At 42.7% G+C, this 141573-nt stretch overlaps 9 protein-coding genes across 18 annotated transcripts; 3 read left to right on the top strand and 6 right to left on the bottom strand.

Annotated features, from left to right (window-relative positions):
* Nucleotides 1-3209: 3209 nt before the first annotated feature.
* LOC129362443 (mucin-2-like) lies at nt 3210-12099 on the bottom strand. Of its 3 annotated transcripts, XM_055033961.1 has the most exons (4): nt 12052-12099; nt 11115-11795; nt 8749-9064; nt 3210-8000 (listed from the first exon to the last, which is right to left on the bottom strand). In XM_055033961.1, exons 3-4 carry the CDS (start codon nt 9052-9054, stop codon nt 4677-4679), a joined length of 3630 nt encoding a protein of 1209 aa, XP_054889936.1. In that variant the 5' UTR covers nt 9055-9064; nt 11115-11795; nt 12052-12099; the 3' UTR covers nt 3210-4676. The 3 variants fall into 3 exon arrangements, with proteins under 3 accessions (XP_054889936.1, XP_054889933.1, XP_054889935.1); XM_055033958.1 differs by lacking the exon at nt 11115-11795 and having other exon boundaries at nt 12052-12088; XM_055033960.1 differs by lacking the exon at nt 12052-12099 and having other exon boundaries at nt 11115-11926.
* Nucleotides 12100-15133: 3034 nt separating this feature from the next.
* On the top strand, nt 15134-22169 carry LOC129362959 (charged multivesicular body protein 1B2-like). Its single transcript, XM_055034799.1, has 10 exons — nt 15134-15322; nt 15687-15784; nt 15864-16010; nt 18324-18392; nt 19213-19320; nt 19386-19429; nt 19498-19570; nt 21600-21778; nt 21892-21977; nt 22067-22169. Exons 1-8 carry the CDS (start codon nt 15247-15249, stop codon nt 21645-21647), a joined length of 663 nt encoding a protein of 220 aa, XP_054890774.1. The 5' UTR covers nt 15134-15246; the 3' UTR covers nt 21648-21778; nt 21892-21977; nt 22067-22169.
* A 10323-nt stretch (nt 22170-32492) lies between these two features.
* Nucleotides 32493-38995, bottom strand: tbx22 (T-box transcription factor 22). The gene is made up of 8 exons (XM_055034452.1): nt 38656-38995; nt 38147-38360; nt 37194-37295; nt 36432-36606; nt 34952-35116; nt 33680-33744; nt 33289-33374; nt 32493-33194 (listed from the first exon to the last, which is right to left on the bottom strand). The coding sequence occupies exons 1-8, from the start codon at nt 38792-38794 to the stop codon at nt 32674-32676; spliced, it is 1467 nt and encodes a 488-aa protein (XP_054890427.1). The 5' UTR covers nt 38795-38995; the 3' UTR covers nt 32493-32673.
* A 25754-nt stretch (nt 38996-64749) lies between these two features.
* LOC129362659 (integral membrane protein 2A-like) lies at nt 64750-73300 on the top strand. Its single transcript, XM_055034334.1, has 6 exons — nt 64750-65164; nt 65511-65645; nt 68534-68713; nt 68799-68909; nt 70262-70406; nt 72057-73300. Exons 1-6 carry the CDS (start codon nt 65090-65092, stop codon nt 72149-72151), a joined length of 741 nt encoding a protein of 246 aa, XP_054890309.1. The 5' UTR covers nt 64750-65089; the 3' UTR covers nt 72152-73300.
* A 716-nt stretch (nt 73301-74016) lies between these two features.
* Nucleotides 74017-84123, bottom strand: gpr174 (G protein-coupled receptor 174). Of its 3 annotated transcripts, XM_055034333.1 has the most exons (4): nt 83916-84123; nt 83491-83659; nt 78649-79084; nt 74017-75355 (listed from the first exon to the last, which is right to left on the bottom strand). In XM_055034333.1, exons 3-4 carry the CDS (start codon nt 78850-78852, stop codon nt 74579-74581), a joined length of 981 nt encoding a protein of 326 aa, XP_054890308.1. In that variant the 5' UTR covers nt 78853-79084; nt 83491-83659; nt 83916-84123; the 3' UTR covers nt 74017-74578. The 3 variants fall into 3 exon arrangements, with proteins under 3 accessions (XP_054890308.1, XP_054890307.1, XP_054890306.1); XM_055034332.1 differs by lacking the exons at nt 83491-83659; nt 83916-84123 and adding an exon at nt 81294-81727; XM_055034331.1 differs by lacking the exons at nt 83491-83659; nt 83916-84123 and adding an exon at nt 81417-81727.
* A 1927-nt stretch (nt 84124-86050) lies between these two features.
* Nucleotides 86051-95715, bottom strand: p2ry10 (P2Y receptor family member 10). Of its 5 annotated transcripts, none has more exons than XM_055034449.1 (4): nt 95639-95715; nt 89780-90042; nt 89352-89532; nt 86051-87356 (listed from the first exon to the last, which is right to left on the bottom strand). In XM_055034449.1, the coding sequence occupies exons 2-4, from the start codon at nt 89965-89967 to the stop codon at nt 86475-86477; spliced, it is 1251 nt and encodes a 416-aa protein (XP_054890424.1). In that variant the 5' UTR covers nt 89968-90042; nt 95639-95715; the 3' UTR covers nt 86051-86474. The 5 variants fall into 5 exon arrangements, with proteins under 5 accessions (XP_054890424.1, XP_054890423.1, XP_054890422.1 ...); XM_055034448.1 differs by having other exon boundaries at nt 89780-90045; nt 95639-95658; XM_055034447.1 differs by lacking the exon at nt 95639-95715 and adding an exon at nt 92816-94701 and having other exon boundaries at nt 89780-90045.
* Nucleotides 94783-103044, bottom strand: lpar4 (lysophosphatidic acid receptor 4). 2 transcript variants are annotated; one of them, XM_055034450.1, is made up of 3 exons: nt 102760-103044; nt 97502-98277; nt 94783-96243 (listed from the first exon to the last, which is right to left on the bottom strand). In XM_055034450.1, the coding sequence occupies exons 2-3, from the start codon at nt 98075-98077 to the stop codon at nt 95767-95769; spliced, it is 1053 nt and encodes a 350-aa protein (XP_054890425.1). In that variant the 5' UTR covers nt 98078-98277; nt 102760-103044; the 3' UTR covers nt 94783-95766. The 2 variants fall into 2 exon arrangements, with proteins under 2 accessions (XP_054890425.1, XP_054890426.1); XM_055034451.1 differs by lacking the exon at nt 102760-103044 and adding an exon at nt 100460-100653.
* Nucleotides 103045-120152: 17108 nt separating this feature from the next.
* LOC129362752 (uncharacterized) lies at nt 120153-122687 on the bottom strand. The gene is made up of 2 exons (XM_055034470.1): nt 122557-122687; nt 120153-121519 (listed from the first exon to the last, which is right to left on the bottom strand). Exons 1-2 carry the CDS (start codon nt 122592-122594, stop codon nt 120817-120819), a joined length of 741 nt encoding a protein of 246 aa, XP_054890445.1. The 5' UTR covers nt 122595-122687; the 3' UTR covers nt 120153-120816.
* Nucleotides 122688-134711: 12024 nt separating this feature from the next.
* On the top strand, nt 134712-136716 carry cysltr1 (cysteinyl leukotriene receptor 1). The gene has a single exon (XM_055033897.1). The coding sequence runs from the start codon at nt 135125-135127 to the stop codon at nt 136283-136285; it is 1161 nt and encodes a 386-aa protein (XP_054889872.1). The 5' UTR covers nt 134712-135124; the 3' UTR covers nt 136286-136716.
* The last annotated feature ends 4857 nt before the right edge of the window (nt 136717-141573 follow it).

Raw genomic sequence — 141573 nt, 5'->3', positions numbered from 1 at the left:
GTAAGGTGAGACGGCGGCACACTCTAAATATGAGGGTGGAGGGGTGGTGGTGGCGGCGTGGTGGTGGGCTGGGTGTGTGGGTGGGGGCGGGGGGAGGGGGGGGGTGCAAAAAAGTGCAAATTGCTTCATTTAGTTTGAGTGACGGCTCTGATTCCTGGAGGCTTTGTCATCCAAGGCCCTGCGTCTGCCTGTTTATAGTTGGCAGGTTTGCCTTTAAGAAATCATCCATCCATGTCACAGAGTCGTGATGACACAAGCTGCTATCTGGAGAAATCAGGGACTATCTTTGAAACACTGCATCGCCTTCCCGATTTTATATATATATATATATATATATATATATATATACATATTTCTTTTTTCACTTTACATCTGTTTTTTTTCCTTTTTAGGGTTGAATTGTTTGGATGAAGCATGGAGCATACCCATCTCAGTGTGTGTGTGTGTGTGTGTGTGTGTGTGTGTGTGTGTGGTGTGGGTGTGGGTTTGTGCATGTGCGTATGTGTGTTTGTGTTTCTAATGAGGGCTGGGTATGGCATCGTCAGCCGCTGCCTTGCCAATCGTTCCATTTCTTTGAGTACAAAAATAAAAAAATAAAAAGAAGGAAAGATATTCTTGGCTGTTCTTCATCGAGGGTTTTATCCTCATGTATCCTCAGCTGGAAGAAGCTGGAAGAGGACTGAGTCATAGCAGGCGGAGGAGCAGGTGGGCGGGAGGCACACTGTGGGTATGTGTTTGAGGAGTAGGGTGGAGGGTGTGGGTGGGGAGGGTTGTAGTGAATGAAAACAAAGTTATGAATGGTGGATACTATGCTCCAAATTCACTGCCCCGCCAGGGGGGGGAAATAAAATCTGCTCCAATGATCCTAAGTGGGATTTCTATTACTGATTACTCAGGAAGCCATTCATATATATATATATATATATATATATATATATATATATATATATATATATATATATGTGTGTGTGTGTGTGTGTGTGTAGATCATGGTTTTAGTCTTACTATCCGGTTTCAAGGATCCAGCTCGGAGCTTGTTGGGCAGCTGAAGGTTAGGAAGAAATTAATTTTCAGGAATATAATCAGGGGAGCGGCGAGGGATGAATTGGCCAGCAGACATAATTATCTGAACTCGCACTTCAAACGGTGCGACGCGTTTCATCTCGGAGCCAATTAAGACCCGGCGCGACACCGGGGCGCGCAACGGGCGGCGCGCGCGCAGGGGAGGTTCGCCTCGGAGGTTTTTTTTTTCTCTCTCTTTAGAAGCGTCGCGGAGCAACATTGCGCACATCTGATGTATTGGGACGTAAAAGTGAGGGATGGGCACTTTTTGTTGTCGTTGTTGGTTAGAAAATGTTTGTTGAGCGCGGATCGGTGGGGCAGGCCATTAGGGAAATTGATGCGCATGCAGCTGTGTGTGTGTGTGTGTGTGTGTGTGTGTGTGTGTGTGTGTGTGTGTGTGTGTGTGTGTGTGTGTGTGTGTGTGTGTGTGTTCCGGCTCTGACATCACGGCTGCCGTCACTGCAGCCACCTCTCAGTGACTCCCCCTGTGACTGAAGACCTGACAACCTCCCACGCTCCCTCCCCGCCCCCCCACCACCCGGGTTTATCTGTCACCCCGCCCCTCACGGACCGTGATGCGCTGTTCACCATCTCATCCTCGCCTCTAAATGTCTCATCCATCCATCCATCTTTATGTCCACTGTCTACATATTCTCCTCTCAGTATCTGCTTGATTTTTGTTTTTTTTTGTTTTTTGGGGGTGGGGGAGGTTGTATCTTACTCCTCCGTACTCAATGTGTGGGTCTTCCCTGTCTTCTGCAAAGCTCTCTGCGCCCACAGTGCTGCCTGTCTGTGTCTCTATGGAAACCTCTAGTGGACAGGAGTGCCTTGGAGGTCTGTGAGACAATGATGCAGACCCCACTGGATCACTGTCTCTCTCTCTCTCTCTCTTTCTCTTGCAGAAAAGGAAAACATGTGAACATCGGTGCAAGCAAAAAGCAGACATTTGTGGCTGCTGCAGGTTCATCCGAAGCCTTGAAGTGGATCTGTTTTCACTACAGTGACGTTAAATCCCCCGGCACCGAAAGATACTGAATATTCCACCCTTAACTGGAGTGTATTTCACTGAATGGAAGGGGGGTTGGGGCAAAAATCAATCTTTTAGAAACCCACCGACCTCTCCCGAAGCAAACATAACTGAATAATTTTGCAAGGCATGTATTCGTTTTCCAATTGATCAGACTTCTTGAAAATTCCAGAAGTGCAGGTCTGACAAAAGAACCTGTTCAAGTTAGGCAAATGTGTTCTTGATAGAAGTGAGGAAATGGCTTCAGCCTGAACTGAACCTTGTTTCGGTTCGGGATAGAGTGGCCTCTGCCTGTGTCAGACCTGTGGGGTGAGCAGGAGTGAAAATGGCGCATCATGGTAGAGTTTGTGAAAAGGTAATGGACTGAACTTTGTGAAATGTAACAGAAGAAGACAATGTGCTTTATCGCAAGGATCCCAAAGACCATGCGACTGGAAAGTTTGTCAAAAATATCATTTCCTTTTCTAGATGTGCCCACATACTGGATTCTGCAGTGAGAGCTTGGACAGAGCTGAACGACGGCCACTAACCCGAGGAAGGCATCTGATTGGTGACAAAATGGAGGGAAATCGAAAGCCGACAAGAAAGACAGGAAGCGGCGTTATTGCCTCATTACACCAAGGGTCGTCTCAATTACCAGGAGCAGACAGAGGCCACCTGGTGCTGCCTCTGGAGGGCGGACCCTGCCCATCTGAAGCAGCGAGACACAAGCTTTCTACGCCTCTCCCTTCTGCATCACACCTCCCGAACCACATTCCCCTCACATTTACACACCGTTGAGCCCGCCGTGTTGCGTAGCCCGTGCGTCATCTGGCTCCCAGCACATCTGAAGGACAGGTAATTTGCGATAAGAGGCCTCGAACACACAGAATCTCGCAGCTTTGGGCTGCTCTCCCGGGCATCGGAGTGATTTGACGGTCACGCCTAAGTGGATCATTGCAGAGCGTAATCACGGTGGAAGATGCGTAAGTTGTGCAGTGTGTCATTTTGGGGAATGGAGCCGCAGGAGTGCACATGGTGGAAAAAAAAGCAACAAAAAAAAAAATCTAAAGAAAAACAGAAATATTACTCTTTTTATTGCAAAAAGTTAGGTTCTCTCACACCTTGAGGTTTGCTCATTTATTTTCCTTTATTTTATCAAAACGTACACGAATAAAATACAACAAAGGACTACATTAAAGAAGACATCAAAATGGGCAGCAGTAACAGGGGTCAAACAACTGAACATAGACCCAGCCCAGCCCTGGTCCCGCCCCCTTGAACACCCACAGTGCAGTAAGATAAAGACACGCCGACGATGTCTCACATTTAGGCACTTGTTTTCTAAACCGAACCATCTTTGGCCATAGTTGCTGTTTGCGCAGGTTCAAATGGGCTGTCTGAACTCGATCGGTGTTGGCTGTGGTGCAATCAGACAGCAATCATGCAAGTTGACGCAAAAAATGTCTTCCGCTTCGGCAGATCTTGCACACCTGCCTCGTTTGAAGACGACCCAAAGATGGTTATAACATGGCAAACCCCACTGACGAAACTTGGAACAATATTTAAATCAACACAAGATGGTACGGTAACTCACATGGTTGCAGAAAGAACTCCACAAGGGAAAAGGAAACGAGCACTACATTGTAACACGGTTTATCTGAAAACAATACGTCGTATTTGCACAAGAAATACTGTAACCGATATGCTGTACAGTCTACACCAAAGGCATTTGTTGTTGGCATTTCTCTTTTGGAACTAACCAGTATTCTTAATCTCGGAAAGTCTTGCAAAAATAGATCAGTTTCTAATAAATTAAACGTCTTTCATAGACTTTAAAGGCGATCTATTAAGCTACTCATGCATCGTCTAACATTGAGTGCGTTAGTGTTTCATCCTCTCGTGAAAACACTGCGCACACCCGTAGCCCCGTCACGCTGTGGTTTGTTTGTTTGTTTTCATAAAACATCCCTTCTGTAAAGGTCTGACAAAGTTACATAAAACTGTCTGAGAAGCATAGTAGCCACACAGTATTTGGCAGTGAAAAAACAGTCCTAATGTATCCATGCACAATATCAACCACAGGCAAGGTCCACGTTCTGAACAAACGCATCAAGAACAACACAGTAAGAACATGAAAGGAGTGAACAACAATTTAAGAACCTGGAAGTGTGTTTGTGTGTGTGTGTGTGTGTGTGTGTGTGTGTGTGTGTGGTGTGTGTGTGTGTGTGTGTGTGTGAGTGCGTCCACATGTCGGTGTGTGCATGTGTGTTTGGATGTGTGTGAATGTCAACAGCACAGTTGGTTTCCCAGGGAGACCAAAGACCTATGACTCATGCAGTGCATACGGCATTTTCTGGAATTTGAACAATATCGGAAGAATTATTATTTTCCCACAAAGCCCCGGATATAATTACATATAATCATGTTAGAACCTTATAGAGATCTCAAGAAGTTTACTGTGAAACCCACTCAATTCCACCCACACAGGTCTATTATAGACCAAACAGTTCATCCCTGGATTAGTTTTCCATTCTGCAGCTCTTCCCTCACGGTGAGCACAATCCCCTCAATCTTTTGCGTGTGTGTTTTTTTATGCCACGTTGTCTCAGACTAGTCCAGTCTGTGGGTGGAGGTGTAAAGGGTAAGGTTGGTACAGCAGAGTCGATCCCCCTTGTGGTATGTAGTAGCTGCAGTAGCTAGGCTCGGCCAGATAGGGGGCAGTGTGCTCAGCAAGGTACGGAGCTGGCTGGTAGAAGCACGTCACATGGTCTGTGTTGGGTATGATGTTCTGTTCGCCCAGAACCTTCAGAGCAAGAACTGTGATCATGTTCAGAGTCTGACGTCGTTCGTGTCCCATCAGGCACACCGTGCTGTCATCTATGACCCGACGGAGGGTCATCAGGTATTGGTACTTACTCCTCTCCTCGCCAATGAAGTGGTTCTTCAAGTAGGACAGAATTTTCCTCTGCTGCTCCTGCACGTCGGGGAAGTCGATGAAAAAGCGCGAGCACATGTATCGCTCCAGCGTCTTTATTTGAGTCTCGCTGGCTGGCCGGTAGTCTCTGACCAGCAGGTTGCTGTATTTCAACAAACCGCCACCTCTGATCTCTTCAGGGTTTCTGGTGGCAATCAGCCGATAGCGCAGGTGGTCCATTGCAGCCTCAAAGTCCCCGTACATGCTCTCGGCCAAGACCTCAACTGCAGGCACTGAATCGGATACTTGAGAGTGACTGCACAGGTCAGTTATTTCTGGAGCTGCTTTCGGAACATCTTTATCATCAGGCACAGTGATGGATGCCTCAGTGGCTTTTGGAGGGGTTGGTACCGTTAAATCCCCAGGCTGAGGGTGAGGCAGAACTGGTGAGGTGGAACTTGGAATTGTGATTGGAAAAGAGACAGGCTCGACAACCTGAGGCAAAGAGGAGATGTAACCATTTTCCTTTGTCTCCTCCAACTCTAAGGGCAAAACTCCTGACTGAGGAGAGGACAGGTCGCCCTGCTCATTCTCATCTGCATGTATTATCAAAGACTCTGTATCCAAAGATCCCTGAGGTAAAAGGTCACCAGACTCCACCGGCGGAGTGAAACAGAGGAGGGGAGGGCTGAGGCAGGGGGACGGCGGCGTTGCGCAGAGTGGGGGAGGGCTAAGGCTGAGCATCGGAGGAGTGAGGTAAGGAGGTGAGCTGAGGCAAGAAGAGGTTGGACTGAAACTTTGGGGTGGAGAGCTAAAGCTTGTCGGGCTCATGGTGCTTAACATTGGAGATGGGGGAGTCAAACATGGGGGAGGACTGGGACAAGGGGGCAAGGTTGTGTAGTGAGGAGGAGACAGGCTGAGCACTGGGGGGATGATGGCATGGGAAGATGGTAAACTTAGAGTCGTTTCTTGTGAAGTGACATTTGGCTGATTCAAGTTCATTTCTCTGGACTGTTCCCCTGTTCCAGCTGGGGACTCTTCAGCTGTTTCCTCAGGGTCAAGGGGGTTGGTGCTGGGTGTGTCCGCTGAGTCAAGAAGCTCTGATTCTTTGGGCTCAAAGACCCTTTCACTCATGCAGGACTGATTTTCCTCATCTGTTCCTGGGGGTGTGCTAAACGTCTCTTTCAGGCTCAATTCAGACAAATAAGTCGCGTCCATCTTAGAGGAAGATATTTCTTGAGGTAATGGAGATGTGGGGTCTGGAGTTGATGGGGAAAGTATCTCAGGGTCTGGATCAGGAGTGGAGGTAAGATCGGGGTCTGAGGATGAGTAACTTGAAAGCTCAAGTTCAGGTCCAGAGTTTGGTTTGAGAGAGATACTTGTTGGGATAGTTGAAGGGTCTGAAGTGGGAATCGCTGGCTTCACATCAAACTCTTTGTTGGATTCATCTGCAGGGTTTAAACCTGCGTAGGCTGCAACGACAAGCTCACTTTCAGACACTCGGCTGGAGTGAGCGCTGGGCGTGATCTTTCTGCACATCCGCCTCGGGGGTTTCGGGGATGAATGTTTAAGCACCACCATGTGAGACAGTCTGTCAGAGACCTTAGAAGAAGGAGAGGAGGAGGTCTTTTTGTCAGAAACAAGGCCAGGTGGTGTGGGTAAATTATCCTGAGTATCTGAAGGGCTGATGGGGTCAGAAGGGCTGGCTGTTTTCTCTGAGTTACCTGTGGATTGTGCGCTGTGAATCTCTAGTGTATCGTCGGTGTCAGTGGGCTGTGTGCAGCTCAGTGGAAGAGTGGAAGAGGTGGAGCAGGAACAATCGATACTCTGTGTGTCTTCTAAATGTTTCTCCTCTGATGCTGAAAACTCCTGTGTGATTTCACACATTTTTCTATCACTTTCCCTCTCTTCTTCAATCTGCTCCCTGTTCTCTGTTTCCACTCTGCCTTCATCTTCTAACCGCGCCTCTATCTTTGCACATGAAGCTGTGCATGTGTCCGAGGCAGACACGTGTTGAGTGTTATCTGCCTCATTGCTTCTCTGATCCGCTATGAAATGCTCAGATAAGTCTGTTTCATCAGATTGCTCGGTGCTGTGGGGCTCCTCTGCAAGGTTTAGACACTCTGCCGGAGTTATTTTAGAAGCATTAGGCGTATCAGAACGTCCCATCTGCCCTGCAATTTCTCTCTTTTCGTCAGGCGGTTTTGTGTAGTCAGCCAGTTCTTCATGGACGCCGGCTTCCTGGAGATTTGAACCTGTTGGTTGTTGGCCATCGCAGGACTTCATTTCCTCTAGCTCGTCTGCCGTCGTTGATGTCTGAGACTGATCTACAAGCTCAGCGTTGCATTTACCTTCTGTTTGAGCCGGTGGCTTGGATTCATCAGAAGCTTGTTGATTTTCTAATTCGGCGTTCAGAGGTGTCTTTTCTTCATCGTTCAGGTTGCCTTTGTGCTCAGACAAGTCCACATCGGCAGATGCTTTCACTTTGTCTCCTTTGGAGGTTTTCATTTCCTCTGAATTCTCAGCTTGCTGTGAGAATTTGGTCTGAGACTCTTTTTCGTGCACTTCCTCCCTCGGCTCTGTCCCACTTGGCTTTCCCCCTCGTTCATCGGGTAAGTGGACGGTGGGCTTTTCTGCTTCTGGAGCGGCGGTCTGATTGGGCTCAGGTGAAAAGGAGTTACTCTCCCTTTCTGATGACTGGTCCTTCAGCTTAACAGCGTTTAACTTGTGCATGACATCCTGCTGCATGTACGACTCTAGGAGTCGGTCCAGAATGATCTGGAAGGAGTCAACGCTGAACTCAAACTGGCGCCGAAGGGCACTCACAAATTTGAGCTCGAGGTTTTTGCCGCTGTTGTTCGACAGCGAGATAAGACTCCAGCGGTCGTGTTCGTTGAAAACTTTGACCATTTTCTGAACATAGGCTTCCTTCATTGTGGCGCTGCTGATCCGCTCCCTGTTGACTCCGACGGGCAGGCAGTCCAGCAAGCAGCTCAGCACGGACTCTTTGATGACCTGGGGGAAGAAGAGGTCAACAACATGACAGTTTCAACCACTGACAGTGACCAGAGTGTAGCTTCGCTTGCCTTATTTAACTAGAGTAGTGTTCACTCAAACAGAGATACTTTCTAAAATGGAGACAGCAGTGTTTGCACCCTTTTTACCAAATAGCTTCTTTGCACCGGTTGACCCCTAACTTTAGATTTAGAATGTAACACAAAAAAGGTAATGACTGAAAGCATATGACTAATATTGTTTCTTAAAAGAGGAGCTACAATTATTTGCATCTTCAGTTGCTCTCTTAATACTTCTTGTATTTAATTTTTGATTTTGTTAATGGTGATTATCGCCCCCTACTGCTATGGCATAGGTATCGCAGTGTTTTTGGTTAAAATGTATTTTTAACAATGGAGAACAAAACCGTCTTGAGTGATGTAGTTAAAGCCTAAATGTGACACTTGGTTTGCTTCAGGTGCAGCTAAATGATGGAAAGGTTCTGAATGTGAAAGAAAGCATATCACCAAATTATTAACCTCACTCCATATGTCAACCTCAAGTGCTTTGCTAAGTGTAAAGAGGTGCAGCCAAGCACAAGGCAAGCCTTACGAAATCAAAGTAAATGTTCCTCAGCTGCATTAACTTTACTGTCATAGTAAAGGACATCTAATACTGGATTAAAAATGGAAGACCTGATTCTAATGCCTGCTTTTTCTCAACTTGTGAAATAAAAAAAAATCAACAACAAAAAAACAAGAATTCACACCTGGAACTCCTCTTGGCTCGGCAGTTCCACTCCGAAGATGATGTCCAGGTCTTTGTAGCTCGTCCCGTTGTCCCGCACCAGGACATGGCTGGCCGTGGAGCCGTTCAGTCGGACATCTCTCACCGTGATTCCCTGCTTCTGCAGCCTGGCCCGCACCGCTATGATGATGTCGCGGGGTCGCAGCTCCAGCGTGGGGAAGTTCCCGCGGCCGTGAATGGGCACCACTTCTGAGAGCACCTGATGCAGCACCTCCACCTGCTCTGAGTTCAGGCTGTGAAACCGCTGGCTGGGTTTCTTCTCAGACATGCTTCTTGCCCTGCGGGGGGAGAGCGCCGGGGTGGTAATGAGACTTTATTACAACTCCTCCTCAGGAGGTGCTACATGTTTAACTCGCATGCAGTCGCATTTTGTCACACAAGCACACACTTAGCACTTCGTAGCGCTCAGATGCATGCTTCCTGCCAGTCTGCTGTCTGCAAGTCACAGCTTGGCTGACAGCTTTCCTACAATGCTAATGTAACTGCTGTGCTGCTAAACTGACACATGGAGCAAAGTGCAGAAATGTGCTTTGGATAAATATCCATCCATTGCCCAACAACAACAAATTAAGGGGTGGATTTCGAAGCCAGAAACACATTACAGTGCTTACCATCTACAACGTATGCCTTTTTGTTTTTATCAGTATTTTTTTAATTATTATTATTATTACTTGATTAGGATTTATCACACAGAAAATTAAAGGCACAGCTTGTTTTAATGGAAGTGTTCTAAATTTAAACCTTTTTTTTTGTTTTGTTTTGTTTTCCACCAGGGGAGCAAGGGTTAATCGGAATGAGTCATCACCAGCAGTCTGCATTAATCACACCAACGTCACTAATTAAAGACACACATCTGTTTTTGTGTGTGCAGCACATGATGTGCGCACGCTACTCCCACAGCGCTCCTACGAGGGTGGGCAAACTTTACTAAAACGCCTCTCTGAAAGTTACAAAACTCAGCAGAACAATTTCGCAGCAGCTTATTAATATTTAGTTCAGCCTTTTATGCGCTTCGTTTCTGCATGAAGTTGTCCTGCATCCCCCATTTAATCTGCACACAGCTTTCCCTTTGCATCCAACCAAAGTCTGCCCAGGCGGTATGTGTAACATGATTAAGCGTGCAATTGTCTGAGCCTGTCGAAGTGTTTCTGCAGAGCGAACGCTCCTTTCTGAATGAGCAACTGTGGTTCATAGGAGCCCATTATGATCTTTTGTTTGCTTTAATCAATAGCTGTCACTCTGGGCTACAGCTGAGTGCTGCTGATTGCTATGATTTGTCAATACCAGTGGGCTAAAGACCAGGATACTAATGAGCAGTAATAGGATGCTTTCTGGTATCAGCTTGACTGACACCAGAAGCCTATGGTTTGGTACAACCGCAAACAATCTATTATGGGGAGTGTTTGGATGTAATTTAATCCACGCTGTATGCATCAACAAGCTTCGCAGCAGAACTACAGTTCACGGACTGAAGCAGCAAAGGGGCAGCCCTACAAAAAACAACAACATTAAAGGAGTTACCAGATCTCCTAAAGGCAAGATTAGACAATTGCATCCAACTTCAGCAAGATCAATTGGCGAAACAGCCACACATCCTGAATCAATAAACATGGCTCCCATGTGCTGCCACATGCACAATAAAGCAAGGTCTTGAGAAGACAGGACAAGGCGGGTGCAGGACTATATTCCTGTCCCTGTGTCTCTACCCCCCTCCGTCCTCTCGCCCCAGTCCTCCCATATTCGCACTCTTCAGCAAACTTGCAGGCTGAGTGACTCATCCAGGCATATCGGCTCAGCACGCACATAATCTATGGCCACTGGAAACACAACAAAAAGCTCGGGCTCCCCGCGCTGAGCTGCATGCGAAACAGACGTAAACACATCATCTACAAATCACGTATCCCGCTTGCTTTTTGAGCACCGCACCTCGAGAAGCCCCCGGGTCAACAAATCCAGACGCAGCTGCGTTGTTACTCCTGTTGTTCTGGGTAAGCACAAGCCTTTAAAAACAACAAAATACAAATGACTTGATGGTTTTGACAACATGAAGTTCGAGATCTGAACACAAAAACACGTGATCAGAACATCAGTGTCTCAGAACATACAGAGCTGGTAGTTCCTCATTTTCTCACCGGCTGCTGGGTGTTAAAGTTTGGCCTGTTTTTGAATTTAGGGAGGTGAAACGTCTTTTGCTTTGCGCTCCGCCAATTGTTTCATCTTCCACTTATTTACACCTGAGATGCGCCGGGGAGGCAATCAAACAGACCGGCGCAGCCAGGGTTAGAAACTCCACCTACAGCCGGGTGGAGGTAAGGGGGGGTTTCTTACCTGTTGCTGTGTTGTTGGAGGGAGCGACCAGCTCCTGGCTCGCGGGTGGAGTAAAATCTTCAGCGTCCACCGAGCTACAGGTTCGGAGAAGTTCGCGCGTGTGTGTGTGTGTGTTTTCTATCGCCTCACTCCACTTCGGTCGGACTTGGTGCTGACTCGGCTCTGTCCCTTATAAGGCTCGCGACGCTCGAATCTGCGCGCGAGTTCATTCATTCGGGCGCTGTCCCGGAGGCGCGTGGTGCTGAAATGAGGAGTGAAACGACTCCTCGCGCTCTTGTTTTCTCTCCCTCGGCCGCCTTGAGCGTAACGCAGTTTCCATGGCGACCTGCCGTCACTCAGTTATGACTGGGGGTGGGGCGTGTGCGCGCGCGGTGGAGGTGCGTGCTCGCGACGATAACGATGGGAAAAGAGGGCGTTACTGTGTGTGTGTGTGTAAGTATGGATGTGTGTGACTAGTCCGTGTGTGGAGCCTGCGTTTATTAAATAATAACCAGTTAGTTAAGAGGAGGATATACTTTAATATGAGCAGCTCAAATTGAGTTTAGGAGTCGACAAGCTGTCGTAGTGAACAGCGATGGCCGCCCCTGTAAATCCCCATGCCAGCCACAAATAGGACAAATAACAACACCAGTAAGGTGTGTTGTCCTCACACTCGGAAGTTTAGTCTTCTGAGTTCTCAGTCTGAAATACAGAAGAGAAATAGTCAAGAGTTCAGTTAGGGCAGACCCAACTTACTTTCCAATATGGCCGCCGCTCGTCATATCTATCATCTGTAACACTTTATTAAACAAGCATGATGCACATTATCTGTACGAGAACGTGTTCCTGCGGTGATTTATAAAACACGATTTTACAGTTTGCACGATTCTTAATACATATTCTGCATTTATATTCAACAGTACGATTTTTGTGAATGAAAAAAAAACAAAAAACGAACCTGTTGTTAGCCATCACTCTTCTGCCCTTCCTGTTTGGCTAACACCACCTACGTCACATCCGGAACACAGGAACGTGCGTGATTGGGTGAAATGCAGGAATAGTTCTTTTCGTCATTTCGTACTTTTGCAGTTTTAGTACAATTTACTGTGAGATCCTGTTAGCCATGAGTCAGTTCAGGTGGATGATTCATACTCCTTTTGACAACTTCACATTTGAATTGTTTTATATATATATATATATATCTATATCTATATATATATCTATATATATATAGATATATATATAGATATAGATATATATAGATATATAGATATATATATCTATATATATCTATATATCTATATCTATATATAGATATATATCTATATATATGTATATATATATATATATATACATATATATATATATCTATATATATATACATATATATAATATATATATATATATATATATATATATAGTTAGTATATCTGATTATTTCATTCTAATAAATATATTCCAACACTTACAGGCATTTTGGTTTGGTTCAAATGTCATAAGAGTAAACTAGCCAAATGGAAACAGGGTGCATTAGAAAGTCTTCAGAGATTTAAATAAACGCAAATGCATGAAAACTGCGCAATTTTCTGGCCATTTATTGTCATAAATCCTAACAGCGGTTTGCAATAGAAAGTAATCTCATACATCCTGGTATGGGTATGTGGTTTTGAAATTGTTTGTATACATTTTCACTCCACTGGTATATAACAGAAAGAAATGTGTACAGAAAGAAAAGTAGTACAGAAAGAAATGTGTTGGGACTAAATAGGGACTTGAATTGAAAAACGCTAATTACCAGTGAGTGGCTCTGTTGCTCTCATTTTTGTCCCAGTTGCTGGATTTACGTACTCCTGGATGAGCTGTAAATTTTTAAAACAGCTTCTCATTTAAGTTGTGAGAGAGTTAAAAAAAAAAAAGAGAAAAAAAGTTACAATTCTGTTTTGGGTAAATGTGGTGGAAAGATTACAATAAGGTCACATCTGCTTGTCATGTTACATGGAATGCTTGTGAACTCTCACCAAAAGAACTATTTGGGTTACACGTACAAGGTTGGAAGTTTGCTTTCGACAGCTGCATCAGAACCGGACAGTCTCGCCCCATGTTTTTAATTCCTTATCCTTGCATAAAACTCATGTGTTGTCTCTGACAGTCAGAGCTTTGCATCCAGACTTGCCCTCCACATTATTAGACATGACCACAATAGGCTCCATGTTAGACTTCAGGAATGAAGTGAAGGATTCACAAATCAAAATAAAGAAAAGAATCTGTCAACAGCGTGGAACATGATATGATAGAAAAAATAATCTCTGATCAGTGCAGCATAATCCAGTTCAAGGTGTTTAAATTTTTGATCTAAAGTGAACCAAATGCAGTTCAAATTTCTTTAAAACATTGAAAGTGTGAATAAATTTAACATAGAATAGAAATCAGGGTGCTGTGGTGGCGGAGGGGTTAAGCACATATTGAGGCCGGGATTGATTCCTGACCTGCTGACTTTTGCCGCATGTCTTCCCCTTTCTCTCATTACCCATTTTGCTGTCAATAAACTATCAAATAAAGGTCAGTAGAGCCATAAAAACTCGAAAATAAAAAAAAGTACAAAATAGAAATCAGTGAATAACATAAAGCTATCATTTTCAGCAGCAGACCACTGCACTATTGGCACCCTGGGTGGTGAGCCATATAATAAAGGCAAACCTGTCAGGTGTTTATTTCACAGGGTTGCATTTTTAATCAGTCCTCATGTACTTCCCCTTTTCTCTCTCTCTCTCACAGAGGAACATCTTTGGGCCTCTATCTGAACTGTGTCTACACAAAGTGTCCAGGAGATTGTCTACAGTATGAGTCATCCATTCTGCTCCCTCCCCCAGACCAAACCGCTCATCCCCCACCACCCCATCCCCAGCCCTTTTCGGACGGCCAGTCCATCCACTGGAACCTTTCTCTATCTGGGCAGTGATCCTTATTTCGCTTCCTAATACTCACATTTTATGTCCCATGTCTTTAACACACACACAAACACGCCTACACACCCACACACACATCTTTTGTGCCCCTGTTTGGCCAGCCTTTCTCTCCACAGGCGTAATTAAAAATAATGGATGAAAAAGTAAAATAAACACGACAGAGCACGACGACACACACACACACACACACACACACACACACACACACACACACACACACACACACACACACGCACACACACACACACGCACGGAAACATCAAGGCAGCCTTGTAGAAAAGGTCAATTTACTCCCTCACAAAAAAGCACTAATGACGTCACTAGACATGTCCCACAACCTACCGATACCGGTTATAAACTATTTTTAGACACCACAGAACTTTGGACACGCGCGCCTGTCCACTTCTCGAACAGTCGTGACGTAGAGGGCGCGAGCACGTCGTGCAGATCGTGATCATGTGTGACGACGGTGAAATGCTGGCAGAAGCAGCAGCGATTTCAGCCGAAGATAGCGGCGGATGAAGATGGTTCTCCCCACGTTTTCCACCCGTCGTACCGGGATAGAGTCGGTTCTGGCGCGTTTGGTGAAAACTAAATAAAACCTAGAAAATATAGTCGCTATTTATTTGTGTGAAAGTGCAGTAAGAAGCATGAAAAGAAAAAGAAAAAAGAAAAATACACAACAAAGGAGGAAAATCTGAAACTAAAACAAAATAAAGAACTAAATATTATAAAAATATTTATATATTTATTAAATATTTAAATAAATATCATAAATATTAAATAACTTAGTTATGATTTATTAAATTTAACTCCTAGTGTTTAAATTAAATATTTTCAATAAATAGCGACTATATTTTCAAAATTAAATTTAATTTCAATTTCAATTTATTTAAATATTCCCCTTTGGGATCAATAATAATTAATTAAACAATATTTACAAATTGTTTGTAATTGTTTCAAAAATAATATCACAGATTAAATTAACTTTAGGCGACTTTAAGCTTGCAATAAATCATCATAATTACGTTATTTAAGACGCTACAGAGAGAAACCAATCAGAGGAGGCTGAGGTTTACTGTCTGCCATTAAACCGCCGCTGCGGCGAACGCAAACAAACGCGGAAGTGAGACGAAGCGAACCCTCCCGTCAAAAATAAGAACCATATCAAGCCAGCGCTGAACCGAATGACTCTTTGTCGGTTCTTTCGAACAGAACCGAACCGGTCCCAGAAAGCCTCCCACGCCATGCCGAACCTGGAGAGTATCCTTTCTGTGTACTTTTGTCGCCCACCGCGGAGCGCGCGCACGCTCCACACCGTAGCAACCGTCGCTAACCATAAAGTGTGTTTGGGCCCCAGCTAGCCCTGCCGTGTTCCGGCTCCTGGTAACTTCTCTCCCCTGTTCCGTCACTGAACGGGGAAGGAAAACAGCGACAGCTGATGTTTAATGACTGGTTAATGTTTGACCCGTTTCTCAAAAAGAAACATCCTTCTGTCGCCTGCGACGACCCGGCTTCAAGCCGTCAAATGTTCCACTGTTGGCGTCAGTAACGCCATCATTCCCACTAATTAAATTAAAACGTTCCCAATATTGTCATAAACTGTCCCTTGACTCGCTTTCACAAGAACACATGTTTGACCTCAAGGTTGCTGCCAAGGAGCTGCAGCACAACTCCAAGAAATGTGACAAAGAGGAGAAGGCGGAAAAGGCGAAAGCAAAGAAGGTTGGTTTGTGTCTAACAGGTGATGCTGCTGTACAGCTGCAGCCTTTGCTGGCAGTGAATGTGCACTGTTGGTTCTCAGGCTATCCAGAAGGGAAACACGGAGGCAGCGAGGATCCATGCAGAGAATGCCATCCGTCAGAAGCACCAGTCCATTAACTTGCTGAGGATGAGCGCCCGTGTGGACGCTGCGGCCTCTAGGGTCCAGACCGCTGTCACTATGAACCAGGTTTGCAAATGAGCGCTGGTTTTCCAAAAAGAAACAGATGTCATCTCTTTTCCAAGAGCAGTGCGACTCCTGTTGTGTCTTTCTGAAGTACTCAATCCCCCCCCCCTGAACGTTTCAGATTTTGTCACAGCACAACCATCTGGGCCAGCGGCAGTATCCCACGACCGACACAGACTTTTAGTTTCTTCATTTAACGAAGGCCGTGTTTTGCAAAACGTACACCCACATGAGGTCCGTGTGAATATAAACAACAGTCAAGTATGTGGAAATGATGAAGTTCTAGTACATCTTTTTTGTGGAGCATCTGATGTATTGGAGAGGGAATGTAAAATACTTTAGTAGGTAGAGCATCAGCCTAGGGGCCCAAATCCTTGTAAATCCAGCCCTGATGACCACACTGATTCATTGATGGGCATGTGACGTGCTTCCACCGCCATCTTTCTCAGCAGGAAACATTTGTCCAGGATGTAGTTTCTTGTCACACATGGTGTTTTGCATGAACACACATTTTTAAAGGGGTAGTATTACGCAAAACTGACTTTTCTGAGCTGAACTTCTTGCTATAATTTTACTCCCTCATCCCTTGATTCTTTAATGCAAGTTTCAGAAATCCTTCTAGGCTTGGTGGCAACCATTCAGCCGTGCGAATCGCCTGGTTGGACCCTGGTTCAGCTCCTCCTCAAAGCTGCAGTGTTTGAGCCACCACCTCACAGAGCAGCCCTCTCCCACTCAGCTCCTTCAGACTAGCCAGCAGCAGTTGGCAAACCCCTGGTGAAACAGGGTGTCCGCTGAGCTCATCATAGGTGCTACTTCTCAGAGAAACGCTGGTTAAAAAAAACAAAAGCATTGTTGAAGGGTGAATAGAGGAGCCACTTCCTGAAGGCAGAATTTCAGAAAGAGCCGGAGCTTTTAAAGAGACAGAGGCCCAATTTCAAGATACTAAATCGGGAAGTAAAATTTTTTTAAGTCATATCTGATGTATATTGCATTTTTATGACAACTGAAAGTAACAGTTACTTGATTGTGGTATAAAATGGCACTTTGTGCCTGGAAAACACATCATTTTGCCCCTTTAAGTTATATTTTGACAGTTTTAACACCTTTTCACACAAGGCAATGTAGGTTTGGCTCTTTTCCTCCCTTAATAATAGACATCTTCATTTACAAACCGCACTGTGTCCTTGCTTGTCTTGTTTGTGACTAATATTTGAATTAGTTTGATGTTGTGAAACACCGAAGTGCGTCCGCTGCATCTCGTACGTCGACGTTTGCGGTTGTGCGGTGACAAAATCTCAAGAATTTTAATAGACACGAATACTTTCCCAAGGCCGTGTATCTCCAGAGTGACTCACACGCTCTCTGGAAAACAGAGTTGTTGATTGAAAATATGTCACAGTTCTTTGGCCACATGCCGAGGAACCTAAATCAGACGTTCGTGCAAATGCATTCATCCACTCGTTATTTATGCCCGAAAAACCCGGTTATTTATCACACAGGGGGGATATATCTGGGTGAGAAACAAACTTCAGACTGGTTGCCACTTCGTCATAGAACCATGAGACAAGCAGGCCTGATTAGAAACCACCAATTAAACCTCCGGCAATGACAAAAAGCCTATATCTTAAGCTGTAAGTTCTTTATACCTTACAATTTACAGAGCGTATAGATTTCAGTGTTGTTGGTTTTTTTCACAGAAAAAGAAGCTATTTCCCTTGTAAGCATAAAAAAAAGGCTAGCAGACAGGCATACAAAAAGACAGCAATTACATAATGTCATTAGATGTGCTTCAGGCCATATGCAATTAGCTCGTCGCTCTTTAGGAGAGGTGGCCTCTTTCAAAATTGCTTTAATTGAAGTTTTTCTATGGCGGAGGCGCCATTTTATAGAAATGATCCTATTTAATAATGTCTGCAGAGACAGTTGGAGGGTGTGGAGCTTGTATAGCTTGAAGCCCACCTCCTCCGAGAGGCTCTGCTCCTCGCCGCCTCTCCTCAAGCAGGCACGCGAACGCATCAGTCATAAACCCATTCAGAGCCTCATTCAGCCGAGACTGGGCTCATTTTCATCATATCAATCCGTAATCCTCGAGCTTTTGAGGAGGCTTTCAGAATAACAGCCGGGCGCCTGGATAGAAGAGTTAAAGTGACACCTAGTGGACAGATGAAGACACAGCACTTCTAGGTTTGAGGAATCTTTCTCATGTTTTCTTTTTATTATTATTATTTGCACTTATTTGTGTTGATTTTTTTTTGTTTTGTGTGTGTGTGTGTGTCCACAATAACCTGTGTTGTGTGTTGTGTATTTCCCACCCAGGTCACCAAATCCATGTCGGCGGTTTTTAAATCGATGGACGCGACGCTGAAAAGCATGAACCTGGAAAAGGTAGACAGAGATCCCAGTAAAACAAAAGTTTAAAAAGTGAAACCGATTCAAATCATCTTTTTACAAACGGAGATGCGCCGTATTTGAAGTGTGTCTTTCTGTTCATTTTTTTTTCCTCATTGCTATGGCTTACAGATAATAAAATGTTTCTCGGTCAAGTCCAGAGCTGCCTGGATCACTGAAGCAGCTGTTAGCGTCTGTGCCGTGTCGGCCGGGTACCAAGGAAATTGAAATCAGCATCTTCATAAAGATTTTAAGCAAAAGGGAGCAGGAAGTGCTCTAAATGGCAGCGTTAGAAAACCCAGAGAACCAACAAGAAACAGATGACGGGGTGCACTGACAAATCACCGACTGTGGAGACTTCCCTCGTCGAGTGGCGTTTATTCTTTGCCTCTCCACATCTTGTCTAAGTGAAACGTAAAGTTCACTTTCATCTGAAAAGAGAACTTGCTCCTCTGGCCTCTGTCCATCAAGCTGCCGTCAAATCCTTGAATATAATTGCTTGACGATCCTCTCCAGGCTGCAGTTATCCCTGTTTCTGCTACCACACTTCTTCCTCCCACTTAACTTTCCCTCTGCGTCCAGATACGCCACTGCGACCTGCAGTGGCTTCCCCTGCTAGTGGAGCGTGTCAGTGATTGCTGGAAAACTGTCAAGTCAGCCTTCTCCTCGTGTTGCTTAGGCTACAACACGTTCAAATAATTTGGGTTTTTATCATCTTCAAGTCATAATTACCAGCAGTATCTATAGGGAAAAAAAAGCTGAAAGCTTGTTTGTTTGTCTGTGTGAGTTTAGCTTTCTTTTTGGTCCTTCTGGTCAGATCTCGGCCCTGATGAACCAGTTCGAGAGGAACTTTGAGACGTTGGACATGCAGACGGTGCTGATGGAAGACACCATGGGCAGCACGTCCACGCTCACCACGCCTCAGGTAACGACCCCCGTTAGTTCCCAAACCGGACGGCGGGTCATGATTTGATGCCTTTTTTTCTGCAGAACGAAGTGGACATGCTTCTGCGAGAAATGGCTGACGAAGCGGGGTAAGACTCTCGGTTGGTCCGTAGCTGACTTTGAACGCTGTTAGAAACCACGTCTGCCTTCCGTTAAGGTTGGATCTCAGCCTGGCGCTTCCTCCGGGACAGACCTCCCCCGTGGCTTCCACTGTGGCTTCAGCCGAGCAGGTAACTTTTCCCACCAGAGTTCTTTCTTCCACTCAACTTTCCACAAATACTCCGGGATACAACCCTATGGATAATCAGCTTGACTTATTGTGGTTTACCTCCCACGTGAAGGGGAACACATTTAATTATTTCTTCTTCTACTTTTTTAAAGTTTTTTTATCGGGGGTCTCGCGCTGCACAGGGTTTCAGTTCGAAGTTTTGTTTGAAAATGACACCAAAAAATGTTTCTGTAGTGCATGATTGTGAAATGTAAGTAAACTGACTGTTTTATAATGTTTTACTGTACTTTCCAAATAAAAATCTACAAAGTTAATTTGAATATTTATTAAATTACTTGTTTATTTAATTCATTTGCAGTTTAAAATGAACTTGTGACATGTTGAAATAAAGGTTTTGGATGAAAAGGAGTAGTTTGAGGAAGAAACTCATTACCTACCTTGATAGGATATTAGATTTTTTTTAAGTGAAAATATATCTAGTCTTTATGGTTTTTTTAGACAAATTTGATCCATAAACAGAAATCCAACATTCCATTTGTTTAGCTCTGATTTTGCTTCTTTTTTTTTTTTTTTTTAGCTCTGATCCTGTCAAAATATAAGCACTGTTTCTTTTAAGTAATATCTCTTGCAGACGTTCTGGTAATACACGATCTGTATTTTAAACATAACTTGCCGAATGAAATAGTCCACCTAGTTGTGAAACATCATTAATTTCGCACTGAATAATAATGGATTCGTTGGACCTCTGCAGCGTTTTAATCAGCCGGGAAGGCTGCAGATTTTACGCAGAATCTGCTGACAGGACAACTTTCGCTCATACATTTCACAGTCTGGCTTTTATGACAGACTGACAAGAGGAAAGAAAAAAGTCCTGGAGGAGGCCCGTTTGCAGTTTGCCATCAGCTCGCTGCCACAGCTGATTCAGATTATTACCTCCTTAAGGGTGTTAATCACTGCAAAATCACAAAATCTTACCAACTTATAAGGAGCTTTGAAGAAGATATGGGAGCTTTTTTTAAGTCAATAATTTGTTAAAATTGATGAAAAACTTCTGGTTCCACTGGGTGTCAAGTGTTAACCTGGCAGGGCGAATGCAAATATGTTTCACACTTATTTATTTAAAGAAAGGTGACATGAAAAGCTCTTTTTTTTTACCAGTGGAAGGCAATTTTATTTATATAGCACATTTTCAGCAACAAGGTAAATCAAAGTGCTTCACATGAATTTAAAGGAAACACAAACAAAATGACAAACCAAAGGAACGAGCAAAAGAAGAAAAATGTTGATCAGAGTATCTAAGCTAGATAGTTTATAACTCGATCATAAACTAGAAGTTTCTAATGTGCCACTTTATGTTGATCTGTCACACAAAAAGCTTTGATGCTTGTGGTTTTAAAGTAACAAATTGCAAACCAGTTTCACTTTTTAAGTTCAAATGGGGGGAATACTCTTGCTTGGAGTGAACAGGTTTGAATAAATACAAATAATCATTAAAAACAGAACCAATAACTCAGAAGAAATAAAGGCAGCAGCTCAGTTTAAAAACAAAACAAAACAGGAACAGATGAATGCTGCAGAGGAATTTAAAGAGCGCCCCTGCTGGCCTGGCGGACCTAAGCAATGCCTTAGTTTGCTCTTGGATATATTCCACCTCTTGCAGTGAGAGAAAAGGCCGGACGGTTTCACAGCCTTCAGTTTCCACAAACATTCTGTTTAATTCCTTGAAAAAAAAGGGAGCGTCTCATTCTGTTTTTTTTTTTTTTAATTATGATTATTTTTATGACATTTAGCTCTGTCCCACGTTCGGTGGCAACAAGAGCATGAACGCAGCGCAGAGGCTTCCAACCTCCAGCTTTTCTTAAGCTCCTCTCATTAGAAATCCTGTGGGGACTTTCAGTGACTCTCATTAATCTTTGCTGGAGGGTGAGAGGAGTGTGGAACCGTCGCTGAGATGTTTCACATCATCCTTGCTTTAAATTTACGAACCGGGACATATTTTAAAAGTGCTTTGTTTTACTTCTGTTAACTAGGAGGAGCTTAACAGGAGACTGTCCAAGGTGAGAGACCAGGCGTCGTAGAGACGCAGCGGAAGAAGAACTCCAGCGGAAATACAAGCAAAAAAAGAAAACTAAAACAAGAACCCAAATAGCAAACAGAGCCATGTGCCTCCACACTCGGTTCTCCTTTGAGGAGAACGACGATGAGCACGGTGAGAGGACGAAAACAGTCCTGCTTCTTACTGCACAGCTTCATAAAAATGCTTTACATTATTACAATCATAATAATAATAATAACATAATACTTTTCATTTTGTCACAAAAGACTCTTGTTGTTTCGAGTGATGCGTGGATGAGTGTGGAGAAAGATAAGCCGTATTGTGAACAGCTAATGCCTAAGCGGATAACAAGGTATGTACAAAATGACCTTTTTGAAATGTGTTTCATTATTTAGGTATTTAAATTGCATTTATTCATTTCCTGCATCGTGTTTCCTTTAGGATACGAAGACTTCTGATGATCCTCCCTGCTTCTTACTGCCACTCTGCTGCTGTATGTTTTTTTATTATTATTAATTGTCCTATAAAGATTAATTATAAACCAGTTAAGTTCCCAGTTTAGTTTGTTCCTGAATCACCAAATGTAACAAAATATGTAATCACTAACCCACCTCCACCCAGATACAGTCAGTTAAGTGTGATTCGTCACATTTTGTGTGACGGAGGAGTTCGGTTTTGCTAGCCAGACCCGGGTAGAATCAGAACCCGTCTGATAGCATGAAGTGGGATGAAAGGTACGAGAAAGCATCGTATCATGACCCAGTATGAGGAAATGTGATAACAGATGAGAATGTTGATGTCCATCTTCCTGAAGACGGTCACAAAGTCATTTCCAGGGCTTTGGATCTCCGCTGTCTCAATAACATGTTGAAGCTTCTGCAGAGAGGACACATAACAGACATGAGCCTAGGAGAGCATTCGCTTATGAAGTCATGACAAAACAACTTCTAGTGAGCTGCTGCCTTCAGGTCAGTGTTTGTGACGCTACAGAAAGAGAGATGGCCGCCGCTGGAGACTTCCAAAGCCGCAACTGAGGCCGTCTGTCACCAGCTGGGAAACGTTTGGCGAAACTGGTTTGTTCTGTTGCATCTGGCGTCAAACCGACTGAGGATTTCAGAGGGCCACCTTAGTGAGGGTCAGATTTGATGGTGGACATATGAGGGTCCAGTTATGTCACTTATTTATTGATTTAAATACATTTCGAGCTGCTCTACATCCTCTCTTCTTCAGTCCTTTTCCCTCCTCCTCTTTGCCTCCTCCAACAAGGAACAGATGAGAGGTCAAAGGTGTCACCTGAAGAGGAAGTGGCATTCTGCTGCTCGCATGCCAGCGCCCCATTACACACACACACACACACACCCCACACACACACACAGTGCAGCGTGTCTCAGCTGCGAGCGATTACAGGTGCCGTCCAAGCACATGGCTATCTGTGGCGCTTGGACTCCGGCAGCAGCCGAGTTTCTCCTGACTGACGCCCGTTCACCTCTGACCCTGTTTGTGTCCTGCCCAATCATCATCAGCGCACACTTAACTGCATCCACAATCATCATCAGGCTGACACGGGCCTCCATTTGGCTCATTACTCCAAACTTTGATGAGTTTACGTCCTCGGTGTAAGTCCTCAGCCGTTCCTGTCTGCAGCTGACCTTCGGTGATCTGACAGCTGTCAGTCATTTCTGCCTTTAGTTAAAATCACATGAAATTAAAATTCCACGTCCTTCCTTTTTCTTCTACTTCTTCTTCTTCTTCTTCTTTTTTTTTTTTTTGCTGTAAGCCACAGAATGCATTTGATGCTCGTTGTTTTGAGTCTGTTTTAACCCTTTGTGGCTTTCCTCTCGGGTTTCAGCGTGATTAAAGCGAGGGGAGTCTGTCAGAGTCCATTTCTCTGTTCGTCCCAGCTCATGTGCCCGGGATGGTTTCACCAGATGTGCGCAGAGATGGCTTCTGGAAGAGTTAAAAAAAAAAAGCATCTAAAAAACAAAACTATTTGTCTTATGTGTGTGTGTGTGTGTGTGTGTCGTCCAGGTGTTGATGCCAGGAGGCTCTCGCTGGAGCCGCTTTTAGCGCCTCCTGAAGGAGAGGTTGCTGATGACAGGAGTGATCCGTCGGGCCGCCAGTCCTGCGTTCGCTCTGATCTGGTGGGGGGCAAAAAAAGTTGCTCTGTCGCTCAGAAGAATAACTGATTCATGGAAAAACATACAGCTAAATGGTGACTGGTTGTGATATTCTACATGTCTGTGGAAGAAAATGCAACCCTGATGTTCTAAATGCCCAAAGGTTTCTGGGTTTCTCTTTGTTACCACACCAAATACCGGTTGCAGCGAATTGTGAATTTGGCAAAAGCGATAAGAATCGCAATCGACAAATTATTCTCAGATGTTTCCATCGATGTGTTGGTGTTTCAGAGCAGTTTCAAACTTCTTTACTCTTGTGAAAATTGATGTTTTGTTTCCTGGAAGTTTTGAAAGAAAATGACTGGAGATGCTTTTTCTCTGTGAACTGTAATCATTTTTGCTTCGTATCTGGATCGCGCTGTGCAAAGAGAGACACATTTTTATTCAGTTACGGTCTTTAAAGGTCAATCAAAGGTCAATCAAAGGTGCAATGTTTTATATTTTGGTGTCGATTGAGAACGGGCCTATTGCCAATAACGATACCGATACTTTTTGTCATTTGAATTTTCTGTGTCATCAAACTTCTGACCCTTTGATGTTTTTGTAGTCCTTACTTTTTAAATGCTTGAATTTAAGATTGAATTTTTATATTCAAAATACATCAATGGCGTGTTAAAATAATAAACAGAAAAACAGAACAAATAGCATTTTTTTCCCTGAGATTTAAAAATTTATCAATTGAGGCCAAATCAAAGCAAAAATGTTTTTTATTTTTTTAAGTTAGAGTTGAGAAACTACAACACAGAAATTAAATGAAATGTCAACACGGAATCTTAAACTAAAGTATTGATCTGGAACTGATACTGATTTGGTGTCGATATTGTCGGCATAGATAATATCAACAAGATTGACAATATTGATAAAATCGACCCACCTCTAATAAACAGTGGAGCATTGCACTGTTGTGTTTTTGTCATAATCGTAATAATAATTATTATTATAACAGGCCATAAAAAGCTGCAGCTTGCTTGTGTTAGAAAAAGCTGCAACCTGACTTATCAGCTTTCACTCTGTTGTGATTAAAACTTTTCTATTACTTTTTTCTGCTGGCCCGTTGCCAATCAGGGTCACAGTGAAGTCGGCGTCTCGGGTCGGAGCAACACAGCCAGCCGGATCAGAACCAACCGGATTCATAATTTGACTCACAATAAAACAGTCCAGTCAAAGTCAGCCGCTACATGTCAGAGAAACTCTTTCTTGATTAATACCGGCATCGTTTTTTGCTCATGACACTGTATTTATTTCAGATTTCTTTTAATTGCCTCAATGGATTCCTCAATGGTCGCATCATTTTTGACATCTTTAGGTGAAAGTTTTGTCGTGGAAGCAGGAAATGTTTCATAAGGCGAGGAGGTTGTATTTTCTTCTTCTCCTTCTGCTGCTGCTTGTCTCTCTTCCCACCTCTCAGCCTCCCAACTGAAAGAAAATATTCAATTACCAGCCAGGAAGGGTCAGGTCAAACACAGGAAGCCCAGCTGATTGGTTCTGCTCGCATGTCCATGGGCATGTGTGACCAATCACTGCAGCCCTCAGTCACCATATGCTGCTGCTGTGTGTGTGTGTGCATGTGTGTGTGTCTAATTGTTCCAGACCGAGGCTTCCCTGCAGTTTCCACTCTCACCTCTTGACCATTGTACCCGGTCAGACGTGTTAACGCTGCTTTTAATCAGTTTTACTGTCTCACACACACACACACACACCTGAATACAGCTGGCCCTGTCCATCCTTACTCTCCACAGCACGCTTCATTAAGATTTAACCAATCTGCTGCTCACACACACACACACATGCACACACACACCTGATCTCGCCCTGTTAACCCGGTCCAGCCTGACCCCCACCTCTCACTTCCAGTCTTTGTCACGGCACAAATCTCACATTTTCATCCAACCTGCCGGCTTTGTCAGCTCACCTCGGGGAGCCGTGTTCAAACAGACGACCGCGTTCAGACAGGAGCAGAAGATCACTTCACTTCAAACGTCCTGACAACCTTTAGATCAGATGAAATCATTTCATAATGAAGCTGATTTGTGTCAGTAACTCTAAAAGTGAAACACAATATGTCGAAAAGCGTCGATTGTTTCCACACCGGCTGATGTTTTCACGTGTTTGTATGCATCAGTCAGGATGATTTTGCGCCTGCCTAACAGTCGTAACTTTCAAAAGGTGCGTCTATCAGCGTAATCTTTTCAAACGCCGTCATAATGAATCACTCTGGTTCAATCTCTCGCTCCATGTTTCGTTTTCTTTACTTCTGCTCATGTTGACATTCTTTGTCAGAGTTTCCTGTCACACTTGCTCCCTGGTTTTTATTTTCTGAAGCGTTTTTTTTGTCACCTGTCGCTTTCTTAAAACGTCATTCATTTGTTCTTGTTACATTCCATTTAGTCGGTCGTTTACTTGGGATTTCTGTGGAACGGTTTGTGACTCTCTGCTTTCAAAATGTGAACCTAGAGACACAAACAAGCAGGATCTTCTGGTTGATTCCAGGGCATTAGGAACCAAAACACCCGTAGATCACAAAATGAAAAGACGATTTGAACGTAGCATCTGCCAAGAGAAGAGTCTCTGTTTGCCTCGCCTGGCAGAAAGCAGCCCTTTGTTCTACGCTTTGCTTCCTGCGGAGGGTCTTTGCTCCTGCCTGATGAGAAAAACTTGCTTTTTGAGGTACTAAGTTTTACCCAGTCGCTGACGTTTCACCGTGACAAATGTAATGTGTCGGTCCGACGCTATGAAGCTTACCAGATGCCACCTGTTCTGTAAACAATGAAGCGCCGATCGAACAGGTGGCTGTTCATGTTAATTCAATGTTTAGAAGTGTAGCAAACATGAACTGAACGGACTCAATCAATCAATCAATCAAATTGTATTTGCATCGCACATTTCATGATTCAGGCATTTCAAAGTGCTTTGCGTGATAAAAACACAAAAATACAACGTCATAAAACACAGCGAACAATTGAAACATTACATGCAGTCGGTGTGTTTCAGAAGCAGCTCTGAACAGGTGGGATTTTAGTCCAGGTTTAAAGGCACTCTATGTTTTGGCTGTTTTGCAGTTTTCTGGGAGTTTGTTCCAGACTTGTGGTGCATAGAAGCTGAATGACGTTTCTCCACGTTTGGTTCTGGTCTGGGGTTTCAGAGCAGAACCAGAACCTTAAGACCCGAGAGGTCAGGGAAGTTGATACAACAGCAGCAGATCTTTAATGCATCGTGGTGCGAAGTCGTTCAGTGATTTATAAACAGCAGTCTGAGCTACAAGGACTTTAGATCTAGGGTGATGTGCTCTACCTTCCTGGTTTTAGTCAGAACATCAGCAGCAGCGTTCTGGATCAGCTGCAGCTGGACAATTTGTTCGGCAGATCTTTCACGGCTTCTCCTTCCATTCACCGATTGGCCAGGAAGAAATTCTATTGGAGGGAATCCAAGTCGGTGGGAGAAAGCCCAGAAGGAGCAGTGAAGCAAACAAGACTGCGTGGGAAGGCCTTGGCCAGGGTAGAGTTTGCCAGACACTTTGATGTACAGGTTGTGGTGTTGGGCTGTTTTCAGGAGTTGGGCACGGCTACGAGACAGCGAGGAACATTTGTTGCTCCAAACGTTATGCTAACACTTTGGGGTTGGTTGGCCCATGCTGATGCACAAAGCCAGTTCCTGGGCCCGGCGCCCTGCAGTCGCCACCTCTACCAGAGGGAACACCTTTGAGACGGATTCACAGTTCACGTCCAACTTCAGCGTCTGACCTCAGAAACGCGCTTCTTGTTAAAACATCAAACTACAAGTCAGCGGATGAAGAAGGCGATGTCAGTCAAGTCCATCTGCTCCGAGTGAACAATCCTTTGGCAGCCAGTGTGTGTCAGAGGGAGCGGTGACGTGTTGCGAGCGTGTGTGGGGTGCATATGGTAAAACGCTCTGCGGGCCTGCTGTTTAGTCACACTCCCGCGTCTCAAATTGAATTAGCGTTGACAGCGCACAGCGTCAGCCGCGTGTGCACGCACGTGTGCACGCACCGGGGGCACTGGCTGTTGGCAAGCTGTCTGTGTGTGTTGAAACACTGGGTGGGGGAAGAGAGCGCTCTCTCTCTCTCCCTCTCTCTCTCTCTCCCCTGAAATCAATTAAACGAGTCTAGATGTGCAGCGGTTGGGGGTGAGAGGGGCACATCCTGTAGAGGGCAGCGCAGACAGACAGCACCATCTGGGGCAGCGGGCGGACCTGACCCGGGGTTGAGACATGAAAGCGCCGAGGCAGGCATAAGAAGAGAGGAGAGTGCGGGTCTGCGCTAAATCACTCCGTCCTCCCTCCGCCCTCCTCCTGCTGCTCCATCACTCCATCCCTCCGTCTGCCATCCGATACATCAGCCGCGGCGCATCACTCAATCACCCCACCCGACTCTCCTTTCTTATCCTCCGCTCTCCTCGGAGGAGTGATAACCTGTCACACACAGGAAGCGAAAGCAGGGGAGGCCGATCCATCCGCTCTGACAAGAGATAGGGGCGAAGAGGAAAAGAATATCTCGCATCTCTTGTTCCAGAAAGCGCTGATTTATAGGTTGGTCCAGAGCAGAACCAGCACCTCTTCGGTGTCGATCGCCCCCCAGCCCCACCCACCTGCATGACCGAAAGGCCCGGTTCGGTTTGGCAGGTTGATGGACAGGCCCGGGTCAGAGTGTGCGTTATGTTTGTTGGTCATGAGGCGAGTGCTGACAGCGCAGCTCCGCTGATCGGCGTCATCTCAGCTCGACGAGAAGCGCTGGGAACCGCACACAAAAAGTCTTTAATTCACCGTAAAATATCGGCCGTTGTTTACCGCGAATCTGGACATCACAGCTGCCGGTATTTTATCGGAAATTAGAGAGGTTTTTTTTTTTTTGGGGGGGGGGGGCGGTTTTTTGTTTGTTTGTTTGTTTGTATGTTTTTTTTTTATTCTATTTAAGTTGTTGTGGAGACTATACCACAAAAAACAACATGATTAATCTGTGGCTTATAAAATCTAAATGATTGAAATACATTGACACAGTGAAAATAGAGACAGCGCTAATACTTTACAAAGTCAAAAATAGACAGTTACCCAAAAACATTAAAAAAAATAGAATAGAATAGAATTCAACTTTATTGTCATTGCACTGTCACATGTACAAAGCAACGAAATGTAGATGTAAAATAAATAAATAACACTTTTAAGACTAAGAAGCAAATGGATACGTTCAGGGGTGAGTCACTGATCACAATATTTAGAACTACTGGGGAGAAAAATGGGGTTAAACTGGGAATCATTTGAATATTGAACTTCTAAAATGTCCAAAACTGTTTACAACACACATAAACAAACACGAGTATAAAATATGAGATAATTATCCAATTATTGTTGGTGCTACTTTTGTTGTTTAATGATTGCTCATTAATATAACTAAAATAAAATAGATGCTGTGTTGATTTCAACACAGCATCTATTAGTTAGACGCCCACAGACGTCTAACTATGAAATATGGGTTTAGTTGTTGCCTAAATATGGATTAGAATGGGAATATTGACAGGTTTATACTTCCACTCACTCTCTTGACTATACAGAACAGAAGTTTTGACATTATGGTTCATATTGTAAGTATCTTTTTTGTACGTAATTATAAAAAATAAACAAACAAATATGTTATAAAACAACAGTTTATTTCTGTTTTTTTTTTTAAGTTTTAAAATAAAGAAAAACATTTAAATGTCACTTATTTTCCCCAAATAAACTCAATGGGATGTTGATGTTTGAGGAAATCAATAGTTACTACTGATACTTGAGTCATTATGTTGTAGAAATTGAATACAGATTTGATCTCATACCAAAAAAAAAAAAAAAAAACCCAAGTAAAATCTGCATTATATACTTATATTTTTTAAAAATTCCTGCACTACATTAGTTGAATTAATAAGAATGTCCAAAGAGCCACTTGTTCCTGAACATTAGACTAAAACTGATGAAGCACAGATGATGTTCTGGAGGAAAACTAGACCTGAACATGAGTTTTAACACTGTAAAACACGGTGGTGGCTTCATCATGCTCTGGGTGATTTTTATCAGCAAAGACTTGGAAGCTAATTAGAGTTTATTTGGGGAAAATAAGTGACATTTGAGAAGAAGCTTACCTGGCAAAAGTAACAATTGTCTACCGCAAAAAAAAAAAAAAAAAAAAAAAAAATATCCTAATACAGAACACTGAAGTTTGTGGTTCTCACAAAAAGTGATCAAATTCACAGTTTATTGTACTTTTGTGAGGCTTTCCACAAAGTTCTTTGAGGATTCAGACAGTAAAACCCAAATATCCTCAATTTTGCAGCTTCATGTTCTTTTTAAATGAACTTATGATCAACAAGTTCTGCTCTTTGAATTGCTGACCGACGAGTAGAGAACGCTCAATAACTGTTAAACTGCTCTTGCTTTTCACATTGCACTCTGGGTGAAATTCAATTTCAGACACAGCTGGTTTCACTTCCAATTTTTCTTTTTTTGTCTTGCAGCTGAGCTCAGTCACGTCTCATAATCTGACCTGATAAACAACCAGATTTTATTGAGTTTGCAGAGAAAACAGCTCTCCAGCCTGCGCAGAGGGCCGAGCCGCAGGGCGCAGCGCGCGGCGGGTGCTGCGCAGCAGAGTCCTGCAGGAGATAACGACACACAGAGTGTTTGTGCTGCGCCTCTGTGTGTGTCACGCATGCTAATCTAATGAATGAGAAGCGTATTTACACGTCTAACCTCGCCGCAGAGCCTCTCTCCTGTTTCAGGATGCCATTTCACATGATTGGAAGCAAATGACTCCTGGGGTCAAATTTCCCTCCCTTTTTCTTTCCTTTTTTTTTTTTTTACTGCCCGTCAATCACCGCCACAGGGCCCACAGACGTCTGTCCCCTCTTTGTGTTATTCCAAGCTGGAATCGGAACGGGTTCCGTGTTATTTCAGCCGCCACCTACAAGAGGATCATGTTGACACGCTTTATGGCGCTGGAGGAACAGAGGAGGACGTTCACGATCAGCAGGCTGATAAAAGCTTCACTCCGCAGCCACTTCCAGGCAGGCTTTTGTTGTACTTTGCATGTCAAGAATGAAATCAGAGGCTTTGCAGCCAGACAGAATGTCATGTTATGATGCGTGGTACAGTAAATGTATCTTAGAGCCGTTGGGATTCTCGCAAAAACGATTGTGCCTCCCATAACTTCTTGCAACTCAAACTAACAGGCCTTTCTCTCTGCAGACGATTGACTGTTTTTCGTTTTCAGCGAGTTTGGGCGTCAGCTTAAACCACGCTGGACGGAGACAGGTCCAGAGTTCAGGTCTCCTCGGATAAAAGCAATTAGTTTAATTGAAAGATCAGGAATTGGTCGAGAGTTTTGAATGATTGTCCTACAAGGTAGGCAGACATGGAAGTGACGGACAGTGTCGAGCGACCCGATGCTGATTGTGTGTGCCTGTGCACAAAGAGCGAGCTGTCTGATAGTGCTGCTGCACCTGACCACTGGCTGAGACCGAGGGGCCATCCCCCTTTAGCCCCGGTTCCTCAATTGACTCCTTCCTGCTATTTTCCACTCTCAGCCCCGTCCGGCCCACGTTAGCTCGCTGACACGCTCGGCTATGACAAGTAAATTGCTGTTTGGTTATGACCGTTTGTCAGGAAACAGTCCATTTCCACCCACCATCCCCCCGCTTTGACGAAACCACCAGAAGAAGAGAGGGAGGGTTGGGTACCGGGCCTCCAGTCGAAGCTGAAGGCAGGAATTATCACATCAGCGGCCAAACAGGCGTGTCCCATTTGGTACAGGCAGCCTCATATTGGGTCTATTTCATTTGATTTTCCTAAACTTTCTTAGCTGAAAGCCACGAGAAAAAGTCTCAGACTCTCTAACAATGGCTCTATGGACTGCGTCGGTGAACAAAGGTCTGTTTTCTGGTGCATCTGGGCCCAATAAAGAGCTCTGAAGCACAATCACTTCACCTCCAGGAGTCTCTGATTAGTCATATTAGGTTGTACGGCGCAGAAAGGGAAGCTGGCTGCCTGAACTCTGGCAGCTGTTGCACCGAGCCGAAAACCACAGAGAGACCCGATGAGCTCATGGTATCGGTCAGGGGTGGCCGAGCCTGACACCGAATCCTCAGAGTAAAGACAAAACACACTTTTGTTCGCTGTCAGAGAACTCCACGTGATGAATGCAGGGCCATTTGTCATATAAAACTAAAAATCACTTTGCTTGTATATCCATGTTTATGTGTGTGTGTGTGTGTGTGTGTGTGTGTGTGTGTGTGTGTGTGTGTGGGTGGTACGGACATACATAAACATTGTCACCTTTGTAAAGTGATTGTTTTGGCCCCCAAAAAATTACACAAGCGATTATTTTAGGAATTTGACAATATATACATCTGTGCAGACATACCTATAATTCCCCTGTGTGTTTCTGTGTTGGTATGCTAAAAAGCATTTTGAACCTTTTTAACCAAAGTACAAAATAAACTTTAATAGGTACTTCACCAGGGTCATTTTAACAGCGACTGTGACAGTAAATGCCATGTTTCTCAGTCATATTCTGACGTAACCCAGCCTCCTTTTGTCGATGCTCTTTGGTAACATTGTGTGAAGAAGTTGGCTTAAATAACCATAACCTCAGACACACTATGTGAAAAAACAAAACAAAAATAACAATCTACTTCCACCCTGCAGAGAAAAGTTTGTACATTTATTCCAACTTTGGATGTTTTGGCTCAGGATTGACCAGCTTCAGGATCGGTATTTGTGCTTGAGCTTCCTCCACGTCATTTTCAACAGTTCTTAAATACAAAGGTCCACCTCGCAGTCGGTTACTTTTTCCCCGTTCGGTTTCGCCTGGTCCTGAGAGTCCGGCTGTCAGAGGCAGTGGTTGGAGGTCTGCTGCCAGGCGGGGTGCCGCAGCAGGCAGTCTGTGGTGTCTTCGCTCAGTTTGCCGTGTCTAGAAATAGCTGTGAGTTGGGGACTCAGGGGAAAGCTGTAGCTGTAAAGACAGTAGGGGGTCGCAGAGTCAGAGAGATGAGGCAGGAGGGACGATCCCGGGGGGCCGTGTAAGGGGACGAGGCACGGGGGGTTCCCGGGGGACCTGTGCAGACATGGATCCCTGCAATGAAGGGGTTTCTTCCCCTGCAGTGCCGTCAGAAGTGGCAGGTCCGCTAGCGGCGGCAGAGAAGGAACGCCTTTCAGTCCGTCCGCTCCCAGGGAGGAGAAGACTCTGCTGGGCAGCTGAGGAATGGAGGGTGCGGCGGTGGACGCCTTCCCGAAGAGGGGCAGGGCGAGGGCGTGGAGAGCGGCATCCGGGCAGGAGAAGGGAAGAAGAGGTGAAGATGACGAGAGAGGGAGGAAGTTCTTCACACCGCTGCTCGGCGACAGGGAGCTTCCTGTCGACAGATGTCACAAACTGGAGTCACTCTGTTATGTGAGAAACGTAGGAAACTTTAGACAAGGTATCTAGACAGATTTTCAGATTAGTACCTTGGAGCTGGATGGAGAAAGGCTTAAAGTCCAAACTCAGAGGGGCTCTCCAGGGGTACGACTCCAGCAGGCCGTCCAAAACCCCCCTACACACACACACACACACACACACACACACACACACACACACACACACACACACACACACACACACACAAGTCCTGATTTACTGTGTAAACATTAAAAATCCTTACGTAGGAATTCAAATGTTGATTCTGAAAGGTGTGAAATTCTGCTCTGCTCTGTTCAGCTTTATTTGAAGGTTTTACACGGCTTCACATTTCAGCTGTTAAAACTGAAATTCCCTCCTGACTCGTTTAGCCAAGCGCTAACCGAGTCAGGTTAGCATGACGCTAACCAGTCTGCAGACCGAAAGCGAGGCGTGTCGTACCTGTTCCGTCCCGGATCTCTGAAGCCTTTGGCGAACGGGTTCCTGTCGATCTTCAGCTTGGTGATCTTGCCCAAAAGAGAGGAACAAATTCAGTGTTAAGCTAACAACGAGCTCGGCTTAAAAAACGAGGCAGACCTCCCCTCCTTTCTTTTCGGATTTTATCAGGCCTGTCAAACATTGTTCAGAGAGAGGACTGTGTTCGGTTTTATGCCCGGCTTTAACGGGCCGTGGACCCCGGCAGCTGCAGCAGTCACATCTTGTTACTAAGCTGCTGTAATAATATGTTCCCCGATTGTAAAACGAGCCCTGATGAAAAGAGGCGGGAAGCCCCACAGGCGGCTCCGTTACCGAAGGAATGGCGGCGAGCGGCAGGGTCAGGTCGGCGGTGTGAGACGCACACACCCTCAGCTGGCCTCGCAGATGAAAACAACGCTGGATTTATGGTTTCACCCGGACCACAGGCAGGACTCAAGCTTCTCAAACTGGGGGTTCATTCATTCACGTGTGACGTCAGACAGACGGGATCACAGCCACTGACATGTTCACAACAAGGAGGAATCCTTGTTGTGAACTCAGTTACGTTTAGTTTCTGTCAGGTGTTTAAAATGAACTTAAAGGAGGAAGTTAAAGTAAATCCTACACCCAGTTTTCTATGGAGGCAGGTTAGCTGATAACACAGCCAGCTAGTGATCAGCATGTCGGTATAAGAAACACGTTTACCTAAGTCAGTCAATTCTCACCAAGGTAATATTTGTAAATATGGAGCAAATGACTTTAGCACCTAACAGGAAGGCTAAAGATGGTGTCTTATAGCTGCTCTGCTACATGCTGCTAAGGGTTGGGAAGCTCTATAATGGAACATGATGATTCTGAAATGCCAGCAGTTTAAAAAAAAAACGTGGAATTAAGGCAATGATCTATGGACTCAAGTAAATACTCATGTTAACTCATAGTAGTAGTTTTATGATCTGTGTGGCCAATTAATGATGTAAAAGTTTTAGGTTTTAATCTGGTAGTTTTAAATGATTTATTCCTGTTTTACAGTTTTACTGTCTTGCACATTGCAGCGATATAGCTACTGGCTGCACGGAGCTGGAAAAACTTGAGCTCATTTTCATGTTGTTCCTGAATTATAGCTCTTAGAGAGAAATCAGAATCAGCTTTAGGATGCTTCATTAAATCTGCCACAAAGCTGAGATTTGTTCAGCAATTCGCCAGGCTGCTGCAGAGCCTCCGTCGCTCTGTGTGACGTCGGCGTCGGCGAAGCGTCACCTGTTGGTTCTGGTAGGCCGTGACGGTGGTGAACTCCGTCTCCGGGAAGGAGAAGGTGTTCACCCCCTCCGCAGGCAGGGACCGGATCTGGGACAGGTCCATCCGAGGGTCGTGCCGGATGACGTGCACGCGGGGCTTGTATTTGTGCATCGACTGGAGAATGATCTGCTGGCCGGGGACAGGGGAAGACGTTATTTCGACAGAGCGTTTTCTTCACTGGTAATTCACGCTGACATTTAGAAAGGTAACAAGGAGAATTGGATCAATTCTCTACTTGGAAGTAATGGAAAAAAAATCCCCAAAAGCTTCATCAGAGCTTTTATTTTGTATGAGATTTGAATTTAAACATTGCAACAAAACTAAGCAATTGTTGTAATTGATTACATTGATATTGATTACATATATGAAAGCTTGGTTATTCTGCAGAACTATTAATAATAAAAAGAAAAATTATAAAACACTTGGATTAGAATAAGTAAATCTCTATGTAAAACACATAAGGGATTCAACTAAACAATTTGCATCCAAAGCAAAATGAAAAATTACAAAATTAGTTTTTAGTGCTGAGCTGTGTCATAACTGTCTGCAGCTTAGTAATTTGTGAAATAGTTTCAACTAGACTAATTAAACCTGTTTTATTTGTTAAATCTCCTGTTTGAATTTAAGTTAAACAAAATTACAAATATCAAAACTAATTCAACACCCAGAAAAAAGAGATCATTTTCACATCAGTTGATGAAATAAAGTATTTATGAAATTAACAGTCAGTTCTTTAATGCTTTTCTTTTTTAATTAAAAATGTGTTAATTGTATTACTTTAGCCCACAGAGTTTTGTTAAAATTCAACACTAAACATATTTAATCAATCCAAGCCACTTTATATATATATATATATATATATATATATATATATATATATATATATATATATATATATATATACACACCTACATTTGAACTCAAAACATCATCCATTTTATTCCTGTTCATCTAAATTTTGAACAGATTACAAACCAAAGTCAAAGGTCCAGCAGTTAGAGTAATAATAATAATAATAATAATAAAAAGTAAAAACAAAAATAGCAGAATTTGATTTCTTACAACGTGGTTTTATGCATCAGGACCTAATCGTCTTCATTTGTGTTGAGTTTTGAAAACCTATAGAAGCTCTATAAAACATCACAGAATTTGTGGGAATAGTTAAAGTCCAGCTTGGCAGGAAGTCGACAGAAAGCTGAACCCTTTCACCAATTCAACCAATTTGTGGTTCTGCTTAAGCTGTAAAATTAAAATAAAGTCAAAAGCCCCCCCCAAAACAATCTACCCTTGTAAAACATAAGAAATTCTTCCCATCAGTCTTAGCGGTTAACTTCAACTTGTGTTTTTTTTTGCGTGTGTGTTCGTTTTCTGTTTTCGTCCCAGATCGACAGGACAGATGTGGATGAGGAAAAGGAAAGCGACCCCCAGGGGTCAAACCTACATGTCCCTTATCGTCCATCTCGTTGTTGGTGAGCTTGACCCGGTCGAAGCTGATCACCTGTCGCATCCACGTCTCCCCCGTGCACGGCGAGTCCGGGTGAACGTAGAGGCGCGGAGAGATGCACGAGTGGTCTGTGTTCCCGGCCACCATCCACTGCGAGCTGTGGTACACATACCTGCACAAAAACAAACAAACAAACAAACAAAAAATGTCAGCAAGCAAAGGGCTACAAGAAAAGCAAGACTGTAAAAAGGGAATTTGGAAAAGCAAAATGCATCTTTTTCTGTTTTTACTTTAATTTTAACCATAGCTGGTTTCCAACTCATCATCTAAGACCAGATGACATGGAGCCACATTTATGATAAAATTTATTACAATTTTAGTGCTGTTTCATTTTTCTTTTTTTGCATGTGGAGGTCAAACAGTGAAGCTGCTTCTTTGCACTTATTAAACTGGTTTTTGTACATGAATATCTTTAATGTGCGAGTATTTCCCCCCATCACTAACCAGGTGTATTTCAAAATAAGCTTCCTGACTGAGTATGTTAAACATCCTCTGCTGAGTCCAAAGTGTGAAACAGAACAGTTTGAATTATTTCAGCCGGTAAAATAAATGTTATTTGGTTGAAATGGTCAAAAAAAAAAGAGTTAGAATTAAACAAGTAGTGTTAAGTGCATTTATCTCATTTCTTGGAGCCTTTTTAGCTGTGAGGCCATAAACAGCTGCTCACTCCTTAGACGCAGCAACAAGAAATCCACTCACCTGTAGCGCTTGGAGTCCACGGGCATGACGTCCATCGCCACGTAATACTGCTGGCAGGGCTCCAGGTTGCGCACTTTGACGCGCACGGAAGGAAACATTCTTCTAAAGACAAGCGCACAAACAAGAAGAAAAGATCGTTTATCAAATCAAATATCGCGATAATATTGACAATTTTGCGAAATATTTTGTTAAAAAAATATATCACAACTCAATATAGTGTTACTCTTTGTTATTATTCTTCCGAACATTTTTATTTTATTTATTTTTTGAAAATGCACCTCTGGAAAAAATGAAGCCCATAGAAAACCTGCAAACACTGATGTCTGAACTTGTTTCCAAATTTTTACAGAGCTGCATTTATATTCACAAATAAAACAAAAAAACTGTGACCCACTTCCTGCGCTTTTCTCCTGCCTCCGGGTCACAGTGAAGCGCGGATCAGAGACGGAAACGTCTCCCAGGATCCCGGTTGGTTTCTGTTCCTTTAAATTGGCGCTGCAAGCTGAAGATAAGCCGCTCATTTGTTTGGAAAAACCACCGGTTTTCTTTACTCGTCCCTGAACCGCCGCGGCGTGTTGAAAGCTCTTTATTTTATTGTATTTTTTTGTTTTTGTCTCCTGATAAACGCACACCTGTGACCGCAGAGCGGTTCATGTAAATGCGGCAGCGATACGCGCTGCTGATAATGGCCACTTTGGAGGCTCATAGGTAACTGACAGCGATGACGTGGACACTTCATAGATGGGTTTTTATTGTTTTTTTTTTTTAGACAAAGCGTTGTGTGACGTAAACAGAAAACGGTTTATTTGAATTCATCTGATCACAATCTGATGGAAACGCTTGTTGTTGTTTTACAGGCTCCATTAATTCTGTAAACTGGAACAGCCAGTCGTGTTGAATTGTCTGTGGGTTTTCTTTTATTGTTTTTTTTTTTGTTGTTGTTTGTTTTTTACCTGCCGGCTTTGGTGATGATCATCTCGGTTCCGATTTCGTAGAACCTCTTCCACAGCTCGGAGCCCTGCAGCTCCGCCCGGACCTCTGTGTCCGTCCGGGAGTCGCTCTCCTCGGGCCCCGCGTCAGGCTCCTCCGGCCCGCTCTGTCCCGGCGCGTCTCCGGGCCTCCATGAACCTGCTGCAGTCTCCTGGCAGGCGGTGTGTTCGGACAGGCCTGGAAAAAAAAAGAAAAAAAAGAGAAAAGAAACAACAACATATGTTTGAGTTATTCTGGGTGTTTTAAAAGGAAATATCGGGATGCTTTAACTCTAGACGCGCGATGAACATTTTGATTTTGAATTATATGTTTCAATATAGTGTGTTATAAAACTATATATATATATATATATATATATATATATATATATATATATATATATATATATATATATAATTCAAACTTCTTCCCTCCACTTTGCCTGAAATTTGCTGCATGCCCAGCTTTACGCGAGCTTTACGCGCGTCCTCACCGCCGTGGAGGCTCCGGCCGCCGGTCGCGTCTGCAGCCGCGCTGGACTCTTGCCTCTCGGACACTTTCATCCTCTTGGAGGGTTTCCCCACCAGCGCCTCCACGGAGAACGCGTGAGCCCGGGAGCTCAGGCCCTGCATCCCGGGCGACAAGGAGGAGAAAACAAAAAGAAGAAGAAGAAGAAGAAGAAGCAGTGTGTGACCGGCCGATTTCCCAAGATTTATCCTTCCGGGTCCCGCTAGAAAAGGAGGCAGGATGGGGCACCAGAAGCGGCAGCGGCGCCTCGGGGACTCCCTTCTCTCTCGCAGCGGCTCCTGGACGCTGCGTAATGGATCCGGTGCGCTGCCATGTGTTCTCCGAGACGCCGATCGCTGGTCGTTGGCACGCCTCTCCACCTCGACACGAAACTCTCCCCACCTCCTTCATCCACGCCACGGTCTCCCCTCCCTCCCCACTTTGCCTCTCCGCTCGTTCCTCTGGTCCCTCTGCGCGTCACGCAGAGGGAGGGAAGAGCGCGGCGCGCATCGCTCCTCGCCAATACACGCCGGATCTTACAGTGAAAACTGTTGCTGAACTATGTTAAATGATTGTTGAGGGTTTAGGTGGATTTTTTTTTAAACACGTTGAAAGTGACGTTGGGTTTAAAGTTGGACCTCTAATGTTTTATGAAAGTGAGAATGAACTCATGTTTAACGCGGTTCTTTGGGAAACTCCTAACGACTCTTTACGATTTGTGCAATAAATCGCACTTTTCGATGGCTAAATATTTTTTAATGACTAAATTTTAAAAAAAGTCATATTTTTAAATTTTATTGATAATTATTTATATGCTCATTGAACAAATATTGAAAAAACAACAACACTGAAACAAAAAGTTCCAGTTTTTTAATTGTAAAAAAAGAAAGAGTCCACTTTATTTATTTATTTATTTATTTATAGTTATTGTGACCACGATAAATCTGAATTATTACAATGATGAGAAACTTATCATAATAAATTATATAATAAATGCCCACTCTCACTGGAAATATGAAATAATTAAACAAGATCAATCCAGCAGCACATTGCAGCTGTTGCCACTATAATGGTAACAGCAGCAGTTAATAATAATAATACCTGTTCAAAAAGGAAATGGGGGGGTGGGGGGGAGAGAGAAATTTTCACCAATCAAGTTGTTGCTTTAAAGCCCATCTCCAAAACCAGTGACATGGAGGATATTCATAAATATTTACATCTGCAGCAGGCAGCAAAAATCACACTCTCTGATTTCTTCTTGCACTTTTTCCTCACACATTTTCACCAACATCAGGAATTTGTTGGGAACAGATCGACTCAAAGCGCCTGCAAAGCTGAGGCGTGGGGGCAAAAGGACACACGAGTCTTTTATGAGCAAAGATCTGAAAGGTGTGGCATGCTTTTGCCTTCGGTCCCGATTTGGGATATGATCCCTCGTTTTGTGACGCGCCCCGGTGGTTCGTGTGACAGCATCAGATTCGGACCGAGCGTGCCGCAGCTCGGACCCGCGACCGACCCGGCGAAGGCGGCGTGGGTTGGATAAAGGGGCCCAGAGTTTCGAGGTGCCTCTGGGGGAGCTGCAGTGAGCTCGGGCAGGAAAATCGGTTGACGGGGACAAACATCGGTCACGCGCTTCACAAATGCGACGTCCGTGAAAGAGAGAAGAACATCGGTGACGGACAAAACAAGGAGCGACAGAAACATTCAACGTTTTGGTCACGTGAGACCAAAAAGGGTCAACAAGACCCTGACCCTGAAACATGGTGGTGGCAGCAGCATGCTGTGGGGAAGCTTTGCTTTCTTTGTTTCTTTCTTTCTTTAGATATAGGAATCTTATGAACTCGTTTCTATTTCTAATAGTTACAGAATTTTTTTTGCTCAGCCTTTTGTTTGTAACATCAGTGAAGGACTGCTGCTCCAACCCATTCATTCATTCATTCATTCATTCATTCATTCATTCTCTGGTTCGTTTTTATGACAAATGGGTTATTTACGTTTCACCGACGTAATAAAAATGATTGTCGTCAGCTGAGCTGATTTAGTCGCACGTGACAGGAAATGAGCTTAGCGTCACAAAGAGTTTGTCAAATAATGTCCCTTTCGAATAAAATCTGTGACTTCAGTCTCGAATAAAGGCGATTAGATGTGACGGTCTGGAGTTTGAGACGTTTTTTTTCCCTTCTTCTTCTTCTGTTGCTCCTGAAAGGCCCGGCTCTCTTTAAACAAGCCTCCCAGTCATTCCCCGGCATCGCCGCCTCTCCGTGTTCAGACAGCCGATATCTAAATAAAACGGGTTTTAAGAGTATTGGAAGGGAAACAAAGGGCCAAATATTTAAGTCTGCAAATTCAGGACATCTGGGGCTGAAAAGGGGAGGGAAACGTCTCCGCGAAACCCGCTGCGTCTCTGCTGAACTTCACGTTTCCCATGTTCATCTGAAGGGTTTCACTGAGGCCCTTTATGTAGGTGGGACCTTCTTGTTCTCTCTCTCTCTCTGTCCGTCTCTCTCTCTCTCTCTCTCTCTCTCTCTCTCTCTCTCTCTCTCTCTCTCTGTCCGTCTCTCTCTCTCTCTCTCTGTCCGTCTCTCTCTCTCTCTCTCTCTCTCTCTCTCTCTCCGTGCGTCAGTCTGCTTCTCATAAGCGCGCGGGTCGGATGGAGATCTCGGGGCCATAATGACAGCTCGGGATTATTGCATTACAGCTCGACATGAAATGGATCCGCCTTACACAAATAAAATGGAGCGAGGCTCTCTGTTTAAAATGGTTTTAATCACACGCTGTAATTGCTCTGAGGAGAAAACAAATGAGGGCCGTGTTTACGGCACGCTCTGTTGGGCCGCTGATGGAAATCTCCCGACAACAGCCGGGAAATGGAGAGCTATGACCAACCCGAATCACATGCTGCTCTGGTCACCGGAACCCGGACGGGTGTCGGCTTTTGCCCCCCCACCCAAAGCGCACAACGTGGTCCAAGCCTCCAAAGCCTGCACGGCTGCAGGAGCCGGACTGAAGTACAAGCGAACTTTGCGGCTTTCGCTCCTGGAGCCAGAGATGGCGGCTGATAACTAATTTTTGGTGTCGGATTAAAGAGCCATTTTAAAACGCGAGGCTGGAAGAGAGATTCTACGTAAAACAGTTTGAGATTTTGCAAAACCTAAAAAAGATGTAGTTTAATGCATTGGTGATTCTGATACGTTTCACTATGAAACTTATGTTGTTGTTGTTTTTTTTTAAACATATGTGAGTAAAGACGTCTTATCTGGTCGAAAACGATTTTCAGTTCTCTGATTTTGGAGAGACCCTGTTTGGGGTTATTTTGTAAGAAGAATAAAATGTAAAAGAGGGAAATATGTGCGTCAGGAGGTTTTAAAAATAACAGAACAATAAACAATTACAAGGGAGCCTCCAGAGAGGTGACTGTGTGGAGCGTCTCACTGCACTGAAACGCCAAAACGGATTTATGGGAGTTTTATTTTCAGGAGACAAAAATTCTTAAGTATTTTTGGAAAAAACTCTGGTGGTTTGACTGGATTGCACCGATTTAAGCATCACAACAGAGGCGTCACTCTGAGAGTCATGGGTGACCGATACGTGCATCGATGTGCAGGAGGTAAGTTCATGCAGTGGCGTGTAAGGACCCCAGTGGTGCCCGGGGAGAATCCTGCTCACAATAAAAGGCCCTGATGGTCCTCACCTTCGATCTGGACGCCATGTTTCATAGATTTTATCTTTGAAGAATTGAACAACAATTGAAGCTTACATAGCATATTATGTATATGTTTTCATTCTGGGCTCAGCGGACGTCGGCCGCGTGAGGACGGCTGTCATGGTGGCCCAGCAGGGAGCGCCTTCCCCTTGTTGCTTCTCCGCTCCCTAATCCAGCGTAAATCCGAGTCTTGTCCTGTTTGGGGAGATTTGTCACACATGTTTCCTCTTATCAGGCACCAACGCGAGCCCTGGGCGGAAACGCGACACTCAAACCCAATTTGGTGAGATTCCCAGGTTCCCGTGGAGGCGGAAGTCTGACGGGCGGCTGACATTCGGAGCTCCGCCGTCATTTCACGCCTTCAGGCCTGTCGACATGTCGCTGATTAATGACTAATAATCATTGGCTCGTTGTTGACGCCGTGGAGGTCGCCTTCAATGAAGCATCGTGGGTTAAAGGGTGACCTCGGTTCTGACCCGCCAACATGAAGAACGTTAAAACTGGAAAATCTCAGGTTGGCAGTGATGCAACAACAAAATCTACATTTAATTCATATCTAATCTCGATGGGATTAATCATCTCATTCGTTAGAATTTAATTGAATATTTTGACCAAATGTTGCTGTCAGTCTTGTTCAGCGACCAGCAGGTAACAGAGAAGAGCAAAATATTGACAACATAAAACAACCAATATAATATAGTTTTTTTCTACTCCTATTAGTTTATGTCACATAGTTTAATATAATACTAATTATGTAAAATAATTCAGTTCAGTTGTTTATAATTTGCAAGTTTTCACCTTTCAAGGTTGTCTTGATGCCAGACAAAAAAAACAACAACAAAAAAATCAAGGAAAAATGTTTCTTTTTGTCGGTCGGAGTAAATATTTCATATTCTGAACTAAAAATCAAATGGATGCCATTCATCTTCCCGCTAGATAAAATGTGTTCAGCATCCTGACCTTAGCAGCACATAAAAAAAAAAGAAATATTCCCAACATTGAGCACAACGCAGAGCAGTCAGACAGAATTATTATTATTATTTTTTTTTTTTTTAACCGTTATTTTACCAGGAAAATCTGAATGCAAACATGACAGATTTAAAAAAAGAAAAAATTATTCATTTCGTTGAACTCAGGCTGTGAGTTGATGCGATTGAACTGATTTCATCCAGAGGGTTCAGACGTGTGTCTAAGTGTCTTTATTTCCATCAGTAAATGAAGTTTTATTTGTGCAGAACGTTTCAGCGGCGAGGCGTTTTAACGTGCTTTACTTGAAAAGCTGCATTTGTCCACTTGTCATCAAACATCAAAATATGTTTGATATTTTACATAATATGTTATATTATCTATCTATCTATCTATATATATATATATATAATATATATATATATATATATATATATATAATAATATATATATATATATATATATATATATATATATATATATATATAGCTGACTGGATAGCTCAATACATAAGGCATCAGTATATCACCCGAGAGGGCAGGGTTCGAATCCAGCCTGGGTCCTTAGGCAAGACCCTTCAAGCTACTGCCTACCTCATACCATGAGAGATACTAAGTTGCATAACATGCCGGCTCAGACGTCGCCCGGCCAAACAAGGTCTGCGTCAGGTGTTGGGGAACCAGAGCACCTTGATGACAAATGGGCTACTGGAACAAGACGGAAATGGGCGAGAGATGAAAATGTGGATCTGTTGGAATGCTACTACTCAAGTAACCCTAGTGAGAGAGGTTACATGCAAGACTGGGGAAGGAATGGTTACTTCGACATCCCCAGTCAACACTAAGCGCTAAACAACTAGTAGCTCAGTGTTCCAACATCCGCAAACGGCAACTGCTATCACAACTTGAGATTGACGAGATACAACACAAATGCTACGGCAAAAGGGAGGAACCGGATGTCAGGACTGTGGGGACTTAACTACAAGTCCCCACCCAGTGAGGGGATACACGGCCCCAATGAGCGAAACAGAGCTGAACGAGACAGCTGCTGACCTGAGAGAGAGAATCATGACCCGAATGACAACCAGGCCTCCCCGGCACCAATTACAACGGCTGAGTGAAGTACCATCAGAAAGTCTCATTGAGAATGTGAATGCAGCATTGAGAACGATCCCTACAACACCATAACAGAAACCAATGAGCTGATCTACAACTCAGCATCAGTGATCCTTGAGATACTTGGCTATAAGAGCAACCAGACCAATACCCACCATGGAAAAGACGGTTAGAGGCTAAAATCAAGGTAACAAGGAGGGAAGTGAGCCAACTGTCAGAGCTCCACAAGGGTACAATGAAAAGATCAGTACCAGAAAGTACAGGCAGATGCCATACCTGAAGCACTCGAGACTGCCAAACAGAGGCTCCAAGCCTTGTCCAGCCGCCTAAAGAGATACACAAGGGAGAATGAATCCAGAAGGATTAACCGGCTCTTCTCCACTCAACCAGCTAAGGTGTACTCTCAATGGCAGGGTAACAATAACAACAGAGCAGACCCACCAAGGTGGAGACGGAACAATACTGGAAAGGCATATGGGAAAGGGAGGCGTCCCACAACAGCAATGCACAGTGGCTGATCTCTACGAGAGGACCACAGCAACCTCCCTGAGCAAGCCCCGGTAACCATCACTGTGACAGATGTTCAAGAAAGAGTCTCAGGTATGAAAAACTGGACAGCACCAGGGCCTGACATGATCCATGCCTACTGGCTAAAGAAACTCACTGCTCTCCATGAGCGAATGGCAGCCCAAATGAACCAGCTGCTACAAAGTGGGACTCACCCTGAATGGTTAACTGAAGGGCGGACAATCCTAATCCAGAAGGATCCATCAAAGGGTCCAGTCCCACCCAACTACCGACCAATAACCTGCCTCTCCACAACCTGGAAGCTCATGTCAGGCATCATAGCGGCCAAGATAAGCAAACACATGGATAAACACATGAGCACGGCACAGAAGGGTATCGGTGTAAATAGCAGAGGAGCCAAACACCAACTCCTCGTAGACCGCACAGTTGCCCGAGACTGCAAAACCCGACACACCAACCTGTGCATGGCTTGGATTGATTACAAGAAAGCCTATGACTCAATGCCGCATACTTGGATCATTGAATGCTTAGAGATGTATAACATCAACAGGACTCTGAGAGCCTTCATTGCAAACTCAATGAAGCTGTGGAAAACCACCCTTGAAGCCAACTGCAAACCACTTGCACAAGTGTCCATCAAATGTGGCATATACCAAGGAGATGCTCTGTCCCCGCTACTGTTCTGCATAGGCCTGAACCCCCTCAGCCAAATTATCAACAAGACTGGCTACGGATACAGACTCAAAAATGGGGCCAATATCAGTCACCTACTCTACATGGATGACATCAAGCTGTACGCCGAGTGTGAGCGAGATCGACTCACTGATCCACACCACCAGGATCTACAGCACTGACATTGGGATGTCATTCGGACTAGAGAAATGTGGTCGGCTGGTCACAAAGGGGGAAGGTCATCCACACAGAAGGGGTCACTCCCAGAAGGAACAATAGCAGACATAGAGGACAGTTACAAGTACCAAGGTATACACAAGCAAATGGTAACCTCGATGAGGCCACAAGGAAAGGAGTCACAGCTAAATTCCAACGAATAAGGCAAGTCCTGAGAAGCCAGCTCAATGGCAAGAACAAAATCCGTGTGATAAACAGCTATACCTTGCCAGTAATCAGATACCCTGCTGAATAATTAGCTGGCCAAAGGAGGAGATAAAAGCCACAGATATTAAGACCAGAAAGCTACTAACAATGCATGGAGGGTTCCATCCCAAATCCAGCACCCTGAGACTGTACACGAGCCGCAAGGAAGGAGGCAGAGGACTAGTGAGTGTGAGAACCACTGTCCAGGACGAAACAAACTAAGATCCATAAATACATCAGGGACAAAGCCTCAACAGACAATGTGCTCAGTGAATGTCTCAGACAACAGGGAACGGAGGTTGAGGTGCCAGAGATACCATCATGGGAGGACAAGCCCCTACATGGGATGTACCACCAGCAAATAACCCAAGTGGCTGATATCAGTAAATCCTACCAATGGCTGGAAAAAGCTGGACTCAAGGACAGCACAGAGGCCCTCATCCTGGCCGCCCAGGAACAGGCCTAAACACCAGAGCAATAGAGGCCCAGATCTACCACACCAGACAAGACCCAAGGTGTAGGTTGTGCAAGGAGGCCCCTGAGACAATCCAGCACATCACAGCAGGGTGCAAGATACTGGCAGGGAAAGCGTACATGGAGCGACATAACCAAGTGGCAGGCATAGTGTACAGAAACATCTGTGCAGAATATGGACTGGAAACCCCAAGATCAAAGTGGGAAACACCCCCAAAGGTGGTGGAGAACGCCAGAGCTAAGATCCTGTGGGACTTCCAGATCCAGACAGACAAAATGGTAATGGCGAACCAACCAGACATTGTCGTAGTGGATAAACATCAGAGGAAAGCCGTTGTGGTTGATGTAGCAATACCAAGTGATTGCAACATCAGGAAAAAGGAGCACGAGAAACTGGAGAAATACCAGGGCCTCAGGGAAGAACTGGAGAGGGCCTGGAAGGTGAAGACCACAGTGGTGCCTGTGGTCATCGGGGCCTCGGGGCAGTAACCCCCAAACTGGAGCAGTGGCTACAACAGATCCCAGGAACAACATCAGACATCTCAGTCCAGAAATGTGCAGTCCTTGGCACAGCCAAGATACTGCGCAGAACCCTCAAGCTCCCAGGCCTCTGGTAGAGGACCCGAGCTCAGAGGATAAGAACCACCCGCGGTGGGTGAGAAGGGAATTTTTATTTTTATTTTATATATATATATATATATATATATATATATAGATAGATAGATATATATATATATATATATATATATATATATATATATATATATATATATATATATAATATACGTAAACTCTAAACAGGCTGAGGGTCTGTAGTGTTGATTTACAGGAAATCAGTCTTTCGGATGTTTTGCAGTTTTCTAGGTTTGTGATGCATAGAAGCTGAATGCTGAACGTTTGGTTCTGGCTCTAATCTACCTGAGCAAAATGCAGCAAACCATCACACCAATGTTTTTTTTATTTTTTAAATTAAATTCTGATTAAATTCTAATCTTGTTTTATTAGTGTAATATTTAATTAATCTATTTATTTTTTGTCCTTTTTCACCCTTACCTAAAGTCATTTGTTAAAATATTTTTGGTGACAGTTGAAGCTGAAATGTGTGTGTGCGTGTGTTTGCAGCTGCAGAGCAGAGCCCAGAGAGTAATCATGAGCAGTTGCATGGCCATGCATCTCTGCATATACAGTAAGAGTGCACACACTCTCCCAGCTGGCAGTGTTTGCGTGTTTATAAACAGGCCTGTCCGCCTGTGTCTCAGCGCTGAATGGAAGTGACGGGGCCCCCTGATGGTTTGTTTTATGTCGGGACCGTGATGCTAAGCAGTGTGTATTCTCTCTCTCTCTGTGTGTGTGTGTGTGTGTGTGTGTTGTGGTGAGGGTTATTCTAGGCACAGAGTGCTGGAGCGGATGCCCGCTCGCTGCCAAACGTCAAACTCCCCTCAACCTGCAGAGTGTGACGCGTGTGAAGGGTTTGGACGCAGAACGCCGTGTGCTCTTATTGTACGGTGGCCCTGATGGGTCGGCAGCTCGCTGCGGGGGAAGTGGGGGCTCATTTTAGATACGTGCGAAAACACAGAATATTACCAAGTAATGTTGGCCTAGTTTCTCGAAATAAGTCAAAACTAACTTAGAAGCAGCTTTTCAGCGATAAACAGGATCTTGTTTTGAGTCAATAATTCCTTAATAATGATAAAAAATTACTAGTTTCATTGGGATATTATTTCACTTATTACAAGACATTCCTCCTATATTATTAGTGAAAAAATCTGCCAATGAAACTAGTAATTTTTCATCAATATTAAGGAATTAGTGACTCAAAACCAGATCCTGTTTCTCGCTGAAAATCTGCTTCTAAGTTAGTTTTGACTTATGTGAAGTGAACTAAGATGTTTGAACAATAAACTGAACCGTTTGTGTTTTTGCACCACATCGAGGTTCATGCATTACAAAACAATGTGTGTCTGTGCAACAGAGCACAGAGGTGCAAGTCCTCTGAGTGTTTCCTAACCTTGTGACAAATTCATTTGACCCTCAGATGTCGTCGGCTGGATGAGTGTGTGTGTGTGTGTGTGTGTGTGTGTGTGTGCGTGTGTGAAGCATCACATCTGCTTCTTATAACCTCTGCTTTAAATTTGTCCCTTCTCCGTGGTGAAGGTCCCCTCAGCCGGCTGATTAGAGGCAGGAATTGTAGTTTTCAGTAGGAAAAACGTCTCTTCAGAGGATGTGAAGAAACATTGGAACGATGTTTCTAAACGTCAGTCGGCTGCTTAATTTTGACGGCAACAGGAGTCCCAATGCTTTCCTTGAATGTGTATCATAAACCAACATCAACAGCTCCACAGTCCTCTCAGCAGTTTCTCTGAAGTTATAATTCCTGACATATTTAATGGGTCATTTGCAGTTCAAACCGTCCGTGAATTAATTTTTTCTTGTCGTCTCAATAAGTTGCCATAAAGAAGTTCGGTTTTTCTTTATCAATCCGCGATGATAAAGAAAAACTCAAGAGTCCTGAGTTGTTTAATTAAGAAGGTGTGATTAGGTCTTCATAAGTAAATTAAAGGAGCAGCACCAGGTGTTTGCTAATTGCAGCTGGCTAGTCTGAAGGAGCTGAGAGAGAGAGAGCTGCCCTGTGAGGAGGAAGCTGGGAAACCGAAGCTCTGAGGGGGAGCTTCAAAATCAACACCTGGTCCACTCAGGTATTTACAGCTGAGTGGTTGCCATGGAGGTGAAAGGATTTCTCAGACGTTCATGAAAGAGTCAAAGCAAAACTCCAGGCGTGTTTTTAATGAGGGAGCAACTTTATGACATGATGCAAAGCTCAAAAGCTTCTCATCAGACTTTGCAGAACAGCGTAAGCTCGGTCAGATAGTAGGAGGAGCTTCTCGTCTTTCCACAAACGCTCAACTGAATGAGGGTCTGGACTTTGACTGGGCCGTTCAAACTCATGATTGCACTTTTTGACCCACTGGAAGGTGAGCCTCTCCGCCAGGCTCAAGACATTTGCATTCTCCAACATAGAGTTTCTATAAAGTTTAGTTTTATTTAGTTGTGACTTTTTGTTTGTCTTGTTAAGTTAGTTTTAGTTGGAGTCTGTCTGGTAGTTTTTATTAGTTATTAATTAAAAATTGATCAATTTCAGTTTGGTTGTTATTAGTTATAGTAGAGGTTTTACTTTTTTCACAAATTTAGATAAAGTATTATAATTATGTTTACGCCAGCCGGGCAACAAAGATACAATTTTAACAGAATATGTAATTTTCTAAAATGTACTCAATTGTTGTGACCAGCTGTCAGCCGTTTTGAGTAAACGGCTGACAGCTGACGTAAACAACCTGTGCGAGGGGAAAAAGGGAAACATTAATTCACATCAGTTTGAAAACCTACCAATAGATGCATAAACGCAAAAACAAATTTAGATATAGTTTAAATATGTTTCAGTTCACTTCATAAACTTGCGATATATTTCTGTTTTTATTTATTTCAGTAAACCAAAACCGATTTTTCCTCAATTTCAGTTTTTATTTTTTATTACTGTTAGCTAACCATAATGAGCTTATGCGCTTTATTCCTGATGAAACGGCACAAAAAGGCGCACTCTGCTACAACCACGTTAGCGTAGCTTTTAGCTCATGAGCAACTGAAATTTAAGGCCTGTTAAAGTTTCGCATAATTTTAGAGAAATGCAAACGCTGAACTGCACAGAATAAAGATATTAATGATGATAATGATAATAAATCAAAGTTCCTCCAGCCTGAGCTCCTCTTTGCAGCTCCTCGCTGGCTACATTTGGGGTCCCGGGCATGGCGCCTGGTGCCGCCGCTCCCCCCCCTCCATGCTGCCCACAGTGTTGGAAGATTTAATGGCTCATGTGCCACGGCATCCAGCCTTCACCGGCTCCCGCTGCCTCAGCCTGGTCGGCGGGTAACGAGGGAGGAGGACGAGGGAAACCAGGAGAGGAAGGGAAGATCTCTGCCAAGTCGCTGCCTCCCGCTCTCACCACAAGTGTGTTGTGAATTATCTCCTCCCTTTCCTCCCATAAGCCTCCAGTTATCCCTTTGCTACTCACCCTCTTCCCATTAAACACATATAGATCTTCATCTGTCCACAAAGCTTCCGCGAGCCCAGCTGTAAATCCGGGGCTCCACGCCACACCCGTCTCACTTGTTTAGATAGCTAATTCTTTTCGATGAAAATGGCTTTTTTTCTTTCGCTCCCCCGTCCTTCTCTGGTTGCCAGTAACCGTGTGGTTAATGTTGTGGTAAAAGGAAACAAAAACAGCCGTAATTGATAATGGGAGTCAGCCTCGGCATGTGGGGATGTCTTTCTCTCTCTTTTCCTCCGGGAAGCTGGAGCCAAGCTGGGGACGGTGATTGACCCGGGGCACGGGGGGTCCACTGGAAGGTGGGAACCGTTTTCACCCAGAGCGGTTTTCACAACTACTCCCACGAGTGTTTGGTGTACTTTACCAGTACCAATTTAAAGGGACAGTTCAAGCTTTTAAAGTGAGGCTTAGCTAGGTTTAGCTAGCTAATAGTATTCATTTAGCTAGATCTGGCTAGCTAATAGGATCATTTAGCTAGGTTTAGCTAGCTAACAGGATTCATTTTGCTAGGTTTAGCTAATGAAGAAGCAGAGAAAGTAGGTATCTTTCTCTGCTTCTTCATTTAGTACACTGCAAAAACACAACATTTGGTTTCTAGTTCAAATATTTTGATACCTTTGAAATGAGACAAAATTAACTTACAAGTAATTTTTTAGGCCTTGTTTTAAGTCAATAATTCCTCAATATTGATGAAAAAGTCCTTGTTCCACTTATAGATAATTTCAGCTATAACATGGGGAAAATGTCTTATCAGTGAAATAATCTACCAGTGGAATGAGAACTTTTTCATCAATATTGAGGAATTATTCAATTAAAGCTCCTCACTTGCTGAAAAGTTAGAATGACTGCAGTCTCAAAATGTCTGAAATAACAACGGGAAAATGTCTCTTCATTTACCTTGTACAGCCATTTCAACTGAATAACATTAATAATATATAAATGTTTGTCAGTGCAAGAAAGCTAAAAATGTTTAACACTATTTTATCATTTTGTGTTTACATGTTAACTTCTCAGGACATTTCGTACAGTGGAAGAATTTAGGTGGCGCACAGCCTCCAACCTCAGCTTCCTGTGTAAATAATCTTTGCTTTATGTGTGTTTTGCCATGGAAACATGATCACGCTGTAGTTTATAGGTTTATTAAATATTGTTAGCATAAAGAACCGTTATGTTTTTGAAGTAGCAGTTGTTTTAAGGTGGTTAAAGTCTTTTTTATTTATTTTTTCTTAGCCATTAGCGTCAGCTTCCTGGAAAAGTCTGGATTTATATTAAACAGAGTTTAGTATAAATGATGATGTTGTCCGTTTATATTAAAACCTCACTCCAGAAACTCTTAGGCATCCGTGTAAACGTGCGTCCCGTCGAGACTTGAAATGTACTATTTGCTCCGTTCAGAACTGCTAACGCGTTCGGTTGGAGAAAATGATAATTGTTCGTAGGAAATTGATTGTTTTGAGTCAGACTTGTCTGGGTCGGTTTTTGTCACACTGGACGTAATCACTGTGAACAGGTTTTTCAGAAAAGAAAAAAACACAACAACCAAAAAAGTCAGAGCTGGACTACAGCGTTGGGCGATTATTTTTAGATTTTTTTTGATAAATGAGGGGTTTCAAGTATCTGAATGTGGTTGAGGCCAAGAAGAATGAAAATATGGAAGAAAGGGAAAAAGTGGTTGTGGGGGTTGGTGAAAAATGCTTCTGGCAGAGCCACAAAAACTTTTAAAACAACATGTGAAAAATCAGCAGTTCTTAACAGTTAGCTTGTCATTTTTATTTGCCTCTTCAGACGGTGGCAGCGGTCGCCTTTCAGGCCGTGCCAGCTCAGATTGGCCGCTGGCTGGAAGGCGCAGGCCTGGCCCCGGTTAGCGCTCTTATTATCATCACCACACACTGCAATTCACATGCCAATCACGGCTCGGAGCGGCGCAGGGCCGAGCGGGGGCCGCCTGCTGGGAAGATGTGGTGGGCGGGGTGGGGAGCGAATACGCTGAACGCTTCCAGCAGGCCCTAATCGGACCTTTCACTCCCACGTCTTCTCAGAACGAGTCCGGTTATTGAGCGAAGGGGGGGATGATTGGCTCCACGGAGCAAGCAGGGGTTCTGCGGTGGACGGGGCGGCTGCAACAATAGGCGTGACCTGTGAGGAAGGTCAAACCGTCAGCTTGGCTGGTGTGGCCTGGCTTGAGTTAGCTGGGGCGGACAGGACCGGACAGGAGCTGAGAGGAAGTCGCGTTAATGCAGCAGGAATTCTGTGTTTTGAAGCCAAAAGTCACCAGGATGAAAAAAGCGAGTCTTAACTACAGAACAGTATGAAGTATGAATAGTTCAGGCAGCGGGGTTTTAAAGACTGTGTTTCCCCGTGGAAGCTGCGGCTTCGTTTTGCTTTGGTCCAGAGGAACTCTCCGACCCTGTGTGGGGCAGTGTTGAAGCAATAAGCTAACCATGACTTTACCCTCAATTTAGACATTTTCAAGGTGAGAAACAATAAAACCTGCTGTGTAAAAGTACTGCGCTACGTTTTGTGCACAAATACCAACGCTAACATAAGCTCCGGCTCCACAACAAATCTCTGTCGATATTCTGCTCATGTAAAAAAAAAAAACTAAATTTCACAATTGCGCCATTTACATTAAATACGAAATTAAATAGAAATCCCCTGTGAAAGAGCTTGTTCACCCAAGAAGTCATTAAAAACGGATGTACACAGATACATGAGATATATTCATAGCTAGCAATCACCAGGAAACATTGGCGTCTTATTCAAGCGTTTAAGTGACAAGCCCTTTGTACGCGGAGCAGTTACGTATTCGGCGTTTTAGAGAGCCGGACATTTTACAAAAGAGTTATGGATGCTACGTGTTCAAATGACTCACATCTTTTCATGATCTGTGTGGTGCTGTGAGAGCTCCGGTGTAGCCAGAAAAAGAAAACAAACCATCATCCTCCTACCACTTCCTATTGTCCTCTTTGTCGTTTTCTCCAGCAGTAACATCCAGCTGTTGATCACGTGTTTTATGAAAACAATCTAGCGAAATGCATCTATTTCGGCACACCCACAAAACACTCATTTTTTTTATGAAAACCTGTATTTTTTTTTAATGGCAAGCTTCCTTTAAGCAAATTTATTTTCATGAATTCAATTTGAACATTTTTCCCAGAAGAAAAAAAACCTCGACAATATTCCATCTGGTTTTTCTGCTCCTCGCTGAGGATTATTCTCTGGATGATTTCCCGCCACGTTCCAACGCTGGTCGCTGCTGCAGAGGACTGACACTGGTAACGAGGACGGCTGCGGCCTCGGAGCACACGGCTGATCCGACGCTAGACTGGTTTTAAAGAGACACGGTTGCATTTCTTGGAAGGACGTTCAGCCGCAATCCAAATGAGAGTTTGTGGTCTGACTTGAAGACTGCAGTCCAGGAGGACCCGTCCAATTTCAAAGAGGTGGAGTTGTTTTGTCTTGAGAAAGGGATAGAAATCTCAGTGACGTGACGTGCCAAACCTTTAAAGACTTACCCAGAGAGACTTACAGCTGTAGCTGTTGTTAAAGGAACTTGACAATGTATTTACTGACTTTGGCTCGGTGAGGATGCGTGCATTCACTCCCAAAAGCAAAAACAAAGAAAAAAACATCTGATTATCTCAGTTTTTTTTTTATGTCACCACTATACAAAGGGTGATTTAAATGCAGTAAAATAATCAACTGTATTTAGTGGGGTTAATATTTTTAAAGTGTTCTGGAAAAAGAGATGGATAAGACACTGATGTCACCATTGGAAAGTTCAGTTGCAATTAATATTACCTGGTAAATGCAAAGATACAAAGACCAAAAAAAATAAAGCCCATTCCCATTTTCAAGGTTTTTCACCATCCTAAATCTCAAAATCCAATATGGCTGCTGTGCATCTAAACTATTGCAGTAGTTTAATCAACAAACTATTGCTGTCATTTGTCATGTTACACATGACCTCTACTTTTGAATTTGTTTGATCACAGTTTGGATTCATAAAGCGTAGAGAAATACATTTTTACTAGCTCATGTTGCTAATGCTAATCACTGAGTACAACAGCTACTGGTATTTGTACTTTCAGGTTCAAATTGGTTTTATTGTTATTTCTAAACCCAAGTTATGACTTGAGTAGTAAAAATAAGTGCAGCATCATGAAACGAGCATTTTTTCTTTTCATTTAACAGCTATTAAAATAATTTCCACCACAGTTCCACCTCTGGTAGTAGTTGTGTGAAGAAAAGTAGGTTTGACCAATCTTTGTGTTGATTTTTTATTTTTTGGTTGATTAGCTCTAATACAGACACATCAGTAATTAAATTTGTCCTGTTAAAATAACTGAATAAAGTTTAGTTGGATTAACTTTCTGAAGCAGTTTATTTAAGTTGGATCAGCTATTCTCTTTTGTAAGTTGAAAAGAGGAAAGGTGATATAAAATTGAGTCAAATAAGAGTTGAGGGGGTGGGAAATAGCAGTAGAAATATCAAATTTTGGGCGTAAACAAATACATTTACATTTACACTCATGTGACAAGAAATGTGGTCACTTTTCCTGTCACTCATGTTTTTACGCATAAAAACTTCAGTTTTTATGCGTAAAAACATAAAGGAAAACAGCTTATTTATTTTCTTCTGCTACTTTGGAGACTGAAGCGATGAAGTGCAGGTTCAGCACCGGTTTAATGGATGCTTTCATCACCGACCCACGACTTCTGCAGACATGAACGTTCACGTCCAAGGTTATGATGTCGGACCAAAACAAACTGGCTCAACATCCTGACAGTCAAATTCTCAATATCCTCATATATTTATTTATTTATTTTATTTTTTCCTTTTCTGATTTCATCCCCAGAGACTTTTCTGCATCTGCAGGACTCTGTAATTTAAAGGCTGCCGAAACGGGAACTCAGCATGCTATTTCAATCAAAAAACCAGATTCCTGACCCATCACTGTGCCTGCCAAAGCATGGTGTAACACACACACACACACACACACACACACACACACACACACACACACACACACACACACACACACACACACACACACAGAGACCAGTCCTTCCAAAGTGTGGTTAGCTTTCACGAACCCTTAATGCCTCGTGGTTAGAGCTCTATCAGGGCCATGAGAAATGATTTATTAGTGGCTCCCGCCTGTATTTATAGAAAACGCTCCTGCGTCAGTGTTAATAAAGAGATCCATTCTCGGCCTGGAAACGCAGCACCGCTTTAAGGGATTACTGTCACAGCTAAACAATAGCTCTTCCTTCGTGGAGAGCCGTGCAGCTTCGCCTGTTCGGCTGACTTTGTGTTTTTAAAATGTGAGCGTTTTTTTGTCGCTGCATGGGGAGAAACAATCCGTCTGTGATTCTAAGCCCGGCCCCATTCATTACAGACACAAATTTATCTCGAGTTGACTTTCCCATTATTGTTGCAGCTACGGGGAGAGCCTTTCCCGCCTCCTCCCGTTCGGGCCGATTTTATGGAAGGAGGAGCAGTAATGAGAGGCCCGACTCCTCGTCTTTTATCTGTTGAAACGTCAAAATGAGCTCAAGAGTGTGTGTGGCGACGATGTGGATGAAACGGAGAGACGTGGAGACACACAGAGGAGAGCTCTGGTGGTGAAATGTGTCTCGCGTGACATCATTCCTGTGTCCTTCTGGTTTCAATCAGGGCCATCCTTCCCAGATAATGACACCTGATGGATTAATGACTGATAGAAAGTGTGTGTGTGTGCTTGTGTGTTTGTTTGTAGTGCTTTGTGGGGACCATTTTTCTGACACTACGTTGTGGGGACCCACTGCTCCTTGTGGGACCAAAGCCTAGTCACAACACGAGGAAACACTGTTTCTAAGGTGTGAATTGAGTTTTGTTTAGGATTGTAAAGGTTGGGGTCAGGATAAAGACAAGGTTAAGGCTGTAGAAATGAATGGAAGTCGATGTGTGTGTGTGTGTGTGTGTGTGTGTGTGTGTGTGTGTGTGTGTGTGTGTGTGTGTGTGTGTGTGTGTGTTTGGTAAGGGATGGTGGGGGCTCACAGAAAGCTCGTAATCAGACAGCTCTCAAATTAGCGCTGCAGAACTACATCCTGGCCCGGGCTTATGGACTCCTGAGATGCTGGAAAGTTCTTCCAGACAATCAGGCCCAGTCATGCGCATACAAACATTGGCACTTTCATCACTGCCACATCGATGCCTCGGCTTTCTCATACGCCGTGGTGACCTTTGACATGGGGAGAAGGAAGAGGAGGTAAAAAGTGAAGTCAGTTCGACTCATTTCTGTCCTCTACTGTCTCTACTGCACTGTAAACAAAAGCGTTTGGTTTGGGGGTGTTGACTGTTAAAGTACTTATGCTAGTTTCTTTTTTTTAAAGCAAAAATTTAGGTTTTTATCAAATGTTGTCCCTGTTCAGCAAAAGGTATAGTCAACTTTAGAAAAAAAATATATTTTTGTTAAAATGATCACTATGTCCTGACAGATAACAGATATATAATCTGTGAAATTCAACAAGCTGCTTCATAATCTCCCTGCGGTCCTATTGACCACAGCTTTGTCAAAAACAACCAATCAGAGCCAAGAGGACAGTCTCAGAGCCATCAATCATTGTCATGTAGGAGCTGCTCTTTGCTAAGCTACAGCTGGCTCACCAAACATAGCCTGCCAAGAATGATAACACTAGTTAGCATAGCCACCGATGACAACAGACAAACAGTTTTACTATAACGTTAAGTTTTTTCTCTGCCATTAGTACATTGAGCAGAACATGAGTTTGATTGACAGCATTAAGACCCACCTCCTGGTTCTGATTGGTTGTTTTGGACCTGGAGTAGAGCCTTTCTTCCGACAGCAATAGTAGCACTGGGAGAAAGTGGGGAAACTTTTTTTTTTTTTCACAGATGACACTTTAACAAATGTGAAACAATTACATATATTTTTTATTTCATTATTTTTACATATTAATACTACAGCTTTTGGAGCGTCACTAGCAGTGATCGAATCATTCTAACATTTGCAACAATTCTCTTTTTGTCACATGACAAGATGAGCAAAGAGATTTTAATATTGAGTCAGAATTTACCAAATTTGACTGAGTCGGTACGTCATTAAACCTGGCTTGAATTTGTACAATAATTGTCATATAACCATCATCAGAATGAATGCTAAGTTTGAGTTATCAGTGATCAGATCCAGTTGTTTCAAACTTCCACAGAGTTGGCATGGTGGTATGATGCAAAATGCTGCTTTATCAGACACAAATACACTGGTACACCATGTTTTCACACAGGTACACTATGTTCTTTGAAGGATTCATTGTGAGATCGAAACGTCCAGCTTCAGCTTTCCCAGCCATAAATATGGCTATTGCAGCACTTGGTTCTTGTCACACTAAATCCAGGTGGAAGTTACCTCCTAGCCAGCCTCTGCAGCTGATCAAATCACACCAGGGAGCATTTTAGAGTCCTGCAGGGACCATCATCACATGGAGTCCAAATCTGTCATCACTGTTAACAGTTGGATGTGAGGATCGTTTCTCACAGCGGAACAGAAAACCTGAAAACAGAGACGGCTCAAGAAAAAAAAAAGCTGCAGCTCAGTTTGTTGCCCTCTGGCGGCTGTATGCGCTCCCGTTGCTCCCCGTTAACCTGACAGAGGTGACGTCACTGAATCTGGAAGTGATTGGACCGGGCTCTGATGCTATTGGCCACCGTTCAATGGAAGGTAAATACATGTGTCTGTACGTGTGCGCCTCACTGCTACAAAGTCAACATGACTGCAGAGCGCTGGAGCGGTATCACGATGAGGTCATTTCCCTGAAGTTCAACCCAGAGGAACATAATAGACATTCACCCGTTTCCATCCCTCCGTTCTCTTTTCTGGTCTTTCATCTGTTTGGATTCTTTCAGTTTTCTTCTTCTTCTCAAATAGTCAACCTTTTTAAACTCCTTTAAGTCTAATTATGTGGTTTATGTATTTTCATCCTTGCCCCTTCCGTGACTTACACCTACACCCATTACCTCCCAGACATTTGCTGTTCTCTCTCCTCCCTATTTTCTGGTCTATTCACTGTTGTAAAATGTTTATTTACTGTATGTATTTTCAGGAAATCATACTTTGGGGATGGTTGCTGGTTTTCCGACTGTGGAAGATGAAAAAACAGGTGAAAAGGAACAGAGCTCTAAAGACTGGCTGTGCGCTGACGTGGGCAGCTCATCGTGTGGGCAATATGGCTTACTGCCCAGGGCGCCACAAACGCTGGGGGAAAAAAATAATCCATGCCATTCTTTTTTACTTATTTGTGTATTTATTACATAAAAGAATATATACTGGTGTTTGATTTGTTCTGCTAAATGAATGAGGCCGGTGTGTAGTTTTTATTGAAGTCTGAAAATTATTTAGCCGTCTGCAGTTCATGATCTAAAATAGTTTGAGATTCACAAAAACTTTATTATATTTTTGAAAAAAAAACATTTCAACACATTTTTGCATCAGATAAAGACAAGTGTGAACAAGCCGAAAGTATTCTGAAGAAAACAAGAACTGAAACACAACATCGTCTGTCAATTATGAAGATGCTGAATTGCAAAATGTGGATGAAATAAAGAATTTGATATGTTCGTTAATAATTGCCCTTAACATTTATTAATATGTACTCACAGCCAAATCGAATTTATTGCCAAATATAGAATCGGGGAAGGCAGGAAAATGTAATCGAGGTGAAACTCACTGAAGGGTATTTAAGAAAACATCAACAAGTGGTATGTTTACATTTCAACATGCTTGTATATTTTGAGAAAATCCACCGTGAACCAAAATTATTGATTTAAGTTCCTGTGAAATTCATTGTTTGTCGTATGAACTTTTCACTTTAATAAAGAACGGATATAAATGAAACATCAGCAGGTGTAGTAGTTCCTGTTCCTGAAGCTCTGCAAAGCATTGTGGGTAATCCCTAGCTAGCAATATGCTAGCCTGAAGGTTCAAAACAACATGCTAAGCATAGCAGAAGCATTTGGACTTTATTTCTTTTGAACGTGCAAATGACAACGAAAACTTAGCAATAACAGTGATAGTATGACTTTATGTATTTGTCACTAGAATAAGCTAATACGGCGTCTGTACACTCACAGAAACAAATCGTTGAATCAACATGATTGTTTATGTCAATTGATTTAAATGAATGAATTCACCCAACTCCTTCAAAACACTTCAGATTGACAAAAACTGACAAATCAAACACTTTGTCAGTGAACATTTTTCATTTGTTCGCTAAACATAAACAAATTTTGTTACTTTAACAGCAAAAATTATATCAGCTGCTTTCCTTCAGCTGATATGTTTTGATATAACAAAATTTTTCTTAAGTTAACTGAATTCAAATTAAAAATACATATTAAAGCTGAGGAAATATCTAAAATAGTAATCATTTCACAAATATATTCAGGTTGTATCAGATGTTGAACAAGACTTTTTTTTTTTTTAATCTAACCATAAAATAGAAACCTTTTGTCATTTCTAACCAGTAGATGTACTGTGACTGTATATTAAATGAATAAAAATATGCAATGCTTTCTGGAAAACCAACCAGCACTCCTCTGAATCCCAAACCTTCACATGTCCTGATGTATGAGGTTGCGGCGATCTCAAAATACAAACCAAGGAATATCTGCAGTAATGTAAGCTCGATGTTTTCCCCCCTCCAACAACTCATCATCAGTTTATAACGATCACATTTCCAAAAGGTGAACCATACTGTAAAGATGACGAGCCCAACATAGACCGTGCTTTTAAAGAGTGAAGGTACAACTTTGGAAACTGATACTTCCCTAAGAAAATTTTTTTAAAAACCCTCATTTGTCACCCTGTCTCTGAGCCATGTGTGACTGCTAAAAGTGAGTCTGTGGTGAGGAAAGCAGCCTAGGAGAGTGATGACCTCCGGATCTGGAACGAGGCTTTGAAGCGTCTCTCTCTCTCTCGCTCTTGGACGTGTCCGCCCTGGAGGATCCACTCTTGTCTCTCCGTGTTCGTCCTCTGCGCCTCGTCGCTCCGTTTGACCGCCAACTGCTCTGGCGCTCTTGGCACGTGGTGATTATGGCGGATCCGCATGAAGACATGTCAGTGATGTAATGAAGCAAAGCTTTTTGAATCAAGTCCATCCTGTGGCCATGTTGTTGCCGTAGCCGTTTTTGGACTGTGTGTGTGTGTGTGTGCACGTGTGTGTGTGTGTGTGTGTGTGTGTGTGTGTGTGTGTGGTTTTGGGACAGAATCATTTGTCACCTGCGGTTTCACATGTCTGGTACTGAAACTGATGACAAATCTTTGAGGTGTTTTCCTTTTTTTCTGTTTTGCTTGTGCGTTCACATTTGTTGGCACTTCAGTGGGTGATGTCATCCTCAAGAGGCTCTTTTCGTTGCTTTTTATTAGTCTGCTGTGCCTCTGCAGACATTTTCAGACCGTGGACTTGTGTGTATGTTTAGAAGCCTGGAAGTGTTCAACAAAACCGAATGGGTTTTATTGTGTTTTGACTGATTTAGCAACATGAACAGTGTTTAAAGCTGCAGTATGTAAAGTTTCTAAAAAAAGAAAACAAGAATGTTTCTTTTCATATTCGCTAAAATTATCATTATGTTGTGACGGTATGATAGATAGTCAGTGAAATACAACTAACTGCAGATATACTCAGTTGAAAAGAACTAGTTGGAGCAAGGAGGAGTGTTGTAGCGCTGTCAATCAAGCTTGTGCACACCCTGCACCACCAGAACATGCTGAGGCCGGTTAGCATAGCCACAATGGATAAACGCTTATTTTTCTGTAAAGGGGAGTTGTTTTTCCACCGCAGGGTATTTAAGAAAACATCAACAAGTTGATGTTTTCTTAAGCACATCAACTTGTGCTTAAGTTGATGTGCTTGATCACATCAACTAGCACATTTAGCAGCCTATAGGAGGTTGATTGGCGGCGCTAAGTCCCGCCTCCTGCCTCTGATTGGTTGTTTTTCATCAGAAGCAGTAGCAGCACTGGGAGGAGGTGAAGGAGCTCGAGTCTTTCACAGATTATCTGCCTCATCTCACACTGTCACAACAGGGTGATGCTTTCAATAAATGTGAAAAAAACAACATATTTTTGTAAAAGTTACATTCTGCAGCTTTAATTGCAAAAAAATATGAAAACATTTTCAAAATTCCTTAACACTTATGATCCAGAAAATGAGGCGCACATTTGTTTTCAGTCCCTTCCTGTTGGGAAACTGGTTCCCCAAAATAAAACAGATCCCTGAACAAAACATGTTCATTGCACAACATGGGGGTGGCAGCATCATGCTGTGGGCCAATCCTCTAAGAAAACCTTAGAAATTCCAAGAACTTGAAATTTACGTTTCAGCCGCCCTGAGGATACACTTTGAATGATTTATTGAAAAAGATGGACTAGTCAAAGGCCAGGCCTAGAACACTCAATGATGCTCCCTGTTTTATCTGACTGAGCTTGAGTTATTTTTTGCAAACAATTACCGCTTCAAGACTTTGTAGCTAATTGGAGCACAAGGCGGATCTACAAAGAACGAACTCCGGCGGCTGAACACAAAAACCTCACCGCATTTTTCTTTAATTACAGTTTCCTCTAGAGTTTCATTCTTAACAACGTTTGAAAACCATGTCTCCTTTTCCCTCCGCTCCAAAATGACACAGAACATGAAACCATTTGGGGGAAAAAAAAAATACAAAACGCATGGAGAAACGTGTCGTTGGCGGGCCGTGACTGCTTTGGTGAGGAACCTTCACTGTGATTTCTGCCTGAGTGTTTTTGTTGCATTCAGTGGCCGTTCGTTGCAGACCACATGGAAGCGCCGGCATTCAGACGAGCCTGCCAGCCTCCCCTCATGAGCACCACTGCCTCTTTGTGCCTACGGTGAAAAAAAAAGAAAAGAAAATGATGTCGGTGTATACAGTTTTTGATCATTCTGGCTTAAAAAGCGGAGAACTTCTACCTTTCAGGCACGTAAGGAAGTCTGAGATGTAAACTAGACGCTCGGCGGGTTTAATCTGTTGTTAATCAGCCCCTTGGAAAACTCACTCAAGCGTCAGATGCTGCAGATTGCTCTCTTTCTCCTCACAGTTCTCCCTCTGTCTTTTTTCCCCCAGTCATCTCTCCCTCCACCTGCTGGTTTTGTCCTCCCCAACCTGCAGCTTTTTCAAAACTCTGCCCACTCTTGTGTGTGTGTGTGATACAGAGAGGCCCAGATGATTAAATCTTTGCCTTTTGTTGATCAGTTTGGCTACTACCGCCATTGCCGGCTCCCCTCCTTTGTCCCAGCGTGTGTGGTGCGTGTTTGAGTCCACGCACGCATGTGTGGGCAGGCGCTCAGATCAAACACAGCGTAAGATGAGCCCATAAACAAGCCTTCAGGACCACTTAGGATTTTCATTCAGAGTCAGTGTTGGTGGGGGCGGGCGAGGGAGGGGGTTAGGTACAGAAATCAGCTGCTATGTTTATGCACCTTTCAGTGGTGATTACCGGTTCAATCTGTCTGCTGTACAGAGGAAGTATCGTAGTGGCGCAGAGAGCGCAAGCACGTGCCCATGGGTGTGTTTGTGAGACCCGGAGAGGCACACGTTCCCGTTGCGGCGGTTTGCTGGGAATTAAGAATGCCAGTGCAGCAGTAAAGTGTTTATACACTCATATGTTCTGCCCTGAGTGACATCAGAGGAAGCAGAGAGCCGCCGTCGGCCCCAGACGGAGGGCGGACCGACGGTATGTGTCAGACGCACCGTATGGCCTTGGCCTGTGTTTCCACACTGGGCGCCATGTGTGTCAGCGTGAGTGGGCTCACACTCTGGCAGGCAGACGCACCGCGCGAGTAGGGGATATGCTCAGAGGCGGATAAGCGACATTATGCACTCAAAACATTGCTGTTATTACATTACCGGTGCAACATTGAGTCATTTTTGTGTCATTTAGTTTGTGCCACCTTGTCATACGGGATCGACTGCCTTATGCTGCTGATAAGCCACGCTCATCTTGATTGCCTAAACATCGACTGAGAATTAAAACAAAAAATTTGAAGTCATGTTGGTTAATCAACATGTTGTGTGATAGAGACCGTTCAGAGTAAAACCTGACACTTCCTGTTCTCAGGGGGCGTGGATCATCACTGATGCCTTATGCTGCTGATAAGCCATGCAGCTTATCAGCAGCATCACTGATTGATCATCAGTGATGATCAATCACTGAAAGTCTGGTGCCTCTGTGAGTTTTTGTGTAGGAGATACAACAGTTTTGTGTTTCATGGTGAGTACGACCTTTGACCCCCTGGCAACGCCCCTTCAGTGTGCTCAAAAACTCACCGTTTTAATAACTTTCAATCGTCCGTGCTGCCTCATGAAATCTGACCGAGTTTGAAGCCGATCAATCGAAATCCCTTGGAGGAGTTCTATCAGTGCGAAGGCTGTAAACGGCCAAAATGGGGTCAAAATCAGGACTTCAGTCCAAAATGGCCGACTTCCTGTTTGAGTTGCTCAATGACATTAATTGAATTGTCTGTGTGTCTTGGGAGCTCTACAAGTGTCTCAAATTTCTCGTCTCTACAATGAAATAAGGGTTTTTTGAAAGTTGCCAGGTGGCGCTGTTGAGCCATTTCTGTTGCGATTTTTGCCAAGACCTAAATGTGCATATTTTCCACGCAGACCTGACGCATCCACCAACTGTGGTGAGTTTTTGAATATAATAAAGTCCCCAAAAAGCCAATTAATTTGGTGGAAGAATAAAAAAAAAAAAAAAAGAAACAGTAGGATTACATTAGGCCTTCGCAGATAAGTGCTGCGAAGGCCTAATGAAAAGTCAGTCTGTGTGCGTCCTCGGCTGTGAGTTAATAAGGGTCAATTCCTCCTTTTTGACTTTAAATGTTTGTTTCACTTTAAACACATGTATCAGTAAATGTATTTTATTTTCAGTTTCAATCATATTTTCCAATGCCAGCGTATTTTCGGGTTAATTTTAAGCTTCGTTTTCAGCCCCATGCTGTCCACACTGATTTGTTCTAAGGAAAGGAAATACCAGTTTCCACCTGCAGCCACCAGATGGCACCAAAGCCACAGAAATGATTTCCAAAAGACAACAAGGAGAAGCGGTATTCCCTTCACTAGTTAGCGTTACGTTCTTACAATAGACCATCTAAATCACGGCTAAGAATATCCACCCGTAAACTGGAGCTGTTTGGGGTTGATTATCCTCCTGGTTCGTTTTCTCCTCGGTCTCGCCCGGCCACCGGAAGCAGTGCGGATAAAGCCGAGGTCGCAAAGTGCGTCACACGGTTGAGCTGCCGGAGAAGCACGACGCGAGAGCTGCAGACCGCCGCCGACAGAAACTCACGCGCGGGTTCCACCTTTTGTGTGCGCGCGCGACTCTCAGAAACCCGAGCGGGACGTGTTGGGCCGCAGCATGGTGAAGATCGCGTTCAGCTCGGCTCTGGCGCACAAGGCGCCGGGCAAAGAGGCGCCGGCGGCCGCGGTGAAGGTGAGCTAGCGGGCCTGGTTCAGTGCGGTTCCGGCGGGGAGGAGCGGGGAGCCGCTGCTGCTCCGGGCCCGAACCCACCGCGAGAGAATGCGGAGCGCATTCATGTGCAAAACCAATGCGGTGGTTTTACTGTCTGACACGTCACAGTGTTACACCTGCTGTAATGTATCATTGTTATTATTTTGGGTCATTTACTGAAATGCACCGGACGCAGGATTCAGATGTTCACTGAGTCAGGATTATAAGCTTGCATAACAATAAAAACATGCATGGATGCAACGCTGCATTATTATCTCTGTGCTATTTGTGTGTGTGTGTGTGCGCGCGCGTGTGTGTGTGTGTTCAGGACCCGGAGCTGGCCTCTGACTCTGCGGCCACAGACGGCTTCGGTCGCCTTATTCTCTACCTGCTGGGGATCTCCTTCATCCTGACTGGGCTCATTGTGGGCGGAGCGTGCCTCTACCGGTACTTCACCCCAAAGGTTTGTGTTTCAGTATGAAACTCCTAAAGAATCTGCACGTTTACGCCATGAAACATGGTGGAATTTTCCATTACGCTGCAGACGTGTTCCTCTACTGAGCTTTCTCAATGCAATGAATGCGATCAGAGACTCATGGAGGGCGAACCAGACCATCAGGGGTTTTGCACCACCGACAAATTATTTTTTTGAGAAATCTGCCAGAAAACTAAACGAGCCCCTTTCTCCACCCAGTGACACACACACACACACACATACACACACACACACTGAAATCAGCATGCATTCACAGTCTTAATACACACCAACAACACAAATATGTAAAGGCATAAGACTTTTAAATAAAGTGTGCAGCAGGTTAACTTAAGATGAGCTTCGTCGCATTGTGTTTTACACTTAACAAGGTTCAGGAGGACTAAAAGTTACAAACCGTGTAATTACTTGGTTTCTATGGCACTCAGAGGCCACATAATGCAGGTCGTTCCGTGTCTGATCTGCAGTAAATAGATATTTATTGCTACCGGGGGTTTCCAATAAATTATTCACATATTTCCAGGCCGGCTGCTGTTGCTCTTGTTGAAGAGGAAATATTAGAGATGTACTCCAAGAGCATTTTGTAGTTTTCATCTATTTCATTCCATCAACACACTGAAATTACACACCACAACGCAGCAGCTTTAAAGAAGAATACAGATTTTTACAGATTTCACAGCAGAAGTGATAGACCAACATCCGCTTGTAAAGACAATAAAACCTGAATGCAACACTCTTAACAATGACATAATATTGACCTAAAAGTTAGGCCTGTGTGAAATTCTTTCTGTTAATTAAAAAAAAAAGTAATATATAAAGTGTTTAGAAATGTTTAAATTGAAAATGTATATAAATTCCCACGTCCAATAAAATGCTACGGTTGCAAAGTATTGTGTTGTCCCTGACTGTACCGTTCCGTTGTCCAATGGACGCACAGCTGAGCTATTGGCCAGGAACGACGTTATACTGGTGGCTTTTACCATGGAAAGACACAAACTATGCTACGGTAACCACGCCATACTTTTATTGAAGTATTTTATTGACCACAGCCAAGAACGTCTGTTAAACCCTGAACAGCCTCAGATTCACCAGACGGACGATCGTAATGGAAGACGTCTTTTCTTTACGTTATTACGACTTTATACATAATGGATGCATTATTCTTCTTCCCATGTCTAGGTCCCCTTTGTTATATCCGTTCTTGTCCCTATTTGGGATTTTGCTTTACCGTTTCCTATGTGATGGGGATAAAAAAAAAAAAGGAAACTAAATCCCAGAGGAGTTTACCAGAATTGCTGTCTTGGCCGACTAAAACCGCCATCAGATGAGATCGCCGCCCCTCCATGCGTGGTTTTTAATCCTAGAGGATTGTCCCGACTCTGGCTTTAATGGGACCAATCGCCAGGCTCCCTGCTAATTCCTCTGCCAGCTTGTGCAGAGATGAGCTGAGAGCCAGGATGACATTTATTTTTTTTTTTTAAAAAACACTCTAACCTTTGTCTCAAATGTTTCCTTAGTCTCGGGAGAGAGATGGCTCACTCTTTCGAGTCTAGGACTATAACTGTTGCTACAAAACACTGACAGTCTTCAGTGGCGTTTCCTGTGACAGACGGAAGGGAAACAAATTAACAAAAGTTGTGATTGTGATGGAAGTGCAAACAAGATTATAATTCTTACAGGTTTTTTTTTTTACATGCGACAAGCGGAAGTTGAGTTCAGCTCTAAAGTATTTTCAAAAGGAGAGTTTCTTTGATGTCAAAAACGAGATTCTTAGTTTTGCGCATAATTGAGATCTTCAAAAAGAAAAAAAAAAGAAGCACTTTTTAACGCCTCATAAAACCGATCCACAGAAACGGTGTTGATCCACAATGTTTGTGATGCAGAATAACAGGAAATGCTGACCTCTAGCTATCGACTTGTGAATTCCTGTCTTTTACAGCAGAGTTGAGAGAGAATAAAACTGAAACAAGTGGAACTTGTTTCCACTTGATTTGGAAAATAAATCATGTTTATTTTCCAAATCAAACATGATTTGGAAAATAATTCAGCAGGTTTCATAGGTCCTTAAATTAGCCTGAAAATCACTTTGAAAAAGTGACTTTTGAACCCACATCTCCTAATTTAGCCAAAACTTGAACGCTAAAAATCTCAGGGACATTTAAGCATCAGTAGAAGTCTTTATGTTGGGTTCCACTTTATCTTTTGCTTTCCAGCACTTTCACAAAAGATCTAGCATTTTGTTTGGGCGTTTTGCTGCAGGAGGGTCTGGTGCACTCTCGTTTAAAAGAGGAAAGAACCTGCATGTTGCATCTCCAGTCGTCAGACAGGAAGTTGAGGCTTGGATATTCTCAAATGGACAGTGGCCCCAACCAAACCAGCTCATCATTTACAAACCGGCAGCAGAATCAACGTTCATCCATCACCAAGTCATTGTGACCGTGACCGAACTCTTTTTAAATCTTAAACCCACCAAACCCACCTTATTCAAATCCATCAGTGTCTGAATGTCTTTGAAGACACAGCCTCAAAACGTTTCTACTTGTAGCTGAGCAGGTAGAGAACCACTGACTGTGTTCATGGACTGTTGTGTTTGCAGAGAAACATCCTGCTCTGTGTGCGGCTGCTCTGAAAAACGACATCAGTCTGTTGAAACCTGCAGCGCAGCATCCTACAGAAGCTAACCTGACACTAAGATTACATTGACAGCAAAAAAGATGATTTTTCCCCCCCATCCTCCTCTGCTTTTGTTAGTTTCATGTCTGCATGATAACAATTTATTCTGGTCTTTTTTCCGGTTGCTGTTTCCTACCCGGGACTGTCTTTGTGTGAATGAATTGTCTGCTTTGACTCGCCACCAGAGGCTGTATCACGGAGCGATGCAGTTCACCGACGTGTCCACCGGGGTGGAGAGCCAGCCCTACTACCTGCCGCGGGTGGAGGAGGAGGTGGAGATCTCGGACAGCATGGCCGTCGTCAGCGTGCCCCCTCCTCGCTTCCGGCCCGGAGACCCCGCTTACATCCTCCACGACTTCAACCGGGTGAGAGCCGCGGGGGGCCCGCTCTCCGTCCCGTTGGCGAGCTCACCGACTTCACACGCTTTTGTCTTTTTTTGTGACGACGCAGAAACTGACGGCGTACTTGGACCTGACTCTGAGGACCTGCTTTGTGATTCCTCTCAACTCTTCGGTGGTCCTTCCCCCGCAGGACCTCATCGACCTCTTCTCACAGCTCATGGTGAGTGACGTCACTAACTGCTCGTATGGCTGCTTGAGGTCCTTGGAAATGTAGTTGACAGTGGTTGGTATCCACACTACGCAGTTTGCCAAGAAAGTGCCATCCAACGTTGATTAAAAAAATCAAAATTTTAAGGCAGTATTTGCAGTTGAAACCAGATATTTAAAGATAATGAAAAGATAAATGCACTTTTTTGCACTCAAAGTCTGAAATTAGATCTGACCAAACTTTCCCCGTTTCCAGTTGGTCAAAATCATTTCCATTTGTGAAGTAGCAGAAAATGTTGGGATAAAACGTTTTACATTATTTAGTAACTTTCTCAGACCAGTCAGGTGTGCAGGATGTGTGTAGGAGAGATATTTAATTAGTTTTTAGCTTGCATTTTTCCTGCTGGAGTAAATGAAACGCTTACGCAAGATATTATTAATAAATAATCGATGTTATGCAATAGTGAAGAGAAACTGTCTTCATCCTTCATTTGTCAAGGTGTTGTGCTGGAGAAGTTTGGAAAATCACCTTGAAAATCTTTGAAAAGTGCTTGAATTTTACTTTGTGAAAAGTGTGTGAACATCCGTTTTCCTGTTTAATAAATATGTCATTAATTTTTTGCTCATTTTTGTCTATGGCAACAACACAAAGTCAAATCTTAAAACAGTTTATTTGATTTGTTGTAGCAGTTTGACCATTAAAGCAAAACACAGATCTATCTATCTGTCTGTCTGTCTGTCTGTCTATCTATCTATCTATCTATTTATGTGTCTGTGTATGTGTATCTATCATTATGTTGTGGTTTATGATTATGCCCCCAAATACAACATGTAGGAACAAAAATCTCATAAAATTGTAAAATAGATGCATGAAAGATTCAATTATTAGATTTAAACCTTCACACATCAGTTCTGTTTACAGTGACATCCCCCCCGACAATAAATATGTAGAAAAGTTACTGGGAAATGTCACAATAGTTTAATGGTAAACCCAAACTTTTTTCTGGTTGTTCCTCTTTCTGAGGGTTCTTCATCGGCAAGTTCAAAGTCTGTGCAGGATGTTTGCATTTATAATATTTGACTCAATTAACAAATTCAAACAGAGTTCGGAGGTATTTTGTGCACACTTTGTTTTCCATGAAAAATTGAATGTTTTTACAGATTTGAGGACAGTGAGATCCACCTAAGAAGAGGAAATGCACAAATGTTTGCTTAAAATAAAAAACTTCTTCTGCTCTACAGGAAGCTTTGCCAGACTTGTTTCTGCAGCATGTGTGTGTGGACACCTTTTTTTCCCCCTTTATTTCTCATAACGGCGGGCTAAAAACAGCGCGGCCTCACCCGTTCCGTGTCTCTTCTCTCCAGAGTGACTCATACCGCAGCTACCTGGTGCGCGAGGACCTCGTGGTCACCGAGCGCATCGAGGACGTCAAGCCGCTGGGTTTCTACATCCGCCGGCTGTGTGACGGAAAGGAAACTTACAGAATGCAGCGTCGGTCCGACCTGCCAGGTACGGACGTGACAGCGGCTAGCGCTGCAGGTTTACTGCAGACAGCAAAACTGTGGACCCGCCGCCATGCCTGGGTTTTTACTACAGAGTCGATTTACATGCAAAACGCGACGCGGCAAAAAAAAAAAAACTCCCAATGTTGTGTGGATCTTAGCACTAAAACCTTTTAAACGCTGCTAACGATTTGACGTCGGGACAACAGCCAAAGCCACAAGCGGATGGTTTAGATGGGAGTACATGAGAGAAACTTCAGACCTGAATTAAATGAGCCTGAGGCGAGACTTTGGTCCTCTCCATCCAACCTGAACGAGGTTCACAAATAGATAAATAAATTAAAACGAGCTCAATAACTCCCATCGGCGTGATTATGTGTTTTTCTCTTTCTACCAAAAACTGGATGATGAAAATCTTTGGTCTCAACTGGCCACTTTTTTTGTTTACAGCCTTCACCATTCATTTTATTCGTTGTTTTTGTTGTTTTGTTTATTTATTTTGAACATTTAAAACGTCTCCCAGTTCCGGTGTTAAACGCAGAATCTAAAAAATATTGATACGGGTCGTCATGCGATCACCATTGTATTACTTGAAAATGCAGCGATATTATTGTTTATCGCCTGGCAGAATTTAACTGAAAATATGTACTGGAAAACTAGAGGTGCAGTAATATCTGAGGTTTCTGAGTCATGCTCAGCTGCTTTTTAAAAAAAAAAAAAAAATTATTATGGTTTTTTTCCCCACGTCCCAAAAAAAGCTACAAGGCATATTTGTTTTTAGCAAGAGGAAGGTTTTATGTGGCTTCAGGCTGTGAAACAGACCCAAAGAGATCCTTTCAACCAAAGAGGATGCTGGATGCCAGAGCACGGTGCTTTGTTTCTACCGGCGGCCAAAACGTCAAAATATAAAAATAACAATGAAACTCCTGCGTTTTAAATATAAAATGTTCACAGGTCAGTTCCAGAACCATTTCGGGAAGCTAACAATGAGGGCTGGAACGGTCATACGAATGAATCGCGATTAATCGATTCTTGAAACAATCGTCAACTAATTTAGTCATTGATTGATCGTTAACCGGAGCATGCGGTCTGATATATAAAAATATAAATATAAACATTTACATTTAGAAACCTCCTTTTAAACCTGTACTACCCAGAACTCCTCATGTTGCATTTTTAACTTCACCCGGTTCAAATTTTGTTTTAAAAAATCTCCTATTAAGCTCCATTTAATAATAATTTTAAAAAATAATCAACTAACTAGTAGACAGTGTTGTTTAGCAGCAGATGCAACCTTTGCCACAGTGATCATGCGTTCCCTCCGGGAATCAATGCTGAGTTGCTGCTTTTTAGGCAGAACATTTTTTTCTTCTTTTTCTTAAAAGTACTTGAATTATTTGCTTATTTTAATGTATTTCTAACATTGTGTGAAACAAAAAAGTTGCTCAGGTGGTTGAAAAAAATGTTTTTTTAAAGCCAACCTTTTTATTCGATTAATCGACTAAAGGTCAGATTCCTAGTTAGAACAAGCGATTACTAAAATGATCATTGGGAAGAGGAACTTACCTTTCCTCACACCTCCCTACTTCTTAGCGTGATTGACTCAGAAAGAAAAAGTTTTGATGTAGAAATGAAATGTTTTTTTTTTTTTTGTCAGGCGGAAACATCCAGAAGCGCTCCGCCGAGGACTGCTTCACCATCCGCCACTTTGAGAACAAGTTTGTGACGGAGACCCGCATCTGCAAGGCCTGATGGGGGAGACAGAGAAAGAGAGAGAGAGAGAAAGAGAGGAAACGGGGTGAATGAGGGAGTGGATGAGCACATTGACAGGAAGTACAACTTTCTGCAGAAAGCTACTTTTGTACAAAATCGTTTTGCCTCCCTTTGCTTCCCGGCTTGCGTGGAGTAAGTTTAGGTTCCGCTGTACGTACGCCTCGCCCCGCATCAGTCCTCACCACCTGCTGTTTTTGTCGTCACCGTAGACGCACTAAGTTTCATTTGCGCCGTCAGAATCCGTTTCGTTCGCCGTGGCTTCCTGCAGACCCGCCCCGTCGTTGTCGTTTGGCTTCCTGCTCAGTATTCCCGTCGTTCCCAGCAGGTGCGCGGCGCCTCTCGTGTTTCCTGTCGCCTCCTTTCCCAGGGCAGCTGCAGCGGCGTTGCCGTGACGCCATCACGCACGTTTGAGCGCACGCTCGTCGTCTCACTGTCACGGTTGCCGACGCGGACGAACATCCGAAAGCCGCCACTCTTCACTGTTTGTAGATATTTCCCAGAGTGCCCTGCTGCTGCTGGGACTCCTCCGGGCTGCCGTGTTATGATTTCGTGAACCTGATGATGAACTGTTTGGGTTTCTGTGTTTGTGTAGACATTTCTAGATGTTAGCTAGTGAAGACCGTGAGCTAAACCAGCGGGACCAAGCCACAGGGAAACGTTATTTTGAAGCTAAAAAAACGTTCATTTGATCGCCTGCTTTGGTTTGTGAATTTGTTCGTATATTTCATTTTAACCTGAAAAAAAAAAAAAAAAAAAAAAAAGCAGATGTAATCTATTCTAGTTGGTGGCAATTGAAGTTTGACTTTTTTTCACTCGTACTTGCTTAGATTTACTTACACGAAAGTGTCACGATTGAGTTTGGAAATCCCTGGAGAAGCGGAAAGAAAAGAGAAAAAATGTGAAAATATTATTTTTGAAATGGCTTCGTGCCAAACAGAATGAAGAGGGGGAAGACAGGGAAACGCTGCGAGGCGTTTCAGTGGTTTGTTCTATGAATCCCACACAGGAAGACAATCAGGAAGTGCTGCAGGCGAGTAACGACAACCCAACTCTGTGTGACTCTACTGAACTGAATTTCATTTTTGTTGTTGAATAAAGTTGCTTTTCTTAACCTGCTTAAAAACCAAACTTCCCTGTGTGGTTATTTGTTCTGTCATGTGTCTCTGCCTTTCTACTTTTTTTTTTTTGCTCTGGAATCTATAACAACATACAACTTCAATTCATTTTAAAAACAAGATTTGGGTCAGAAATTTCAATGCGTTGTGACCTTGACGCTGAATTTTTTGGTCTAGTTTCTAGATGTTGGAGATTTATTTTTTTAAAGTTCTAAATACAGATTTAAAACATATATTTAACGTATAATGACACATTTTCTATGTTGGAAGTGAAATAATCAGCTGGTTTTATGAATATGAAGTAATTACTGGCTGAAAACAAGCTGCTGTTTCATGCTGAAAAGTTGCTCGTAAATTGGTTTTGTCTTATTTCAAGAGTATTCTGATGTTTGCAATAAAAACTAGTCAAAAATACATTTTGCTTTTTGCAGTGGCTTAGTCAGGTTTGTGTCAAGAAACTAGCCAATCAAAATAAAAATTTATTTAATATCCAGCAGCTTGCTGAAGCTGCGTAATCATCTAAATATTAGTTACCTATATAATAGACTGCGTGCATAATTTGATAATTTGAGCGCAAAACCACAGTAAATTCACACTTGTGCGCCCAGTTCTTCTTTTTGAAATGCTAATGTTTATTTCTAAAAGCAAATTGTAGCTTTTAGAAATTATTTCTCTGAGAGCTTTTTTTTTTGGTTTTCTGATGAGATTTCAGAAAAAGGACCAACCAAATAAAAACTAAAACATGTTTTAATTACATATAAATAGGGTAAAGTTTTCACATTTCCGATGTATATTTTCTCACATTCACAAATAATTTATATTTTCACCAAAGGAATGCTCATATTTTATTTGGAGGATTAGTGGTTGTAAAGACGCCGCCTTCTTCCCCAGCGACAGCTACGGAAGCCAGGAATGGACACAAATAGGCAGTTTAACTACACGTTTGGCTAAAAAAAATGAAAATACACGCTGGTTTGTGACTTGGGAAAATGTGTTGAAAATCCCTTCAAAACGGCTCTTTTTTCACACCGCTGTAAGACGAACTTAAACGCCGGGTATATGGCGTCCATTCAGCTCATTGGTGCTTTTTACGTGCGACAGCGATCACAGCGGTGTGTGATGACCTGAATTTCCGGAATTCAGAAGGTTGTCGTTTTCACCGAATTTTTTGGCACCTTTCACAGCGACTTAAGTCATAAACCAGCATATATTTTTATGTTTTTTGCCAGACGTGTAGCAAAAGCAGCGATTTGTGGCACGCGTGGCTTTTCCACAACCTAGTTTGGCTAGGCTATTTGCTAGTTTGCACGCCCTCTTGTGTGGTTAAGCAGGACAGCCGTCTGCTCAAATTGTCCGGCATCTCGGGCTTGCCTAGCCGCCTCCTGAATTCATCGCTCGTGAAGTAGTACATGATAGGATCCAAGGTGCAGTTCAGGCTGGCGAGGCAGAGCGTTATGATGTGACACCTCTGGATCATGTTTCTGGTGGCGCAGTCCTCCAAAGCGCCAGCTTTCACCAGGAAGTCCAGCGGCATGGTGATGTGATACGGTGCAAAGCACAGCAAGAAGACTAAGGTGCAGCTCAGCACCGTCTTCAGTGCCCTATGCTTCTCCCCAAAGTCATGAACGCCCTCCGTCGTCACCTCTTTGAGGCTTGAAATCGTCAAGATCGAGCAGGACACCACCACGACGAGGGGGATGATGAAGCCCAGCAGTTCTGCCAATATAATCAGGAATGAGGCTGTCGCAACACCAATTTTTTTCGTGGGCAGCTCTGAAAAACACTCCCCTGGTTTCTCCGACTTCTCCCTCACCAAGGGGAAAGCTATGCAGATCACGCAGACCAACAGCCAGCCGAACACGCTCATGAAAATGTCTCCCTTCGGCCTCGCCTTGTACATCAGCGGGTTCACGGTGAGCTGGCAGCGACGCACACTGATCAACACCAGGAAGTAGATGGAAGCGTACATGTTGACGTACTTGAGGTAAAAGCTGAATAAGCAGAGAGGGTGACCGAAGGGCCAGTAGTTGTTCAAGTAGTAGTAGATCCGCAGAGGCAGCGACAGCACCTGAGGACAGAGGCACAGCGTTCAGGAACAGCCGACGGAGGACGAGCACAAAATCACATCGACTATGAATGTGTTTAGAAAGATTCTTTGTTAAAGTGGCAGTATCGTGTGTTTTCCAGCCACACAGAATCAATTTACAGCGCAACCAAGTAACTATGCTACCTTCAGTCGTTATGCATGTCGAAGATGACTTAAAAGAAATTAGACTTCATAATTTAACGGCTTGAATTATTGGGCCTTTGTTTCTTTAAAAAAAAACACTTCTGCCCTTTTCTGAAACTCCGCCTTCAGAACGTCATCACTATTAACTCCTCAGCAGCGTTTTTTTGTGTTTATTGTCATAGATCCAGAATTTTAAAAGGGATTGTCCTTGTTAAATGAAAGCCGGCCGGTTTGTTACTTATTTTGAGCTCAACTGAAGAAAATGGAAAAAATGATTTTCCAGGTCGTTCTTCATTTGAAAACACTCTGCGTATTTGGTCAAGTTTTTAATAAAAGTAAGTAAAAGTAGAGTTTGGTGTACTTTAGAGTACAAGTCATCATAAAATGAAAAGGAAAGCAGAAAGCTTGGAGGAGATGGTCACTTTGTTATGTTTTTGCTTCTGAAAATAAAGACGGTCTGCGTCTTTACAGCCTAAAATTTCAACCTCATTTCAGCTCAGTTCAATTTGCTCATATTTCCACTCTATTTATCATTATTTAACCGGAATTCAGATCTCTCCACCCTCGCTGATGATCTCACTTGATTACGAGTCACCAAAACAAAGTCACGCATGCTAACATTTTGTTGAACTGCCTTTAGCTTTGACTCACACGTTACACATGGTATTGTTTTGATACTCTTCTGTGAAGTCACAAGACATATTTCCATCCCTTTTTTTTTTTTTTCACTCAATAAATTCTGGCATTGTCGTCTTGGGATATGCTTTTCCGGGAAGAAAAACACTTGTTGGTGAAGCAGCCTGGTTGTTCGGTACGTTCTGGTATTTGTCTGACCTCCTTTGGGTACATAATGTTGCTGTACCGAATGCAGCAACATTCGGTACAGCAAACCCACATTGTCTGGTACATCAGACAATAAGCGCCTTGAGCAGAACAGAGCAAACCTGAACTCATCAAACCACACGACCTTGTTCCATCGCTCCTCAGTCCAGGCTTTCGTGCACCTTCGCAAAGTGAAGCCCTTTTTCTCAGGTTTGCTTCACGGATGAGTGTTTTACTTGTAGCTACACCGTTGTTTAATCCCAATCTCTTGAGTTCCCTTTTCATCGTGGAAGTGCTCTCTAAACATAACCCCGAGGTCTACGTTTGTTTTCCTTCTATTGGACGCGCCGGCAATCATCCAGGGTTTCTTTCCAACCACATATCTTCCTCCCAGATGATGGTTCCCATCTATCCTTCCAGCTGTTCTTGGACGGGTCTCAGCCCAATTTCCGCCACTTCTACAATTTCCTGAAATGTTTTCTCCGCTTGCTGCCAATGATTCGACCTTTCTTAACCAGACTAACAGCTCTTCCAGCTATAGGGGCCGTGTGTTTCAACATCACAGGAAATGGGATACTACTAATTGCATCTGTTGGCATTAAATAACATCTTGCCAGCTTAAGCATAATCGCCCATCCAGTAATTATGTAATTGGAGGCTTCTGCTTGTTTGCTTAGTTAAATCCAGGTGGTAACTATTTTTGGCCAGGCAGTGTGTGACTTCGTTCTCGTTGTGCCGCACTTTGCAGGTTATTTCAGCTCATCTTACCTCTGCCTGGCTGGAATATTAAAAATTTTAATCAGGAATTTATCGGCTGAAGATGTTAGCATTAGATTTTTTATTTTTTTTACAAGATCTCATTAAGTCTGCCAAGTTTCAGTAGTGGTTAACGCTCTGGTTCCTGAGTTGAGTTTAGTCGTGCAGAAAAGTCCGAATCTACAGAGACATTTCATAATTTATTAATATGTGTGAGTAAAGGGACAGTCAATCAAGTGGGTTATTTTTATAACAAAAGACCCTAAGAGTTTTTTTGCTCTACTTTTTCAGCAACATGATGTTTGTGAAAATAAATTGTATTCTGTCTTTTAAAAAAAAACAAACAAAGCTGAAGTATCCCTGAAAACGTGACAAAGAGGGTGATGTCACAGCCGCCGCTGCAATAGTTACATGCAGAGGAGGCGTAATGATTTCATTTTCCTGCTGTCTTGTCAGAAAAATTTTTTAGTACTTTGCATGTTTTGCATTGCCACAATACCAAAATTTAACATCTACTGTTGTGGATTTGTGACACAGGCCAACACTTGTAAGCTTGTGAAAGCAATTGTTAGCATTTTATTAAGGGGTACCTGAATGAAAGGAGCTGAAAACATGTGCACACTTTTCCCATTTTTCAGATTTTTAATTTGTAAAAGATTACCCAGAATCCCTTTCCTTCCATTTCACAACGTTGCACTCCCTTGGTTTGGTCTGTCACAGGAAAATCCCCAATAAAACACATTAAAGTTTGACGTTCCCTAAATGTGGTAAAAGGGGAGTAAGACTGCCTTTCTGAGACACTATATCTGGAGACATGATGAATAAGATATGAATGTAAAAGCTCCACAATCCAATTCTGAGCGAGTCCTGCTGCGTTTTGTTTTCCAGTTATTCAGCTTTAAGTGTTTGTCAAAGCAATTCAGCTTCATTTCAGCTCCTTTATCTGCTCTGAGCACTTAGGACAGAAAGTAGCACTTTAAAATCTGCCAGCTAATGAGCTGCGGAGCCACTCTGCTTTCATGCTAAACTCACAATTCAATAGATAATTCTGTTAAGAACGCTTTATTCGGAAATATGTCCCGAATATTCTGCTCCTAATCGTTTTCCTCCTTGGGTTTTATGCTTGGGGCCAACAATAACGACCACTTTTGACCTTGTTTCTAAAAGGCTGAGCTAACATCAATTCAATTGCTTCAGCTTAGGATTGCTAATGTGTAGAGGTGTCAATTTTAACAAAGTTAGCTCTTTCATTAATTGGTACGTTAATCGATCTGCTCATTTTGTCCCATATTGGTAACAGTAGTTGTGCTTCCATCACTGATGATGGCAAAGCTTTGTCAATATTCCACTAATGTCGAAAAAACAGTTTCAGAATTGCAGTGTTTCCATTAAATCAGAAACACATTTAAAATCACATGCTTTCACGCTTTATGTCTTTAAAAACATGCCGCACCAGGATCCTCCAACTAAAGGGTTAAATGTTATCCACTACATGCAGATAGATGACGTGAACAGAGGAAAGGAGGAAGTCAGAAGGAGAGGCGCAGCGTTACCTGAAGCAGATCGGCCACAGCGAGGTTCATCATGAACACCACGGCCCTCTTGGTTTCCCGTACGTAGATTCTAAACACCCACAGCGCAAGGACGTTACCCAGTAAGCCCGGTGCCAAGATTATGCTGTACACCACAGCGTAAACTTGGTGCTGGAGCTCTTGCAGCATAGGTCCTCCAGTGCAGTTGATCTGGCTGTCATTCATTTTAAAGATAAGAGGATCTCTGCAGGAGGCTGGTGTCAGAAAAGCTGCCTTTGGTTTGATGAATGTTCAATCCGGGCTCCCATGCTGTCCGTTGTGGCGAAAGGAGTCCGTGCAGCGAGCCGTATTCCCGGGAACTTCTCAGCAGCTTTACAGACGAGAGGAACGACGACTTCAGGGGAGCTTTGTGTCCAATGCTGACAGTTTGCAGGTCTTCGGGTTAGTAAAGAATAGTCTGACGAAAGAGATGAGAGTTAGTGGAATGGAAGGTGAAAAGCCTAAAAGCTAAGGATCTTGGTTGCGCTGTCGCCAAAGCAGAAACATAGTTTGCGTCAGCCTGTGGTTTATACCTGACCTTGTGTCCTAGAGAGCATGCAAAGTTATAACTATGTTAAAACAGTTGAACTGGCTCTGCCTCTCAACATGCACTGACTGAAGAAACTCGCTCGATGTTTCGGTAACAGCCTGAATTGGCCACAGGATTTGCATACAGCCCAGCTGGCCATCAGGTTTTTAGAAAGAGCTCTTTCAGTGATCAAACACTGATGTCATTGTCATCCATACCAAAGTTTTCCTTGAATTCCTAACATTTGTTCATCCTGACAAAGTGCTTCATCAGGGTCCTGTCCAGTGAGGTAAGCAAACTGAAGGAGATGTAGATGTTGCATGCTTTCACACTTCTCCACTTGCACAACAAACCACTGTCAGCCTGTGTCGAGTGTCTAAGCACCAGCGAAACCACGCTACACAGAACAGTACTGGTTAGCGGGACATGCAACGCTACTCTGAACCCGCACAGTTTGATTCGATGGGGATCTCTTCTGTGGGTTAACACCCCCAGCAGGCATTTTGACACGTGAGGGGATGAATGGAAGCGAAACTTTCAGATGACATTTCACAGAGAAGAACTGCAGATGTTTTCCGCCCCAGGAAACAGTAATAACTAGCTTTCTGTAGACGCTTGTGGGTGTTGCTGTGTGTGAAGTGTGAAAGTTAAGATTATTTAAACTTGATGCTTTTCATCAAGGCAACACAAGCTGTATTTCGAGACAACCGCAGTCCAACCGAGAGTATCTCAGGAAATGTTATTAAATATTTTCAGATTTGCAATATTTATTTATTTTACATAAGGTTTATTGGTGACATTTTCTCTACGAAACTTTCAGCATGGATAGAGTGATCATCTGTTGCCCTGAATGCAGCTGGCAGGCACTGCTGCATGAGGACCGGATCTCCTGTGACTGTGTTGGGGTTGGGAAAAAAATCACACCAGGAAAAGATGCTACACTTGTTAGTAGCTACTTAAAAAAAATCAGTGATGAGAAAGTCCAAAACGCTTCTGAAATTTGGCAATAAATTTGGTAAGTTGGCAACACATGGCAGAAACTAATCAAAAATACACTAACATCGCACTTCATTCTTGTATTAGTGCCTTGTATTAATGTACAATAAATTATATTAGCATTAACTTGTATTAATGTTTACCATAAACAGTAAACACTGCATCACATAGGAGTAAAAAAAAAAAGCTGTACAGTACTAGTACTGTGCAGTAACTAGAGTACTTTTTTTGTTTGTTTAGCTGACAAACTGCTGCTTTCTGCCATGTTTGCTTGAACCACCAGCACACTGAAAAACTCAAACTCTGTAAGATGGAGGAGTAAAACATCCCCTGGAAACGGCCTCCGGTTCATTTGCCTATAGGCTCTGTTTTACTGCTGCAGCTGCTGATTACTTCAGATAAAGTTTGCGAGGTCTGTGTGGACGTTTCCGTGCTTGGAGTCGGCCTCTTTCGAAAATGAGCTGAACAAGTTTGCGGGGGGTGTAAAGTGACTAATAGGCTGAGCCAAGAGAATAAACAAAATCCCTACTGCCCAGATTTTGGAAGTGTTTTTTTTGGGGGGGGGTGGGATACAGCAGAGAGGGAGAGGATAAGAGCTGGAGATGAAATCTGCTTGTCAGGGCTTCACAGTTTAGAAGAATTGAAAGAAGCGTCTCAGTTCACCAGGCTGGTAAAATGTCTGGTAAAGGTCTGAAATCTTTACCAGACCTGAAAAAAGCTTTCAAATCAAATCAGAACAGAATCGCACAACAAAAGGTGAGCAAAGATTTGACTTGATTAGAGCTGGAAATAATAAATAGTTGTAAAATAAGAAGTACATGTATTATTTACAAGAAAATAGAAAACGTTTAAAGTATTTAGCATGAACAAATTCAAGCTGGGATTTTCATTAATTGTCCAAATTGGAGACAGTTAGGTCCCAAACTATTTATACTCCTGTCAGATTCATATATAAGATTATTATCATTCAGTCAAGTTGTACAGGCCGAATAATTGAGCAAAAAATAAATAAATTATAATGATTAGATCATTTTTTTGATATTCAGTGGGGGGAAAAAAATAACTCAAATGACGTTAAAAGTAATCAAACCGTTCTTCTAACCGTTCTCGACCAAATCAAAATGGCGCCGGGTGTCATGGCTCGCCGTCTCTCCCTCTCTCAGTCCTGAAATGTCCCTGCACTGTGTTCTTTGTTCTTCGCGGTGTCTCTACGAGTGATAAATACCCGCTCGTCGCCGGCGTGTGAGCAGGGCGGACTCTTCCCAACGTCCGTGACTCCCTGCCGAGGCTTCCTTTGCGCCGGACAGCGATTCGGAGGATCCCGGCCCCGGCCTCGGTACCTGAGGAACCGCGGCGTCGCGTCCCAGCGCGGATTCTCTCGAAGCGGGAAGCCCGGGCAAGTTAAGCGGTCGCGTGCGTGTTGCCAGCGCTCTGGAAAGCGTGCGCAGATCAGGTCTTGGGATCGTCAAACAGCGTTGCCTCCGTCCTTTTCAGCTTTTACGTCATCGGCTTAGTAGCCGTTGAACTGTTGGTAACCGAGGCAACGCGCGCGCTCAAACCTTCTCGCTGCCCGCTTCTTTGATGCTTTCAATCAGCTGGACTTTATGTTCTGAACGGAGGTCGTGATGTGGTTCTAATCATAATGATGTATCACCCTGTTAAATATAGGGATATTTTTAATTTCTGAATTTTCAGACTCTCTGTCATTCTGTCATTGCTCACTATTACGTAATGACAGATTAATAGTGTCATTAACAGACGTTTTATGTTCACTTATTGCTGTGAGGATAAACCAGCCAACATGTAAGGTGCATCTACATTTCTTCGCCCCAGGATGGCTCCTATGTCGTCTTGCCGCTGCGTAAAGTTAAGCAGCGCCTCCATTTTTACCCATGATTCTTCAGTGCACGTCCTCGCCATGAACTTGAACAATGCAACTTTTGAATTATTGGACTCTGATAAAAAAAATCTGAACCCCCGGCATGTATCTATATGGAAGTAAATATGTGCCATCAAGATTTGAATAAAAAATGATGTCATGGTCTCTTCATGACATCATGAACAGCAAAGGTCGTATTCTTTTCGAATGGACCCAGGCCACTCTGGTATCCGATCCATGTCCGATTCAAATGTGACCCAACGGATGAATGTGATTATGCTAATCTTATGCATTTTAAGCAGTATGCTGGAAAACTTACTTTTTCAGCAGTGACAAGTATGTTTAACACTTGCTTAAACATTATTTTCCAAATGTAGTCTTAATCTAATTTAGAATCCATTCTAATTAATTAAATATGACTGTACTGTTTTTGTCAGAGGCTTGTTTGATATTGTGCATTTAAGATTTTGGTAAAATGGCACAGCAGACCATGCTGTGGCGTCCCTCAAGGATCTGTGCTCGGCCCACTGCTGTTTTCTCCCCGTCTTCTTCCTCCAGGTCTCTTTTTTGCATTCGTTTAGCGTGACCTTTCAATGCTATGCTGATGTGAGAGGCCTCGCTACTCAGAACTGGAGGATAATTACCGTCTATTTAAACAATGACAATTTTTCAGTTTTATTTCTATTTGCAGGTCTGGCCCCATTGTGGCGAAATGCAGGCAGACTGAGCTGCAACTTTTAAATCCCCAGGCATAAATATTCACTTTATGAATTCAGATTTGAGCTGGAGATATTTTATTCCACCTGAGATCGTTGTGTTCTAAACATCCTTCTTCAATCTATTTTTGTGTGTCTGATTTTTGGAAATTATAAGACCATGTTCACACAGCAGGTCTTTTAATTTTTTGCTACTGATTAAACTCGATGCGATAGGCTGGCGGCCTGTCCAGGGTGGACCCCGCCTCTCGCCCGGAACGTAGCTGAAGATAGGCGCCAGCAACTCCTGACCCCACTAGGGACAAGGGTTTAAGAAAATAGATGGTTCCTAGTGTGTCACCGTTCACACAGTGAGATGTCTGTGTGAACGGTCTGTGATCTGTTTGGATATCTGGGTGCATAGAGTTTGTCTGTCTACTTTGTTTGGATTCAGAGAGTCACCAGTGGTCTTCCAGTCCTGAGAACGCATTTTATTCCACTGACCTTCTCGTGACCTATTGTCCGCTTATTCTCACTTTTATATCTACTGTCTACCTCACCACCCCTCTACATGAAGTAGTCGTTACTGTAACTCAACAGGCTTTCATTTCCTCTTTGAGTTTTGCTGCGAATTTGACCGTCTGTCGAAACCGGTGGCGGGCAGGGAGTTTCAAATGGAGAGCTTTGTGTCAAAGGTCATGTACAACGTAGAAGGCCACAAATACCTCGGGTTGAAGGGCTTCAGTCCAGAGATCTTGCCGATGGAAACATCGATTTCATCGGCTGTGATTCACCTCTCTGTGGGCGGCTGCGGGGGTTACACCGTTTCCATGCAGTCATGATCGGCGGCGTGGAATGGAAGTGCAGGGGAACCCGGGTCCTTCCACGTGCGAGCTGGAGGAAACGGACAAAACATGTGACCGTGCTCATGAAGCGCACTCGCAACTGGACACAGAGTAACACAGGTTGCCGGCACACTCAGCGGAGCAGGCGTTTGTTCCTCACTGTGGAGAAACGCGCGAGATCCCGAGACGTGACTCCACGCTCAAAGCACCCAGCTGTTTCACATCTCATTTCTTTTTTGCCTCTCGAAAAAAATAAAGAAAAGCAGGACAACACAACGAAAAGAACATGCACTGGCCATCCTCACCTCTCTCTCCTCAAACTTTCACGTCGTCTCAGCATCAAAAAGCAGAAGTGAGAAGCATCGGCTCTTTCCTCGCTCTCTCCGTCTCCGACTCCACCTGTTTTCTCACCTAAGTTTCAGAAACACTTTATGCCCGTCTATAATTTCCTGTTGTTCTCTCATTTCATTGTCGCTGTGCGTTTGCTTGTCTGTCTCTGTCTCTGTCTTCAGGATGAAATGGGGATTTTTAGCACACACACACACACACACACAGGGCTTCCTGTGTGAAGAGGAGTGGCTTGCAGGTTTTTTTTTTTTTCTGCTAACATTTCTAGTTCTGCTATTGGGTTCTTTGAAAGGAGTTTCGTGGGGATCGTGCTCACTCACACTTATGCCTGACTCCTTTCAGCGCCTCAAAAAGAGCAAATTTATAAAGTCTCATTTTCAGAAAAGTTGCTATTTTAGGAGCCTGAGATGTTACAGCGGATCGACAGCAGGAAGGCAGGCAGTGGGTACATTATTCTGTGTTTCCAGGGGTGGGCTGAACTTATATTGATGTCGGAGGCGTTTTTGTTTTTTGTTTTTCTTCAGCAGATGCATGAGAGGAGCAGGTGGGTGTGTTGAGGGGGCCCGGACCCAAACGGTTATCGCTTTTCAACGCAACGACAGCAGCTGCTGTCTTCAACCACGCTCCTTGAGAGGAAATGCAACAAAGAAAGAAAGAATGTGCCACTTTTATTTACTTTCTTTTTTTTTTTTTTTTTTTTCCATTTATAGGATGTCACAAAGAAAAAGACTCAAGTCAAAGCAACAGGGAGAAACAAACAAAACACTCACTGGAGACAAATATTAACAGACACATAAGACAAAAAGCATCGTTTGTATTTACAGTAAATTGCAATACACTGGCGGGTGTATTATCTGAAATTTCTACATTCAGAGTAGAGGACTGAAGACAAACATTTGAGAACTAATATGAGGAAACATGTGGTTGTTGTTTCTTATGCCTCCTTTCTTCTTGGTCACAGCTTTTCAACATTTTGGGAACATTTGATCAAATCCAAACCTCACATGTCAGCATACGTTAAACTCTCCGTGGATTTAAAGTCGGCATTGCTCCCAGCCGGTTGCCCTTTTTAAAAAATTTTTGTTTCATAACATTTTGTCATTTCAGTTCGGCTTAAATAGTAGAGCCTCGCAAGAGAATCTGTGCCTCCCAGTGTTTCCCGCGCGGTCACAAACGTCAGCGTATTTATTTGTTTTAGTCGTGCGTTGATGTAAAGTGGAAGGAAAAGTGTATTTTTACCAAACGAATGCGTGAAGATTGTACGCTTTCAGAGTTCTTTCTGTGATGCCCCAAAATAAAAACCGGTGGAACCAGTCAGACGTTATTCTGATTATGAACAGCTTCATGAAGATTAAGGAACGCAAGTAGGGACAGGTTCTTGGTCGTTATCCGATATGCCGATGTACTAAAACTCACTCGGCCAATAACCAAAACCAATACCGATATTTTTTTCTGACACTTTCTTACCTAAATTATATGGCTTTTTCTACTGTGTAATTAAGATGGGCATTATCTTTGCCAATTTAGCCTGCTACTGAGTGCAAATGCTAAAGGGAGAATGAATGTGATGTAACACTTCCAACTAGCAATATTTTTATGCCAAATGTATTCTAGACATTATCTCTAACACAATGGAAATGCTCAAACTGCAACTTTGTAAATCTTCACCAAACTAAACTCAACCTGTTCACAAGCAGCAAGTGAAAAACTCATCAGTCGAGCATTAATATGTAATAGTTTATGAAGTTGTGCTGCAGGCATCGTTGTCACTGGTCTGTCTTATAAAAACAATGCTTATTATATCGCTTGGTTATTTTGATGGAACGGTCGATGTTAAATTTTACAGTTCACGTTGTCCGATACATTCCAATAATATTGTGTGTCGCTAAACACAAGCACATAATTCAAGTAGATGCAAGCAGAGAGGTTGTTCATATAATAACCTTTGCAGGTGTTTACTAATTGCTGCTGTCACTAGTCTGAAGGAGCTATGAGGAAGACGGCGCTTGGTGAGAGCAAATGTTTTGGTAACCACGACTGGTTGCAATGGCAGATTAAAGGATTTGTCAAACATGAATAAAAGAATCAAAGCAACACTCCAGGTGTATTTTTGACGATGACATTGTGACATTCACAAAGTCAATTTCACATAACACCGTCCCTTTAAGAGGACTGAGAAGACTCAGAGAGCAGCAGGTTAAGCCTTATTATGTGAACTTTCCAATCAAAGTTCCTCACAACAATAAGTGAACATAAAAATCTGTTAATGACACTATTTATATGTCATTACGTAATAATCAAAGTGGAAAAATCAATCCAGTTGAGAATATCTGGCAAGACTTGAAAACTTGTGTCCACAGATGGTTCCACTTTACAATTGCACACTTGTTTTTTTTTCTCAAAAAGAAAAGACACAGAAATAGACAATTAAGTCTGTGACCAAAACAAATGTGAAAGAGTTCAAGAGGCAGCATGGACACTTTTGCGAGGCCCTCTGTGATCCTCTCTCTGCCATGCTAGTCCCTCTCGGAACAGGTGCTCTCCAACCTCAGCAGCTTGGCTTGCGTCAGGCCGTCTCTCGGGGAGCTTGGCGAGGACATGAACGAGTTGGAGAAGGACGAGGTGCGCCTGAGGTGCATTCTGAATTCGGCGTTCAGGAAGTAATACAGCAGCGGGTTCAGGCAGCAGCTCATGCTGGCCAGGCAGAGGGAAATGGGGTGAAACTGTTTGACGGCCAGCGTGGTGGCGCAGTGTGTGAGGAACCTCTGCGAGACCATCAAGTAGAGCAAGAAGTTGATGTGGTACGGGGCGAAGCAGAGCAGGAACAGAGCCGAGCAGCTCAGCACCATCTGCAGGGCGCGCCGCTTCTCGCTGCCGTTGGCGGGCTTTTCGTGGCTTTTGTCCGCCTGGCCGTTGGAAGTGAAGGACTGGAGTCTGCTGCGCATCGAGGCGGCGGGAGCGCCCGAGTCCTGCCGGTCCTGGGGCTGGCTGTGGTTGAGGGACCAGGCAATGCGGATGGAGCAGTAGCTGATGCAGACGAGTGGGAGCAGGAATCCAAACAGCTCGCACATGCTGATCATGCTGACAGCCAGCGGGACGGAGATCTTCCGCATGGGCAGGTCTTTGAAGCAGCTGCCGTTGCCGGTCGGGGCGCTGGCGTTCGGACTGCACGTCGGGCTCCACGGCGTGGCGTTGGCCGAGGGACGCTGGGCGAGGCTCTCGGTGGCGTTGGACGCGGCGCCGCCGCTCCCGCTGCTCCGCATCAGAATGAAAGGCGAGCAGGCGGCAGCGACAAACACCCACACCACCACGCTGATGAGCAGGTCGTAGCGACGCCTCCAGCGGCGGGCGGCGAACGGCTTGAGGAGGAACAAGTGTCTCTGCATGCTGATGCACACCTGAAACAGAAAGAGCATGATTCACACGGATATTTTTAGAAACCCGTCAAGAATCGTCTCATGACTTTCTGATCTTCTCAAAATGGCAACATAACCCTTCAGCTTTTTTCTGCAGTTTAGTCACGTTGCAACCACAAACCTGGGAGTTTTTTGGTGGGTCGTCATGTGATAGACCAACACAAAGCATATAAAGTGCAAGAACAGGTAGAAGCGGGTTTCAGAGTACTTTTCAGAAATAAGCAACAGAAACAGAAGAGTGGGTTGTTTTTTAGTCCATCACAACCACGTGCTTTCAGAAGTAACCCAATTAATAATTCAGTAAAATCCACTCACGCATGGATTAATTTCAGCGTAAATTCAACTGTTCCTTTAAAACAACGAGCAAAAGGCATCTGAAGACAAGTGAACAGTTGACAGGGAAAGTTGTGGGGAAGTTTGAAGCTGTTATAAAACTAAATACCAAGCTTCACGGCAAAAGAGCAGCGTCATCAGTAAGCAGATATAGGTAGAGTAACCAAAAACTGTACTCATGTAAGAGCGGAACATATATTTTTTACTCAAGTAAAAATAAAAAGTAGCCGTCCAAGAAAATAAAAAAGCATTTGGTGAAAAAGCTGCTCAGGTGATATAGAATCAGATTTTATGACGATGCAGTCACATAAACATTGTGTACAAGTGTAACGTATCGTAAATGTAAAGCAGTTCTGCCGTTTAAAATACTAAAATATAAACAACTTACAAATAAATACAAAATAATAATAAACTTTAAAAATGCCGCAGTTTTCTGTTATTAAAACTAAAGTTTAATCAGTGATACTTTTATAACAAGTTTATGTCAGATCACTATTTCTTGGTTAGTGTCAAAAAAAATTATATTTAAAGTAGGTAATGTTAGAATAATTCAATGTACTTCCAGTGAGAATATGTGACTGTACTTTAGTCATTAAAGTTACTTGTGTTAGGTCGAATATCCAAGGATTTTACTCAGTTAAGACCAGAAATGAACAAGTAAAAATATAAAGTACGATGCTGTAAAAGTGTCCCTAGAAAGTAATTTGCGTTCCCCTAAAAGTTACTCAAGAAGACATGAAGAGCAGGTTAGATGACAAATAGCAAGGAAATTCTGGAAGAAAGATTTTTAGATCCTGCAAGCAAAAGTTGACCTTTGACACTAAACGAACGACCAGGGCTACAACCCGTTAGCTTAGACCAGCGTGTTTTATGATTCAAATGACGGCATTTCCTCCTCAGGGTGTCATCAAGGGATGCAGAACTCTGATAATCACCCATGTAATTTAAATAAGGTGTGGAAAAAAAACAAAAAAACGCAGCATAGAGAGACAGTGGTTTAGAGCGAAGCACAGAATGGCCTAATCAAAGCACAGCTCTAAATCTGAGAGAATCGGTAAGAAACATTTTCAAAGAAGGTACGGTCATTTGATTGATATAGCACATTTTCAGCAACAGCAGTTCAACGTGCTTTACATGAGTTAGAATGAAATACAACAAAACGACGAACCAAAAAAAAAAAAAAAGAAGTAGTAGTCCATGATTTCTAATAGGAGTTTCTCTGGATTCTAAGTTTATTCCAATTCCTGATTACATAAACTAGACGCTCCTGTTGTAAGTATAAGTTCTCTATAACTTATAAGCCAGAAGAGAAACTCCATGCATTCTGGTGGCGCTTCAGTTGTTTTGTCAGAAGGAATGGACAAACAATTCAGCTGGTCGAGAAAAAGTTCTGCTAACCCTAACCCTACCCCGCATCAACCCGGGTTCTAGATTGTCAATTGATCCTAATATGAAGCACTGATATATTTTCAGTCATGTCGTCCAGCCTTAGTCGATGCAAACGTTTTCAAGAGGCTTCAGTACTTCTACAAAAGTTCAGTGTTTGACTTTATGTTCTCATAATTTCATCAGACGTCGCTGTTATATTTTCATGAGGTTTAATTTAAAATAAAATACTTTTTTTTTAAAAAACTGCACTCTTACCAGGAACACAATTGCGGCATACATATTTAGGTATTTGAGGTAAAAGCAGAGCAGGCAGACGCCTTTTCCGAAGGGCCAGGAGTGAGTGAAGTAATAGTAGATCCGTAGGGGCAGAGAGAGGACGTGGATCAGGTCTGCCAAAGCCAGGTTTATCATGAATATCACCGCTTTGGTCTTCTTACTGCGGAACGACACAGAGGAGTCGGTTAGTAGCTGCAGGACAGTGCGCGCCGTTGCGCAAGAGTTTTGAAACATAAGCGGTTTCCTTTGGCTTTTAACGGCAGCAGATACAATCGATCGAAGGGATCTTGAGTAACGTTGGGTCTTTTGAAGGCCCAGCAAAAAGCAATCGCTTCAGCCGATGAGGGTCGGGGCGAAAGTCCAAACGAATCGTGAAGAACATTTGCCCTTTTATGCGCCCGGCCTACCTGAAGTGTTTGCAGAGGACCCAGAGAGCGGTGGTGTTGAGGAAGAGGCCGGGGACGAAGAGCAGCAGGTAGAAGTAGGTGTACATCTTCTCCATCGTCTGCTCCCAGCAGGACAAGTCATGGTTGCAGGACGGGTGGTGGAGGTTGCTCGAGAACCCGTCTGTCGGTCCAGTTTCATTTGCAGTCATTATGTTGCTGTTCTCTTATTAAGTGAAAACACCACCAATGGCGGGTTTGTCAGTTCATGTTCTTAGTCAGCATCGCTACTGAAAGAGAAGAGGAAAAGAGGTGTCAAAGCAGCGAGAAAAAAACAGAGAAAGTTGCTCTGACTTGTTCACAAACTCACAAAAGGAGAAACTTCTTCATACGAGTTTGTTCTGAGCAGAGCTGGGGACGTTTTTGCCGAACCAAACGGGCCTGCCGTCCAGCCCCACATCCCTCGCCTCAACTTTCGCTATCGCGATGAGCAGCTGTTTTTCCTCCGACGCGCTGCCACGTTCTAGCAGAACAGCTGCTTCAGAACCCGTTTGTCTATGTCTGCTGTCTTACGTTTGCTCCCGCTTGTCCTACAGCCTGCTATTTATAGAAATGTCCTCAAAGCAACTGGTTTGTTGAGCTGTGTAAAACCTTTATCTTTTATCACAGAAAAAAAAGCTTGATGGAGGTAAATCAATACCTGTGCATGAGAATATAAATAGCATAAAATTGTTGTTAACTCTACTGTCAATACTTTCTAAGACAGCAGCACCAGACTCTTTTTTTTCCCCCTCAAAATATCCTGGTATTTGAAAGAAAAGAGTCCACAAAAATTACTGGGGGCCTCACTCGAAACTTGGACTGAGGCTGAAACTTGTGTTTTTGTGACTGACTGTTTTAACTGCATGAGTTTGGTTACTTGCATTGAGGACATCTTGGACAAAGACAAGAACAAACTCCTTCCGAGGTGAGAAGTGGTTTGAAATGAAACGACCCAATTCCTCCACACGCCTGCGCTGTCTGAAAGACTGAAGACAGATTCAGCAGAAAGGGGAGACGTTGCGCTCTCCTGCCGACATCGGGTCATTACGGTAACTCTGACCCCCGGCTGTAGCAGGAAGTGAAATTGATCTGCTCTTTTAATAGACAGTAAATAGTAAAAATAACTTGGTAGATATCGAAAGTCCCAGTTGTTATGGTTTAATGGGCAAAATATATTTACTCAGGACATTTAAAGAACTGGGTACTATTAATAAAAGCAGATATTTTAAACTTAGGACATAAAGAGTTAAAGAAACAGACTAATAGAGAAGTGTGTTTAAAAAATTCATTAAAAAGACAACAACTAAAGGTTCAAAACAACTGTGTTTAAGTAGTAAAAGGTTCAGATGTGGAATAATTGTTGTGAGGAGTCAAAACTTTGTTTTTCACTCATTAAATAAAAAAAAAATTGATAAATATAATTTGCTAAACTACAATAAGGTTTGATTTTGTTTTATTTTGCGGGTTTCCCTGCAGACTCAGCTGGAACTAAACCAGAAAAGATTCTGCTGTTTGGATTTTGATGCCGCCGTGTGAAGGCATAATAAGTTTGTGGTTCTTGTGTTTTCACCACTGACATCAATTGAAATATTGTTTATATGTTTCTGCATTGGTCTGGTCTTTGTTGCTGCTGTCTTGTTGTCAGGATTGTGTTTTTTCTTTTTTTATTATTAGTTCACTCTTTTGGACTTGTGCGTAGAAGCGTTGAAAATGGCCGACAGTAAATAAATAAATATCCTTACTAATTGTGTTCGATTTCCATCTTCCTCCAATCTGTTCAGCATCTTTGCTTCCATCTCTGTCTGCTCTGTTATCCATCAAGTCCATGTGACTTGATGGATAACAGTCAATCCAGCATCCAATTATCGCTTTTAAGACATTTTAATGTGCTAATGTTGAACATTTGCACATTATAGGATGTTGGTTTAACGCGTGATGCACTCCGGCGCCCGGGGAGTTTGTTGCAGAAGCTGCCAGTCGACCAGAGGCTCCAGCTAAAGTCCCAGCAGTTTTGCAGCTGTTTTTAAATCAAACCTCCAGGTTCTCAGGGTTCACACGAACATCCAATGACTTTTTTATTATTATTATTTTTTTTCCTTGTTCCTCTGGATGTTGCATCTCTAAATCTGATCACGCCATCAACACCTCATTTTTTCCTGCTGTGGTCCAGGAGATACAGACTCCAGCAGCCAAGGTGCAGCCCTGCCCTGAAGTTTACGGCCTAACAGTTTAGAGGAGGGGTTTTCCTGATAAACCGCAGAGTTAGATAAAAAAACAAAACAAACAAACTGGAAGCACCCGCGTCAGCCCTGTCAGAGAAAGCTTCGTGAGATTTCACAATGTAGTATTAAGTAAGCACTTTCTACAAATTTGAATTCCCTTTTTCAGCTCATGAAGATGGCATGCAGTGCGAAACTAAAGGAGCCGCGTGAAAGCAAAGCCCAACAGTTGTCAGGATTGTTAATTGTTTTGCGTGCTCAACAGTGTTGACATTGAAGGAAGCAGACTAAACTTTGATAAAGACTGCAACAGGAAATCTAATGCTCAGAGCGTGTTTTTTTAAATTGTTTTTATCAGAGAAGCATCAGCCTTCCCTCTGTCATCAAGACTGGTCCACACCCTTCCTACAAGAGGAAGAGAAAAACAGTGACATTTTTTTTTCCTCTTTCTTTTTGGCCGTTTTGCTGGAAACCTGGACTTGTCTCGACCCATGAACGGTGTTGGATAGATGTTGTCTGGTCGTCCAACATCTAGCCGTTTTTTCTTTCACTCCGCGAACGTCTCCAGACTGAGATACAGAGATGCTCTCCTCATCTTAAAACTTCTTAGATCGGGATTACAAAGCAAAACATAAGACAGCGGGACCCAGCAGTCAAGACGTCGATCACACCTCAGACGCATGAAAATGATTTCAAAACAAGCCCGAGTCATCCAAAAATGCCAAGCGTGTCAAACCGCAAGGACACGCAGCCAAACTTCCTCTAGGACGCTACGCTCAAAAAGAAGGTCAGTCATTACCTTGTGTTGCCGCGTCTTCTCCAGAACTCATCATCGGACGCTGAAGGACGAGTCCAGAGCTGGAGACATGTGCTGGCACCCGCATGCTGCGACTGCTTCATCCAACATACACTCCTCCTCCGGCTGCACAGTAGCAAACACACACACACACACACCTTCCTCTCCTTCCTCTTTCTTGTGCACTTTTTTTTTGTTTGCACGAGACGAAGAGACTCGTCCGTTAGCTTGTGAAGTCAGCAAATCCTGCGTACTGATGTGGTTTGCCTGTGGCTGCACGAAGAGGTGGCATCTGCTGCGAGCAGGCGCAGGGCTGACTCTTGGTTTCGGAGGCGAGCGATCATGAGGGGAAGGGGAAGCTCTGCCCTTCAAGGTCTGGCGGGGTGTTTTTCTGCCGTTTGATACGTCACCGACTGCCTAGCAACCCAGCAAATAGCAAAGGCTGACACAGAATCGATTGCACGTGCGGTTAAGAACGAGCAAAGGCAGGCTGCTCGCTGCCCAGGCTGAACGCTTCTATTCTCTTCCTTCCTCCTGTGATCGTCGGGCTCTCTTCAGCAGGTGTCGAAGCGGCCTCACTCCCTGTGTCGTGTGTGCGTACAGCAGAGCAAATGTTTACTTTGGAAGACTGAGTCGTTACAGAAGTGCTAATCAGCTTCCCCTGCTGCGATGCCGCTTCCCCTTTTTTTTCTTGAACACTTTGGCAAAAGAAGAAAGAAAACAAATCAAACTGCCCATTTTTCCAGCTGCAGAGTGGCACAGAGCGTGGGGCTTTTTTTAAACGAACCACAGCAGGCACACTTATAGTTTATATCCAAGTAGAGAACCATAAAAACGTAGAAAGACAAACTGACTCAGCAGGTGTGAGGCTCTTAAAGGTAAGACTCAGTGTGGCCCCTGCATTCTGCCTTTTAGCCACTAGATGTCACACTGGCCCAACGCGAAGCAGCCGCTGCTTTACACTCGGAGGCCCAGCAGCTGATTGCTTCCACCGTCAGCCTCAAGGGAAACTTTCTTGCATGCTTCAAAGCTCCTGCTCCTCTTACTTCCTGCCCTTGTGTCTGTCGCCCCTCTAGTTGCCACCCCCGGCCCCGGACTCCACAAAGCGCCGGCTGCTATGAGCCTCTGCAGTTGAACCTGAAACGGTCCCAGAAACTGATGGTTTCTGACTCACTCGGTCGACATACCGTCGCAGGATTAGCAGTGGAGGGTGTGAACTTCTGACGGTTACTGATGTCCTGCCAGAGGCTTGAAAAGATGCAGTTTTCTACAAACAGTAAGCCTTAATGGAAACGCGGCGATTTAAAAACAACTCAAGTTTGTTTTTGTATATAAAGCTCTGCGATAAGCTTCACTGGCCAGAGCGCTTTCTCCCACGCGGTTCATCGATGTACACGGCTTTTTGCAAACTGCTAATGAGAGTGTTTAATGTTTTCCTGCCAACAAATGTTGTTTTTTTTATCACCACTCTTTACATTTCCGCTGCGATCCAGAATAAAAGGTTGCACACAATTCATTTGTAGAAACCAATGTCACTTCATCGACGCGCATTTTCTTCCTCTGAGCGGTGCTGACTCAGCACCGCTCAGAGCTCCGGTTTGTGAGGTAAACAAGGCAGGAGTGTTCATCCGTTCTGTGGAATGTGAGCATATTTGTTGCGTGTAAGAGACTTTGAGCAGATCTGCAGTCTAATGCCAGATTAGGGCAGAGAGCCCTCATTCAGAGGCAAACAATGGGCCGTTTCTCAAGTCATAATCAGCGCCTGGCCTGCGACTCGGCACGCAGGCCGAAGTCCTCAAACAGGGCCACTCGCTGAGCCAGAGTGGAAAAAAAACTCTTACGGGAGTGAAACCCTACAGTCCAGTTCAGAGGAGGCTTGACTAACCGGGGACCGAGCTGGAAGAGGAACAATAAATAAAGGCGACAAATGAATAAATGGAAAATCAAAGAGACACCAAGTTAAACAAAACTTCAACATGACACACATTTAATTCAGCAGGTTGACATAATACTGCTTTATATAGGAACACTGGATCTGAGCACACTGCACCACGACAGAGTGACGGGGCCACGCTAAGAAAAGGATTTAATGACATGACAGAATAAGGCCACAATGTCATGAGGATGAAGTGTAAATTATATGAGAATACAGTTGTGATATTTTGAGAATAAAGACACAAGAATAAAGTCATAAAATCATGACTTTATTCTGGAAATAAAGTTATGATTTGAAAATGAAGGTCTGTCTTCTCAAAAATATTACAACTTTCTTCTCAAATATTTATTCCAGTATTATTTCAACATTATTCTCGTGCAACTTTCTTCTCCTAAAATGACGATTGTGTCTTGTTAGTACTATAACTTCTATTCTCGTAATTTGATGAGTTTAACTTTGGTTCCTGAGCGCGGCCCTGAGCCCCCGCCGTACGGATCAGAGTCGCTGCATCGATGATATGACAGACTGGCAGAGCTCAGACTTTCTAACTATAAAGATGTTGTTACAAACGCAGTAAACGGCTCACACCCACAAAGTGAGTAAAATCTCCATCTTATGCACAGCTCAGTGTCAGTCTGTGTGTTTGTGAGTCTCTCTGAGCGGCTCCTTGTCTCTGTCACGGCGGATCTGCCACCCCTCTGCCCCGCGTGTGTGTGTGCGCGCGTGTGTGTGTGTGTGTGCTTGTGTGTGTGTGCTTGGGTGTGTGTGTGTGTGTGTGTGTGTGTGTGTGTGTGTGTGTGTGTGTGTGTGTTATAACAAACACAGATACATTCCTCTGTTCTCCAGTGCTGGATTAATCCACAAAGCCCAGGCCATACCTCAGGACTTACCTCTGGTCTTAGCTAATCTGCTGAGCTATTTGTTTTCCACTTCCACAATTAAACAGCTGATTGTTGTTCAAGTTCAGGGTTCCTCCAGAACCCGCCCGCGGCCCGTTTTCACCCCTGACAGCGCCGAGTCATAGCTGGCTGTCGGATATCGTGGCGTCTTTCCCGTTGCTGGACTGAGTGTCTCTGGGGACGGCCGTGTCCTGGGCCTCGTTGTCGCTGCGCGGGATGCTCTCGGGCCGCGAGCCGGACCCCTTGCCACCGATGGTCAGGCTCTTCTTGAAGCTCTCTGAGGTGAAGTAGTACACCACGGGGTCCAGGCAGCAGTTGAGGCTGGCCAGACACAGGGTGATGGGGTACAGGGTCCGGGCGAACCGCTCCACGGCACAGTTAGCCAGGGCCTGGGTCCGCACCAGGGCGTACAGGAAGAGCAGGAAGTTGTACGGGACGAAGCAGACGATGAAAATGGTGAGATGGACCACGATCATCCGCAGGACGCGCTTCTTGCTGTCGCAGCCGTGGCCGGCGCTGACCGGGCGGCGCAGCGTCCGGAGAACCAGGGAGGAGCACACCAGGTTGGCCAGGAGCGGGAAGAGAAAACCCACGATCTGAGGAGGCGAAGGAGAGTTAAAGGACATGCAGTGCTTTTCAAAATGACTTGCACAGCTGGACAATATGAAAAACAAGCATATCACAATATTGTCACCTTGGTGAAACAATGGCCAGAGGTTTTGTTTTTCCAAATTGATCTTTTTTTTTTTTTTTGCCTAAATTGTCTTTAGTTTATCACACCGACCTAGCTTAGCAGGCAGTGACAGGCTGAACCAGCTAATGCATTTCCTCTGCCTACATCCCCCAGAATCCTGTGCGGTTCTGGATCAGAGTGCAGTGAAACTATTCCCTATTTTACCAGACATATTGTCTATTGATTTTGGTAATGTATCTGTTGTGACACATACTGCTGCTGTTGATACTCTTGCACGTTTTTCACATGCTGTCAAGTTAAGCCAACTACCAGAAGTCTTGGGTCTTCAACTTGCGGCTCCAGAGCCATGAGTGGCTCATTGGAGCTCCCACAACGGCTCCCAAAAGCTCTGACTGGAGTTTTTAACACTAAAGCACAACAGCGTTACACTGAAAATACAAATAATATTCATTTAGACCCATTTTTCTTGTCGTTATATTGGAAACTAGATGCTGTTTTATTCATGTTTCCACAAATATAAACATCCCATAGCAGGAAATGCATCCATCCTCTTTCTGCAAAACATTTCACCCTTTAGACCTTTGTCTTAATGCCTAAAAATAGTAATAAAACTGTTGTTCTTTAGAAATAACAACACATTACCTATTATAGGTACTGTATTTCTCAAAAATGATGGTAAATTGTACTTCTTTCAAAAGGCAATGTAACTTTTGGGGCTCTAAAGAAACTGTATTTATTTGGAGTGAGAGCCAAAATGGCTCTTTGGATGATAAAGGCTGAAGTAGTTTCTAATTCTGACGTGGAATCGTAACATTTTGATCCAAGGATTTACAAATAAAATGTGAAAAGTGTTGCTTACGCTCACAACCCAACTCCCCTGAGGCGATACTTTGCTGAACTGAATGTTAATGCACTTCAGCCTCAACTAGAGGCTGAAGTTGTCAACACAGGTTGTACATTTTTATTTGTTAATCTTTGAAGTGAATGCGTATCACTTTCCTTCAGCTCAAAGTAGTGCAGCATTTTGCTTTGGTCTGTCATCTAAAACCCCAATAAAACACAAAGTTTTGACAAATATGTGAAAAGATTTAAAGCAGAGCCTGCCTGCTGTGTCTCTAGATACTGAACATGTACATCTGGCTGAGGATAGCTCAGCTTACCTCTATGAAGATGGTGATTTTGGAGAGGTAGGTCTTCCAGGTGTTCTTGGAAAATCCTTCAAAGCATGTGGTGGCTCTGTGTCTGCTGTTGATGGTGGAGAAGAAGGTCACCGATATCCCTCCGCCCACGATGGTGAGCCACACGGCGGCGCACACCAGCGCCGCGTTCCTCCTTGTCCGGATGGAGCGCGATCGAAACGGGTAGACTATCGCCAGGAAGCGGTCCACGCTGATGCAGGTGAGGAAGAGCATGCTGCCGTAGATGTTGGTGATGAAGGCCGTCCCGGACACCTTGCAGAGCCCGTCTCCGAAGGGCCAGTTGCGGTTGACGTTGTAGAAGACCTTGAACGGCAGCGTGAAGACGAAGACCAAGTCTGAAAACGCTAGGTTGGTCATGAACATTGTGGTCTCGTTGTGTATCTTCATCCGGAAGCAGAAGACGAAGAGGGCGGCGCAGTTGGTCATCAGGCCCGAAACGAAGACCACGCTATAAACCGCGGAGTACAAGTTGTACTTGAAGGAGTCGTCGATCCCGCAATCCTCCACTCCAGTTTCGTTAATCACAAGGCTGGCCATGGTGAGAGAAGAGACAAAGTCTTCACTGTAAAAAACAAAACAAAAACAAAAAGGACACAAATAGATCCTTGGGAAAGCAGCGGAAATCTGGGTGTCAGCAGGGGACCGTCCGCTGAAGCCCCCTCCAAGTCATCACGGACCCCCAGGCGGACGGAGCCGGACTCGGTCAGGATGCGCGGCTGCTCGGATCGCTGGTCCTCCTGCGGAGAGAAAAGGAAACGGCACTCAGGAACTTCCAGACTATAAAAGTCGCTCCCCAGAAAGCAAACCATGAATGTGCGCAGCGATAAAAACAGGGAAGAAACGAAATCTTAGAAATGTGCATAAAAAGAACAATGGAGGGCTTCAAGACGTCAACTGTTTACCTTTTCTTTGAAATGTTGAATTCAGTAAATCCATGCAGATTTTTATTCGACGACAGTCTGTTTTTCATTTCCGGCTCTCACCATGCAAACATTCCTGATTCAAAGTAGCTCCTAGTTAAAACAACACAAAATGCTGCCAAGTATTTTTAGCCTAATTTCTACTGGAAATATCTGAGTACACTTAAAATTAAAACCAAACTACCTTTTTCAGGAAGATACAGCAGATTGTTTTAAGTCAATAATTTTTAAATATTGATATATATATAAAAGTATTCAGGCAGATTATTTCACTTTTGGGAAAAATCTCTTTGTATAAGTGAAAAAATACACTGGTGGGAAAAGTACTTTTAAATCAACATTAAGGAATTATTGACTAAGAAAATGGCTCATATGTGTTGCTGAAAAGTGATTCGTTAGTTAGTTTTGTCTTGCTTCAAGTGTATTAGGATATTTGCACCAGATCAAAAGCACTTAGTAGCCTTTTATGTGTTTGCGGTGCATAAACACCACGGCTTCACAGCATGAAAACCAGGATGGAAAAGGAGCTGCGGTGATTCAAGACTTGCTCAATCACAGCCTTCGCGTTTTCTGCTGAGCCTTTGTGGGCCTGGTTTGACTGTCCTGTGGGTTTCACAGACTGATGTGGTCAAGAAGAAGCTTTCAGTGACGTTCCTCCGCAGCCACACATTTAAAAATCGGCATCCAGGTGCACAGAAGAATCTGTGAGCAGCTGCCGGGTAGCTTGGTTTGGAGGGAGCCGCCGCGCAAAATCCAGTTATTGCGTTTGTTTACTGGCTGAAATATTTGAATTAGTAATTCAGGGGAAGTGGTGGACTGTGGGACTGTTTTGAGACATAACCAAGTAGCTCTCACACTTGTCCAACGAATGATGGAAAATCTGGACGTCCATTTGGCATTGACAGCTAAAGTAATGCAAACCACCCAAGCAGTAAACTTTGTACTATCTATTGTATGCTGCAGAGCTTATTTCTCCCCATCTCAGTCTTAAAATAAAAGCTTTGCCACACAAGGTTTGGGTTTGTTAGTCGCACGTAATGTGGGAACAGCTGTTTAATATCTGCTGAGGCCGGAAACAGGTGGCTAAAATCAGATGACAACGACATCTGGTGTTTGGTATATTTCTGCTCAAACTCTGGACCGTTGCAGAACTTCACCCCGATGACGGACAAAAAAACAAATGTACTTAGATTTTGTTTTTCCATAAAAGCCAACTGACTGCAAGTAGATACAAGTCTGAACTACTGCAAGATTTTCTTTTATGGCCTGACACAAAGTGATTTATTGTTGTGAATGGATGAATCGTTAACTGGAGTAAAGGAGGACAGGTAGTCTTGTCTGTATGGCACATTTTCAGCAACAAGGTAAATCAAAGCGCTTTGCATGAATTAGGAGGAAATACAACAAAACCACAAACCAAAGGAAAGAAGAACAAATGTAACAAAAATGTATAAAACTACACATTGGCTCCCCGTGTTTCAGAATAAGTAGCCTCTTTGTGAAACATGCAAGTGACATAGTTTCATTTTCACTCATTCAAATTCACTGGAGGAACGCCATGTTGTTGCATTTTAAGCTATAAGATGTTTATTTAAGAAAGGGAATGGATTATTTGTTTATTTATATTTTGTATATTTCTAATATTGTATATAAAAAAAAGATTTAGGTAGTTCAATGAAAAATCGACGCAATGCGTTACATTTAACAGACAGAATAATCAATGACTCACATAACCGTCAGTGGTCATTGTAGCAAGTCGAACTGGACTTATTACGTTATAAAGCAGAGGTAAGCTGGCTCTCCTGTAAAGACCCTCCGGCCTGAAGACCTCGTCCTGCGCCAGCTGCACTCTGACATCTCCACTGCATTTTCACACACCGCCCCCGAAAGCCTCCCATCCACCCTCACAATGGCCTCACTGTACCCGTCTGCAGCAAACACACACATTTACATATGCAGAAGCCTCCACATGCGAGCCCACAAGCGGGTAAACACTCACATGTGCCAACCCTCAACCGGGTCTCTGCGCGCCACTTTCTGCACGACGCTTTAGACGGGCAACGTTTGAGGCCCTGCCGAGGGATTTCGGTCCTGAGAGAGTGAATGAGTGCACCTCATGTGGCGGGTCGCGGACAGCTGCGCAGTTACGAGGGCTTTACCCCGCGGCCGGACGCAGCAGCGACAGAAACAGGCCTCGGGACCCGCTGACACGGAGAGATCGAGTTCGGGCCCGGCTCACATCCAGCTGTTCTTTTCTCACACAAGCAAGGGGGAGGACAGGGAAGGCTGGGGGAAAACAACTTTAAAAAAAAAAGAAAAAAAAAGAGTTGTGTTTTAAACCCACGTCTTGGGGGTCACTGAGGATTCTGTTCAGGCTCGTGTCGCACTGAGAAACACCTCTGTGGACGTACCGACGAAGTTTCAGTGAAGAAGAAAAGGAACATGTGAACCGATGTGCTTCTCAATGGTTTGAAAGGGATTATAATCTTAGCCTTTCTATGCAACTCCTCTGGATTATAATCTCCTTCCAGTGAGTCTGGGCTTCCTCCCATTGACTTGGATTTCTCCAGTCGATTTTTGAACAGGCCAATCGGCGAGTGGGATAAGTTGTGAACAACGATGTTGACCTTTTTTGTGCTGTTTGAGAATTTGTTTTAGCAATGGCAGCGAAGGAATCGATCAATGCTGATCAGTTCGTGTTCAGGTTTCCCCATATTGAATCAACGCCAACCAGCCGTCTCATTCGGATCGGCACTTCTCTCTTGGCAGTGGAGGACGGTTATTTACTGGCAGTAATTTCTGGTTAGCTTCATAGTGTCAAACCGGCGCTTCACGTACGGCGTGGGCAAATATTAGCGATTGCAAAAAATGTCAAACTTTAAAAGAGTTCTCGCCTCCAGGAAGCAATAGTTTCTCAATAGCTGGGAGTCCGGACCCTCCGGACGAAGTGAAGCATAGAACAAGATGCTGGTTTTTACCAATTTATTATAATCTGGAAATTTTGGCCTTTTTCAAGGTAGAACTCACCATTTCATGTCATCCTAAATATTAGCATCTACCTCAGGCTCAACAAACAATCTGTTGGTGATATCAAGGTTTGTAACTTTACGAAATTTAGTTGACACTTAAAAGTGTAACCTTTTCTACATCAAACGTAGTAAAAATTCACCTAAACTCTTGTGACATTTCATTATTTTAGAACAACAACGACACAAAGACGTTCAAGGGAAACAAAGTCCAGTAAGGCCTAACTTTAGTGGGAAGGTTGGCGAGTCGAGAAAGCAGCCATGAAGGTTTTTCTGATGCGGCAGAAAGAGAATCATAGAACAAGGAGAAAGTCATTCGCTTTGAGGAGAGACACTGTCGTCCAGTTTACTCGATATGGCAGGCAGATACTAAATTACAAAAAAGAAAAAAACAACGAAAACAAAACTAACTTGAAACCAAATAACATTTTAGTTGAATGACAAACTTCTTCACAATGTGCTAGCAGAATAAGCGCTAGGTTTAAGTCACTACAGTTTCAAAACCACCTTCTTTTGTTTTGTCGTACGTTTCCTACTATCTTAATGAGGCGCAAGTTTCAGAAAGCTGCACACGACTGGTCAGCTGGCTGAAAAAACCGACAGCTCAAATTTTGCTTGTTGGAACATCGACGGGAACGAAACAGCGACGGAGTGGAAACGAAAGGGAACATCTCCAAAAAACAAAGTTTTTTAAGCTAAAAACGACACGCAGCCTGGTGCTGGTCACTTTGCTGCCCTGTCGTTTTGCATCTTTTACGTTTTGGTTGTCTCTATTGGTCCTTTTACTCACTTCATGCCTTGTAGATCTTTGGTTCAAAACTCCACCTGGCTCCTTCCCACCTACCTTTCATAGAGAGTTTCACATTTATCTCACTTAACCTGCTATTTCCAATAAAAACACAAGACTCAAAACTGTCTTCTTTTTTCTTTTCTTTCTCCATTACTCTTCTATAGACATCTTCAAATGGGATTCCATAGCATCAATGTTCATTTTGACAAATAATTGCAACATCATGCCTGTTGCCAAGTGTGATGCTTCATTTAGTCCTTCACACATTCATACACATCAACCCGGTCAAATAAAACTGTGTATGTGAAGCGAAGATAAGCTTTGTGGTTTTCTGCAGTTTAGTAAATTATGTTTTTGTTTTTTTTTTAATATATGTTGCTGCAGTAGTTAAAAACAGAACACCTTGACCAAAAGCAGGCCTGTGTGACAAACTTTAAAGGAAAACGCCAGTGATGTTCTGATGCAGAGAGCAGAGACACTCACCGGCAGCTGATGACAGGCCGCCTCGCCGAGGGGCTTCCAGCTGTCAAAGGGTCCGGAGCCCCGGTCTTTGTTCGTTTGGACCAAAACTCTCCTCCAGAACCACTCGGTCGAGGTTTCCTCCCCCCCCCCCACCGAGCCCCACCGAGCCCCTCGCGCTCCGAGGCCGACCGCCGGCTCCCCGGCGTGAGAAGAGCAGCTTATGAGCTTGGAGCAAATCCCGCGGCTGTGAGTCCCTCCATTAATCCCGACGACTTGCTCCGGTCGTCCGGACCGGACCGGACCTCATCACAGCCACCCCAGAACTGCTGCCGCGCGCGCGCCAGAGAGAGAGAGAGAGAGAGAGACTGTGCGCGCGCGGACACAGAGGGCTGCTCGGCCACAGGAAGCGAGACAATAGCACCTCGAGGATGAAGGAGGAGGAAGAGGAGGAGGGCCTCCGATTAACCGTCTGTCTGTTTGCACCTTCATTCGCTCTCAAAAACATCTCCATCAATGATCCTCTCCAACACATGCATTCAACATGTGATTCGGCACATGTGCAATCCACTGATGAAAATGTGTTTTCAAAAAAACGCGCCCACTGAGGCGCACGGTGGTGGCAGCATCTTGATGTGGGCTGTTTGTTTTTCTCTCTCTCTAGATGAAGCTTAGGTTTTCGCGCCCAGTCAGTTTGGGCGCGAAGCCTTCAGGTGTCTTCGTGGAAAGCTGGGAGCTCAGAGCGTTTTCACTTTCCCACGTCCGGATGAACGACCAAGTCAACAAAAAGAAACAGATTCACAAAGGGAAAATGAAAGTTTTGGGTAAAGTCCAGGGCTTAAATCTGACCCGAGAGTTTGAGAGACGGCGCTTGGTGTTTTCCAATGTCGCAGGTTAAAATGTTGCAGGTCCAGGAAGCGTGCAACGCTGCTTTGTTTTCGCACTTTGTTTTGGCGAGGATTGGGAGACACCATGAAAAATGAAATCTAAATCTAATCTGTAGATTCATTGCGCTTGAAAAAGCAGCGCGGTGTTGGATCTGCAGGCTGTCGGTAGGTGGGCTGAAACGGTTCCAGGTTAGAACTGATCGAATTCAACATTTTCTGCTTCTGTCTTTGCGTCCATTGCAACAGCCTGAAAATATCATTCGATTCATTTAAAGAGACGTAATGTGCTTGTCTCGGTTGTGACACGGAGCTGTCTCTCTTTAAAACGTCCCCACAGACGAAAAGGTCACAAAGAAAACAGAACAAAGGCTTAAAATAAATTTACAGTCGACCAGCATCACGCAGAACCGCAACAACAACAAAAATAAAAAGCCGCTTGCTTGGGTGCATGAAGTCTCAGGGTGACAATATCTTGCTGTTTCGGTTGATCAAAGTGCTGCCACACCATTGTTACAACACAGTCATAATGTCTGAGGCCACCAAAAGAGCTATTTTTAACCAGGTGGCAGGGCGGTGTTGGACAGGTTCCCATTGTTTTCAGGATGGCATTGGGCTATGACCATGTGTGTGTGTGTGTGTGTGTGTGTGTGTGTGAGCGACATACAGATAGAGAGGCTCTGGACAGAGGGGAAGTGGTCTTTGTGGCCGTCTGGCAGGCTGACCGCTCCACAATAGCAGCAGGGAGGACAGGACATCCTGCTCACTACTGAACTCAGACACACATAACTGTGAGGACACACACGGCCCAACACACACCAGCACAAGCCTTCAAGCCTCCTTAATTACTGGCGTTGAGGAACATGTGTTCGTGAGCGCACGAGTCACACACTGTGATGAAAACAGATTTCCCTCATGGCGTTTCCTGGCATAAATCCTCCACAGTTTTAGGTTTTGCCGTGCTTGACGTGAGCAACACCTAGAACCACCGTTCCACTGCTTCCTCTTCTGACAGGCACTGGAAGACAGGAGCTGTGTGGGGCCTGAATGACAGGCTTAACTGTAAAACATCACTCCATAGTGTTTTGAATAGTTGGAGTTTATTGGGATGAATGCATCATGTTGGGCTGCTTCTTTCATCAAGGTTGCATTTTTGTCATTGTTACAAGTTCTTAGATGTACATTTTTTATAAATGGGGATAGGGCCATACATGGAGGCTGCTGTGCCGTGGAAACCCCATGGGAGGGGCGGCGGATTATATATTCTTTTTTATTTATTCTTCCCTTCTGGGTCCTAAAAGAAACAATCAAGACAAAGCCCTTACAGACTGCATTGTTCCCTAAATGTCAGCCTTTTGAAAAATATTTTAGGAAAGTGACCGAGGTCTTAAACGGGCAGTATCGTGTGTTTTCTAGGACATATTTTTTAAGCACAGTCAAGTAACTATGTTAACTTTAGCTGTTGTGAAAATGCTGTTCATATCAAATGTTACTCAAAAGAAATTTGACCTCTGTCTCTTTAAGAAGCTTCTGCTCTTTGTGAAACTCCACCTACAGGAGGCCATGACAACAAAGCTCCTCTTTTACCCCTTTAACGTTTTTATCAGCGTTGCACTGAGAAGTAGCTTGTGTAACAAGCTCAGCTTAGGTGTTTGCTAATTGCTAACCGGCTAGTCTGAAGGGGCTGAGTGGGGCAGGGCCGCTCTGTGATGCAGAAACTTGGAAGTTCCGAGGTGTAGCTGCGCCTCAAAGGCGGGGCTAGGTCCAACAAGGCGTTTTGCACAGATCAAAGGATTTCTCAAACATGCATGAAGGAGTCAAGGCAACCTTCCAGGAATATTTTTGATGAGGGAATAACATTATAGCATGTTGTAAAGCTTAAAAAATTAAATTTAAATTGCCTATTTTTAATCAATGTTAACCTCAGACTGGTCACATGACAACATTTCTTAACAGGCCAACATGCAAAGTCAGAGTAACATCCCTACCACTAAGTTCACCAAGTAATGTTTCCAGACAAATGGTTCCTATCTCCTCGCTGAGGGGATTGCTTTTGGAGCAACTGAAGACAACCCTATTCATAAGCAAACCATAAAACAAAGTCCATTCTTTAAATTCCCGGCCATATTTACACGCAGCACTCGGTCTTGGGCCGACAGACAGCTCCCGTCTTTAATGGGCTTTGGTGCAGGAAGTACTTTTTAAGAACGCTTCGGTTTTTTTAGGAGTGGGCAGAGAAACTCTGGCTTTGTTTAGTCTACGCAGCCGTTTAAAGCGTTTTCCAATACGGAGGGGTCAGTTTAGATCAGGGGCCCGTCTGCTTGACTGAAAGCCTGCGAAGCGGGCGCGAAACATTTCTTATTTGACAGCCTCTCTTCTCGGACTCGGTAATAATAATAAAACAGCTCCGGACTTCAAACATGCCTGGGATGAAGAGTATCACATTTTGCCGTCTACAAGGGGATTCGGTTTCCGATTACGTGACACGAAAGTATAAAAACTGTGTGTGTGTGCTTTTGTTTTCCTTGAACCATAAATGTGTGTCCAATATTTTCTTTCTCACTTTCTGCTAAAAACTGAAACTTTAAAGAAAAGGTTCAGAATTTGTCATTCGTCATATTAATTGTTTGGTTTCTTCATTCAGTATAAATCCAGACTGGCTGGTCCTGGAGATTTAAACTTTTTATATCGTGGACATGTTGCATTAATAAAATGTAAACATGCTTGTATGACCTTCAACCTTTACGGTTATTTCTGTAGGTGTGCCTCTGGCAGGCTTAGCCACGTCTGCTTGAGGTGCTTTGACTTTGAAGTTTTGAGCAAAGAACCAAATATTTCTAAGAATTTTAAATATTAATATATATTTCCAAATCTTTCCTGTTGGACATAAAACAAATTCCCACATCAGAGTTGAGTAAAGTGCCATCGAACTCATCTAAAGTGAAGTGCCAAGCTACTTAAGACATCTCCATTAGATTCCCTTTAAAAAAAAAACAACAAAAAAAACAAAAAAACATTTTAAGTTTTCCTTTAAGTATTTCCCACAACCCATAATGGTGTCATTAGTTATTTTCCTTCTCCATTTGAGCCATGCGTTTGGAGTCATTTTGAAAGTAATCACATAAAGAAAATCAATATCGGTGCTCAGAGACGATCAAGTTTCGTTGAGATGTTTTCTGAGCGTCCTCTCCGCCACACAATACTAAACTTTCTTCCCGCTATGACTTCATGTTCTTATGCCTCTTCTATTGACCTTTTGTGCGTGACGTCACGTTCTTCGGAGAGCGACCCACTCTGAAAGACAAACGTCAGAACAGACCGTTGGTAGCCTAACATCGTTTTCATTTAGTTGATTTCACTCCAGAGATGGTTACAGAGTGCTGCACAAACTTCGCAAACTGAAGTTCAGCGTAAACCTTTTATTGAAGAAGCAAGACGACAATGGAAGGCAGCCGTCAATCGTAAACACTAGCAGTTCTTGGTGTGTACGTGGATCTGCACTGAACAATCTTTAGAAGGTAATAAGATTAACATTTGTGTTCTTCATTAATAAGTACATTTAGTAACATATCATCAAATATTGCAGGACAGAGAAGATAGGCCTCTAATCCTTAGCAACCATAGAGAAAATGAACTACTATCATGTAAGCCCAGAGGTTCTCAAACGTTTCACTGGAACTAATGTAGCAAAAAACTAGTGTGTGTGTAAACTTTGTAGGTCTTCAATTCTTTCGTGGTTGTGGCGCGATGCTCAGAAGGGGCACAGCAAATGTCACGGTTGGACAGGCGGGAAGCAGGGGGTTGTCCCATCAGACCGTCAGTTCCTGAAACCACACACACAAAAACTCGTAACAGCACATGTGACATCACAGAGGGTCCAAATCTCCCCGCCTCCTCCCCATCTCTTAGGACTTCCAGAGAGTTAAGTCTCCTCAGGGATTTGGGGAAATGCCTTTATGGGTTGGGATCTACGCTTGCTATTTCCAATTTTTTAAAATACGATGGTCTATGAGCGCCAAATAGGTTTGTTACTTCCACAGACAAATTAGCTGGACTTAAAACGAGGAGAAGCCATGGCTACTAAGGGTCCAAGTTGGCAGAAAGAAATTGGAACAGCAATCGCAGTTGCTCTGTTCAACAGATCTGTCCCTCACTTTCGATGTCCGACACGGCGCCTCGCATGATTGAGTGACTTAGTTGCAAAGGGTCAAAAGTCACAGGTGTTTTGTAGGTTCATCATAACTAACACCAGGTTAGATTGAAGAACAGAAACACCCTTCAGTCCTCACGCTGGCCCCCTGGCTGCTAATGTGTTTGGTAACGGTAACTAAGCAGTGCTAACCAGGCCAAGCCTTTGTGAGTCACACCAACCAAAACAAACAAAAAAAACTATTATTGCAGCCCTGCTCGTCCTCCTCCACCACCCGCCCTCCATCCTCTCCTCTTTTCCTCTGTCCATCTCTCCTTTAATGCGATGATGAGCGTATTTCCTTTGCTGCCCTCCCTTCGCCTCAGCCCATCCTCTACCTCACTGGCTCCAGGAGAGTTTGGGGGCAGCCCTGTTGTGCCATACATACCTCTGCCCTGACAACAGAGCCGTACAAAGGCAGCGAGGCTGTACCAGCGCAGGAGTCCTGCGCTTTGTGGGGCTTTATGGACAGATATTAACACAAGGACAGAGTTGTGTCCTGGTTAGTGTTATGGTCTGGAGCCAGCTGTGGCCCCCGCAGTTCAGCTGTGACGATCAGATTTAAATGAAATAAATAAGCTGCGGTAACCATCGACGCCGTTCGTCTCGTTAAAGGCGCAGACTGAGGTCAATTGGAGGCTTTGCACCGGAGGGTTTTCTGCTTGAGCAGCTGTGGGTCAGAGCTTGTTCCTCCAGACGGCGAGGCGAGACAGACGGACTGACCAGACTGACCCCAGCCTGTGCAGACTGGGCTGGTCGTCTCCGTGATACTGGTTGTGTAAATGCTGCAAAGCAATCTCTGCTCTCTCCGGTCATCTCTTTTACGCCTAACCCTAACCCTAACCCTCACCCTGACCAGTTAGGGTTTGACTTTTTATGGCTTTTCTTTATCCATGAATTTGAAATCTTCAAAATTCAGCGAAAGATTTGCAGTCTTTCAAGAAATCTGAAGATCTTTTTTTTTCACTCTGCTTCTCAGGGAACCTAGATGAGAATCAACAGACTCCAGTCCTTTCACCTGTTGGACGTTTAAAAACATGAAGTAACACATCGCCCGGGTTCAGGCTGAATGCGTGGAAGTGTTTTCTGTATTTCCTGCTGACTGTTCAGTTTGATCGCCCCTCTGGGTTGCAGTGATTACTCCCCGCATTCCTCTCTTTGTTCACAAAACGAAAATGTCTAGAAACGATCTGAACAGCTCGCTCCAGCCGGCTTCCCTTGTCGTCTCTTTATGTTTGGATGAAGTTCTACGTTTTAATGTGCTCCTTTGCTTTATTTGTGAGAAAAAGCCATCCGTCTCCACCTACGCCGTATAAGACTGAAAGGCCTTTCTTTTAGCCAAATAGCCCGATCGCTGGCGTTGTTGCCAGGGCAATGCGAGTCTGCCATCCTGGTGGATCTTGAGTGGAAGTTTGTTTGACTGCTGAGTTTAAATATAAAGTCTTTCTTCAGAATTATGTACTCTGCCTTGCGACCTAAAATAGCCGAAGGTTTCATTTACATTCACCGACAAACGTCTCCCTGCAGAGAGAGAAGGACAATACACAGGCATAGGGAGGAGCCCCGGCTGCACAATTACACACATATTTAGAGTTAAGCTAAAATTTGATCGCACACGTGAAAGGTTTATGTTTTAAAAAGTTTATTTATCTGAGAATATTTTTGAAAAATAAATGGCATTTTCCAAAATATAATAAAACAGTGTACAGGGTAGTATCTGTTCAGGGAAAATAGTAATTTGCCGATTACCTTTTTGCCGTGTTTCTACTATTTTGATTAATTATCCCAAGTGATAAACATCATTATTCCGTTACATCTGTTACTGGTTTCACAGTTGACTATATGAACTACATTGTTGCTAAAATGCGGTACACAAATAAACTCGACTGATTGACTGTAAACCTGTATATATGCCTGTCTTGACTTATCTTGGACTTAGCCATCGACGCATTTGAAGAGTCCTGATACAATTTCATCGACTTCAACATGTTTGTGGACGACTGACACAAAGAACAGTCTTTCCTGGCCCAGATTCAGCGGAGTGGTTTGTCCTGAACCCAAGAGGATCCAACAGAACTATTACCTGTTCTGCAGCCACTTTTTAAACACGGATATGTCGCCTTGCAGCCGGTTGTTAAGCTGAGGAACGGAAATGTTGTTTTTCCGTTCCTCAGAAGTGTTTTCTTTCCACCCCAAACCTGTTTAGACTTTTTTTTCCAAGGTTGCAGTTCAGACACATAGCGTGCTAAGAAAAGGCAGGTCTTACTCATGATGCGACATTCTCATTTTATCTTGATGATCTCATTGTGGCTTCGTCGAACTGGAGGGAAACGTTTCCTTGATAGACGTTTGCATCTGCAAACATCAGCCGCAATGTGGTGAAGTACAAACTCACCAACATCCCCATCCCTTTTACACCTACGCAACGTTTCATTTATTATTTGAATACTACAGACCTATAACAATTAAACCTATATTTAATGGTCGACCCATTAGTGTAGCATCTCTTTCATTTGAACTACAGTGGATGAACAATCATTACACTTCACATTTCACCAGAAAAAAAACTCCAAAAATAGCACCAATAACAAAAAAAAACAATAATAATAATAATATGTCCAGCAATAATCATGCTTACGTGATTATTTGAAAACTTTTCTTTTCAAATGTTCAGTAGTGATCTATGTTTATTCCATGTACTGCTAATGTACTGAATAGATACATTAGCTACCATACATCCAAGAAACAAACTAAATCTGTCATTTGGTGGATTCTCAAACACAAGTTGCATAGAGCTGCTAACTACCAAGCAGAGAGCATCACGGGAAGGAAGAGTGCTGTTCCTCAGTTTCCAACCATAATTGATTAGTTCTAGACACACACACATGCATTTCTGTCTTTACAAAGACTTTACATTGACTCCCATTTATTTATTCAATTCATTTCTATAGCCCGTTTACCCTTAAACAGTATATTTAAACCCAAACCTTAACCAGAACTTAATGCAAACTTTTCACCTTTTTCTGCTGAATTTGTTGGGAATGACTCAAAAACGTGGCGCAGCAGTTCTCTGCTGCCACCTGCTGGACATAACACAAATAGCAGGAAAGCGAACAAGCTACAGTGAGTCTACAGTAAGTCCCTCTGTTTGTATATATAGACACCTGCAGATAATTTACCTTCTTACATCTTTTAATATGCCAGACCGACACACAGTAGCGCAAAACAGGAAGAAGAACAATACAAAGATCAGAATTTTTGTATTTTATTTTTATTTGTAAAAAAATACATAAATTTAGGTTTTATAAATTGATTTATAAAAAAGTATTTGTTTAATATATATATATATATATATATATCTCGCCCATTTCCATCTTGTTCCAGTAGCCCATTTGTCATCAAGGTGCTCTGGTTCCCCAACACCTGACACAGACCTTGTTTGGCCGGGCGACGTCTGAGCCGGCATGTTACGCAACTTAGTATCTCTCATGGGATGAGGTAGGCAGTAGCTTGAAGGGTCTTGCCTAAGGACCCAGACTGGATTCGAACCCCGCCCTCTCGGGTGATATACTGATGCCTTATGTATTGAGCTATCCAGTCAGCTGTGGTAGATGTAGCAATACCAAGTGATTGCAACATCAGGAAAAAGGAGCACGAGAAACTGGAGAAATACCAGGGCCTCAGGGAAGAACTGGAGAGGACCTGGAAGGTGAAGACCACAATGGTGCCTGTGGTCATCGGGCCCTCGGGGCAGTAACCCCAAACTGGAGCAGTGGCTACAACAGATCCCAGGAACAAACATCAGACATCTCAGTCCAGAAATGTGCAGTCCTTGGCACAGCCAAGATACTGCAGGATCCTCAAGCTCCAGGCCTCTGGTAGAGGACCCGAGTCAGAGGATAAGAACCACCCGCGGTGGGTGACGCTTTTATATATATATATATATATATATATATATATTATATATATATATATATATATATATATATATATATATATATATATATATATATATATATATATATATATATAAAGAATTAAAGTTAGGACTTCTGTTTGATATTTGTGATGGATCGGATTCAGAAACTCTGGACTCGCCAGTGAAACACTATATATATATATATATATAATTCATAACAATATTTATTTCTAAATAACACATCATTTAGAAAAATACTTATTTATATTTTTATTAAAATTTCTTTTATTAACACATGTCACAAATTGATTTATTTTTTGCAAAAAGGTTGTTTTTTTAATAAATTAATCTATAAAAATATATTTTAGACTCTTTTATTTATAAAAAATTTGAAATATTTGGATTTATTTGTAAAAAAATATTTATAAACAAAACATTATTTCTAAATATATTTATTTATATGTTTATAAACATTTCTCCTATTAACACATTTGTAATTTGTTAATAGTCGTCTCAACAAATGTGCACTATTGCAAGTTTTTGGTTCTTTTTGGTGTAGCAAAACGTGAAACAAAGTGGTGCAAACACCCACATCAGGTTCTTTTTGTGATGTGCATTTGTGCCGTCTGTGCGTTTGCAGTGTGGCGTGTTATCGGTTTGACCCCGTTTGACTCAAACACACTGAAGAGGCTCTGTGTATGTGTGTGCTCGAAAAACAGGAACAAGGCGGCTGAAAAACTATAAATTCACTAAGCTGACGTCATTTTCTCAAAGAAAATGCATCACATTTTGTTTTACTTTAAAAACGTATCGATGTTCCTGATACCTCACTGCTGTGAGTAAACAGCAGGTCGTAGGTGGAGAACTCTGGATCGTGTCTAAAGACAACAGACAGAAAGTTCACAAGGGACTGAAAGGAGGAAAAAGATGAGCTTAAATGTAAGATTGAAACTGAGTAAATAAACGGTCGGTGTGTGAATGTTAGCGTAAAATTTCTAGAGAAGTTGCCCTGCAGCCAAGGCGTGTCTGTTTTGTAGCCGCTAACGTTGTTTCCTTTTCCATACGACTGGTAGGGAAAACTGCTGCCAGCTCACAAAACCAGCCTGCTGACTGAGTGAGATTAAAGACGTCAAGCTGCAGGTCTTCACCCAAGGCCTTCTAAATTTAAACCCTGGAAATCTCGGATGGAAAAATTTGACAGTCCTATCGACGAGGAAGTAAAAACTGCCCATCCCGTAGGCATGTTCCGATCATGCTTCTGAAAACCAGTGCTACGTAAAACAACACTATATTTAATCTGCACAACATCGAGTTGCGTCATAAAGTTTATCGGCTGGTGTTTCAGCTGCTTTCTGATGGGAACTGCAGGAAAAATGGGTCCAACACAAGGAGCTGCGGCTGCCAATTCTGTCTCTATTTCACAATTGAAGGTTATAGACGCTTTTATTTTATTTTGTGTTTGTTTTAAAGTTCAGTTTTGGAAGGTAAGCAAATGAAATACGTCATGATTGTTAAAAATGGCTGCAAAGAAAGCTGTTGTATTTGAAGTGCAGCTTCCAGAATAACATATTGCACTAACACCAGCTAAGTTAAGTCAGGGTAAACGATACTAATAATTAAAAAAAGCTTAAACCCATATCGTTCTGAGGCGACAGCTTCAGTCCATTAATAGTGAAAAGACTGAATCATTAACAGGCAGACAGACGGTATTTTTCTATAGTACTTTGAATCACGTTGGAAATTATGAGAAAACAAAGTTCATTCCTCAGGTTGACGTCAATGAGCAACACGTGTTAAAAACCTCTTTTTATTACTGTTATTCCCGGCGTCTGTGTCCCTGAATGTAAAGTATAAACATGCCTCATTTGCTACACAGTGATCACAACGCAGATGCTCACCAGGATCGTTTCGGTTCCAGAGGCGCGAAGGTGAAGCTGCAAGAAAATATTCAGTCCGTTTCCAATTGACCTAAAAACGAGTCAGCTCGCGTTTTTCTCGTCACGTGCAGGCACTTCTCCACAATAATAATGCGTAACTCATACGCTGCAAAAAAATTAAGATAAAAAATTTAAAATGATCTATAATCACAATAGAAAAGTTTTATTTCCGTTTTATTTAATTCGCAGAATCCTTTGTGAACTGTTCGATAAAATGCTTATGTTGGTTTTACAGTAACAATAGGCAAATATAATCTAAATTATATTAAAAAAAAGGAACTACAAATGGTGATTTAAAAAACAGGAAGAAATGTGCATAATTAATCTCACAAGCTTGTTTTATTCACTCAGCATTGTTAAAAAAACAAACATATCTTCACTTACAAATTGTGGCAGCATCATTTCTGCCATGTTCATAAAAACAGATCAACAGCAAATCAATACATGAGCATCTTTACCCTTTATCCCATCCTAAAGTAAGATAATCTTCCAAATGGATAAGATGTAACATTTAATCACAACCTTTGACTGGAAGAAGAAGACACATTTGTTCAAACTACTTAAAGATGTAGGGTGAATTTCCCAAACACGATATGAGGAATAAATTATAAATGCTTTTACATCATGCATTCTTAGTCATGTAGGCAAGAATAGAATAGAAATACTCTTAATTGTCCCCCAGTGGGGAAATTCAAGTAACTGGTTATAAATTTTTGAAAAATCCTAAGGAGAGTTCTGGGAAAATAGTGATAGTAATAATTGAATAATCTTCTGCGAAAGAGCATGCCTGATCCTGGTCAAACAGGAAATGTAAAATGTATGCAGGAAATGGCTCGTTGTAGCTTCAAATGACCTTTACAATCAGCCAAGCTTAAAAAAAACTACAATCATCATAAGAAACTTTCAGAGACATTACTGCCTATTTATTTGGGCCAATAAAATCTTAAGAGTTTAGAAGCTAACATGGCTAAACTACTTCCCTCTCCCTCCTACTGAAAATAGTAAATTCGGTTTTTTTTAGACTTTATGTTTTGTTTTATTCAGTAACAATTTGCCTATTGTTACTGTAAAACCAACATAAGCATTTTATCGAATAGTTCAAAAAGTGCTAAAAGTCTTTAAAAACTGTGAAATCGGCTCTTTGCGCCTGCCGCGCTGACGTCACATCCGCATGCGCAAATGCGGCTAATTTTTTTGGTTAACCTAACCCGACCATGACCGCAAGGAAAGACAAAGTCGTATTTCAAAAGCAATTTAAGCAATACCACGAACACTGTTGTGTTCCACGGTGCATAGCGTCCTCCAAACATAACGGCCTTTTAAGTTTTCACGGATTTCCGCAAGATCCTGACGTAAAAAGGCGGTGGCTTATAAATATTCGTCGAGTCAAATTCAAGCTAACAGCTCATAGCAAAGTTTGCAGCCTTCACTTCCCTCCGGATCAGCTTTTTCAACCTAAAACTGCAGGTGGGAGAAGAATGGTAAAGAAAGGAGCCGTCCCTTTGTTATTTCAGTGGAACAACTTCTGAGTTCAGCCTGAAAGAGCCAGCAGACCAGAGCCTGACATCCGAGCAGCTGAGCCGCCTATGCGATGCACAGTGATCACTTATGCTGATCACGATTATTGCTCTGTCCCAGAACCAGCTGGCCTGGACATGGCAATAAATAAAAATGAGAAATTAAAACAAGAAATAAAAGCCCTAACTAACCAGATTAAAGAACTGAAAATTCAATCTGCCTTTGGATTACAAAGGTTCGCCGGGTCTGACGATGACATCCGATTTTACACAAGGTAAGCTAAGCTAACACCGCAACAAACCTTTTTCCTTTTAAAATTTGGGTTACTCGCCCCACCTCTGGTTTCTTAATTAAATATGTCTGAACTCAAAAGTAAGCTAAACACTTACATTTCGTGTTAAAGTCACACTTGTTTGGTGACAAGTGTTATTGTTTAGAAGTGATTTGTATTTGCTGAACCTGCTGCGCTATATGGATATCGCGTGAAAATAAAAAGTATGTGACGTTACTGAAAGTATTTTTGCGTTTTTATAACAAAAGACAAGAATAATTGCAATCTACTGCTTTAGTTTCAAAAGATGTTTAACTTTTTAAATTCAATTTATTGGAGGTTTGGAGGTCGTCTTGAATAAGTAAAAGTTGTGATTACTTTATCCACTTTTCCATAAAATAAAAAATAAAAAAATTGCAATGTTACTGTGTTGTGAACCAACAAATTTGCAAGTTATCGTCACTTCATGATGTGTTGAGGGAAGCGGTGAAGCTGTAACTGTTGTCAGAGCAGCACACGGTTTGTATCTGCTGCTTCCTCAAGTACACATTGTGTATTCAATAAGATATTTTTACTACAGATTATGCAGGAATGTTATCTTCAGAAAGTGCTGCTTGCATATCATTATCACAAGTTTCTGATAATTATTGAGCAGGTATGTAATATATTTCATTATGTTGAGGTAAGGGTTAAATAAGTGAAAATAAGTAGGAAGAAATGAGAAAACCAAAAAGTAGTGGTAAGCTAATTATTCTGTTCTTGGTTATGCATATATACATTTTCTCTAGTTCTACTGGTTACATTTCTTTATAAAAAAAAAACCTCTCTGAAATAAATGAGTAAATAAATATGGATCTTTACATATTTTGAATGTATTTCTGCTTTTTCTTTCATCAGAGGCATTCTTTGCAACCCATTGATGAACTGTTCCTGTTCCAGATGTACTTGGCTTAAGGAAAGAGACCTAGCAAACCGGTTTAATATTCACCTTTCTACTGTAAGCTGCATTATTTATTCATGGACCAATTATTTGTACACTCTTTTGGGTTCTTTATGTATCTGGATTGATAGAGAGGACATCCGAGCTCAGCTCCCTGCTGATTTCAAAGATTTTCCTGATATTCAAGTGATAGTAGATTGTACTGAGCTCAAATGTCAAACTCCTGCTTCTCCTCTCCTCCAAAGTGAGATGTTCTCCAAATACAAATCTCACTGCACAATGAAAGGTCTGATCGGAATGGCAGTGACCTTTGTTTCTTCACTCTATGAGGGGTCAATAAGTGACAAAGAGCTGTTCATGATAAAGTATTACATCAACCAATGGGGTTGATTGTCCCGCCCCTTTCACTCCTGCGCTGTGATTCTGCTCAGAACGCGTCAGAGGCGGTTGAGAACTCACAGCTAACCGTTGTTTTTGTTAGAGCCTGAAAGAGCTTATAAAATCTGGACAAACGGTAAGGAAAACAATATTAGTATAATTTCGCAAAATATATAATTGAAAATAGTAAATTCGGTTTTATTGTTTTGTTTTTTTTTAATCTCTGGAAGTTTCTTTTGAGAGCAGCTGTGACTGGGGGAAAAAATCCCGTTAGCGTCAGACAGCGTCAGAGCGTTGGTGAGTGACCGCACGCGCTCGGCAGTTGGCTCAGGAAATTGGTTGAAAATTGGCAAAAATACTAATATCTGACCAAATTTAATAAAAATAAAATAGTACAGTAAGATTTTGTGGTATTATTGTTGTGTATATAATATATATTTTTTTGTGTAGTTGTACTTATTTTTCTTTTAGTACATGTCCTAATCGTTCAACGGTTCTATTTCAGTTAAGTGCTTTTTCTGTTAGCATTACAATAAATTTATAGTGTTGTAGATGTACAGGCAATTTTAGATTAAAATATATTATTATTATTATTATAATATTATTTTTCTTTACCACATATTAAGCTAATTTTCTTTTTTCCGTTTTGAAACAAACAATCAAAAATCAAAAAGGGCACCAGGGGCAGCTTTCGCTGCATGGGTGTTAAAGTTTTATAACAATATTTTTGAAGTGCCATCATGACAATAATAAGTGACTATAATCACTATTATTACATATTTTTTGGTAACTCTATGACTATGTGTTTCATAGCAATAACAGCTAGAAATATTGTTCTTGAAAAATATACCATTTAATACGCTTCTTTGAGACACCAGTAACATAAAGAATAGTGATCGGTATTACTTTACTGTTAGCTTTGGTTTTTTTTAAATATTATCAATTGGAATTTATCGTGCCGTCGATAAATCTAAATTCTTTTTCTGATAAATTTACCATGATAAATGTCCACTACCACTTGTACGTAACTTTTCTGAAACATGCAAGAGCTCATTTTAGGTCAATTATTTCTTAATATAGATTAAAAGGTTCTAGGTCCAATGCCAGATTTTTTTACTCATAACATTGGAAAAATATCTTGCTATTTGATCTAATCTGCCAATGGAAGTAGTACTTTTATCAATATTCAAGGATTTTTAACTTAAAACATCTTGCTGAAAAGCTACTTGTAAAATAGTGTTGTCTTATTTCAAGGGTACTAAGATGTTTGAAACTACACAAAAATGCTTCGTAGGATTTAGTGTTTTACAGTGTTTATGATGTCTCTGATATACAAACATGTTTGTGTTTCAAAACATCAGTTCATATCCAACCAGTTCTTCAAACCTAAGCACTGTTTTATTGCAAGGATTTACATTTTGACAGAAATGTTAGTCGGCGTGTGTTTTCCCCTCGGCTTTGGCATTGGATACTTTGTCACAACAGGGATGAGGAAAGGTTGTGATAAATTTTCTCCCATTTTTTTCCAGGTAGCAAAGACAAAAGAGGTGACTTGAAGGACGAGAGCATTTCTTCTGGGTACAATCTTTTTGACCCTTCCAACAACGAGTTACAATAAGTTTGATTCTTTTCTGTTTGATCCTCCTATTGCTGGGGAAGTTTGCTTTTTGATTACGACATTTTTTCTTCTTTTCTTTTCGATCCGTCCCCGACTGGGGAGGTTTGCTTCTCGGGTAACAAAACTTTTTATTCTTTTCTTTTCGATCCATCCCCATCTGACCGCCCCAGACTCCCCTGGCTGTGGAGGTTTACTTCTCCCATAACGACATTTTTGATCCGTTTCTTGTTGATCCTTCCCCAGCTGGGAAGTTTGCTTTAAAAAACAGACGGTCGAGTCTGAAGACTCAATTTTGGTTTTAAAGACGACGACATTTGGAGACAGCATTCCAGAAGAGAGCGCAGTCCAAAGGAACGATTTCAACAAGAATGAGGCTGAATGAGTTACCACTGAGGATACAGAAAATGAGTTTTCCCACCAAAATAACATATGGGAACCATTGTTATTATTTTTTTACTTTTGATAATTTTGCACTCCCTTGTTCATTTTCTGTGGTGGTGTTTTAACTATTTCTTAGTTGTTTATTTTTTCATTGGACTTCTTTATTTGTTGGAGAGTGACACATTTTGAGTTAATTTTAAATTGAATTTCAACCGGTAAAATATATTTACCGATTGAAATTCAATTTCCTGTTTCAGGTTAAATTAAAAGACTTGAATCCCAAAGAAAATTGTCGTAGCTCATCAAGATTTTTCAAAGAGTCATCAAAGATGGTGATGGGTGTTGACAGGAAAGATCTCCTGAAGCGGTCTGTGCCACACTGAGCCTGAAGAAGCCTCTGACTGAAGACGCTGTTGCTCTTCTCTCCCAAGACAGGCTTGTGAAGAAGATGGTCAGGATTGTCTAGAAATTTCTTGATCCTATGAAGAATCTTTCTCTGCATTGCCATCTCCAGAGGTTCCACAGATGTCCCCAGAACAGAACCAGCCTTCTTTACCAAACTTTTTAGGTCCCTGGGATTGATGCTGCCCCAACAGATGATGCTCTCAACATCAGACTTCCTCCAGACGTCCAGTCTTCTCTGTGCCTTCTTATAGAAACTTCACTGTTGCGTCTTCAGTCCAGAAAACACCGAGGTCTTTATATTCCTCAACTTCTTCTGCCATGATGGAAAAAAGCTTTGATCTAATCCTGTTCTGCCTGAAATCTACAATCATCTCTTCAGGTTGGTTGTTTCAGGTTCTCTCTGGTGCGCCGGCTTCTTCCACATAATTAATATCTCTCTCTAAATTAAAAGTCAATATATAATTCATATATTTATAAATATAATTAGATATATTTTAAAGCCGCAAGCTCCGGCATGTTGGCCACCGCGGGGTTTCTGGCACCACCGCCCACCAGCCACCGCAGAATCTGTCGTGCAGTTTAAGCGACCGTCCACCAGGCGATACATATCGATGCATTTGGTAGCGCTCCCCGACGACACATACAAAATCTGGTGCAGATCGGCCAATGAAGCGAGGGGATGTAGCTGGTGGTCTAACTTGGGGGCGCAGTGGAGTCAAAATACATTTCAATGCTGTTGGGCTCTTTGGAGGTGAACGAAGGTCATCCATATCCAGTTTGGTGCCAATCGGATTTGCACATGGCAAGAGACTGCAATTCGCCATTTGGCCACTGCCACACGGTTCAGCCAGCACCCAGTATTGACAGAGTTCATCATCACACCATTTTATGTCAGTTTGTACAGGAATACCCCCATATAAATAATAGAGTAAAAGTAAAACCTACAGCAGAAAAAACATGTGACTTCCTGTCGGAAATGGGCGGGGCTAAGGTGATGTCATCAATTGAACATGACACGTTAAACCCATAAAATATCACAGTAAACAACGAATAATCAGTGATTGATTTCAAACTCAGGCCAGTAAACCTGGTCTCCCTCTCACGAATTCACCTTATCAATATTTAAACCAGTGAATGAAAAAATATTCTTTCCCATAATTTGATAGTTAGAGGCGCAGATCCTCCTCCTCACCGTGAACCCGGAGTCTGAACAACATGGAGGAAGAGAAACTGAGTCATTATTGGACTGAAAGCAACCAGACTAGTTTATTTTTGCGAAATTATTATATTTAAATAAATATTATTGCTGAGGGCCACAAGCAGGCCTTCTGATGCACAGATTAATAATAATTTAAAACACTAAAAATAAAATAAAAAAGAGGACTAGGGGCATCAAACGTAAAAGGGACAGGGGCTCAAGCCCCCTCTACACCCCCTCTGCACGTGCCTGCTGAACAGCTAAAAACACTGGCAGAGCAGTCATTGTTTTTTGCCCTCGACAGGATGATGGGCGGGGGTTCCTTAGCAAGTTTGCAGGGGTCCAATCAAGATAACTTCAATTATAAGTTAGCTTGGTCTTGTTTCAAGTGTTTGTACTTTGTAAGATTCGGTGTTTGAGCAGTATGGAGTTTTCAGAAGCTCTCAATGAAACGAGCTCTTCCTTCTCTGTGGTTTAAAGCTGTAAGCGGAGTAATGCATCCACGAATTGACGAACCACAGCATCTTCCTCAGGCTCAGGGAGACGACGGGCAGCGTGGACAGGTACGTCTGCTGCTCAAAGAGTCTGGCGTGCAGCAAACTCACGAGCTCCAGCAGCACCAGCCCCCACGTCAGACTGCAGCACAGCCGGGCCCACTGGGACGTCCTGAACCTCCGGGTCTGCAGCGGCCAGTGGGACAGCAGCGTGACCTCCAGCCCCAGCAGCCCCAGCAGGAGCAGCGAGGCCAGATGGTGGGCTTCCAGCAGCTGCTCGCTGAGCGCGCTCAGGGCCCGGCTCTGTCTCGCCTCCTTCTCCTCCTCGGCCCACATTCCCACAGCCAGTCCCAGCCGGATGAGCCAGCGCAGCAGCACAAGTGCGTCCGTCCGGGCCAGCTGGAGCAGGAAGACGGCGGACGGCTTGGTGGAGATGTGAGGGGAGCGGAGCAGCTGCAGAGCCCGCAGGCTGAACACGCAGCCGACCAGCAGGGGGAGCTCGTCGCCGTAGGGAAAGAGCAGCACGGTGACCAGCTTGAGCACGAGGAAGCGCCGCAGCCAGTCTCTGGAGGAGGAGAGGACTCCCTCTGTGCCCGAACCGGGCCAGCACCGCGAGCTCAGCTGCCACACCGACTTCAAGGCTTCGTGAGATCTGCACACAGTTCGGACCGATGTTAGTTTGTAGGTCGTAATGTTAACTGTCAACATTAAACACATGAAACTGAAAAATAGCAGCCTACCATCAAAAAGATATCCTCTGTCCACATATATAAGTACACACATGTATATACATGTATAGTATTTTAATTTTATTAATGCAAAGGTACTTACATTTTACAGTAAACTTCAGTGTTTTTTAAATTATTTCATACAATGGACCAACTCAAATAATGTTTTATAGCTTTAGAGTTATTTTATGATTGGGAAAAAAAGTGACCTGTATTTGATTTTAGACACCTGAGCAGAATTGGGTAGCAACAACCCACAGGAAAAGGTTGATCTTAAGGGCAACGACTGATGGTGGATCAACCAACAAATCATCAATCATCCAATTCTAGCCAATTAACCAATCTTGAAAAGATGTCGTCGATGAATCAATGTTGTTTTGTGGTTGAACTCTTGAGATTGAAATGTAAGAACACATAATTGCAGCTGGATTGCAATTAAAAGTAAACATTTTCACCCTCTGCTATAGTTTAAAACTGTATATTTATCTGCAGTAAAAGAATTTGTACCTTTAAGACCTGAAGTGACTCAAACCTCTCATTCCGATGGTCTAGCTAATAGTATTTCAAGCATATATTAAAGTAAAAAAATATGGAAATGTATTAGTGTTTAGTTGGTAGTGTTGGGTTTATCAGACAGTTTTGAACTGTTAGGTTAAAGTGCAGCTGCATAAATCAGGTTATTGTACAGCAACAGACGCTCAACTCGTCCAGGGTTTTTATCCCTGAAAATTTGAGGAAGAAATGCTTAAAAGTTGGAGATGATGCCTTGGGACGTTTTCAGCAGTTCTACAGGTGAGAACATGAGGTTGGTTAGATTAAATCAACAATCTCAACGTCTCCCCACACTTCCTTGTCCGAGGTCACGCCAACTTTCCATCTTCCCAACCTCTAGATCAACTCCCCGCCATGGTCGTTATTTTCAACAACTTCGTCTTCCTCTAGGCTGCTTATTAGAACTCACCTGTGTAGAGGAGGTAGGTCAAGGTCAAAGCTCACCATTCTTGTTTCACAACTTCTCCACAATAACCATAATTCCAGGGTGGCTGTGTGGCAAATAAAAGTGTGAGGAACCTTCTCTGCTTTGTCTCTGCAACTGTGACTCCACCTGAACAGCCTGGGCGCCTGCGGAGCAAAACCAGTCTACAAGTGACTCATGATTGTGCAAAAAAAAAAAAAAGATTTATGCCAGAGGCTTCTCCTCCACTCAGCTGGCATCTGCGCGGGCTTGTGTCGGTTTTCCAGGTAACTCTTAAAAAAGGAGGAAGGAGCTGCGATTGGAGCTGGAACAGCCACAGAGGGAACGCCGACCTTCAGCTGTGAACTGCTACTAGAAATTAATTTTCCCCAGGTCATCAACTGGAAATAATGCAGAGTACAGAGCAAGAGACATGATGAGTTTTATTGCTGTCTCGTCTTATTTTGACTGTTTGCACCTCAGGGCACAACAGTTGTATCCACAACAAAGAGGATGCGATTACAGTTCAGTGGCTAAACATGACGTGGCTGTCATTCTAAAATGACTAACCATTCTGCTTACTGTGGCACAGTATAAGTGTCAACAGGCCTCCCTAACCTCACATCTCTGAGGTTATCTGACATCATGCAATGTAGAGCCTCCGTCCTTCAGCTCTTTGCTGCATTCCTCTTGCCACACACCTGAACTACATGAATGACTCACTTCCACGACTGCAGAACAGGTTGACGCCCTAACGAAGGAATTCAGCCATTTGACTTGGTTGTGTTTCAGAAGGGATGCATCAAGGAGTTGTAGTCGTAACCCTTGAGCCCATTAGCTGGATCACACAATCCATCACTTTGCCCGTAGTCCACCCCCTAATATTGACTGGACTCACCTGAGTCTGTTTACACATGAGGAAGTTTGCTCCTTAAGTTCCGCTAAGCAAGAACTAGAACCAGTTCACCAACACCTGGCTGGTCCATAGCAAACCACTTGAGTAATGGTATTCAAAAAAAAATTTTGCTTGTTTTTTGGAGCTTATGTATATGAGTAGAAGACTTTGTTATTTCCCATGTTTCAAATGGTTAATCCAGTTAAGTTAAACTAGTTTGAGTTGAGCTGAATTAAGTTGGGTTGGGTGAAGCTGGTTTGAGTTAGGTTGAGTTGAGTTTGGGTTACGTTGGATTGTGTTAAGTTGAGCTAAGTTCAGTTAAAACAAGTTGAATTACCTGGTATTTTATTAATCCAGACGGAATTATGAGCTAAACCGCCCATAAAGAGTTTAAAAACATTAAAACATAATAAAAGGCGCATTAAAGACATAAAAACTACCACAAAGAGAAACAATCAAGACATTAAAAGCCCACATTTCCCACCCTTCCCCTTTGCAGTTGAAAGCCCAAAGCGAGGGCCCTTGAGGGCCAAAGAGGCCACCAGTAGTGTCCTGTCTGAAAATGAAGAGCCTGCAGTGTGTCTCTAAGCCAGAGCGGCAGACTGAATGGGTCGGCACACCAGGGTGAGAATACACCTGTTCCCTTGAGTTACTGAGACTTGAGCACGTCAGAACCTGAAAATGGCCCAGTCTTCTTGTGACGAGCAGGTCCCCTGGAATCCAAAATTAGTCTTTTTTATTCTTACAGTTTGCCACATGAAACATTTGAAATCTTCCATTTCCCAGCCTAATTTATGTTCTCAAATTAAAACCAATCCTAAATCTCCTTCTAATAATAAAAGTTTTTGGACAAGGCATGCTAAAAGCAAATCATCTTTCTTCTTAGTCCAAGCAGGAGCAAAGTGAACGCTATTCAAAGCCCCACAGCCTGAGGCTTTGATCAGCTGAACCATGACTGACATTATCATTATCACAGAAAAAAACAATTTCCCTTTTTTAACCCATTAAACAAATGATGTGAAGCTTAGAATACAGTTTTGTCGTGCATATAGTAATCAGTGTCCATCTTACTTTCCTGCATATTGACCTGTCAATGGTACACAGACTTGGACTGGTGTTAGGTGGGATTACTTGTTATAACCTCTGGTAAAAACTGTGTTCTATTAGCGTAAGCCAATAAACCAAAAAATTATGGTATACAAATTACAGAGATTACTGCTGAGTGCCTGAAACATGAACACATGGCGTTGAAACACGTTCAGACGGTGTGAGCTGTTTACACTATCTATAATCACAGTGGTGTGTTAATATTAGGAAAAGCACTTGAAGAAAAGCAGTTCTGTGTCAAGGCTTGCCGAGCTGACTTAGCTTTTGATGTGTGTATCTGCTGAGGTGAATTAGATCGAGGTTAGTTTACTGAATCACTGAGTGACGGCTTGATTTGGACCACTGCCCCGAGGACCCAAGACAAAAGAATGTAAACAGACAGGAGTGTCAGAATATGCGGAATATTTTCAGTTTCACTGGTGTTTATGGCTGATGGTTTACTAATGACAGATTTCCCAGTAATCGTCACGCCACATTCCTCCCATCTCCTATATGAGACACAAACAAGTGCATGAGGACTTGTGTTTTTTCCTTATGTTTATTTTTCACAATCCAGTTTTTAAACATGTAAAAGCAAAGCGTGGACGTAAAGTTTTCCTCGTTTTTTGGGGGAAGGGGTGCATCTTATTTTGTATATTATTGCTAATTTGTGTTCCAGATCAACACAAAGCATAAAACAAATTATCAGTGAATAAACACCATCAGACAGGTCAGGAACAATATGGAAGATACATAGAAGAATAAAGTTATAAAACAATATCCCAAGCTCTGTTTCATCTGTTATTACTGAGAAAGAATACTTCGAGACTGTTAACTTAAACAGAAAGGGAGAACAGCATTAATCAGAGAAGAGGCTTGTGGTAGCTCTGAAACATTTCAACTTTGATAAAAAAGAAAAAAAAAGTCCATAAATCCGACCTTAATGCAGTGCTTCTCAAATAGTGGGGCGGGCCCCCTTTGGGGGGCGCGGTGCGATACCTGGGGGGGCGCGTGTGATCCTGGGGAACAGGCTTTTTTTTGGCCGAACTAGTATAAAGTGTAATTTCGCACAGTAGGCGGCAGTGGCGCTCTCATTGTTACTTCTGTCACGTTTGCGACAGTGCAACATTTTACGACTTACAAGACAACAGGTTTGCCTTGGTTAGCAGTGTTAAGTCAACTAAAAGCTCCGACTGCGTTCTGTCTATGGCCTCCGTTATTCAACAACCCCCAACATAAAAAGTTTTTCACAGGGATGAAAAGAAAAGCGGAGAGAGACAAAGATAATGAGACAACAGAAAGTCAACCGAAAGCTAAGAAGAGGAAATACGACGAAGCGTATTTAGCGCTTGGCTTCACTGTGACTACAGTTGGAGAAGAGGAAAGACCGGTGTGTTTGCTGTGTCTAAAAATGCTCGCAGTGGACAGCATGAAGCCAAATAAATTAGCGCGTCACTTAAATACGTTACATCCCAATCACGCCGATAAGCCGCTAGAGTTTTTTCAGCGAAAAAAATGTTAATAAGGAAAAAATGTTATGCAGAGATGGATAGTCACGGTGGGGAGTGGGGGGCGCGAATAGTTTTCTTCTTGCTAGGGGGGGCGTAACGGAAAATAATTGAGAAGCACTGCCTTAATGGAAGAGTGGCAAGAAGAAAACCACATAAACTCCCATTTAAAATGTTCCACAAGAAGAAAGACACTCTGGTCAGATGGGATCAAAATGTTACCTTGTGACGAACAAACAACATCGTTTTGCGGTCCTCGAAAGTTAAGTATTGAAGAAATAAATTAGTGAGTGCACATTATATAATTACATATATATCAGATTATAACAACAATACAATACACCCACCCCCTTCACAAAATAGTTTGAGCATTCGCATTTCAAAAGAAGTTGAAAACACTGAAAATTGACAATGTGGTAAATGATAATACAGCCAAATGGTTAAGAACTCTTAAAAGATTAAGCAAAAATAATCAATAGTTTTTTGTTTATTTTTTAGCAAGATTTTAGATAGTTTTATTTATTTTATCAAAATAACCAATGGGCAATAATGGGACCTAAAAACAAATCCTAGCAGAAAATTTAGCAACTTAGTTTTCTCTCTCACTTTGGTTGGCTGAATGTCAGAATCTCCTGCAGACTTTGTCTCTTCTTCCACCTGGCTGCCCAGTGTTGGCATCTTTTCAGTGGAAGAATTTTCCTGCTGTTCTGGTGTTGGAGCAACCTTCACCGAATGTTTATGTTTATTATTCTGGTGCACCTAAAAAAATGCCACCACAATTTTTAGTTTATTTATAACTAAAATATTTTCAGGTACAATTTATTCTATTTTCTAAAAGATGCGCTGATCCCGGACGAGCCCCCACCATCTGTTAATTTTTCTGCTTAAACGAGAAAGTAACGAAAACGGATCTGGGCTCTGCGATAACCGACTGCAAAGTGTTAAGTCACGTTTCATGTTTTAAAGTATTGGGTAAAATAGGGGGCATAGGTTGCCGTGACGTCAAACTACGCATAAACAAGTCATTGTTTGACAGTTACAAAATACGTTGGATAAATGTGCAAAACATAGTTGTGGTGTTCTGTATTTGTAGACGTCCGTGTTTAATGTGATTTCAATAAAAACCTGTTTCCCTATGTGATACTGTTTTATTCTGACAAACACCTCTGTATTTAAAATATTTTTTAAAAGGTTGGATATTCTGGTGAAGGAAGTGACATTCTTGTGGTTTCGTCACATATAAATTGTTACAATGCAGTTTTGGACGTGTAACACCGACAGACAGACATATCCAGACTACGGCAGGAAAACCTGGCAAGGCAGCATTAATAGTCAGCTGCTTTATGAAGAAGTCCAGCAAATATCGAGATTTAGCTAAGATCTAAAAAGATCATTTTAAGCAGAATCTAAACAGCCGAATGAACTGTCCTGGTTCTGATCTGAACATGGTGGATGCTTATGCATCCATCATGCCTGTTTTTCCTCTACATCACAATTAAATGCTATATTTGTGTCGGTCTGTCACATTTAACCCCAAATCTGTAAAATGTGGAAAAAGTCCAGGAAATGTGGGATTTGTATTCATTTTGTCTCACAAACACATGAATATTTTTTCTGCCACCACATATTTATAAAAATACTTACAGCTATTTTAGCAAAAACTATGGGTTCTTAAGCATACCTGAGTATGATCATTTGGTTGGATGTATATTTAAACCATATTAAAACCAAATCATGTTAATCACATTTCAGCCTTTGCGACTTCATCTGCATCCTTCAACGTTTGACTCCTTACAGATCTTCTCATGTTGGCAAATCACCTTTTATTTATTTTTTTGGAGTACTAACACAGCTTTACGCTTTTCTCACTCTTACTGGTACAACTACATCATCACTTGCATAAAAACCTTCTTGGTTACATTAATCGGAAGTGCGAGGAGGAAAAGTGTTTTGTTGAGACTGAATATCTATAATGCATAAAGACTGATCTGATTGTGAGTCATGTACTGCAATTAAAAACCAAATAACAGAAAAAAACACCACGAGAAAGCTGTTTAAGTGGTCACAGAGTCAATGCTGTTGACTCCACAGAGCAACTGCGAGACCGACTTGATGATACTGATTGAATTAGAGCCTGACCGCAGGCGGTGTTGACAACTTTATCCCCCATTTAACCCATCAACACCGGATGGAACCAGCAGTTGTAGCGTCTGACCGGGGGCGTCTGCTGAGATTATTCTTTTATTGATTTTTTTGTTTGTTCTGCAGCAGAGGCTGACAAACAGAAGTTTAATTTACAGTCATTTATAATAAAAGTTATAATAAAATTTTTTTTTTTTAAAGTTCTGAAAGTATTTTGAAAAGAAACGACTCCTTCAAAAAAGCAACCGCCATAGTTTTGCTTTAATCACGTGTCTAGATGTGGGCTAACACCACATACAGCGCTTTGCAGGCAGGCCCAAAGGTTAAGTTACAACCTCGTCGTTTGACTTTTTTGTGACTTTCCCTCCACGATGAAGAGCTGCCATGCCTCTTGGCAGTTTTGTCTAACTCATTTCAGGTCGATTTTTATATAATATATATAAAGAAACGTGCGACACTCTTCAGAATATACACGACGTTGTTGTTGCTGTTCACGACCCCGACAGCCTGCTGGAGCCAAAAGGCAGAACTTGCTGCTTTGACGTGGCGTCGCTCTATCTGCACAATCTCAGCTGCTCGGAAACCACCTCAGCTCTTTGGTGACGCTTTGCTGAACTCTCTTTTGTGAAACTTTGCGACTGACAATCAATAAATTTCAGAGATAATATGACCCAAATAAACATCCTCGTATGCAGGTCTGCTATAAAAAATTGTGGGTGACTTTTTTTTTTTCTTCATTTCACGAAGACAGCAGATCTGACTGTCAGCAGACCACCCAGGTAGAAAGACAGTAATGCTGTGTCCACAAAGCTGTCCTGCTGATATCTGATCGCTACTGATTAGGGATAACGGCAGGAGAAAGAGTGCAACTTTCCACTGGTGTGAAGTCACACAGATTGTATAACTGTCCTTCTGTTGTTATGAGTATGAACTTGTTCCATGGAACGACTTGTGACCCTGCAGAAGCAGGAGAGCTGCTTGGCTCGGCTCAAATATACACTATGTCTGAATAAAGTAAACAAAAATTAGCAAGTGTTTCTGACTAAATAACCAGCTGGGACACGTAGTCTTTCCATCATTACTGAGTAGTGAGTGTTAATGTAAAAACGTTTCCCATTCGTCATCAATTTGGCTGGTTCTCTTTAAGACTTTCGAAAAATGACACTCACAGAGGAAAAGAGGTAATTAATTCAATCCATTTATTAAACTGAAAATGCTAACAATTCCCTCTTTAGGTGACAGTTTACTGAGTCCACAGATCAGTAAACTGTCAGTAAACAGAATTTTTTTTTATATTTTTAATAAGAGACTTGTGTGCAGTTCCTCCTTAGAGAAGCCTTTCCCCTTTAGTAGGTAGCTGCAGCTGTCTGCCAGTAAGTTTATTTTTGTAGCAACAAATACACCCGGTGACACGAAATGCTCTCAGACATAAAAGGTTGTGCATTTAAATGGCAAAATCGTTTATGTCTGGAAAACATAGTAAAAACGGCAGAGGGGTGGTGTTATGTAACTTCCAGGCACAGAGTGCCATTTCATAGCAACGTCAAGTAACTATGTCGCCTTCGGTTTCTACAAAAATGCTGTATGTATCAAACAGGATATGAAAGAAAATGACTGCGCAGTTTAATGCCTTGAAACTGGGCCTCTGTCTCTTTAAGAAGCTCCTGCTCTTTCGAAATCGTTGCCTTCAGAAACATCGTCACAACAACGCTTCAGGTTTACAACCCCCAGTGGTTGCCACGGGAGATTCAAAGCAACTCTTCATGTGTGTTTTTGATGAGGTAATTTAAATTACCAAAAAAATAATTTTTCACACAATGTAGATAAAACTCAGAGGTGATAATATGTACAAATCAGGGAAAATTTACTTTTTATGTATTTTGACTAAAATTTATTACTTAACTATATCAGCATTTTAAAAATATATATAATTTGGAAGTGTGGACTCAAGTTGACTACATTAGACAAGTTAAACAAACCAAGTTTCTGTGGTTTTCATCAGAAACCTCATTGGGGCAATGCACTTAGCACACTAAGTATCTCCAATTTCCACCCACATTATTAGATTTTGCAAATCAGCGCAATTATGATCCACAAAGCATCCACAGCATCTCTGAAAACTCCACTCGACTCGGTCAGCCTTTGATCTCTGTTTGATGTCATTACAAAACACGTAAAGCTTTTATCTCAGATTCTGTATTTGCGGCAAGTTCTTGTTCTTGTGCTGTAAATGTCAGAATTGTGTTTCCTGTGCATGCTATGTGTTAAGGTTTGTTTGTGGAGATATTCAGTTAAAAAAAAAAACACTTTCTTTAGAGCTAGAAATAAACCAGACTCTTGAGTTTGCATGTGTATGACACCTTCGTCAATCTAGTAATTAATCAAAATCTGTTTCGAGCTGGTGCCGAGCTGAGCTAGTGCTCGAGAATGCAACCAGTTTAATCCCAAATACAGCTTGATTACTCCTAAATTCTGAGGTCAAATCGGTCGTTTGAGGATAAAAAACACACATCTCCACATTTTGAAGTGGTCCAAAAGTAGACATACATACATTGGTCTAAACCAATCAGAAATAGTGAAAGGCTCTGCAGCAATCCAAAATGTCACAAAGTATTATGTGTCTAGGTTTTAGTGCATCACATATTAGTTTACTTTAAATGAGACAAAACTAACTTACAATTAACCTTTCGGCAAGATACAGGAGCTTGTTTAATTCAGTAACTTCTTAATATTGATTTAAAAAAGGAAATATAGTTCTACTGGCTGATTATTTCACTTTTAACATGGGAAAATGTTTCATTATAAGTTTAATAATATGCCAGTAGTACTAATATTTTTTGCTGAAATTTTACTAGTAAGTTAGTTTAGTCTAATGTTAAGCGTACTAAGGTATTTGCACCAGAAACTAAACAAAAGAATACTTGGTATTGTTTCACTCAGATGAGAGGTACAGCAGTCAGAGAGGTGAGTAGGCAATGCTATGCTAGGCTATGCTAAGCTTTGCTAGGCCAGTCAGATGAAGATATTTCCTGCGAGGAAATGTGGTAAAGCTGTTTGAAAATCTTTACAAATGCCCCGAAACAAACAATAATTTAACCCCCTTCCTAAAATAAAGATTTTTGAGGGGGGGGGCGAAAAAAACCACAAAAAAAAAAACACACAAAAACCCCGTCATTGTAAGAAGACGACGTTTTGCTAAGCTGTAGCATGTTAGCTGTCACTCTCCTCGTCCTCGTGCGCGCACTCGACCTAACGGCTGCCTTTGTAACGTAACGTAACGTAACGTAACTTTCGTGTACGTAAACGAACCACTTACAGACCCCATGGCTGCCCAGCGCGGCTCATGAAGACAGTCCGACCAGATTTCCTTGCTGCCTCACGGCAAAGTCAATAATATGGAGCACTTCGTTTACTTTCGAGAGGGCGGGACGGTAATAATGCATTTCAAAATGCATTATTACAAAGTGAAACTCTGACGAAGCTATGCATTTATAAAACGCATTAGAAATGCTGGATCCACGCCTCTCTCTTGCTTCCTTTCAGTGGCAAATTGTCAATGACGCATTTAATATTCCAAAAGAGTAACTCCGCTTTTATGTAAATTGAAGTCTGAAATAATTCTTCAGAAAAATGTCTACAAAACGTGCAGTTTGACACGTGCAAAATAGGCTTAGCGCTCCACGTTTCTGAAGTTGTCCTTTAGATTTTCTGCATTTTATCAGAAGTTTTTTTTCTTTTTTTTCCGTTTTTTTAAGTTTTCATTTTGTCTCGTGGAAGAACTTTAAAACACTTTCATTGTTTTCCCAAGAGTTGCCTGTCTTGAAAAATTCAACTTCAAACAAGGAACTTCATGTTTGATAGATTGTTGATTCATCACTAAGTCAATATTAGCTTCACACACAGTGATAGAAAAAAACTGTAAAACTGCAATGTGAAATTGGAATGTAAAAATTTGGGTGTTGCTCCAGTCCAACCAGTAAAAAAAAAAAAAAAAACTGTCAATCTAGAACCCAGTAAAAGCTCGAATTTCATCTCACCATGGACCAATACATTTTAGATTTATTTACTGAAAAAAGAGGAATGCTATTAAATCTGATTTGACAATTTCAGCATACATGAATCACAATATTATAAACTGTTTTAAAATGTGACTTTTAAAGGATTCCAAGGAACTTGCAAGTCCACTTTGCAAAAGTTCAAACAGCAAGCTAACGCTACGCTACACGTGTATGCGAGTGTGTATTCATTAACTGCTAAAAGGTTCAGAGGAATCGATAGAGAATGACTCAAAAAGCATACAAATGCACTTTCATCAACTCGCAGAAGGGGTCAAAACACTTTATGCTCTCGCTTGAGACGAGCTTAATGCACAGGCCAGCCATAGTGAAGCCAGGAGCCTCTGAGACCCGCTGGCGTTGACACGCCGCTTTCACCGGCGATTTATTTTGGCCTCCTGGGGTCGCTGGGGTTGAATTATTAAAATCGAGTTACAGCAGCATCATCAGGCTGTCCTTAGGCCATCCATTTCCACTGGCGTATCCGAACGCCATCAACTCACTGCAAATGATGCTCATTACCAATGCAGAGAGGAAATACTGCACATCACTGAGTTTAGCCTAAGTGTGTTTGTGTATATATGTGTAAACACATCCTCGTGTGAGCTCAAGTTTCCTCAGATCTCGACAAGTCCAGACAAGGCACTGTAGTCATGCCAGACACGACAGAGACTCTTCTCACATTATGCAGTGAATAAAAATTAATCGTCAGTGCAGATTCGCTGGCTCTCCAGGCGTCATAGTCCGGTTGTGTTGTCCCCGTTTCTCAGTGCACGCCTTGGCAAAAGCCACGTCGGCTCGACTGTGTATTACAAACTACTTTGTAAATATGGGGATATCCATTACAACAGGTTGCACATGAGAGAGCAAACATCTGACCAAGAAACATGAGAGGACTCATAAGGAAGAGACGGAGTTCACGCTGCATGTAATCCTGCGTGTCCTGTCTTCAGTGTGTGTGTGTGTGTGTGAGGAGAAGGGAGGGACGGAGAGGGGGAGTTATCAGGAAACAGATTCAAGACGCATCAAGAAGTGCATAAAAAGCAGAGCTGCACTAAGCTGCATTCAAACGGCTGCAGGATGGAGAGTTGAAAGAGCCATTACCGAAACCAAAACCTTCTGCACCGCTGCACCTCTCATTTCTTCTTTTTCCTTTTTTTTTCCCCCCCTCACTCTCACCGGTTTAGGTGTTTGCTGCACTGTCTGGCTTTTTGTGATGTCACTGGGTTCTTGCACCGCATAGCTGAGGAGACAGACTGGTCCTACGCTGAAAAACACATAAAACAGCTGAGAGCCTGAAGAGAGAAGGAGAGAGCGCTTCATTCCTCCGCAGCTGATGAGGCGAAGTGGTGGAGGGGACACTCTGAAGCTGGACCTTCATCTGGACCTGCTTTGACAGGACAGAAAGTTGGAAAGTTGGTGGTAAGGACGACCTTTTTAAAGCCCTATTTGATGAAGGAGAAAGTTTTTGTCCGGCTGTTTGCACTTTCTGCCTTCTTAACGAGACCAGGAATGTTTGTTTAAGTGTGCATCTTTTGTTTTGAATTTTGTTTTGTCTTCTACAATGTTTGCATTTTATCGCATGCATAATATGGCAAGATAATATGTATGAACAAAAGTTAGGATAAATTAGTTTTTCTTACATTGAATTCACAATTCCGACTAGTTTTCTTCATTCTTATTATATTTTTCCCAGGATGTCTGAATTTCATGTATTTCCAAATACCTGGAGGAAAGAAAATGTGACAATTCAACTTAAAAATTGGTGCATTGTTAGAAAAAACAGCTTTTTAAAAATATTCTTTTTCACATTTTAGCCACTTTGTCCCCCCAACCACTGTCATTTTTAACAGCTTAAAAATGACATTAAACGGCACACTGCGAATAACCTGAAATGGTGCCAGGAAATTGATCAACCATTGACTCAATGACTTACTTAGCATATGTGAGCATAATGTGGAGTGTCAGTCTTAGATAAGGAAAAGAGGAAGACAAAAGAAGAAGTGACAAGTTTAAAGACATCGACAGCAGATGAAGAGATGTCTCAAAATTCAAAAAATAATAAAATACTAAAAACTGATGTACTTCACTCATCAATGCATTTGTGTGTAAGACATTTCAGCAAACAATAAGGACTGGAGATCAAATCCTAATCCCCTAATCAGGAGACAGCAGGCGTAAAACCAACCTAAAACTGCCTTGTTAATATTAAAATTGTTTTGCAAACTTTTAGAAAGTCCTCAATTGGTAAATTCTTCCCATCCTTCAAACTATTCATCTTCAGTATTTCAACAGAAGCAGCTAAAGTTTCTGATAGACGAATAAAAAACAAACCGCCAAAGTACCCAACTCAAGATTTGTTCTCATTTTATCGTCTTTGTACACGATATAGACAGAAGAGGCCTCTCCCTACATGTAAATCACAATTATGCAACTTTACAATGCCTGCTTGTAAAACAGCAGTGCTTTGTTGAACAACAACCTTCAACAAAGCCTTAAGAGCTTATAAAACTATAATACTCAAGTTAAGAATTTGGCTCCTCTGAAGCGTGTCATAATATCATAAACATATGAATAAAATCTTCCATTAACTAGTCTGTCTGTATTTGTTTTCAAGTAATAATTTTATCCCCAGTGATGGTGTTGGTTTTAGATTGACAAATTGCTATTTTCCAATTTCTTTTGACTGACAGGATTGCATTTGTCAAAACCTGTGCAGCAGATATTAGTAATTTTTGCCTTTCCTGCTTTGATAAAATCTGTCACATGACAGGATGACAGTCTTAAAGATGCTTATCTGCTCTCTGTTTCCTCCAGAGCATGCACAGCTGCTCAAAATAGGTCATATCTAAGTCAGTCTATCTCATCAGAACAGCTTCTCTTATTGAATGTATTTTTTCTACCTGTGTGTTTCGCTTACATGTTTTTGCAGATTTTTATCCCACGGTCTTCCCCTCTGTCTCGTCAAGCTGCGACAAGACATGGCATACTCAAACGGGACAGACGGCGTGGGAAACAGAACCGACGATTGCCCCCCCATCGACGAGTTCCGTAACCAGGTCTACTCCACGTCGTACTCCCTCATCACGGTGCTGGGGTTTGTGGGGAACGGCTTCGCCCTGATCGTGCTGATCAAAACGTACCGCCAGATCTCGCCCTTTCACGTCTACATGATGAACTTGGCCATGTCCGACCTGCTGTGCGTGATGACTCTGCCTCTGCGGGTTCTCTACTATGTCCGAAAAGGTCAGTGGGAGCAAGGGGATTTCCTCTGCCGCATCAGCTCCTACTTTCTCTACGTGAACCTCTACTGCAGCATCTACTTCATGACTGCCATGTCCGTCACGCGGTTCCTGGCTATAGTTTATCCTGTGAAGAACTTGGGGGTGGCCACGGTGAACCGCGCTCGTTTTGTGTGTGTGGGGATATGGACCTTCAGCAGTTTCGCATCTTCACCCTTTCTCATGTCTGGTCAATCCTTCGACCCAAAGTCGAACAAAACCAAATGCTTCGAGCCACCGGAATTCAACAGTGACCGTCTACCCAAGCTGCAGGCGCTGAACTACTTTGCTCTAGTGCTGGGGTTCATCCTGCCCTTCCTGGTTATACTAATCTGCTACGCCGGAATAGTCCGCACTCTGCTTTCTCGCAACCCGGCTGTCCGTCGACAGAAGAGCTCGGCTTCGAAAGCCATCAGGATGATTGTCATCGTCCTGCTGACCTTCCTGGTCAGCTTCATGCCGTACCACATACAGCGCACCATCCACCTGAGTCTGCTTTCCACGACGATGACCTGCGATGACAAGAACTTCATGCATAAGTCCGTGATGGTGACGCTGTGCCTGGCCGCCTGCAACTCGTGCTTTGACCCCATGCTGTACTTCTTCTCCGGAGAGAGCTTCCGCAGTCGCCTGTCCTCCTTGCGCCACACGATAAAAAACAGCACCATACGTCGCCCGTCCAAGATGAAGCACATCACGAGCTCAGAGTTCAGGGAGAACCAGAACCAGGTCGAAGGCTTAACTCCGGCATACCCGGCGGATCTTTGAACAAGCAGAGGGTCTTTGGTTAAAGCAGGGAATGAAAGCAACATAAAAAACATGAAAGGAAAACAAAGACAAACATTTTTTACAACTGTTGCTGGGTTAATGTACCGCATGAGTATTAAATGTTCAGTAGGTTATAAGACTAACGAAGACAGGTTTCATTGAAATGGATATTTATTTTTCAAAAGAGTGCTTATTTAAATTAGTTATATAATATCATACAAACAATAAACAGCAACCTGTTGTACTTCATAGATTAGTGTATGATCATATCATTGTAGGAATGTGTCCTGGATAATGTTTTAACAGATGCTTTGAACCCTGAGTGTCATGAATGTGTCTTGTTTCATACATATGAAGGACATGTGCCGTCTTTGTAAAATACTGTGGAAGTAAACACAACGTCAAGACAATAAATCATGGAGCTAAATCAACATGTCTGTCCCTTTTCTTCCACCGCAGTGTTTACATTCAGTGATTTGTCAGTTTACAAATGTTTTTAAAGCTTTTAAAACTGCCTTAGTTTATTTCAACTTTTACTTTTATTTTGATAAGATTAGCTTGTTAAACTTCCAGTACTACAGGAATGACTTATTTGCCCTTCAAAGATCTCAGGATTACATGACATTCTGCTACAGATTAGGAAACAATGACCTCAGAATCTCACTTTGAAAACAAAAAAATCCATAATAACCCTTTTATGCATCAATTGACATCTATACCTTAGCAAAGAAAAAAACATTAATCAAACAGCTAGAACAGAAACTGATATTGTGTATAAAAGGAGCATAAAGTGGATAAATTGATCATAAAAATGATTATCATATAAATGTAGATAAATCAACAATTTAAGTTCATATTATGTGTTTAATTTTCACTTATTTGTGAAAAGACAGATGAGAGAACCCCTGACTAAACCAACATAGAAACTGCTGGCTGCCAGATATTCTTCGATTGAGTCTTCTAAGAACTTTCTTTACACCAGATAATGAGAAAATTATTTTAAAATATCTCAATTATTAACACTTTGCAAAGCTAACATGAAGCATTAACTCCATGGGTGATTAAAATTGTACTTGATCCAAAACGTAGCAGTCTGCTCACTTTCAACTTTTTTTTCTTTTCCTACTCTTATTTCCTCATTACATCCGTTTAGAAATCCCATCATATGTAGCAGCTAAAGTCCTATATTTTATACTACTGCTTGTTGTTCCTGAAAGGCGTTGGTTTTACACGCACTCAATTGAGATTCATTGTCCATTGTTTCACTATTTCCACTAAAAACCACAAATTTGACGTCTAACCCAAACTGAGCACAGTAGAAAATTGTTGCCTGTTAAGGTCAACCTGAACAGAATCATGGTTGACCTTAAATAACCCCATCCCCCATCAGACACTCAGAACTCAGAATGAAATACGCCCCCTGGTGGCAATAAATACAGGAGAGGATAAATGGCTCCTACAGACAAGACACCATTTCATCTCATGTATCTATGTTTACTATGTCGTTTCTCCCTCTTACAACAGAAACACTATTAAAACTAATAACAGGGTTTGGAAGTGAACCTTTTGAGTAACTGAAAGAAGGTTTTGCTTGTGTGACAAACCATAAAGTGGGAGCTTTAAATCATCGCTTGTTTATATAGTCAGGAAAATCTGCTTAAGAGTATAAGCCACCACATAAATTGTTAGTATTCCAATGTATTGTATATGTGTTTTTTTGGACTGAGATTGACAGAAATACCATGTTAAATCAAAAAGGAAGAAAAAAGGAACCAAGATACAGACAGCGTTTCATCAGGAGGCCCAGAGTGGACAGACAGCGTTTGGGGAAGAAGATGGCGGTCGCTCCTTCATTCACTGAAGTTGTTCGTGTTCACGGGTTAGCAGTGGAGAAAGTACTCAAAGCACAACTACACAGACAAAAATGTACTCTAGTAAAAGTATCGCATTAACATTTTTACTTGAGAAATTGATGTTCTTTTTATGTAAATCTGTGAGATTTCAATGTGTTGAATTGTTTTGATTTGGCCCTTTGACGCTGTCACAACAGAAGGACACTTGGACATGATTGCACACAGGAATGTTCAATGTATGATGTCATGATTTCGAGATTTTGTAATGAAGAGACAAGAGTTTGGGGAAGAAGACGGCGGTCGTCCCTTCAGTCACTGAAGCTGTTCATGTTCACAGGCTTTCCTCTGAGAAGGAAGGAGAAACTGAGAGTCAAACATCATTTACGACAAGTGTAACTTTTACTTCTTTGTCTTGGCTCCGGTGACATAACTGACACCGCTCTTGTGTTTGCAAGGTAAATAAGCAACAGGCAGTGAGCGTGACACAACCCAACATCCGGGAAGACGCAGACAAAACAAACTCCTCCCCGAACATTACTATAACTTGGTACAAAATGGCGGCATTTAGCCAGTCTCAATGTTAAACTGAGAACAAGTTCTCAATCTACGGTTGAGGCTAATAATGTTAAGTTTAATTGCATCAGAAGCACACCTGCCTCTCTGCACAGCATCTACACACTCTGACCAGCAGGGGGCGCCCCAACACATCGTTTAGTTCCTGTCTGTTGGTCGTTGTGTTTTGTTTTTTTTTTTGCCCCCCTGCCTGCAAAACTCATCATAATGTTCCTCCTCACCTCTTCAAGACTAATTCACAAATTGAATTAGTTTTGACCAGATGAGTCACGAGGCTGTTTTTTTTCACTGCTACCTACACACATTAAGTGACTCCATAAGGATCACGGAGAGCGGTACGAGCATGTTCTCTTCTATTTTTGAAGGCACAGCGATGATGATGATGATGATGATGATGATGATGATGATGATGATGATGATGATGATGATGATGACGATGAGACGTCCTGTGCACTGCGCCTCCAGCTCCATTAGAAACACAAAACAGCCGGGAGGGAGGATGCTGCTGAGGAACATAGAGGACCACTGTCTCCCTGCTTCATAAACAGATAATATCGAGCACATGATGGCCTCCCGCCTCCGTTTGCACAAGAACATGTTTGTTTTGAGTCGGCAAAGCTGATCTATCAACGAGTTGGGAGGAGGCGGGTCACGTCTTTAATAATGTACCTTAGGAAGACGTTCGCTATAGAAGACGTGTGTGGAAAGTCCCAGCTAAAGTAAAGGGCGTAGGTCAACAAAAGAAAGAAAACGTCCGCTGTTAAAGTCAGCACTCCCCTTAAGTGATTTAGCCCAAACGCTCATTAGGTTCTGAGAAAGAGAAGGAATGAAACTTTTGTTTTACAATCCCTTCTAACGTTCTCCACACAGGGCAGTGATGTGGCGCGTCCTTGTTGAGTGGATCCAACTGCAGACAGACGGAGGCGGCAAGTTGATGGAAGCATGAGAAGCCAGAGGAGAACAAAAAACAACAAGGGCGAACAAAAAGCATGAGGGGGGCGATCAGAGAGCTGGATCTAATGGGAGGAACCAGCAAGGAGTGGAGAGGAGCAGAAGTATTTAAGTACTGGGAGAGTGAATGTGGTACAGGGGGACTGTAAAGAATAACTACACCTAAAAAACTAAACTAGAGGAACAAAGAACAATTAACTAGACACAAGAAATGAACTTTGTAATCAAGAATCACTAAAGGAAAACAAGGCTCATCAAACAGAGAAAGCGACCGAGGAGCACAGAATAAACAGACGTGAAAACACAGGATGCCAACATGGCCCGAATTCAATGCGTCTGACAAAGGTTCGGTAATATCTGTGTCGACCCGAGCAGCTCAGGATCTTGACCGTCGGTCCGACCGAATCTTCATGCAAACTGTTTAAAACAAACATCCACAGAAACATTGGGATTTCCAAATGGTACTTTCCATTTTTCTTTTGCGTCTGATCGATCTTCCTGCCGTGAACAGATGGCAGGAACTTCTCGTACTGGAAATGTGGGGCACAGTTGTATCCACCTCTGATGCTCTTAAATAAAATTCAAATTAAGTTAAAATAAAAAGTAGGTCAGTAAGCGGAGTTATGGTTTTGGGCTCTTAACTTGAAGGCTCTCGTGCGGTCACTAAATCAGATGAGCTACGCATCTGAAGTCAAAACTCTGGTGATGCAACACTCTTCTGATTTACCACGCATCGGCACCGGTTCCACTGGAGCCAGTTTTCCTCCGAAACACACTGCTTATACGGTGCAAGCAGATGTACATACGCATCGCCAGACAACTTCGTCATCTTTTCCTCCACATTTGAGTTTCACGTTTGATCCCTACATCTGCTGTTTTGGACATATTTATTACGTCCACAAGGTATGAGCGTCAATCCAAAACATGAATTGGGTAGCTGTTGCTGGAGCGGGAGAAAGTCTTGCAGCCGCATGAAATGTACATATTTGCTCTGTGTGGTAGCAGGATCTAAATGGTCACACTTATAACGCAGAGTTTTGTTAGATGAGTAAATATATAATGATTGTTGTGCATGTGTGTGAATAATTGGGACAACCAGAGCGGTAAATCAATCTGCTGAATGGATTTGGAACGCTCCTAATTATATCTGAAAACATTTATCGCTGCTTCAGGCATGCCGTTCTTTTCAAAAATGTACAAAACTCAGAATGTTTGGATATCTTTTTTGACATGTTAAGACCACAGACTCCAATGTACTCTATTACGATTATTTTGTGATGAAAGAGTTGCTATATTGAAGGGAAACGGTTTCTAAATCCAAATAAAAAAATAACCGACTAATGGTAGTCATGTCAACAGATTCTTCTCACCCGAGCCATGGACTTCCGCAGCTCCTCCAGAGTTTCCATGGCTTTCTTCTCTGCTCTTCTTGCCCAAGATGGTTGGTTTCAGTTAGATTAATACAAGTATTAGATTTTTTTTCTGGTTCAAGCAAATGTGGGTGGAGTAACCAGAAATTATACCCAAATATGAGATCCTTTACTTAAAAATCATTTGACTTAACTAGACGTAAAAATATACTCCTGTGAACTTTGTAGATGACAGCCAGGTTGGTGGGGATGCTATGACAAAATTAAACAAACAAACCACAAGCTTAGAACCAGCTTCCTATCTACAACTATTACTCAATCACTACTTTCACTTATTTGGTCTCAATGTCATGGTTCATCTCTGCTCTTGCCTACCAAGATGGCGGTCCAGTGGCGCGGATCACTTCCGGTTCAGAGTCCTGGCAGCCGAGTATCCTGCTGTAAAACTGTGTCCAGACTTGGATTGTTTTAAGTTACTAGATTTGCAGAACGTGCGACGCTTTTTCGGTTTTACCGATGATGAATCAAGGCGCTGTCTGGT

Source organism: Poeciliopsis prolifica, unplaced genomic scaffold (genome assembly GCF_027474105.1).
Source record: "Poeciliopsis prolifica strain line A6 unplaced genomic scaffold, Auburn_PproV2 SCAFFOLD009, whole genome shotgun sequence".
Taxonomy (NCBI): domain Eukaryota; kingdom Metazoa; phylum Chordata; class Actinopteri; order Cyprinodontiformes; family Poeciliidae; genus Poeciliopsis; species Poeciliopsis prolifica.
This window is presented reverse-complemented; position numbering and strand designations above follow the sequence as displayed.

Coding starts and splice junctions, on each gene's coding strand:
- cysltr1 (XM_055033897.1), top strand. CDS start 135,125: ATGTATTTTTTCTACCTGTGTGTTTCGCTTACATGTTTTTGCAGATTT.
- gpr174 (XM_055034333.1), bottom strand. CDS start 78,852: ATGAATGACAGCCAGATCAACTGCACTGGAGGACCTATGCTGCAAGAG. Junction 75,356..78,648: donor CTGTGGCCGATCTGCTTCAG/GTAACGCTGCGC, acceptor CTCTGTCCTCAG/GTGCTGTCGCTGCCTCTGCG.
- LOC129362659 (XM_055034334.1), top strand. CDS start 65,090: ATGGTGAAGATCGCGTTCAGCTCGGCTCTGGCGCACAAGGCGCCGGGC. Junction 65,646..68,533: donor ACCGGTACTTCACCCCAAAG/GTTTGTGTTTCA, acceptor ACTCGCCACCAG/AGGCTGTATCACGGAGCGAT. Junction 70,407..72,056: donor GCGTCGGTCCGACCTGCCAG/GTACGGACGTGA, acceptor TTTTTTTGTCAG/GCGGAAACATCCAGAAGCGC.
- LOC129362752 (XM_055034470.1), bottom strand. CDS start 122,594: ATGGTGAGCTTTGACCTTGACCTACCTCCTCTACACAG. Junction 121,520..122,556: donor GACCTACCTCCTCTACACAG/GTGAGTTCTAAT, acceptor AACTGTGTGCAG/ATCTCACGAAGCCTTGAAGT.
- LOC129362443 (XM_055033958.1), bottom strand. Junction 8,001..8,748: donor CGAGCCAAGAGGAGTTCCAG/GTGTGAATTCTT, acceptor TTCTTCCCCCAG/GTCATCAAAGAGTCCGTGCT.
- p2ry10 (XM_055034449.1), bottom strand. CDS start 89,967: ATGACTGCAAATGAAACTGGACCGACAGACGGGTTCTCGAGCAACCTC. Junction 89,533..89,779: donor GTCCTCTGCAAACACTTCAG/GTAGGCCGGGCG, acceptor GTCGTTCCGCAG/TAAGAAGACCAAAGCGGTGA. Junction 87,357..89,351: donor ATGCCGCAATTGTGTTCCTG/GTAAGAGTGCAG, acceptor TTTCTGTTTCAG/GTGTGCATCAGCATGCAGAG.
- tbx22 (XM_055034452.1), bottom strand. CDS start 38,794: ATGCAGGGCCTGAGCTCCCGGGCTCACGCGTTCTCCGTGGAGGCGCTG. Junction 38,361..38,655: donor CGGCCGGAGCCTCCACGGCG/GTGAGGACGCGC, acceptor TTTTTTTTCCAG/GCCTGTCCGAACACACCGCC. Junction 33,195..33,288: donor TTTCTCCATCCAGCTCCAAG/GTACTAATCTGA, acceptor ATCTGTCGACAG/GAAGCTCCCTGTCGCCGAGC.
- lpar4 (XM_055034450.1), bottom strand. CDS start 98,077: ATGGCCAGCCTTGTGATTAACGAAACTGGAGTGGAGGATTGCGGGATC. Junction 96,244..97,501: donor AAATCACCATCTTCATAGAG/GTAAGCTGAGCT, acceptor TCGCCTCCTCAG/ATCGTGGGTTTTCTCTTCCC.
- LOC129362959 (XM_055034799.1), top strand. CDS start 15,247: ATGACTCTTTGTCGGTTCTTTCGAACAGAACCGAACCGGTCCCAGAAA. Junction 19,321..19,385: donor CCACGCTCACCACGCCTCAG/GTAACGACCCCC, acceptor TTTTTTCTGCAG/AACGAAGTGGACATGCTTCT. Junction 19,430..19,497: donor GAAATGGCTGACGAAGCGGG/GTAAGACTCTCG, acceptor CCTTCCGTTAAG/GTTGGATCTCAGCCTGGCGC.